Source organism: Hoplias malabaricus, chromosome 10, assembly GCF_029633855.1.
Source record: "Hoplias malabaricus isolate fHopMal1 chromosome 10, fHopMal1.hap1, whole genome shotgun sequence".
NCBI classification, from domain to species: domain Eukaryota; kingdom Metazoa; phylum Chordata; class Actinopteri; order Characiformes; family Erythrinidae; genus Hoplias; species Hoplias malabaricus.
Window position 1 is genome coordinate 24,523,192 of NC_089809.1, and position 144,179 is coordinate 24,667,370.

At 38.6% G+C, this 144,179-nt stretch overlaps 4 protein-coding genes and 1 long non-coding RNA gene across 10 annotated transcripts in view; 2 read left to right on the top strand and 3 right to left on the bottom strand.

The window, feature by feature from the left end:
• The window catches only part of LOC136707993 (uncharacterized), a 25,050-nt gene extending 339 nt beyond the window's left edge, over positions 1-24,711 (top strand). Inside the window, exons 2-4 of the long non-coding RNA XR_010804305.1 lie at positions 20,261-20,390; positions 23,718-24,370; positions 24,603-24,711. This is a non-coding gene — a long non-coding RNA (uncharacterized lncRNA). The remainder of the gene's footprint in view (positions 1-20,260; positions 20,391-23,717; positions 24,371-24,602) is intronic.
• ccka (cholecystokinin a) lies at positions 1,864-4,251 on the bottom strand. The gene is made up of 3 exons (XM_066683853.1): positions 4,123-4,251; positions 2,583-2,822; positions 1,864-2,354 (listed from the first exon to the last, which is right to left on the bottom strand). The coding sequence occupies exons 2-3, from the start codon at positions 2,818-2,820 to the stop codon at positions 2,230-2,232; spliced, it is 363 nt and encodes a 120-aa protein (XP_066539950.1). The 5' UTR covers positions 2,821-2,822; positions 4,123-4,251; the 3' UTR covers positions 1,864-2,229.
• Positions 24,712-45,844: 21,133 nt separating the features above from the next.
• Positions 45,845-60,861, top strand: cnot10 (CCR4-NOT transcription complex, subunit 10). 4 transcript variants are annotated; one of them, XM_066683758.1, is made up of 20 exons: positions 45,845-46,088; positions 49,479-49,573; positions 49,693-49,854; positions 49,990-50,140; positions 50,604-50,743; positions 51,367-51,471; positions 51,631-51,717; positions 52,100-52,183; positions 52,326-52,443; positions 52,897-53,046; positions 53,416-53,618; positions 53,695-53,816; positions 53,985-54,164; positions 55,070-55,150; positions 57,590-57,703; positions 58,176-58,306; positions 58,411-58,446; positions 58,590-58,714; positions 60,148-60,223; positions 60,482-60,861. In XM_066683758.1, the coding sequence occupies exons 1-20, from the start codon at positions 46,064-46,066 to the stop codon at positions 60,646-60,648; spliced, it is 2,352 nt and encodes a 783-aa protein (XP_066539855.1). In that variant the 5' UTR covers positions 45,845-46,063; the 3' UTR covers positions 60,649-60,861. The 4 variants fall into 4 exon arrangements, with proteins under 4 accessions (XP_066539855.1, XP_066539853.1, XP_066539854.1 ...); XM_066683756.1 differs by having other exon boundaries at positions 45,846-46,088; positions 58,587-58,714; XM_066683757.1 differs by having other exon boundaries at positions 45,847-46,088; positions 50,607-50,743; positions 58,587-58,714.
• Positions 60,862-62,877: 2,016 nt separating this feature from the next.
• Positions 62,878-92,335, bottom strand: trim71 (tripartite motif containing 71, E3 ubiquitin protein ligase). Its single transcript, XM_066682939.1, has 5 exons — positions 92,177-92,335; positions 88,997-89,700; positions 73,607-73,774; positions 69,376-69,510; positions 62,878-68,781 (listed from the first exon to the last, which is right to left on the bottom strand). The coding sequence occupies exons 1-5, from the start codon at positions 92,184-92,186 to the stop codon at positions 67,330-67,332; spliced, it is 2,469 nt and encodes an 822-aa protein (XP_066539036.1). The 5' UTR covers positions 92,187-92,335; the 3' UTR covers positions 62,878-67,329.
• Positions 92,336-95,708: 3,373 nt separating this feature from the next.
• On the bottom strand, positions 95,709-104,559 carry tcaim (T cell activation inhibitor, mitochondrial). Of its 3 annotated transcripts, none has more exons than XM_066682955.1 (11): positions 104,387-104,559; positions 103,482-103,555; positions 101,894-102,026; positions 101,636-101,786; positions 100,845-101,103; positions 100,101-100,223; positions 99,668-99,765; positions 99,246-99,337; positions 98,871-99,103; positions 97,985-98,098; positions 95,709-97,419 (listed from the first exon to the last, which is right to left on the bottom strand). In XM_066682955.1, the coding sequence occupies exons 2-11, from the start codon at positions 103,508-103,510 to the stop codon at positions 97,194-97,196; spliced, it is 1,458 nt and encodes a 485-aa protein (XP_066539052.1). In that variant the 5' UTR covers positions 103,511-103,555; positions 104,387-104,559; the 3' UTR covers positions 95,709-97,193. The 3 variants fall into 3 exon arrangements, with proteins under 3 accessions (XP_066539052.1, XP_066539051.1, XP_066539053.1); XM_066682954.1 differs by having other exon boundaries at positions 97,985-98,116; positions 104,387-104,557; XM_066682956.1 differs by lacking the exon at positions 101,894-102,026 and having other exon boundaries at positions 97,985-98,116; positions 104,387-104,556.
• Positions 104,560-144,179: the final 39,620 nt, after the last annotated feature.

Consider the following 144,179-nt stretch of genomic DNA (forward strand, 5'->3'; position numbering starts at 1 on the left):
TATGACTGTGGATAAAATGTAGGCGTGGCACAGCAGGCAGGTAGTGTCACAGTCACACATGTTTAGGGTCCTGGGGTTGTGGGTTCAAGTCCTGCTCCAGGTGACTGTCTGCGAGGAGTTTAGTGTGTTCTCCCTGTGTCCACGTGGGTTTCCTCCGTGTGTTCAATATAATAAGTCAATATTACGTATGTAATAGAGCAATATCCTCATCTTGGTTCAGGTTTTTCAAAGTTTGCATGTATTTTCACTGTCTAAAATTTGACAAAATTCAGTTTTTTATGCAACAAGCAGAGAGATGGAAGCGTAGAATATGGGACACCTTATTATATGAGTCTGACAATGTGAGACTAGGAGTTCCTTAACCCAGAGAAAACAATTTCCCAATGCTGGGGGCTTAAAACTTGTCTAGTGACGCTTCGCATTAGGCATGGTGACCTTAGGCTCCTGTACAGCTGCTCCAGAGTGAATTGTGCATGCACAGTTGAATATCTGTCCACAGTGAGTGCACCATAATGTAGCTGAATTCAGTAACTATAATGGTGCCTACAAACTTTTGGACTTTCATGTGTATGAATTAGGGTGTGTGTACTCAGAGACAGTGTTTGAATGGCTATGACACATCTAATTGCTCTGCCAGTGGGCCTTTTCATGTCAGGCTGAATGTATGTGCTTCTATGTGTGTGTTTGTGTGGGTGCACATGTGCTCATCTGTGTTTATGGGTTCACTTTTTATTGTCTAACAGAATGAAATGCCTCTCATTGAGGCACACCTGTGGCATAATGGTGCTTTTTGTTCACTATAAACCATTGCTCTCTCATTTGCCATCCCACAATCCATCCATTATGTGCTAACTTGAGTGGTTTACACAAAAGACAACAAGGGCTGTGTCCCAGTGTTCTCTCTCTCTCTCTCTCTCTCTCTCTCTCTCTCTCTCTCTCTCTCTCTCTCTCTCTCTCTCTCTCTCTCTCTCTCTCTCTCTCCCTCCCTCTCCCATCCATCAATGCCTTTTTTCTGCCCCATTATTTGTCTCCTCTGTCTCTCACTTTCTTGCACTCTTCCCTATTTTTTTACTCTTTCTTATTCTGTCTTTCTCTCTCTCTCTCTCTCACACACACACACACACACACACACAGGTACAGTGTTAGTAAGGGTTGTGGTTTTATTGCCCATACACTGATATGTCCCTGAGGCTGTTAGGAGAGAAATAGGAGCAGAGATGCTGCTGCTGCTTCAGGGGGTCAATAAGAGAATTGTTCATAATAAGACCATTAACTGTAAGCTCGATCCCCAAGCGCTGAACAAATGGCTCCAGTGTGTTCTGTAGAGAGGGTTGAGGCCTGTGCTAATTTGTGCTGGTCGGTACACTATCATTTTTCCATGTCATCCTGAAGTAGATTGGCTGAGATGTTTTTATTAAAGCAGTAATCAGAAATTCCTGAGAATGTGTGTGTGTGTGTGTGTGTGTGTGTGTGTGTGTGTTTGTGTGTGTGTTTGTGTGTGTATGTATGTGTGTGTGTATGTGTCATGGCTGAATGGCAACTCTGTCTTCTGAGCATTAAGAGAAAACTGCAAAAGCTTCTGCCGTAGCATCCGTGCCAACACTAACTAATCTGATCTGTTTCCATGACATCCCATCTGCTTTTGAATAATGCACGCTTTCACACTGCCCCCTCCTACCATTTAGTCTAATTCATTAGAATCGTATCGGGACTGATGATTTTCAATGAGTGTTGCAACACCAAGCTCATTATACACCTCCTGGACACTGTCCCAATCTAACAGCAGTAATATCATAAACAAAGATCATATTTATATTCTACATTTGAATGTATTTGACAGAGGCTGAACTCAGGGTGAACGAGTTAAGGCAATGATTTATTCTGAAACACCCGACATATTTGGAATTGGAGGACAAAATAATATGTACACAACAGTGAGAGAGAAAAATAAAACAGTGAAATATACCACATTCCCAGTCTTTTTATGTTTTCTGCCAAAACAATGTGGGCGCATGTAAAATCTGTATGTGTTTTATATATATTCATATATTGCATCCTCTTCATTATACAAACAAATTTACATAAGATGGAAAAAAGAGCTCTCTGAGAATGACTTGATTTTTGGCAGGAGAATGATTAAGACCGCACTCTCTGTACACAGAAGTTGGCTGATTGGTTGGTTGGTTGATTGATTGATTGATTGATTGGTGATGATTTGTTGAGTGGATATTATGAAGAATACTCGTACTCCTCTGCACTCCGCCGGCCAAAGTCCATCCAGCCCAGATAATCTCTGTCCTTTATTCTGTGAGAAGGTGAGGCAACGGATTTAGGAGTGCTCCTGCGATGTGAAACTGAGAAACAGAGGAAGTGCTGTAGTGAGAATCATGTTAAGTATTCATCTTTCGAGGGAAATTTAAATATTTAGAATATGGTAAATGGATATAAATGTCTATACTGCTATATATAACATATACACATACACATATAAAAGTTTACATAAGAGAGTTTACATAAGTTGGAGGCTAATTTCTCCAGTTCTCCAAAGCGGACGGTTTCTGTGTGAGGAGAGTGAGTTCTACCTTTACTGCTGATGAGTTTGGCCAGGAGTTCATTGACCCTCTGCTCAGCTTTCTCCTGCTCCTGCTTGTCTTGTAGAAAATGGATCTGATCACTAGGAAACACTGAACGGGTGTGTCTCGTATGTGCAGCTACTGCCTTGTCCAGCTGCCCCTCAGCCAGGGAGTGTGTTGGGAGAGCAAGACCCCCGCTGCTGTACAGAGCCGCCAGCAGCACACACACACAGATCCCAGCGTTCATGACTGAAAGACACACATACATACAGAGCAGATGTCATGTACAGTCATTTGAAGCCAAACAGCAGGTAAACAGCCTAAATGCAATTATTAAGGAATCTAAAACACTAATGTGATAAATGAACAGAACATATTTGAACAATATGCACAATACCTTTAATAATATGCTGGAAAACTTCAAAATAATTTAGAAATTTAGATTTAGATTAGTAAATATCCCTAGATATCCCTAGACACTAGAGGGGACAAGGAGCAGGAGAAAAAAAAAACGATTAAGTCCTTCACTTTTTCACAGCTGTAACAGTTATACACACAGTCAATAAAAAACAAACCCTGCCATTCATTCTGCATCAATTCTGTGGCATTAAATATTAATTCAGTGGCCTGACTGAACTGTTCTTTAATGAACACTGTAGTGCGACTCTAAATCCATAACTTATTGTCTGGCTTGCCTTTCAGTACCTTGCGAGATGTTTTGTGTTATTACTATTCGTTTTCAGTATAAATGGTATATTCTATTATAATATATTAGTGTTTACCCTCTGTATGAAAGAACAAATATAATCTGCAGATACTATTCCATACTGCTCAGTTACAGTGGATGGATGGATGGATGGTTAAGCACAACTTAGCAAGGTTGCATTTTCTTGTGTGTAATTATAATACATGTTGAAACATTAGGGTTAGTTTCTCTGGATAATCTTAAGAGCTCAACAGTGAGCAGCTCAGTGTGACGGCATGAGTGAAGAAGCTTTAACATTTATACAAAATAAACATCACTAATATAACCATGTGACTGGTGTTTTAGGTTAACTGACCCTTAAATAACCCTGTCTTGTCCAATTTCTGATATTATTTATGCTCCTCACTGCATCACATGTGTGCAGAAATACTTTGTGAACTGTTACTATCCAAATAAAAACAAAGGCTTTCAAAATGGGATAATTTACAGGAGAAGGCAAAAACTTCTTAAATTATAATGCAAAGAAATGTAAAGATATTTTATTCCAGAACATTTTGGAGTATTTCTCTCGGTCCAGCAGTTATGAAATAGCCACGCCGTGTAAACAGATGTGATCAAATGATGTAGAGAAATGGAAATTAGTGAAAAACTAAAGCAAAAAAAACGCAGGTTATCTTTGAACAGAGCGAATACGTCTCACCAAAATGGTGAAGTACAGTACACAATACATACTCATTTTATAGTAACTGTCTTGCCTTAAAATGTAGTTGCCTGAAGTTTAATAAAGGACACATGATGACATACATAATGCTAAAATAAAGGGACAGAAATTTCCAGCCCTACCTTTGGCAGAGAGTGATGCTGAGCAGGATACTAGAGAGAGGGAGAGAGAGAGATATGTAGATAGAGAGGAAGAGAGCACACGCTGTGCTGAAGCTGAGGAACTGAGAAACTTCTGCTCACTGTGCAGGGGCCGCCTTAAATACCCCAGTGGAGTGGGCTGGCTCTGTGTGGCCTGCGTAGCTCTCTGCTCATCTGTGTTCAAGTGTGTGTGTGTGTGTGTGTGTGTATGCATGCATGCATGCGCGTGTCTGTGCATGCGTGTGTTTGCGCAAGCCTGACGCAGAGCAGACTATTTTATCTTCACAGGATACACACTATGACATTGTCACTCAAAGGGAGCCGGTTCTGGACACACACCACATACACCTTAGAGAAACCTCTGACCATGCTGCCCCTACATCTGCTGAGTTTAACACTTCTCTGAAGCATAATTCTACAATTTTGTTTTACTTTTACCCAAATTTCTCCCCAGTTTTCCATTTTCAGTTCCACCCATCTGGGTCTCTATTTACAAATCCCATTTCCAGAAAAGTTGGGACAGTTTATAAAGTGCAGTAAAAATGAGAATCTCTGAACTGTCTTTTTCATTCTTTTGAGCTTTATTTATCTCATAAATTACAAAGAAAAATTCCCTATGTTTTCGCTGACCAGCTTGATTGTGTTTTGTACATATAAACCAATTTTCAATTTGACACCAGCAACACCCTCCAAAAAACTCAGGACAGGGCAATTAAGAGTGAAAAGTTCATGGACAATTCATGTCACTATGTTCGGAAGCATTACATTATAAACAGTGTAATGTAAAATGTATAAAGAGCGTTCACTGAAGGCTCAGCCTTTGCAAGCAAAAATAGGTCTTTGCTCATCACTTTATTTCAAGCTTCATGGGAGAACTGTCAAACAGTTCAAACAGAATATTTATCAATGCAAGATTACAAAGAATTTAGGTCTTTCATCATCTACCATAGTTAATATAGTGACATGATTCAGGAAATCTGAAGAAATACCACCTGCAACATTAAGCTCTATTATACAAGGAGAAAGCCAATTCTGTGCAGAAATGCTAATGAGTTCTCTGGGCCCAAGTTCATCTCAGATGGTCCAATAGACAGTAGAAATGAGTGGTGTTGTCAAGAGTCAAGTATCAGCTTGTTTTTATGAAATATGGATGTAGTGTTTCTGTGCTAATGACGGAAGAGACCATCCAGACTGTAATCAGCGAAAGCCAACATCTCTAATGGGCTTTTACAGAGAAATATGCTGCCATCAATAAGGCGACTTGTCCTTTGGAAGTCAATGGTTATTTCAGCAGGACAGTGTCAGTACTTATTCTGTGTGTGCTTCAGCAACAGCATGTTACAAGCATCAAGTACTAAATGTGTTTATATTTACAGAATTAAATCTCACTAAAAACAAATTGGAAATCTTTCCCTGTTAGAAAGGCAAAAAAAACTATAGGCAGGAAATCTAAGTCTATTTTTGAAAATGCAGTTGGTTTTACACCTAAACCAAACAGTGTACGCTGTCAGGAACGTATACTCTTTTTTTTTTTTTGTTTCATGAAAAGTACAATCAGCAGTTTACATTTAGGGAATTAACGTGCTGGATTTAAACATTGTGTGTGGAATAAAGGCAAACCAAACATGTATATTTGCAATAGAATACGGCATGGACCCTAAATCATGCAATTTTTCTTCAACATTTATTTTTATTTTGTTATATACAGCAAAATCATCCAAATTTAATGCACCCATTTCAGTGAATGCACGCACACACACACACACACATACATTAGCGCACCCAGGCAGTGAACACACCCGCAGCAGCAAGCCCTCATCCCCAGGGAGCAGTTGGGGTGAGGTGTCTTGTACATGGGCTCCTGAGCCGTGGATTGAGGGCGGAGGACAAAGCTTAGTGCCTTTTTTTCCTTTCATTGCATGGAAAGGGTTGCTTTAGCCATAGAGTGTCTTTTTCACACACAATTCAAATATTAACATGCAGCATGGTAATCGCCTAAACCTGCTTTTAAGTGTGACTCTGGTTAAAGTGCACTGAAACAAATATCAAATCCTTGCTGCCTTGTTATTTACTTACACTAGCTGATTTTATATTATTTTCTGGTAAAAAAAAATTAACCAGAAAATAAAATGAACTTGACTTGAAAATAGTTATTTTTGCACTGGCATCAGCACAATTGTATTCTGTGCCTGAGAAAACCTGTCTGAAAATGTCTCTCTGTATCAGAGGTCCTGTCAGTATACACAGTCCTCCAGTCAGTTATTTCAACTTCACAATGCCCCCATATCTCTGTGCTCAACTTTGAAAACATGGCAGATTCTGGTCATAAAAAAAGCCCTGTCGCTGCTTAAGTGGGGAAAAATATGCTGTCCCCATAAATTAAATGTGAAACAATATAGTGAGGCAAAAGTGAACCCTGGAAGCATTCGTTTAAGTATTACATGTAAAGGACATGAAACTGGATGCTGAATTAGCAAGGTTTATAAACACAGTCTGTATAAAGCTTTGATCTGTATGAATGACCAGTTTTACATAACAAATTTATAAACCAGCTGTATATTTTTTATGATGGTGATTGATAAAACTCAAACCAGTGAGGCAGGCAGGTGTACATTTTGCTCTGAGCAATGGTAAGGACTGTTGAAATAATTATTATTATTCATTCATTTATTGTCTATAACCACTTATCCATTTCAGGGCCACGCTGGGTCCGGAGCCTTCCCGCAATCACTGGGAGCAAGGCGGGAACACATCCTGGAGGGGGCGCCAGTCCTTCACAGGGTGACACACTCACTCACTTTTGAGTTACCGATCCACCTACCAACATGTGTTTTTGGACCGTGGGAGGAAACTGTAGCACCTGGAGGAAACCCATGCAGACACAGAGAGAACACACCAAACTCCTCACAGACAGTCACCCAGAGCAGGACTTGAACCCACAACCTCTAGATCCCTGGAGCTGTGTGACTGCGACACTACCTGCTGCACACAGTGCTGCCCTCATTTTTATTATTTATATTAATATTATTACTCACTCATTTCTTTATAACATTTGAAAATAAGGTGAAACTGAAAGATAATAAGGGCATTGTGGTGGAACGACAGGTAGTGTTCACTGCCACAGAGCTCCAGGGTCCTGGGGACATGGCTTCAGCCTCCACCTCGAGTGAATATCTATGAGGAGTCTGGTGTCTAAAAACTAACCTTGGTATGGATTGACTGTGAAATTGGCCACTGTTCTGGGTGACTGGGTGAACATGTGGTGCCCTGTGATGGACTGGCTCCCTGTCCAGGCTGTGTTTCTGCCTTGTGCCCATTGACCCACAGCAACCCTTGTACTGAGGGATGGAGCAGTCAGAGAAGGTCTATGAAAAATGAAATATAAAAGTTGTTCTTATTAATGGCTAGTTTTTCTGTTCATATCAGGCTGAATGTATCTTAGTGGAGGTAGAACATCAGTGTAAATGTCATTTGGTGTTTGGTCTAAACTTCTTTGCTTGTGGATACTTTACTGCTCTTTGATGACGGTACCCAGAATGATTTGCTGATTATTTGCATGCATCACACTCTAATTGACCACTGCTGGCACCTGTAGATTCTAATTGCTGTGCACTATGTGCATGGGTGCAATTGGGAGGCCGCTCCAAAATAATTCAGTGTTTATTGTGTGGTAACCTATATTGCTAATTGGGGATACATGTCATGAATCTCGCCTAGTGCCACTTTAAGATTCATTAAAGTGAAAGGGAGCCGGTGCCTTCTTTTAAATTAGCGTGAATTCAACAATTATTCATGAGGAAAAGTGAGTACACCCTGTGAAGTATTTTGACATGTTACTCCTAGCAGTATGAACTGGTTGGTCCTGGTCTTACGCTGTCAGTGTGGTGGTACATATCCAGTGCCTTTAGGTAGGGAACCTAATTGTACCTTATTCTATTATAATTGTAGATTTTAAAGTTGTATTGATTTCATGTGCCACATTTTATCTCTAGGACTTATATAATGCTCTTTTATTTAACCCATTTATTTAATAAACCATTGACCTTTCCTTATGGAGAAGGGAATGTAATGTATCTTTAGAATTACAACTGCACTTTAAAACCACTTTTTGTACCTTTAGTGACCAATAATGTACCTCTTCTGTACCTTTCCCCCCTGGAGAGTATAGGTTAAACTTGTGTAAGCAGTGCCCATCCCTTTCCCCACCATTTCATGGAGTCAGAGAAATAAAGTGAGTGAAAAAAATAGATGTGCTAAAGTCAACACAACCAGGAAAACCAAAGCAAGTTCATCTGACTATTCATTCATTTGTTCATTTTTAACCATGTTATTCTGTGTGTGTAGATTGCTCAGCTACATTATACGAATAGAGCATTGTAATTTATGCTCTATAGGCAAACAAAATTTGACTCAGTGGCTATATATAGACGCCATTTCATTTGAAATTCTCAGTATTTAATTTGATATGCGAGCATCTCTACAACAAGCAGGAGCAGCAGCCAATGAGAGCAAACGGGCTCCATCTTTACAGCATTGTGTGTACTACAGTTCTGCTGCGTATTTTTGTGAAGGTGCAGGATTTGTGGGGCAGTGTTTCTGTGTGGGGATCTGCTCAGGTGAAAGATGGCATAGTGTGTGAGTTTTGTCTGTGTTTACAAATGGAGTGTTTACACTGTTATATCTACAGACAACAGAGCTATAAATATCCTGTGGTGTGATGCCGTATATGGATTCGGACACTTTGAAATCCATGTAGTCTTCTCTTGGCCTTCTCAGATAGATCTGGCTCTTCGTGGTTTTTAAGCAGTGTTTTGTGTTTCTTTAAATGCTTATTTTTGTTCAGACTTAGCTGTATATTTAGTAGGACGACCTATTCTGGTATCCTACTAACACTTTTAATATTTTACTCCCTGTTTACTGGCACTATAAATTATTCAGTGACCACGATGAAAGCAGGGTGTAAGTTATGCTGTTATGAAAGTGAGGAATTGAATTGTGGGTCTACAAGCAGGGCCTTCAGGGTTTAAGGGATTAACAGCTCCATCCAGTCCTGAGGCTATGGGTTATATGTTGCAATAATTAGCAACAATGCCTTGCAGAAGTGGAAGGGAGGATACACTGGTGTGTGTGAACCAGCAGGAGTCAGGGCTCTGTGTGTTGAGATTTTTTGGGGGGGCGGCGGAAGAGAGATCGGGAGTGGGAGAGTGAGGGTAGTGTTGCTGAAATGAAGGTCAGTGGGGAATAGTCTGGATAAAGAGCTTCCACACTCATCTTTTATATCTCACTTCATTCTGATTCTTCCCGGCTTCTCTTTGAGCAAACTGATAGCGTTCTGCTCGAAGAGGGGAGGGCTTTACACACTCTAGACCTTAGTGTGAATGCAGCTCCTGTGAAAGAGTTTTCATACAAGCCTCAGCTATCACTCTCTGATTGGTCAGACAAGCCCTTGGAGGATTCTGTATTCTCACAGGTTTGAGAAACATCTGCGATTCCATTGCCTTCATTGATTGTTTGTTGTCAACATTAAAAAAAAATAAAGTTGTGCTTGACTAGAGTTTTGGATGTGAAAAACGCTGTGGATGTGGCTTGGAATTCACTCAATCGCTCAGTCTCTCATGTTTAATAAAATCCTCCACTAATGGTGCACAAATAAAAATGACACTACGGGTTATTGCTATAAAGATGTGCACAATGTTCAATTAAACCCCTCAATCCAAAAAGGCTTGAAAAGGATTGCTTTATCAATTATCACATTTAATTTTGTTTATATCTCAGCAGTATGTCTTTAATTGAATTCTATCATAAAAGTGATTTTTAAATTTAGTACTACAACTAGCAGAGAATGTCTTTGTCTTTAAAGAGTTAACTGTTTTACTTACAATACAAATGTTTTCTTTGTTTGTGTACAGTATCCATATGAGATTTCTTAAATATTTAATATATGTTATGATTACTGGAGATTATATTACATTTCACATAGTATATTCACATACAAGGAACATTTACCTAAACTTCCATATGTGTTTACACTTTCACCTTTTCCATGATCAAGAATGAATCCTGGAGCTACAGAAGAAAGGAATATCCTTATCACATACTTAAAAAGGTTTAGCTTTTTAAACTACACAAAAAGGAAGGGCTGTAAATCAAATATTTATTTCTCTCATAACTTGCACAACCAGCTAGAGAAACAGTGCTATGTTTGTCTGTATATTCTGAAAAACATATATGTGTATCTTGAAAAATTATTGAACACTACACATTTTTTTACTTTTGTGAACTCCTTATTTTCTCAAAATCACAAAATCAAGTATTTTCCCTATAGACATTGCAAATGATATGAAAAGATAAAAGCCTAATCTGCTGGTTGTATTATGATTCAAACTCCTGGACTCTAAGTGCTTCAAGCATGCACAGAGAAAAAAAGAATTCCTAACAAGGGCACACTTGACCCTAAATTGGACAGACGTCTACCTGTGAATCATTAAAGTAACATCCACTCATTTTTGATCCAAAAAGTCACTGTTCAGGGGAAACAGAAGGAGCTCTGCATAAAAAAAAACTTGAACTGAGGGATAACAGACAAGAAACCATTAATCAAGAAACTCAGGGAATGTTGGGTCAAATGAGTGTGAGATAAAGGTGTTAGGCCTAAATTTAAAACACTATGTGTGAGGCAGCCCTAACCCATCAAACCTGTCTAAAGTAATACCATCCCTGCTTTAAAATATGGAGGTGGTAGTTCCAGTCAGTGAAGAGATTTTCATCAGCAAGGGAAAAATATCAAGTTAAAGTTAGTTGTCAGAACAGCTGTTTTATTATATTGCATTCAGCCATAATGGCTTGGGTGAGTTCAGGTACCGAAGTTGGATGATCTTTCTTGATCATTAATGCCTCTTGATTTTACCCCTTCACTTTTGAACTGCTCATCAGGCCTTTCTTTCAACCCCACCAGCCACCACTGCATGTTGGGAATGGCAAGAGTTGGCTTATGTGCAGGTGCTCCAGTGTTTTAATGGTGCTAGTGGGGAAACATGGTTTTAAACTCTGTTTTTTAAGTTGGAACGATATATTCCAGTGGGAAAAATCACAGTTGTTTGTACATGGATTAAGCTTAACTTGTCTGTAAAATTACCCATTTGTAACTCGAGTTGTTTATTGTTGTAGCACTTTCAGTAATGCAGTTAGCTATCTCCCGAGTTTGGAGATGTTTTCACCTTGTGATGCAAAACAGCAAAAATAAGTCAGTATTGCCCACCTATGGAGCAGGAATAGAGCAATCCTCATTTTGATTCATACTTTTCAACACTGAGTTACCTACATTGTCTAAAAAAGACAAAATAAACTCAAGACACTGGGACTTTGTAAACAGATTAGACTGGTTTTGAGCACACAAACAGACTGAAGAGCTAGCAAGTGGTGAGGAAACATCTTCTGAATTTTATTAAAAGTGTTTTTTGGTGAACGTCACATTTAAAAACTTGAAAAACATTTGAAAAGCTAACCCAGCAAAGGGTGCCCTTTAAAGTATCTGAATCCAAAAAGTTCTTCCAATATAAGGATGATTTAAGCAGGTGTTTTACTTTGTATTTTATATAGTTGAAGATGACTGAATCACATACAGGTAGTTCATAATGCTCTGAGGGCTATAGTCATGCATGAAATAGCAATTGAAAAACAATGCTTTCAGAAGTGCATTTACTGTATTGGGTTCAGAATAAAATCCTGATCACATGGCGTTTTGTGGCGTCATGCGGTCCAGCACAAGAGCCTGCTCTTCATAATGGATTTCCTTTCTCTTTGAAACAAACCCACTGGCTCACCCACACCTCTCCAAGATGAGTGCACAAACCTGCACTTGTGTTTAAGTGCCTCATTCTTCACCAATGAAGCTAACAATGATCACTGTTTTTAACAAATATGTCCTTTTCCACTGATAGATTAAAAAAAACAGGTGCATGACAATGTCCCTTAATTACAGAAACTTTTCATTATACAGTACAACATTTACAGTAAGGCTCACACAACCACCAATTTTGGCTTTGTGGGACACCTCTGAATAAACAGCTGATGAGCAATTTATCAACAACATCCATTTGGAGCATTTACTGCTGGAGGACCTTGACTGTCAGTCAGCACACATCCGTTCTTCAAACCATACAGATTTCACTCATGGCTGTGATATGGATATTTCAAATTAAAAATTCATCAGGCATCACATCTTTTAAATATTAACAAAACCGCCAACCTCCTACAAGTCCAATGTAAGGCAGCACATCATATCATCATGTCAAACAGAAATGAAAAATACAAAAGGATGTAAAGTTTCTACAGCTAAATTAGATGAATGCATTCCTTCAGGCGCTTCTATTTAAAATCTGTGATTTTTTGTGTGAACACTATTTTCATCATGTAAATGAAGGTTTCACTTGAGGTAGACCAGTGGGTTTCAGACTTGCTCCTGATGGGCCTCTGCACAGCACATTTTAGTGATTTCTCTGCTGCCAAAACACCTGATGCAACTAATGAGCAAATTAACAACCCCTTCAGAAGTTGAAGTGGGTGTGATTGAGTGAGGAGAAAACTACAACATGCAGGGCTGAGGCCCACCAGGACCAGGACTGAGAACCACTGGGGTACACTATGAAGCCCTTGCATTGATAAAGAAGTATTAAAACTATGGCTGGAATGAAAAGGATGAAATAAGAGCACATACTTTTGCAATTTATTACAATATATCCACAATATAACAAAGTTTAATTTTAATGAGTGTACGTCCAAGTCAATTCAGAAAACAAACTGCAGTACTTTAGAGAGCTTCAAAAGAGGCCATGCTAGAGTCATTGAGGATGATTTGGAAAAGTTCCAGATCGATCCCACAGGAGAACAGAACAGACATAAATGAAATATTTAATAATATAACATGTATTTTCTGCCTATTTCTTAAACAATGAATATAATGAATATTGAGTAATAATGAATATTGACTGGACCATTTAAAATGTAAGCCTGCAAGAAATATATAGCTGCAATAAAGTAAAGTAATGGTGCTTTAACACAGCATGGTTCCAGCTCTCCACTGCATGGAACCTACACGACTCGGCATGGCTCTTTTTGCTTTTCCACTGGCCAAATCTGGTACCTGGTCCTTGGAACCGGGTAAGATTTCAGTCCTAGCTTGAGTCATATAGAGCCGGACGCATCCGGTGGAAAAGCACCACAACTCAACTTCACACGGTTCAGCTCGCTTAAAGCTTGTCGCTTTTCCACTGGCAGGGCTCCCCCGTAGAAACCCCGTCTCTAATACAGGAATCGCTGGCTTTGAAAACCACAACAATGGCGGCAGTAAAAAAAAAATGTTTACTCATTGTTTTTGTTTTTTTGGACTAAACACGGCTTTCACTGGAAATTATCAACATTAGTACTTACTCGGCACAGTTGGAACTCCAAGTGAGCTGGGACTGAAAACCTACCTGGCTCAAGGGACCAGGTTCCAGATTTAGTCAGTGGAAAAGCAAAAGAGCCGTCTGGAGTGGAGTAGAGTCGTGTAGGTTCCATACAGTTTAAAAGCGCTATAAGTTAGTTAAACGGTCATAATATTGTTTTGCCAACTAATGATACTGCTGACAAGTGTTCTGACTGGAGAAGTGAGAAAGTGCCCATTCATATTACAATACATACAGTTTTAAAATTGTGATTAAAAATGAATAAATAAATATTTACTTTCCAGCAGCATGGTTTCATAAATTTGAACATTTTTTCAGATTTAGAGAACACACAGACCACAGAAAATTCAGGCATAAACACTGCTGGGTTTTGTGTCCTCTTGTTGTGGATAGTGTGTAAGGTTTAGGCTGAGGTAATGAAGGGGAGATTAGCTGGTTAGTTGGGAGTAGAGTTAAAGGGCTCTGCACACCTTACTTTAATGGGGGAGTACTGTTTCCATTCAGCCTTATTCTCCTGTGTCCTCCTCATAAGTGTGAACATCCTCATTAGAGTATATAGGGCTAAGTGGACTCCAGCTGACCAGTGCTGACTTTGTAATAACAGTTTTCCCCTGCCCTCTTTTCCAATTTCTTGCTTTTCCATAGAGCGAAAGCCTCACAGGGACAATTAAACTTGTGGGCAAGGTCACAGCCTTCCAGAGCTGCTCCCGAGCCGAGGAAGATCTCTCATCAGAGCAATAGGAGCTTTATGAATAGCAATGAGGGTAAATCCAGCCGAGAGCAAACCGCCCATCCACCCTCCACACAGTGTGTTTGAGAAGGAAAAAGACAACATGATTCATTAAATAACCCAGTCGCACAACCTATCGTTTGGAGTGGGCACAGAACGCTGGCACATGAGAGTGGCAATTACTTAGAGTGTGTGAGTCAGAGGAGAGACAGCCTTTCTACTGCCACTTCCTCGCCCCTCCTGCCACACACATACTTCTGCTCTCCGAGATCCAGTCAATCCTCAGAGCTATTCAGAGCTAAGTCTCACAGCGTTTCCAGAAGGACACATAGCACAAAAACAATGAGCAAGTGGCAGAGCAATTCCCCTAGCACCACACTGTAAAACTGTAAAAGTCCACTATCATCAAAGTTTCACCAGAATCTGCAGTTGGGATGGCTCAAGATGTTTCTGAGAGCTGTACAATATCCTTCACAATCCAAAAGTGTGAAGAAAGGCATGTCCAAATTGTGAATTCATTGTATGTGTAAATGATGTTGAAGATAACATTGTCGCTGTCCAATTAAAAACATGTTTCTCCCATCATAGTAATTTTACAGGAGAAGGAAAAAACCTTCATAACTTTCCATGGAAGTCAGTGTAAAAAGATTTTATTCCATCTAATTTTGGAGCATTTCTATTGATCCATTCAATAGAGAGGCACAAGTTTATGTAACAAAGGCAGTGCAGGTGGCACGAGTGGCAGTGCAGGTAGCCAGGAGCTCATTAGAACTAAGGGATATGTCAAGTGCAATGCGGAAGAGCGGGCCTTGGGTCAGGTGAAACATGGAAATATTTAGTAAGGCCACATCACCAGAGAGAAGGCAAATGATAACTAGATTTATTCACTATCAGGAACAGGAGGCACGGTGTGCAACAGCAGAGTCACAGGCAAAACAAGGCCAATGGCTTCGCTGGGAGAATCGGAAGATCAATTGGCAAGAACTTAGGGCACTGAGGGCAAGTCCTATTAAGTTTTTGCTTGGAGTAACTAACAACGTCTTTCCAACTCCAGTGGGACAGTGGGTAGTTTAAGACCCTAGATGTAGATTATGTACAGGGGTTGGCACGCTGAAACATATTCTATCAGCTTGTAAGGTGAGTTTGTCACAGGGGAGATATACATGGAGACATAATCAGGTACTAAGGGTTTTAGCATGTTTGTTGGACAGCAAACGCTTAAAGATAAATGCATTGATGAGTGGGTGAATGAGTGGATATATGTATGTGAGTGAGCATGTAGGGCTGTCCAGTGATGCTGCATTAGTGGCAGTTTCAAAAGAGGCAGTGGATTTCATCAAATGTCTCTGAAATAGCTCATGTTTGTTTTGAGCTCCGCGGTGTCAGAAATTAGTGAGAGACATTGTTAGGGGGATGTCAGCTCATAGTTAATGAGTTAATGGGGTAGAATTGGAGAGGAATAATGATTAAGTTAAAACTTGGCATATATCAAAATATATAACAATTGTAAAAATGGAAATGCTGTTTATGTAACTAAGTCAGACCACATTTCTTGATGTATTATGTAAATGCTCTCAGAGTCAGGTTGTTGTAGTATCTGAGTGTAGAACAGTCAACAACAGCAAGATAGCCCCAATGATTTCTCATCACATCAAATGTGGAGTTCTAAAGAGCCATCACAACAGAATTCAAACACTGGACTTGAAAAGACAGCTGATTTACTGAATGCGTACGGAGGGTAATTAGGTTGATTAAAAACAGCTGAAGCTAATCCAGGAGAGAGGAGAGCAGGAAGGGGCTACTACAGGTGTGTGATAGCGTGTGTGTGTGTGTGTGTTGGGGTGGGGGTATAGTCTATTATTATTCTACTCTTACCCCTACTGGATATTTTAGTTTATAAGTCAGTTGGCGTGACCCGATTTACTCTGTAATGTGGCGCTACACCCGCCTTGGGGGAGAGGTTAAGCTCTTCATCTGGTTATTATTCAATATGGGTTTGTTGACGTGTCGTTTAAATGCACAAATGGGGCTGCATAAAATGTCCCCAGTGTCACACTGTACAAAATGGTAGAGGGCAGAAACTGATTTATAATGCTTGCAAAATTTGGAGAGATATATTGACTTTGTTCATCTGAATATAAACCACTGACGATGCTTACTACAACCACTCACAACACCCAAATAGTGGACTTGCATTTTGTTATTTACTCAGCAATATACTTTCACTGCTTTCTCTTTATATTTAAGGGCACATATTATACCCACTTTTCACAAGTTACCACACTTCCCTGCAGGACTGTAACATGCTTAGGTCAAAATACCACAGGATGTTTTTACCCCGTCTAAACAGCCCTGTTCAGAACGCCCAGTTTCACCACCTGTTCCTTTTAATGAGAATCAGCCACAGCGCACTTCAGTGCGAGAGCTCAGTGCTGTTTCTCACTACCAAGAACACAAATAATTATAATAAATAAATAAAAATGATAAAATAAGATTTGGATACTCTAGATGAACATTCTTGAGAAGTCACCTTGCAAGAGCAAATTCATGATGCCGCAGTGAATGATGGGACATTCATGTTGTTCTCGTTTGGTGAATCATGAACCGATGTGTCCTGGTTATTTTGGGGTGGATCGAGAACAACAGCTGGGTACTTTAACCATCCTTGGCGTTTGCGTTCTTGAGTATTGGAACATAAATTTAGCAGTGGAAGATAACTTCAAGGAAGACCACGAAAACAAGCAATAAGAACAAACAAGAACAATTATTAAGAGACAGCGCAGGAGTGAGGAGCAGGCCTTTTTGTTTGGTTCCCTTTCTTCTCTGCTCTGATTTTCTGTACAGATAATTCATCAGTACACATATTCTTCACTTATTGTGTTTGTTTTGTGCTGCTTAATTTGACCTTTGCACTCTCACATAAAATCAAAAAAACCTGCCCAGTAAAGTGACTGGAGATACTCAGATGAGGAGGTGGGAACATTCTAAATAGCCGGCACTCTACAGAAGATGCAGCACAAAATCAGAACACCTTGTTTTATTCTGTGTCTTCAGACTTTGGCAGATCACAATAAAGAGACTGGGTTGTTTTATTTCACAGTGTGTGGGTTGGTAGGCTCCAGATCCCCACATTAATGTGCTAATGCACTGAAAAGTGTTTTGGGTTTTTTTTTTTTTTTTTTTTTTTTTATTTCAAAACAATGTATTTTTTTCTCACTCTCAAGAAATCTTTGGATCATCGAGTCCATGAGTAAAATATATTGCAATAACATAAACATAGCCAAAATTGAGTGAACTGTAAAGATAATTTGCAGGTGATATATTTTATCCATGTGGATATGAGCTATAAATCCAAGCCAGGCAAATTCAATGCATTGTTTTATTCAGTGCTGAGAAATCCCAGTGCAGTAGCTGAAGGTGAAGGCCAGTGTAAATCTACCCTGATATAAATGTGGCCTACAACTGCACATATCTGATCCACTAAAGCTCAGCTTTTGAGCTTCTCGTGTGTTCAGCTCTAGTGTGCAGCCATGCAGATCCTGACTGACTGCTGTGTTGCATAGCAACAGCCAAGACTCCATCATCCGTCCTTCCTTCCCAATGGGAACAGCTACATCCTTGGAAACCCCCAAGCAGGCAAGTGGCACAGCTGGGATTCAAACCCATACTCATGCAATGGGAAAAGTATGTTTCTCAACATGGGACAGAAGACTGTGGGACTTGAAAAAATTACTTTGCAACTCAGACGCGTTCCATAATTGCTGGATGACTGTGGACCGCATTACTGCATAGTTATTCTTGTAATGCCTTTAGAAGCAGGAAGAATGCATTTCCCTAACAATATTAAGTCATTTAGGACTGCAGCAGTTTGTATCTGAGACAGAAAGCAAATGACACACAAACTATTTTGTGAGATGCTAATGTTAGAGGGCAGCAGTATTGATTTGTCAGATTCCTGAAAAAATAAAACAAGTGTACTTTCCAGGCTTAACACCAGAGAGAGTTAAGTAAGACATGACATGAGCAAGATATTTTGTACAGTCTTGTGCCCACTTAATATTAAAGTGAAGCATTTCCTACTGTTTATCCAAATGTGAGGGGTAATACTGCATGATCTGAGCTCCAAACACAATGCTATTGCTGTTCTTTAGAATGCAGCATATTTCTGGACCAAGGCTAGCGCATTCACAAGAAAGAATCAAGGGATCACTTGTGGTAGTGAACACACTAACACACTCTAGTAAACAATTCTTCACACACACTAAGAGCAGTGAACACAGCAGCATTTCAGGTGATAGGTGCCTTGTTCAAGTGCACTACAGCTGTGGATGTATTTTTTCCTGCCAGTACTGGGAATTGAACCAGCAACCTTTCTGTCTTTAGCTCAACTCTAACCTTAAGGCCAATAGGCCTCTTAAACAGAAACATAAAACATAAGAGACAATGTTTGGCAAAGTTCTGTCTGCTGAAAATAATAATGTCATTACGTCTGTGATTACAGACTATTAGATTAACATGGATAGAACTGAAAATGCTGTATACGAACATCCAGTTTCTATCTGTAACAAAGCAAGCATTCAGCTGTAATTAATCCAAGGCTATTGCTTTCAACTGTTAATTACTTTGAAATTTCATGGTTGTCATTGTTCTTTGTCTACATCTGATTCTCTCTGAAAAGAGGACGTTCTATGATTAATTAATGCATAATTAAATGGTTAAGATAAATAGTCAGTTTGGTTTCATGTAAAATGTTTAATTCTGGAGAAACATTCAAATTTTTTTATTGCCCCTAAAAGCCACAAGAAAAGCCTTAAGGAAAGGATTTGGCCTAAAAAGTTACGCAGAACGCTGTAAAGCAAAATAACATCCACAAAATGTACATTCCCATAAATTGCAAGTTAATACATGGTTACAGAATATGTAAATGTTTATTAATATTATGTGAGGTACTTTTTTAAACTAAAGGCGTACTTTATACTCTTTTATAGGAAGAAAAAAAAAACATTAAGATTATTAAGTCTTATACTCTTATATTTACAAGTATTTGTCCATTACCAACATCACACATGAACCCTCAGATATGTCCAGGCCCATTAAAGGAAACTGATACTAAATACAATAAATGTTGTGGAGTTTGTAGCTCATCATCACTGTGAAGAACTCAGAACTGATGTGTTTCTCTGTAATGCATCAGTTCTCATTGTAACATTTGGGATGAATTTGTTTGTAACTCAGTGACTGAATAATCCAGAAGTTTTTAAACGGTAATTGAATTCCCCTTTAAACACATGTGGGTACATACAAATACCCACTCGCTGCAGCTGCCAGTATTTTGAACAGATTTTCAACAGCTTCTTCTCAGTTCCCAAGCAGTGGATATTCTGAAAATAACTGTGTTTTACAATACGTTTAGCCTGAGGTTCTTTTCCTGCTCTAATGGAGGACTGCCGGACTCCTCTGCACACCATCTCTTCCGTTCCTGATTCAGAAACTCACAGCCAGTCTGTCACTTCCCCCTGAGCCCTCCCCAGAGACCCCCACAGCCTTCGGCTTACACCACACACTTGCACTCCCTCTCACTCACACACTCTCACACACTATCACTGCCACATTTCCTGCTCTTCAAAGCCACAAGACAGCAAAGCTCAACTGAGCCACTCTGTGAGGAGTTATAATGTGATTGCGTATGTCATGAGCCGGAGGAAACATTAAGGCATCAGAACAAAAAACAAGACAAATATAAGCAGAAAATCTTAAGATCATTATTTTTAGATATTATCACCTTCATGTATCATTATATAAAGCCTTTCTGTGTCATCACTCGGCAGAATCTGCAATAGAGTGTCATCCATAGGACTGAACTATTAAAGTACATTTATCAAAAAGAGTGTAAGATATTAAACAGGTTTATCTCTGTCCTTATGTGTTTTTTACTCTTTTTCAGTTATTTAAAGAAGGGGGCTCCCGAGTGGCACAAGTGTTGGCCCTCAGATCTGCAGATTGCTGGGGATGCATCAGCCATCCGTGGAGTCAGATAGAGCATAATTGGTCTCTCTCTATCCCTCTCTCTCTGGGTAAGTACAATGAGCATCCTTTTTCACATCTTTCTCCATGTTATTAGTCAATGAGGGCATGTGTTAACTGGCATAACAGAAATGGACAGTAAGTGTTCTCCTGTAAGTGTGTTGAGTTACTTAATGACACTATGTTAGCTGCACTGGAAATAGAATTTCTCAGAGGAAATGTCTATGCATTCACTCTAAAATATCCAGACCATATTTGTAAGAAAATTTGAGAAATTCTATAAATAAAGATATTAACTCATCAAAGACAAATAAAAATGTTTTGTTGTTGTTGTCTGTGAAATTTACTACGTGATTCTGTTCAAATATGCAACTTAACATTTAAAACTAAACGTAGCACAAAAAGTAAGGAAATTTGTGTTTGTAGATTATTTCTTTGTTGTAACAATGCTTCTTGGCGATAATGCTTATATCGTTGAAAAACCTGTGAAAATCCCTTTTAAATGGTGCCACATTTGTAAGGAACATGCATTTGTGGGATGAGCAGTAGAGCTGAGTATGTGGGTTGAGCCCATGAAAAATTTGCCAAATCTTCTCTGCCATTCACAAACAGCTTATATTGCTGTTGTTACTGACACTTGTTTTGAGCTTCTGGTACCTGATTGCCAGCACCTGTGAGCATGGGCCCTCCTACAGTGGTCAGTAGGTGTCTGCTCTAAGAATTGGCTTGCCACGTTCAACTGATCTGGATAGGGCCTGTGCAATAGGGCAACTTCAAACTGGTGTTCCACAAAATCAAGTTGTGGCATTATTTGGAGTGAGCCCTAGTACCATCTCCAAATTGAAGTTCTATATAATGGGGGATGTCAGAGACAGGTTGTGAAGTGGGCGTCCCAGGAAGACGACACCCCAAGAAGATCATTTCCTCACCCTGTCAGTATTTACGTACCGTCTTCTACAGATTTGCAGTTAAGGTTTGCAGGACGACATGGCCGATGGCTCTCTGCCCAGACAATCTCTGCACATAGCCAAACTCCAGTCTCATCAGGCTGCCAGGACTGCCCTTCACTGTCAGGCCCGTTTGCGCTGGTGTCTGCAACACATGCACTGGAACCTGAACATAAGGAGGAACATTATGTTCAGTGATGAGCCTACAGCAGTTGGATTGTAGGGTCAAAGTGTGGAGAAGATGCAGAGAATGCTGTGCTGATTGATGCACCGATAGAGTGACATCTTTTGGTGGCAGCAGTGTGATGGTTTGGGGCGGCATCTCCCTCACTGAGAGACAGAGATATCAAGATGAAATTTTGCAACCAGTGGCAATCCCATATTTCCACAGTCTGGGACCAAACGCTATCCTTCAGGATGACAACGCTTGTCCAACAGAGTGGGGTTTATCAGAGACTACCTCCAGAATTTGGGAGTGGAGAGGATGGAATGGCCTGCCAGCTCCTGACCTCAACCCCATTGAACACTTGTGGGATCAGCTTGGGAGTGCTGTTCGTGCCAGAGTGAAAAACACAACCACGTTGTCTGATTTGTGTCAAATGCTGGTTGAAGAATGGGATGCCATACCACAGCAGTGTGTGACCAGGCTGGTGACCAGCATGAGGAGGAGGTGCCAGGCTGTTGTGGCTGTGTATGGTTCTTCCACACGCTACTGAGTCTCCTGTTTGTTAAATGAATAAATTGTTAAATTGCCAATATGTCTTGTTTCTTCAAACTTCAATCATCCAGTCCAGCAAACAACAAACGAGTCAATGGCAAACAGCTGCCAAAACAATGGCAGAGAATAAGCTGGGCATAACCCACATACTCAGCTCTACTGCTCATCCCACAAATGCATGTTCCTTACAAATGTGGCACCATTTAAAACAGGAATTGACAGACTTTCCAACGATATAAGATTTATTGCCAAGAAGCATTGTTACAATAAAGAAATAATCCGATTTCTTTACTTTCTGTGCTAAGTTTATAAGGAGTAATCCTAACCCTAACCCCATGGGGGATGAACAGTGCTAAATGTACAGTAGGTAAGATAAGACAGCATGAGGAAATAAAATGTCAGCCCCATGTACATGGCTTCCAAAAAATGGTTGTGTCCCAAGGAAGAATATTCGTTTAAGAAGGAGGAAGGAACCCAAGAGAGCAATAAAAAGTAAATGCCTGAGCACAACCTACTTATGACCAAATGGCTGGCCTCAGGGCTTTGCACTGAAACATGCAGTTGTTCACTGAAATGACTGTATAACAGAGGTACTGGTCCAAAGAGCCTTTATGTAACACGGCAGATCATTATTCACTGTATAAAGCAAAGCAAGCTTTGTCATCACAGTCCACAGATCAATAAACTTTCATCAGGTTTTTTCACCTAATTTTCCACTTTGACAGGTTTGGGGGGTTACAGTGCTGTTCCTTTTGTTAAACTGGCCACTAGCAAATTTCACAGTTTACAGCGCTACCAGACGAATGATGCGCCTCTGTGCCTCGGGCAGAGAGAGAACAATCACCAGCTTTAACACCTTTACTTCTTCAGACCTCAGCCTTGTGTGAACAGGAGGGTGTAACTCCTGCTCATGTATAATACTGATAAAAACTGTTGACTGTTGATGACACTTCACTATTTATATCTATTTTTCCTTTCTTTTTTATTAAAAATTGAGAGATTGAACACCACCAAAATTCTGTCCTACACATTGGGTGTCGAGTGTACTGCCTGTTTCTTTTAAACCAAGTTACCCTAATCACATTGTTTTGAAAAGTCCAGCAGCTTCTTTGTTTGATTTCCACATTTTTCACAGGCTTTCAAAAAGCCCTAAAAATGCAAAACTTTTCAGTGCACATTACATTTTGTATTAGGTTTATTTAACCTTTAATTTAACTTGAATTTATTTTAATGTCATTAATTCATTGCCTGTAACCGCTTATCCGGTTGAGGGTCGCGGTGGGTCCAGAGCCTACCTGGAATCACTGGGCACAAGGCAGGAATGCACCCTGGAGGGGGCGCCAGTCCTTCACAGGGTGACACACACTTGCACATACACTCGCACACTCACACCTATGGACACTTTTTTTGAGTCTCCAATCCACCTACCAATGTGTGTTTTTGGACTGTGAGAGGAAACCGGAGCACCCGGAGGAAACCCATGCGGACACGGGGAGAACACACCAACTCCTCACAGACAGTCACCCGGAGCAGGACTCAAATCCACAACCTGCAGGTCCCTGGAGCTGTGTGACTATTATTTATATTGTTCTATTATATTAAAATATTACAATTCTTAAATCTTTAGGTCTCTACAGACATCCTATAAACAACAGTTCACCTATGAATGCATTTATTTCTTTATCTACTCTGCTGTATGTGTGCATTTACAGAGAGAGAAAGATACAGAGTGAGAGCACATTTGAATGAACAATCAGAAGAGAAGGTCTTATAGAGCACGGACAGCATTCAATCCCTCATCCACACTGGTCTCTGGTGCTCAATAAGGCCAGCCACAGGTTCAGAGCGGAAACTGTGTAATGATGGAACCGACACCAAAGACACAGAAAGCAAATTGGCTCCCAAGGGCAATAGAGTGATGTTTAGAGCCGTACAGATCATTGCTGAGGAGCACTATTGCAAGAGGAAGGCTTTGACAGATGATAGAAATCTAATGGCACTGGAGGGAAGAGATTTCATACAGGACCAAAGGGCCCGAGTCTATCAGTGAGCTGAGTGTCTTCTCCAACAGCTGCAATCAGCCCTGTTTTTGGTAAATGGACTTTCTTTTTAGGATGTATTGATAATTTTTGTGGAGCTGATATTCAGGGGTCATCCAACAAATGCATGAATCAATTAGTTGTCATGATCATTTGCATTTGTGTGCCATAAGTATGTACTTGTCGTGCATTAATCAGCCGTAGTGGGCTGTTTTCACACGGATTCATGGAGATCTAATTTCCCTTGTGTGAGGACGGTTGAAAGACAAGTAGGATACCAGAGCTGAAGCCTTTCAAGAGCAGAAGAAGAATCTCCACTAAGTTGGGTGAGTGAAAACTGACAGTGTTCTTGTGACAGACCAGTTGTGTGTAATTTGTGTACATCCTCCTTCACTGATACATTCCCCATCCTAAATTGAGAATTGTGTTGTTATTTCAAAAACTGGATTTTAAGCCATATGCTGTGGTAAAAAGACACAATAGAGTCCAGATGCCATGGTTCTGCTTTTCCAAACAGCCGGTTGGCAGGTATTGTATATTGTTTTTTGTTTGTTACAGAGGTGTTCTGATGCCTGCACGTCCTTGTCTAAACTCAGCTGGCTGCTATTCTGTGTCAACACAGCTGGGCGAGTACCCCCCTCCCCCTCACCCTGTTCATACTTCTCACAAATAAAGGTAAATAAAATCTAGAAACCAGTAGAAGAGTCTCCTTTTCTGCCTCTTCTGCCCTTGACTCCAAACAGACATTCTCCTGTTACACAGAATGTCATTGTCAGGGTGTAAAAGACATGGTGTGTTAGTCACTCTGGGCCCTGACTCCACTGCTTATGTTTCCACCAAATCAATCATTGTGAATAACCACATGTTTGCCAACTTGATCGCTGTGTATTCAGCCAGTCATATTAGGACATTCAGAGTGAGATGGAGCACAGGTTTATGAGAGATATTTATGACAAATATAATCCCCTTATGGTTTCTCCCTGTGTTATATTAAAATAACCCAAAAAAGAGCAACATTCACTTAGGGTTACCATTGTAAACACCTCTTAAAATGAGTGAACTCAGCTACTTTAAGGTGCATCGGTTGCTGACACACACTGTTTGTATAATTTACAGAGAAAAGCGTTCTCAATATATGAGCCTAAGGAAAACATGCCCAATGCCAGTGTTGGCTAGAAGGGTGAAAAAAAAGAAAGCAAAAACAGTACTGGGCTGCGGAGCAGTGGAACTGTGTTCTCTGGAATGTTGCCGCTCTACCCAAAGTCTGGGTGATGACCTGGAGTGGTGTTTGTGATTCAGAAGTAATAATCCTACCTGACCTCACTAATGCTCATGTGACTGAATGAAAAGGAATCTTAACAGGTATGTTCAAACTAGTCTGACGTCTACTTTAAAAGTAGAAACTGTTACAGGTTCAAAGGGAGAACAAAGAATTTATAAACAGCATTCATGGACAAACAAGTGTCCACTCAATTTTTGCAATATTGTAAGACTTTAATTAGTCTTCAAAATACACATCAGTTTATAAATATTATTTAATAAATGCCACACTGCGATTGTACAGAACTGTGTACAAATGAAAGCACCTATGATACAATAATAATAATAATTATTGTTATCATTTTTATTATTATTGTTGTTATTATGTAACATAATGAAGTAATGATTAACCTGTACGGTATTGTTTTCACTGCTACGAGGAGAGATTTGTAAATGTTTCCAAAACATTCACAAACAGAAGTCATTATTGAGGTAATAATATTATTTGTTTTCAATATAACATTGGTTTTTTTTTGAGCAAATAACCCTTACTGCTCAGGGCTGGGTTTCCCAAAACATCTTAGAACAAAGAAGATTCCTAAGTGGGCAAGCATCACACTGCACACTCACTCTCCCTGTTAAGATGATCTTAACACTAGGAAGTTTTGGGGAAACTGGGCCCAGAGCAAGGGCTTTTTCAATCTCATTTTCTCAGGTGCCTAAACCTTTTCTATAGTGTGATATGTACATTTTGCCTCATTGTGATTTCAATGATGTCCCAAACTCAGCAATCAAATGTTGATGTGTTCTGACACTATTATTAAGAATGACATTTATCTGAGCCACAATTAGAGAGGCTAATCTCATAAGAATGGCTACAAGAACAGCAGCAATGTGGCAAGCATGTCAGCAATCAGAGCACACAGAGTCTGGCCACGGAGAGCACTCAAAATTGATGAGTGCATCCTTTATATGATTTGTGACATCAGCAGCAGTCTGAAGAAGTGAGGTCGCATTCGTGCAGCCCTCTATTCAGCCTTCATCATTCTGCCTCTGTTTATTGGGTGCACTTCTCAATGGACTGATGTCATCAGTGTCTGTACGAGTATATTGAAATGGATAAACAGCAATAATAAAAGTCTGGTTTAAAGGTCAGTATAGAGAAATTATATACATCAATAACTGAAGATCTGTCATTGCTGTCCCAGCTGTTAAACATTAAAAACTTCAACTGGTTTTATTACATGTTTCAACCTTTGAAGTGGATTTCCCCTCTTTCTTCTGTGGAGACTCGGGTGTTTCAGTGTAAACTGCTGTTGTGGTGATTCTGTCTGATAAATCTCTCGTATCTGGAGAGCAATGAAAAACTAGAGGATGAGCAAGTTTCCAGTTCCTGAATTATATCGTGTTGTCATATGATCATGAGAGAAAAGAGAAAAAGTTGGTGAAAATGTGCATATGTGAATATTAAAGTAGCACTACATACCTGCAGCTGCCAATATCTCCCTTATCTCCCTTTTGTCAGTGATTGTGATTTTCCCTGAGGACATAAGGGGAAAAAAACAGACGTAAAAAAAAAAAAGCACCCTCATAAAATAATGGATACGGCTTAAATGTTTTATATATATATATATGTGTGTGTGTGTGTTATACCTCCTTGTTACTACACTCACTGTCCATTATCTCACCTCCATTACTCCAATGACCCAACAGGAGGATTTAGTTGTTCTAAAATTACAAACAGAAGTCCATCTGTTCCTTTATATGCCCCCTTTTACTCTATTCTTCAATGGTCAGGCAGTCCATGGCACCAGTACAGAGCAGCTGTGATTTGGTTGGTCGATCATTCTCAGTGCTGAAGTGACACTTATGTGTTGGTAGTGTGTTACTGTGTCATATACACCAATCAGCCATAACATTACTACCACCTTCTTTACTCACTCTCCGCTTACATACACGTATATAGGTTTAAAATTACAGACAGTAGGGCATTCACTGCTCCGCCCCCTAGGACCACCACAGTATGGTGAAATGTGTCGTTCCAGAATAACTGAGATTCTTTAAGCTTTGAAAAGGTCCATCTTCATCAAGATATGGTTAAATTTTGGTTTAAAGCATGTTTTCGTTTAACAAAACAAAACTAAAGCAATTACAGACCTCTGTTAACCAATAAAGTGTCTGTGCTCTTCAGCTGAGAACCACTCGGGGTAAAGCAGGTCACCACCTCCCTGGCTGTAGGATGTCTCATTACAGAGCCTTGTGGTGTGGCCAGGGGTGGGAATGTTTTCACAGGAGTAATAACAGGAAAATACAAGCTTAAGCATTTGTGACCAAATGGTTTCTAAAGGATATGAAGAGATACGTGAACCATACCACTTCTTTCCTTTCTTAATCCTTCCCTCTATCTCTCATTTCTCTCTTCCTCTCCATCCTCTGTACACATTTTTTCTTCTTTTCCCCTGTCTTTTTCTCTCTCTCCCTTTGTCTCACTTGTCTTATAACTCTCTCTCATTCTCTCTCTCTCTCTCTCTCTCTCTCTCTCTCTCTCTCAGAACTGAGGCTGAGCAGCCGTCACGTCACTGAGCATCTACATCCAGTGTATGCAGAAGTTTGTTGGGATACAAATGTCAAAATGTCAGCAGCAATAAGAATGCTGTGTGTGAGAGAACGGCAGTGTGCGCTAGGTCGTGCTGACGTGTGTCACATGGTTTTAATCAGACTTCTTCAAAAGCAAACCAATCCCCCTTTGTAATGGGGTCGATCGTTGTGTGTTGTGTATGTGTATGTGTGCGCCAGCAGACACCTCTGTATTGGAGAGGGACCTCAGTCATCATCAAAGGCGCCAAGTGCCACGAAAGAAGAAATCTTTTACCAGTGCAGTCCTCTGCTCATTCCTGGTACAAGCAGAGTATGCAGCTTGTTTGAATTCTCAAATTTAAATACAATAATATATAGTGAATATTTATCACCACTTTATCAGTAGTAGTAACTATTTCCAGTTAGCTAAGAGTCCCCTAGTCACACACAGTGCCACCAAAAGCATTTGAAGCTAACTACTGCTTCTTTTCAAACTGCTGCTAATACGACATCACTAGACAGGTAAACACACTTGGAGGAACAGATTTTATGTTGCTTGTGATTAAGGCAAATGGGGGCCATCCTGCCCACCCAGTGAGAGCAGGGTCAGGACTGAACTGAACAGTCTCCCAGTGATAGGAGCAATGCTTAGGCCAGTACTGTAGTCTCATGCATCCTCATGCTTAATTATAACCTGTTGCAAGACATAAATGCTGTTTCTCTCTTAGTATAATAAAGTGACATGTGTATATATACCAATATAGGGGTCCACCACCACCAATTATATTTGATTATATTAAGACATTTGTAATATTCAACTTCAAGCAGACATCTTTTAAAGATGTGTTCATTTTTAAGATGTGTTAATCATTTTACTTTTACTTTTTTCTACTATTAATTTTCTTGGCAAGCTGAGTTTATTTTTAATAGGTGTTTTTGATGTGCATTTAAAACACGGCAATATCTAGAACTCCCAACATGTACAGAAGTCTGGCAAAGGCCCAGTGTCTGATTTGAGAGCACATTTCCACCTTAATCTAAGAAAGATCATGTACTCTGTCAGCTGTGTGATTTATTACACACCCCTCAGGCTCATCCTACAACACATTCAGGAAGCAATTAGTTAGATAATAATATGAAAGCTGCCACAGCAGCCGTTTGCTCTAATCAATAGAGCAGGAGGATTATTAGGGGTGATGAGGATATTTGTTAATTCATTGTCGACTCAGATAAGCAGCAGCTGTCTGTAGGAGGAAATAGTGTTGGGTAATGTGTGTTTACCCTTAGGCCTCAAATGCCAAGTGTTCATTTGGAAATCGTACAGCAACATTTGCACCAGCCCTAACTACAGTTCTGATTTATGTACATGGACATTACAAATTATTCAAGCAGCTGCAGAGTAGTCGTGTAGGCTTTTACACTACATGACCATCCAGCAGTTCCTCCATTACAGCTGAATGAAATGATTGTGGTGCCAGTCTGTTTTACTCAGCTCCAAACAACTTCGTACTAACATTCATCCACTTTGAAAGTTAATAACACAGGCAGTTTCATATAAATACATCAGCTACAAGCAACACTTAATGTATTACCTTGAGTTTGTTCTACCAGTGACTAAATATTATATTTACTGTAGAATAACTCCATAATTATTGATAACAAAGAATCTAGGCAATATAATCAAATTAAATATACAGTACATAATGATTTATATCTACATTTTTTATTATTAATTATTACTTTAAGAATTTCTGAGTTTCATTTCTGAGTTTCTCTAAAAAATAGGAACTTAACAGATATGCATTGCCATTTCCCATTTCTATGGGCTATAAATATGATGTTGCTCACCTAAGGTCATTTATTATCGTGGGCAAAACTGAAGATACGGAGGCCAAATCTGAAAATATGTTGCTAAGTTAAACAGTGCCACATAATGTGCTATATTACAAACACAAATGCAAATTCATGAACAGAAAAACACTATAAAAATGACAACATACACACTTAATTTTTACAAACACACTGCAACTTCAGAAACACAGTGGAAACAAGACAACACAGAAATGTTGCTGGAGGCTCATCTGACCATAAAATCACAAACTACAACAGAACACAGAGCCTGATTAGGTCAACTGTTCATACCATATGACATATGTGATAAACTCAATATTATAATTTGCAAATATAACTTTATTTGTGTCCTCTGGAAACATTTGTGTTCTGACTTGCTTCCATTATGTTGTGATATTGTAAGCAGCATATATTCTATTTGCAATGTGCTTGTAAAATGTAGAGCATATGTTGTTATTCTGATGAATATGGAATGTGGCTGCAGAGCATTTTCAGATTTTCAGCACTTTAAGTCAGCACCATCTCGGCCAATGTACAAAGAGCTGTAAATGTGTCTGATGTGGTTGGATGAGACAAACGATTATTTTTAAAGTCATGTACCCAATTATCATATTTGGTCAAAGTCAGCTGTCAAATATAATGATGATGATGATGGATCAGTGAGGATTTGGGCTGTTTTCTGCTAGTGGTCAAGAGGTTCTTGTGAAAATCAATAGTTTTTACTAAATACCAGGAGATTTAGACCAGAATCTCTGCCAGAAGGCTGCAACTTGGCCATGGGTGGACCTTTTGGAAGGATAATGACCCCAAACACAAATCAAAACAGAAATGTTTGCAGAAACACAAAATCAATGTTTTACAGTCACCTTTTTTGTCCTCAGATTTGATCCTTATTGAAAATGTGTGGTGTGAAGAGGGCAGTTAACAAACCAATACCGTAGAATATCAAGGAACAGTTTTGCACGGATGAGTCAAAAGCGCAATCCCACTGTTCAGCCATGTTATGTGTTATAGAGGCTCAGTGCTATTATATTTGCCAAGGGAGAGTTCAGCAAACATTAACCCTCCTGTTATGTTGCGGGTCAAATTGACCTGTTTTAAAGTTTGAAGATCTAGGAAAGTAGTTAAAATTATTTTTTCAGTATGAAACTTCTTCTGCTTGCCTTAATTAGTGTAATCAACATATAATATGAAAATGGTTCCTCTCACATATTTGCAACCGCCCCCTGCATGTTTATATTACATGGATACTGTTCGGGGCAATTTGACCCGGCAGTCAAACTGGAGGTAAAAGTGTGCCAGAAATGTCAGAGTATGCAACTGGGGGACATTTTTTATGTAAAACGAGTGAATTATCGTAACTGAACCATTACTTTGAACAATTACCTGTTAGAGGTAAGGAACACCCCTGCACAAAATATTGATTTAATAATTCGTAATGGAGTTAATAATGAAATATTCACACTGCTTGTTAGGATTTTTTTGGTTTCAGACATCTTTTGGATAATTAAACATGTATCGGGTCAAATTGACCCGGGAAAATCATTGCTGTTCCTGAAAAATGAACATAACAAGAGGGTTAATAATTGGGTTGTCAAAAACCTTGCTTCTAAACTGTCTGTCTGTTCTCTCAGCTCCACTGATCATACAGGAGCACTTTGTAGTTCTAAAATTACAGAGTGTAGTCCACTTGTTGCTCTGCATACTTTGTTAGCTCCCTTTCATCCTTTACATCAAAGCTCAGGACCCCCAGAAGACCAACACTGAGCAGGAATGATTTGGGTGGTTGTTCATTCACATGAACACTGGTTTGGTGTGCAGTGCTTCCAAAAGTTGGGGGCACAGTAAATCACTTGTAACAATTCCACTATAAAAGTCATTTATTACTTTATTATGTTTCCTGGAATAAGAGGTTGCAGTTTTGCATGAATTGCAATGTACCTGTGTGTCTGTGTTGTGGGAAGCTGGGGGCAGGGGCTCGAAAATATTCTTATCTACAAAATGGGGCACTGCAGAAGATGTTTGGGAACCGCAGTGCTAGTGTGTGTTGTATTGGTATCGGTGGAGCAGACACAGCATTGCTCCTGGAGTGATCACTGGTCGCATTTAGCAGGATATTTTAGGTGGTCTAGCAGTGACATTGAAGGTTTTAAAAACTCCAGTAGCACTGCTTTGTCCACTTGTACCAGCCTAATACATGCAAACACAAACCAAGTAGAGGTGGTGGTATCGTTATGGCTGATCTCTGCATGTTTCTGCTTGATCTTAATTCTAATTTACATATTTTGACCTATATTTATGTTGTGTAATTCCATTTCTGAGTTAGGGCTGAAGTACTAAAGGATGCAGCATTCCTGATCTGTAAGGTTCATGTGACCAAGAGCCCAGAATAGAGTTCTGCAAGTGATGCAAAAGAACAAATGCGTCACAGGGTCCTCACCACTGTGTCTGTGAGAGTTATATCACTGGAGTCTAATCTGTCGTGAACTAGCAGACAATGAACAGAATGAAAGACTTCCGTGAGATTGAGCCCACTTCCTCTTACTGTATGCTGTATGGCCATGCACAAGTAAATAAAACAACATCACTGCAGGTTAGCTTCACAGTATTGTGTGTCTGTGAATATTTTACAGCATTATGTTTTAAAATAAAAATTATTTTATTTTTAAATCTCAATATTTATTTTACTTGAATTATATGCACTTTAGAATGTGTAATCAGAACTGAACAGAAGAAGAAAAGTAATAGATTTGGTCTTTTTTGAGTATTTTAAAATGTGAACTACTTTTAAATAACTATATTCTGAGGAAATCAATCTACTTTTTTCTCCAGTATATTTTACTATATGTTTTTCTGTGTTTAATTTCATGTTGTTTCATTGCCAGAAGTCATCATGTTACGCACTTTAGTGTTTTTAAGTTGCACCTTTTACACCAATACTAAAGGTGTTGTTGCTGGTTCTTCTATAACTCTATACACAACAAGTGGATGCATTTCACCATTGCTAATTGGAAATCAATCAAAAGATCAATTCCCACCAGGATAGGAGCCCATAATTGGCCTTGTACAGCTGGATAGGTCATTATGTGCATGATATGATATGGATTTGATGAGTGAGGTAAAGAGGAGCGTGGGCTTTGAGTGGGGAGTGTAAATAGGTGTGTAAATATTAAATAAAGTGTTAATCACAGCCCACACCAACTGCAAACGGGGGCTAAGTGATGGTGCTGGCAATTGGAACATGTCTTACTGGCATTATTCCTTCATTCATTTATTCATTCATTTATTTTTTGAAAAGCTTCATCCAGTCCAACACAGAGCACCACACACTCACAAACTCATTTCACAACATTATTACACTCACCTGCATCAAGGAGGTACATCTAAATTCAGCAATTCAGTCTGATTCCTGAGAATTCCATCTGAGTCTGATTCCTGAGAAGATCCAGTCAGACGTTATCAACATCTCCCTGATGACTAACCTATGGAGTTGAAATAATACATTTAGAAAGAAAGATAGAATAATGTAGTTGCATGTATGACCAGTTTGCAGGCTGTTCATGTGTAATTTTCACCTTTCATGTATATTTATTATGTCCTGGCCATAGAAATTAGACACTTTTTCCAGTCTGGGACATTGTGATATTGATTTATTCGATTCCTAAATTGGTATATTAGATGTGTAAAGTGCTGTACTTGTGTAGCAGCAAAGATAGCTTTTACTAAATATTACTCAAATCATATATGATTCACCTGAGGGAGGGAGGGTGAGACAAATACATGCTTCGTCCATCGCATTTAAAGCTTTTTATCACACTGCTGCTACAAAAACAGTTCAACATTCTTTGAGGAGAACATTAAATTGCTTTCACTGTTTTCTGCTTGATTCTCTTATTTCTCTGCTCTCATTATGTATTTTACTCAGATAAGGGGCAGTGCTGTTCTGATGAGTCTCTTATTACATATTTAGAGGAGCAAACTCCAAAAGTCTCATTGAATCCCATGTTTTCTGACTTAGGCAGCCAAAATAAAAAAAACCTCTCAGAGTGGTCTCATTTCACAGTTTGAAGATTGGTAGAAGCTTCAGGTCCCCAGATTAATGTGGACATGCAGTAAAAAGTGTTTCATATTTCCCCTCATTACCATTACCTCAGTGTCAGGGGTTTGTTTGCTTGTTTATTAATGTGTGTGAAAATATGTCACCAGTTGCTGTCTGAGCCAAATCTTTCTGCATAAATACAGAGAAATATCAAATCTTTGTTTGAATCATTAATAATGTAAATAACCCTGAGTGCTATTCTTCACAAGCTCTTTAATGGAATAACAGCTATTTGGTGTGTTTTGACACTAATAAAGCTTTCTGTTATCACCCTTATTCATCACGCTTACTGCTGAGATATGTCCATGTTGTATAATTAAAAGTCAACTGGCACGATTCTTTCTCACATACAAAATAAACTTCCTTAGCCAACCCCAGTAGACTGAATTGTTCTGCCCTTTTTAAGGGAATTGTGCTAAGGCTCCAGCTAATCTGTACATGTAATCAGTACGTCAGAATGGGTATATGTCGTTAGATCGTTTGCACTTTTTTACAGATTTTAAGCAGTGGTGGGGACATACACAATAGATGTAAAAAAAGTAACTGATGTGGTGGTGAATTGTGGCTGAAGTGTCATGCTGAAGTAGCTCTTGTATTGACGTTTTCTTCTGGACTAGCACTGGATTAGCATAAATTGAGTAAATTGGCTGGAGATACGTGAGTTCTGCTTGATATATTTGACTGTGAGGGCAGTTTGTCACTTTAATGGGACAGAGGATAACAACAGTGTGTCCGATTGGCTGCGAAATGAAACAAACTGCCTATCTGTTCCTGCGTATCACTCCCTGTGTTTCACATACAGTTTAACAGTTGCAGCGGAAGAAAACACACACACAAACACACACACACACACACACACACAGAGTTAGACACAGAATAATTCTCATCAGCGTGTTATGGTAACTTTCAGTCTGTTTTTTTAATGCAAATTCAGATTAAGTTGCAAAAAGACAAAAAAAAATCTTCTCATTTTATTATTGCTAACAAACAAAAATATGGAATGGAATATTTTGGAAAGTGCATTTAAAACAGAGTTAATACATTTCATTAAGATATTTTTAAACTTAATTTGAACAAACCATCTTATTCATGTAGCGTAACTGACTTCCTCTGAGTAATAGTTTAAATCCATTATGTTCTTTCAGTCTAAGTTATGTGTCCTCTCATAATATTTTATGACCCGAGTGCTTCTTTAATATTATTTCATCAGATACAGCATGTTTGTTTAGTTATTGGAATTTTCAAGAATAATGGGATGTTTATTAGAGAGGAGCAGTTTGGAGTAGAGAGGTAAATAACTGGCTGAATCACTCAGGCAGCTGAGGCAAGATTCCTGCATTCTGTCTGCAGGTCAGTGCTGATGACATCAATGATCAGAGAGGGAACTTAACTGAGTTTTTGGAGGAGCAAGGTCAGAGAAAGCCATTTTTCTGAACATGGGATGCGTCAGCTATCAACTACAGTCCATTTTAAGTTCAGAAGTTTGCAGACAAGCCTTATAATTAAGACACAGATATTCAGTCGTGTACACATGAAATAGGACGCTCTGAAGCAGCTGCACCGTCACCATGTTCAGGGCCAAGCATTGGCTGGAGGGGTGTAAAGCCCCCCAGGGCTAGGCTGTAAAGCAGTGGTATTGAGTAAATTTGGAGGTCCATCACTCCATAGAATGCTTTTCCATTTCTCCACAGCAAAGTGACTAGGGGTTGAGCACTTTCTTGGCGTCTTTAAACTCATGTGCAGCTGCTCCAGAGAGCCCCAATTCATCTCACGTTATTCTGTGGAGATAATTGAAGCAGCACATGCACAACTTAATTGTGTTTCCAATGGGCGCTCCTCAAAGCAGCCAAATTCTCTCATTTTAATTTGGTGCCTACAAACCTGGGGATTGGACTGGGGCTGAATAAGGAATATATTTAAGTGGGAAGGGGATTAGAGACTGCACCTGAATGGGAAAACCTAAATGTCAAGGACACAAAAGCACTGGGATTTTGCTCTGAGGTCATGTTGACGTGTGGGGAAAAAAGTTCCATGTGACAAGAATTCAAGACTTGGCCCTAAGCTGTAGTTGGAACAAGTATTGGGGCCTTTCAGTGTTAGTAAAGCACAAGACAAGACAAGAAAGTGGTGTTTCTTGTCTTGTCATAGAGAGCTATATGAGAGGACCATCAGTTATAGACAATGTGAACAAAACTGCTCATTGATGATCAGTAAGCTAGCAGAGACATGATAATATATAACACAATCTCATCCCAGAGGCTGGATTAGAAATGACAATGTCATGATGAGCAATTAATTCAAATAGAGATGCAACAGATGATAGTTATCCTCTACAAGATCAGGGGAGATGATACAGGGACTTGTGCATTGCCAATGTAGAAGAGGTGTCTGAACTGAACTGAGTGATCATTAAATTTATTGGTCTAATATACATAGGAAATAAGAGTGGAACAAGAGCATATACCCGTGAAACACTAGTAACGCAAAGATGTGTTAGCTGTGACTCCTTAGCACAGATTCTGAAGTGTTGAAATAAGAGTCATTCATTCATCTTCTGTAAGCACTTTATCTTGATCAGGCCGCTCTGGAGCCTACCATGACTCATTGGGCACATAGCAGAAACATACCCCTACCAACATACTGTATGTATGAGTTATGGGATGGAAGTGGAACACTGGGGGACAACCACATTATCATGGGGAGAATTTGCCAAACTCCTCTGAGAGAGTGAACCAAGGCGACAATCGAACCCGAGACCCTGGGACCCAGGAGCTGTGTGACAGCAAGATTACCTGCAGCTGCCCTGAAATAAGCATCAGTAAGAGACAACTCACAGTCAGGTAAAGCATGGTGTTATTAAGTGGAGTTAAATTAAATACCATTATCCAAGTAGATATTCTAAGGATTAATTTTATGTTGCTCGGTAGATTCTTTTCCAGTGACCGTAGATGTCATTGTAATTTCTCCTCACAACGGTTTCTGTCACATTGAAGAGTTCAAAGCAATGTCAATTGTATGTCAATGGGAAGAATGAAACTGTGTCTGCACTGCAGAGCCAATTAAAATGCCCATGGTGTGTAGGGAGCCGAGGGAGCTGTGTGTGTAGACTTTGATGTTCAGGATTATGAATGTAAGTCCCCGGATTATCACCAGGGAGCAGAAAACCAGAGTTAAATGAAAACAGGTCACCCAGTCTTAACCACCTGCAATAAGATCTTCTTTTCTTTTCACGTGTTGCAAGTCTGTTTCCCATGATACATGGAATATACGAAATGACTTGATATATATTCATTATAAGGCTCTTTTCCCTACTTCTTTAAATATTCCAGTTAATTCATTAATCTTTTTCACCTTTTGAAGTAGACCTCATCACAAGTGTTTTTCACACATTTCAATTCTAGATTAGTTTTCTTGTTGTAAATTACCAAATATTTTTATTTTTATCATTTATTAGAATGAGATATATAAATATACACTGTATATCTAATGCTAAAATTGTATTTAAATTATTGTGAGGTCATGGCAATGTAACATTTGTATTCAGACACAATACAAAATAAAAAATGTAGCACTAATGTTAGGTCAGAGATTGAAGAGCTGTTGCTGAAAATGAAGCAAATAACAAGAGAACAGTGGTGGAGATAAGAAAACATGACATGGAGGTGAGAGAAGCTCTGCATTTCACTCTGTATAAAACAGAGGATGGTTATTGGCTTGGTCGTATGTTCTCAGGTTTTTTTTCTTCTTTAAAACTTATAAAATGTATAAAACGAACTTTTTAAGGAACCATCCATTGTAAATTCTAACCTTTCTTGTCTGCTTTATTTTAAAGCATAATTGACAAGAACTTATTCTCTTATTCCGAGTGCTGTTCTCTGTGTATGTACATTATAAATTCAGCTTCAGTACGATTACATAACTGTCATGGCGTCAAACTGGGCTCTGCATGGCTCTAGCTCTGGACTGTTTGGAGCCACAACCTCTCAATCATCACATGCTACCAACAACTTCTCTCACAGATGAGTGATTCTTTGCTGCAAGACCTAAAGTTACATATTTACTTTATGATTCATGGGTGACTGCTGATCTCATTATGGCCTATGACAGAATTAAAGCAAACACAGTTGTTTGTTTATGAGGCTCATCTGTCATAGGCTTATGAGGGCATGCACAATAGCATTCATTTTTTTCTCTGCCTCATATGTAAGGAATGGCTCCTCAGGGTCGAGGAGGTGGAGCCTGATCTTTTGACATCAGTTAGTTGTGGGGTCGTGAGGTCTCACATACAAAGATTCTTTTTTGGAATTGAGATTCAATTGAGGTAGTTTACCTGCTGAAACAGTTCAACAATTGTTTAGATCCGAACCATTAAAATCGAATCATAGTCATTATGATTGTGATTATAAAAACATTGGTTTACATAAAGATAAAAATTGATTATGAATAGACCAACAGAAATGGTTGAAAATCACTTGGAAAAGATCTGTTTTATTTTCTCCTTTTCACAATCAGAAATGTGTTTCAGTCAGTGGTCAAAGTTTGCATTTTGGAGATACAAGGTTTTGCCCTGACGGCAAATAACTTACTGAATGGAGCATTTGAATAATATGTAGATAATAATGCAAAGACTCTGCCTTGTAATAAAACCTTTTAAACACGCCACTTCCAGTGTACAATGGCAAAAGACTCTGCATCATATCACTAGTTTTGGGCTATGCTTTTATTTATTATTATAGATACACACATTCTAAAATCCATCTATGAATATTACTATAAGTAAATATAGGGATGAAACCAAGGCAATATTGCAGAACGATTAGCTGTGGCTCACAAAAACATAGGCTCAAATAAAAGCACAGTTCCTTTCAATATTGTTAGTAAATATATTTGAATGCCCTCCACAAAAAAGCCTCTTGGGGTTTCTAAGAAATAATTATTTTCAAAAAGCAATTATATTCATTCTCTCACCACATGATCAACCGTGAACTCATAGCAATTTTAGAGCATAACTGGAAGCAGTACCAATAAATATGTGAAAATTAAAGCCACCTGTGAATATATTATGTGCTTAGTTTGCTCAGTTTAACTGCTAAGGCTTTATTTTCAAGCATTTTTACAAACTGAACCTGTTTTTACACGTGTACAATTGTGTAAATATGCCTAAAATATTTTATTCCAAGTCATTTGGGAGCATTTCTATTAGTTCATTCATCATGAAATTTTAATACAATATGAAGGACAGCTGCTGTGTTCAAATGATGTAGTAGACTAAAATTCCTTCATTGTCTGTAACCGATTATCCAAATAAGGGTAATGGTGGTATGGGGAGCCGGTCACAAATCACTGGGATCAAAGCGGGAACACACTCTGGAGGAGGCACCAGTCTTTCACAGGGCGACACATACTCACACATTCACTCTCACACCTAGGGACACTTTTGAGTCGCCAATCCACCTACAAATGTGTGTTTGTTTTGGACTGTGGGAGGAAACTGGAGCACCTGGAGGAAACCCACGCACACACGGGGAGAACACACCAACCTCACCTGGAGCAAGGCTCAAATCAACAACCCAAGGACCTTTGGGCAGTGTGACTGCTACACTACCTGCTGTGCCGCCCTGTCCAGAATATTCATTCATTCATTCAATATCTGTAACCGCTTATCCAGTTCAGGGTCGCGGTGGGTCCAGAGCCTACCTGGAATCATTGGGCGCAAGGTGGGAATACACCCTGGAGGGGGCACCAGTCCTTCACAGGGCAACACAGACACACACAAACACACTCACACCTACGGACACTTTTGAGTCACCAATCCACCTAACAACGTGTGTTTTTGGACTGTGGGAGGAAACCAGAGCACCCGGAGGAAACCCACGCAGACACGGGGAGAACACACCGACAGTCACCCGGAGCGGGAATCGAACCCACAACCTCCAGGCCCCTGGAGCTGTGTGACTGCGACACTACCTGCTGCGCCATCGTGCTGCCCCCTGTCCAGAATATGGTCCTACAAAATAGTAAATTATTGTGTAGTAAATCATTTATTAATTAAAACTGAAAAAATATGACAATTTTTTTTAAATATTCCATTTTTGAATTTTATAAAATGTCAGTAATCACAAACAAACAAGTTTTCAATAATTTAAAAACTGTACTCTCTCTCACAGACACACACACAGGTTTAGATGCCAAATGTGCTCTCATGTTAAAAACATGCTAAATCTAGATTCTGCAAAATGACATTGCTTCACCTCTCAGAACACTTAGAGTCTGTGCCCTTTTCCCAACGCCTACTTCATACTTTCCTCCCTTCCAACTGAGCAATCTGGTATAGTATTGATGGACTGGCACCAGTAAAGCCTGCTGGGTCTGAATGGATCAATATCATAAATAATTCATTTTCTTTTCATTATTTTTAAAACTTTTTTGGGGAATAATATCTATTATATAATTATATAAATCATATGAAAATTAATGCCATTATGTGTGAGAATTTTATCATTTACCTTCTATCTGACATTTGACATTAGAGACCACTGTTATATGAGAAAGCAATTAATGTCTAAAAGCGGTTATTAAAATGTCAATGAAATATAACAAATTTCAATGCATGAAAATGGTAAGAGAGGCCAACTAATTACACATTATACACTCGCATACACTAAGCCTCAATAAGACCTTGTTATATATTGGACAAGATGAGGCTATTAACATCACAGAGTTATTCTAGGTCTAGTTTGAAGGGCAGGTCTCTGTGTGGGTTAACATTCAAGACATTCGAAGGAAACTCAGCAGCTGTGTGTTGGCAAAGAGGAGACAAGGATTCATTGTCTAATGTTCAGACATTTCCACTTCGTATGGCAAAATGGGTCCCAACTGGCCAGGGATCAAAGGTCAGATTGTACAGCAGAGATGGGAAGTACAATCATGTGTTTATCGATTATGTTCGCGTTGATATTGTGCTGAACATTTTTTAAAATCCTGCTGATGCATTGCTCACTGTTACTCAAGTGTATTTATTTCAAAACAATGCATGTGGGGTTTATGATTTTAAATTGGTGTATATGTGTGTGTGTGTGTACATGTGTGTAACTTTGGGTTTCTGAATACTTCTGCACCTAGAGCAAGTTTGTCGTGCCTCTTATAATTCATGAGCTGGAGTTCCATACATAATTCATAACGCGTCATTACCAGTGGGTGGAATTTATATTGAGTGCCTGTTACAGAGCCAATACCTCTTATACAGCTACTCTAGCCGGTTCTGCACTTGTTTAAATTATTGTTTCAACTCCTGTGAGACTATTACGTTGCTTACTCACTCATAATATTGGTTCATTATTAATCAGCATCATTACACAGCCATTTTAGCCCTTTTCAGTTTGAACAGCTATTGGGATACGCAGGTTAATTGAATATAAGTGAGCACTAATGTTTACATCACAATATATTTCTCTTTGCTTGTTAACTTTTATAGGTCATGTATTAAGTATGTTTATGAATTCTTATATTGATATCAACATTACTATGCCCTAGGTGAATTCATCCTGAGGCTCTTGTTGTCAACTCAAGGAAGAAAATGAAGATGAAGACATGTGGAGAGGAATGGCTACCTGAGGGGAGAAAGAGAGACTAAAAAGGGAAAAGAGGTGGGAGTAGGGGCCAATGACATGGGTTTCCATCTCTGATTCTCTGGTCAGGACGTCACAAGGGACAAGAGTGTTACAGATACAGATGCAGGGGAATATACAGTGTTCCTACAAAGATAGCGTCTGGCTTCGTACATTATTCAGCTTTTCGATCTGGGGTCAGTATGGCTGAAGAGGATGAAGTCTATTGCTTTTAACTGTAATAGACTGCTTTCTTCTCCTTATGCACACTCAAGAACCTGATGTACCAACTACGAACAGAGCACCTTGATTTCTAATCTCAGTTACAGAACATCATTTCCCTCACATTTTGTAGGCTTGAATGTGCCTGACCCTTACCTATTACAGGGTCTAAATGATATCACCTTGACATTTCCACAACAAATGTTCTTGCTTGACATGATCCCTTTAAAATTGTCATAAAGAGATGATTGCAATAAATTATCATGCACAATTATTTTACAGCACAAATACTTTGACTTCTGTAGGTTTAAGAAGGAATTGAGCTGCTGATTTCCGTAGGAAGAATCTTAATCAGTGCTGAGCTCATTGAGACTCCAAGCTCCTTCTCACAAGGAGGAGGAGAGGTCAGCCCAGAGACAAACTCATTACTCAGATGGGACCTTTGAGAACCTTACACGTAAGCACATGCCCCTTTGCATTATTTACCTTAAATGGAGAAATGCTTTTAATGATCATATATGTCATATTATTGGCTTATATACACATCTCATTTTCTTAAGCACATTTCGGCTGAATTAGCAAAACATAGAAAGTTACAGATATTAAATTATTTTTACATGTAGGTCTTGAACACATTAAAAGCCTTAATAAGCAGATCAGATATAAACAATCCTAGTAACTTAAGCTTTCTTTATGGCTTCATTTATTTCGAAATCAATCTGCTCTGTAATAGTGTACTGCATACTTTTCCTGATCGGATCACTCACTTGCAGTGCACTCTTCAGGCCATCAGTGATTTACACACAGACAGTAGCTGTGGCGGTTGAGTGATAGTGTTAGTCTCTAAGCAGCCATGTATTTAATGGAACACTTTCTCCTAAAGGCCCAGCCTCAGTTCTCTGAACTCATTTGTTTCTGCTCAGTCTCAGTGCCCTCTGAGCCCAATAAAAGCCTCCCATTGACTCCATTATGACTTCCTCATCTATTGCAAATAACAAGTGTTCAGCCTAATTGCCTTGATTGTATATTACAGGCAGATGATGCACCCCCCCCCCCCCAAACATTGAATGACCAAAGTCAGATCAGCCTCTCAGTAAGTGATCAGGTGAGAATGAGATGCAGTAAATACAAAGCAGTAGTCACATATTTTTAGATCCTACATGATTTCCACAGATACAATTAAATAGTAATTGTACAACACAAATCCTGTAATGTGCTGATAGATAATTATATCAATGTGTGTGTGTGTGTAATATTGTCATATACTGCTATACAATTACTCCTTTACCATATACTAATTAACCTATATTTCTCCTCCTTTTCTTTTCTTTTTTTGCAGTGCTTCACTAAACACCCACTGCACATTTGCACCGTTTATTAAACCTGGACAAAAAATAAATGTATATTCTGTTCTTAATCACAGTGAAAGCATTTATTACAGCACCAGGGGCATTTCAGACAGCACATTACCAAAGTTTATAAACAAGCTGAGTAATCATTAGATTGTATTAAATCTTTTGGTCTGTCTAAATCCTGCTGTGGCCAGTCTAACTTTTCTAAAAATGGCTGTGCATAATGAGTCATATTGTTGGAATGCTCCAATTTCCCACAGGCCTGGAGAGAGGGATCTGTCATAGTTACGGAGCCTCGGAATAACCAGACGTGTTCACAGGCAATCAATCATCCTTCTTCCTCTCAACCTTCCCTCACTTTCTCGCTCCCTCTTCCTCTCTCTCTCTCTCACATTCTCTCCCTTCTGGTGTCAATTAGTGAGACATTTTCAAGCTCTCTAGGTACCAGGCTCAATTAGACTAATTGAAGTCAAAGTGGAAAATAAACACTGTGGTAGAGAGTGTCTCTTGCAGTAGGACAGCTGTGGGTTTTTTGTGCTCAGAGAGAACACACTTTTAACACAGAGCTCATGTGGAGTGGCACATATCTGATGCTTTATAGGAGAATGCAGCTTTTTGTCTCGTTGATGGCTGTGGTAACTCAAGCTGCCTTTGTACATTCTGTTTGTGAAGGCCGTGCATTTCTAGCTCCATTCAGTCTGTGATGTAGGCTTTGCAACTTCACATACTCAATCCATCAATGAACAGGCTTTGAAATATTCACCAGGCACAAATGAAGAGTGCTCCACAGTGCAAACATTATTACTTAAGATGCTGACTGAGTTTGATATTGACTTAATATTGACTCGACAGAAGCTTCATAAAGAATAAAAACACAAAAGTGATCATTCTATAGCTTCTCCATCAATGCATTACTGGGGGACATCAGTAGATCTACAGCTGGGTTTAAATATTAAAACTAACATCTCTCTCTCTCTCTCTCTCTCTCTCTCTCTCTTTCTCTCTCTTTCTCTGGAGTTACTGGAGTGCAGGTAACAAATCAATCGTTTAGATCATTTCCCAGCTAACTTATTAGTTTGTTAATTCATTAAAAAAATTGATACTCTGACAAGCTGGCAGTGTTTATTCATGTCTAGTCTATTGGTATAATTAACCCTGCTAAAAAGATAAATACTACTTCTAAATAATTCTTCACACTATCAGTCATTCCATAAATATTACACTCCAAACACTCTGCTTTATTCCTTCAGCTGATGCTCACCGCTAGTGGCTGGAGAGTTACTGAGATAATGAAAGGTAGAAGTAGACACTCCGAAACAGGTTTGCTGCAAGATACCTGGGGTGCTAGAGTTGTCAATGACTGGTTGAGGTTCAGGGATCTGAAATTACATGGTGCAGACTCCAGCCAAGAGGTCTATCCTTAAAGCTTACTTTGAAACTCATCACATAACTCTATTTCACTCGGCTACGTTCACACAGTTCTTTAAGAGTTTTATCTTTTTGTATTGGTACTTTTATAATGTTGAAACATGATGTCTAGATGCATTCAAACAAACTATTATGAACAACTATTTCTATATATTGCTAACATTTTTCAACTCTTACTGACGTTTTTAAAGCTGAAGCTGGGGCAGTGGGTTGTTCATTGTTCTGTCCTTTATTGAAAAGAAACACTTTAATTGATTCCCTTAGGGAAATTCTCTGTGTTTGACCCATTCATGGCAGTGAACAGACAAACACACACTAGGGAGCCATATGGAGCCATGTGTCATATTTACCAGAAGCAAACAATATTCATAAAAGCAATTCTGTTTTTGTAAAGTGATCATGTAAAAAAATTATTTTTACATATTTTTCTATAACGGGCGGCATGGTTGTGCAGCAGGAAGTCACACAGCTCCAGGAACCTGGAGGTTGTGGGTTCATGTCCCACTCCGGGTGACTGTCTGTGAGGAGTTGGTGTGTTCTCCCCGTGTCCGTGTGGGTTTCCTCCGGGTGCTCCGGTTTCCTCCCACAGTCCAAAAACACACGTTGGTAGGTGGATTGGCGACTCAAAGGTGTCCATAGGTGTGAGTGTGTGAGTGAATGTGTGTGAATGTGTTTGAATGTGTGTGTGTGTGTGTGTGTGTGTTTTGCCATGTGAAGGACTGGCGCCCCCTCCAGTGTAAACCAAGTACTACCTTGCGCCCAGTGATTCCAAGTAGGCATCTGACACAAAGCTACCCTGAACTGAACAAGCAGTTACAGATAATGAATGAATGAATGAATGTTTTTCTAAACTGTGTAACAGTGGCTGAAGTGTAGTGCTTTAGGTACATGGAGGGCTGGGTAGCTGAAAGGGGTGTTGTGTCATGTCACTGACCATAAGGGTGTCTATCTATTTCTCTGTTTGTGTGCACCCATTCACTCTGTTCTTCAAGATTCACAGCCCTCCACAGGACCACCACAGGGTAGGTATGATTTGGGTTGTGGTCATTTCAATGGTCTTTATAAAGTCTGTAAATCAGAGTTTTTCAAAATGTTTGAGGAACAGTTACAGGAACAAAAAAACAGGACAGTCTGTGTTTGTCTAAAATCAACAGTGGAAAAGGCTTTGAAATTGATATACTGTATTTAAATCCGCTAACGTCAGGGGAGGGAGCAGCTGTGTTTAATTGAAATAGTCGTACAGGAACTGGGTCAGAACCAAACAATCAGGGTATCAAGCATTCCTTTAGTTTGTGTCCTGATAAAACTAAAGCGGTGAGTGTTGTCTGTTGGTCAAGGGTCTGTGTAAACTCGGCTCTGTGGACCTCTAGTGTTCAGTTGGGTGTATTGCCGTTTCTTCTTCTTGTGTTTGTCCTCCACGCCGACAGAGGTCGGACTCTCGGAGACTCGGCTCTGGTTTTCAGAGAAAAAACCCGAACGAAGCGAAAGCTAGGAACAGCGGCTATATATTAGTGAGCGTTTTTGGTTACTTCTTATAATCAAACACGGACACGTAGATAATCATTGAATAGTTTGTAGTCACTGGAATAAAAGTGCATTATCCGGTTGCTGTAGTTTCACGAAATGGCGGACAGTACCGTTAACTCTGGTGAGTTTGTGTTTTAATCATTAGCCGAGAAATAAAAATGTAACCTGTACTCTGCAGCTCTTCAGTGTTTACCTGTCTCTTCTGGACAGTGAATGTCAATGAAAACATGACCATATGGCGTCTATTTAGCTCTTCGTAACTCCTGTATCATAACTGTGTCCTTTAAAATTCATATTTAAATAACGCTGCAGGTGCTAACGTTAGCTAAGCTAAGCTGCAGTGGCGACCCCAGCAGTCACTGTGGATTTCCACTGGACTCAAACGCATGATACATGAGAATATGTGACCTTTACAAAGTAGAATATAACCCTAGATGTATTATTTTTAATGTATCGTTCGTGAAACGTGATGTAGAAACAAAGCATTGTATATGAATAGCATTAATGTGTAGACGCGTTAGTTTTGTCCTTCGTCTTGTCAGATTTAGTTAATGTACAGTTGGTTGCTGTCAGTGATTTTGAAAAATTACAAAAGTAACAGCCCCAGGCATGTGGATAAAATAGAGGTGAGTTGCTAGTGACAGTAACGTTAATGTTAGTTAAGCTACAGGCCCCAGGGTCAGTGATTCACCCCAAACAAACAATCATTCATTCATTGTCTGTAACCGCTTATCCGTTCAGGGTCGCGGTGGGTCCGGAGCCTGCCCAGAATCATTGGCCACAAGGCAGGAACACACCCTGGAGGGGGTTCACCCCAAATATGTTTCTGTTTTAGAATTAAAATTTAGAAATTATTTGCAAGAGAACAAACTCATTCAGTCACTTAACGTGTGGCTATTTGAATATCGAATTAGTAATTGTATCTGAACCTTCCTCCACTGGCTTGCAGAAGTCTTGCCCCACAGGATAACGGGATTAGTTCCATTGGTTTATGACTTTAGAAACTCTGGCTGTCTGAATTTGCCCATTTGAGACTGTAATTGAGATTCTGCAGTTTCAAAGCAGACAGGCTCATCCATGGCATTTGACTGCTTATTTTTTCACAAGGTAGGTTTCCTGCAAATAAACCACACACCACACAGGAAGTTCAGCAAGGTTGTAAATTTTATTTTCAGTGGAATATAGATAATTTTATATAAAAATCACAGTTTGTGATGAAAGCGTGCAGATTTCCAGTTGCAGAAGCCACAATTTTAATAATAGTTTGCATTATCGAGAACGTTGTCTTATATATACATTCATATCAGAATATTAGTACCACCTCCATTTAGTTCTCTCAGCTCCACTGAACATACAGGAGTTCTTTATAGTTCTACAATTCCAGACAGTGGTCCATGTGTTTCTCTGCATAATTGTTTGCTTCATTTCACTCTGTTCTTCAAGGGACACAAACCACAAGGGGCCCCACAGAGCAGGCATGATTGGGCAGGTGTATCATTCTCAGTCCTGCAGTGACAGTGTGTTAGTGTGTGGTGTTGATATATGTGGATCAGACACAGCAGTGCTCCTGGAGATTTGAAACCCCTCAGTGTCACCAGAAATGAGTGAAAGGGGTAAACATGTTGTGCAACAGGTGAACTACAGTCTAAGTTTAGAACTACAAAGTGCTCCTGTATGGTCAGTGGAGCTGAGAGAATGCACAGTGCGTGTTGTAACAGGGAGGTACTCATAATGTTCTAATGTAATTGTGTGTTTACAACAGAGTTCTAAGTTTCAGTGGCAAATAAACATTGCTGTGTAAGTGACATTGAATACCACTAAATGACAGTCTGGCACTCTACATTCATTCATTCATTCATTCATTCATTCATTTGGTTTAATCGCTTCATCCTGTTCAGGGTTGTGGTGGGTAAAGAGCCTACCCTATGGGAGCAACTAGAGGAAACCCATATAGAGACAGGGTGAAAAACACAAAATTCCTTAAAGACTGGTGCCTTAATTAAACATCTTAGTCATGTTCTAGTCCAAATACCACAAGGACTGAACAATACAGTTCTTCTTTCTAAACAGCGCTCTTCAGTGTACTTGATCTGTACTATTACTTATCTATGCTGACTGTGTTTGTTTTGCTCTGTTTTCCTTTGTTTTTGCTCACCCACATATAAGCGGGTCAAGTGTTGTGGTTGTAGATACACAAGGAAGCAGGATACTTCTAAAGTGGTTGCACTCTACATAAGATCCAGTAACAAATGAAAACGTTGTCATATGGTTTGTGACATACGTAGCCCAGAAATTGACTGGCCTGTCTTGTTTTACAGTTTGTGAGTTGCTATGTTCCAGATATTTTTTCATTATAGTGATGTTTCGTCACCTTAATTGTTTAAGTATGATGCAAGTTTAACATTTAAATAGCTTGTGTCCTGTTTGATTGTATGTAGTTTGTGAAACATTGATACAAAATCATGTCCTACTTCCTTTTATTTATTTATTTTAATTTGGTCATTTTTTGTGTCTGACATATTTCTTGTTAAAAATACCCTTATGCTTTTCTGATCCCTCTTAATAAGTTGGTTTCATTAAGATAGATGTTCAGATATTATACTTCTAAATTTGTGACATTCAGAAATGTTTTGTATTCAGAATTTACCTGTTTTTTTGTTTATTTATATGATGGTTTGCAACGTTAGGTTTGTTATTGTTTCAGACGTCTCTAAAAATACTTTTTATTACAGGTAGCCCAAAAACAACTGGATTGTCTTATTTTACAGTTTGTGACTTCAGATCCCCAAATTAATGTGCCCGTGCATTGAACAAGACCCAAACAAACTATAAGGTTTACACAGCAGATCTGAGCTAAATGACCCCTGTAGCCAGGTTTGCTTTGCATGTTGGACACAGCTGAACAGGTAAACTAGTTCAAGTTTAGTAATTAATCTGAGAAATAGAACAAAAAATGTGTTAATCCAGAACACAGTACCTTCTTCCTATATTTAATTTCTTGCTCCAACCACAGTCAGGTCTGACCAATCTACAGTGAAAACATTCTCACATGGTTTGTAGTAAAGTGTTTTGGTGAATATTTTTTTTATTTTCCCTTTGTGAAAACCAACCAAAACCAATGGAATAACGCTTAGTTTTTGCTTACATTAGCCTTGCAGCCCAGTGCAAATGTAAAGAATTAAGTAAGTATTTATGTTTAAAGCCCATTTTAACCCAGCGCTTTACAAGAAAAATACATTTTAAAAGACAGTATAAGACAACATTGAATGTACAGACAAATCACAAAAAAATATAAAGAAGGAAACTTCAGACACCAAGCTTGTGCTGACTAATCAGTTAGGTTTGAAAGCTGTGTGAAAGCTAAAAAACTGTGTGAGTTCAATTGTTAAATCTTTTTGCAGTATGAGCCGGTGTTTTCGCATTTCTGCAGTTTGTTAAATATCTGTAGGTTAATGTATGTACCAGGCCAAACAGTTCAGCTAACAAAATTACACATTTATTCATGTTTCAGACCAGGTCAGTGACATGAAACATGACAGTGCTGCTTCCCCTGGGATTTCAGACCAAGAGAAGGAGATGGCCACAAATGCTTTTGAAGCATTTACGGTATACTTTTATTATTCCTCTGCATGTTCTTTAGTTTGTATTCAGCTTAGTTGCAGGCTTCAGGTTTTTAGAATTACTATCAAGTCATTCACCACTTCACTTTTTTGCTTTCTCTGTAGGCTGCCAAATATGATGAGTCCCTAAAACATCTTGAGAGTCTTCAGGAACTCAACAAGGAGGACTATAAAATTCTCATGAACAAAGCTGTTGCTGAGTTTTACAAAACTGGGCAGACAACAACTGGTACCTTGAAACAGACATTAATAACAATAAAAAATCAGGTGAGGAAGCTCAGATAAACTAGATTAGACACCAATATTGGATTGAAGTGTAATTGTTTGACCCAAATTGCATGGTATTTAAGCACCAACCATATTTTATTTTAAGCCTGAAAGTTTTTTTCTTTTTCAATATAGGTCCATTCTGCAGTGGAGGATATTGATGGTTTAGATGATGTAGAGAACAGCATTCTTTATTACAATCAAGCCATCATTTACTACCATATGCGGCAGTACTCGGAGGCCATATCTATTGGAGAGAAACTCTATCAGTTTCTGGAACCTTTTGGTATGTTTCTGAATCAGTCAAAGGCAAAAGGAAAAAAACAGTAAAAAGTACTGATATATATTGTCGCTGTACAATGAAAAATATGTAACTCAAAAAAATAGTAACTTTACAGGAGAAGGGTAAAACTTTCTTAATTTCAGTTGAAGTTTATGCAAAAAGGTTTTATTCCATGTGATTGTGGAGCGATTCTACTGGTCCATTCATCATGAATCTTTCACACAGTGTTAAAGACACCAGTTGAGTTTAAATGATGAAGTAAACTAAATAATTGACAAAAGATTCACGTTTTTCACTGGGCATTGATGATATGTTGAGTTAATTGTTATTCTCTGTACTTTGTTTTGGGCATTAATATCATTTTTAAAAGATTTTTGAATTGTGAAATACCACCAGTGCTCTGGCTCTGCAGCTTTCTTGTGTAGTGCGGTAAGGTGGCAAGGCTTGATATTCTTATTTGTCCTAGAAGAGAAGTTTGCTCAGGCCGTGTGCTTTCTGCTGGTGGACCTTTACCTTCTCACCTTCCAACCGGAGAAAGCTGTCCATCTGCTCGCTGTCTTGGAGAAACTCACAGTACAAGGCAACAGCAAGAATGGCAAGGGAGAGGTAAGAAACCCTAAACTGAACCATGGTTTCTCACTAATAGATAGGAGTGAGTAATGTTTTCTTTTTTTTTTTTTTCCTTTGTCCCCCTCCCCCATTATTATGATATGTTTCATCACCTCACAATTTTTTAAATATGTTGCAAGTTTAACATTTAAATAGCCTGTGTCCTGATTTTACTGTATGTAGTGAGTTTGTGAAACATTGATTCAAAACCATGTACTACTTATGTATTTATTTTTATATTTGGGCTTTTTTTGTATCTGACATATTTTAAACATTAGAAACATCTTTTTTTTATTATAATTTTTTTTGGTGAAAATACACTTTCTCTTAGTGAGTTTTATTTATAGATATCATACCTCTAAAATTGCAAACTTCTGGCGTTCAGAAATCTGTTTTGCATTCAAGATTTAGCAGTTTTCGGTTTGTTTATTTATTTGATGGCTTATAAAGTTCGGTTTATTATTGTGTCACACATCTAAAAGTACTTTTTTATCAATAAGGATGTGATTGATTTGATATTTAATCACATTTTCTCTTAGTCTTAAAATCAGTGTTTTTTTCACTGTTGCTTGAAGTTATTCACAAATATATTTACACTCATATGAAGGCTGTTTGCCCAGGTGCCATTTCGAAGTGCAAAGTGCAAATTCTACATCCACAGGGATCCAGTTGTGGAGGCAGCAGATCTTATAGAGGATAAGCACAGGGGCCTAAATGAAGAGCAGGTTACTTAGACAGATTTCAGTCAATTGTTTTGTTACTGGAGTTTGCTAGAGATTTTGTAATATGAAGAGCAAAATGCTATTTTAAATGTTGTACACATTTTCAGTAGATTTATTTCCTTCCATAAAATAATACTTTATATATATTCATTTTTGTAACAGGGCAACAACAGTTCAGCCAGAGACTCAGCCACTCAAAAAGCTGAGTTTGCCGCATTGATCGAGGCCGCAAAATCTCGGATACACCAGGTAATTGCAGGCCTTCCCTGATCAGTTAAATGTTAGCCAGTCATGGATATCTGTTACAAATACTGACTTGGGCAGTCAGTCGTATAAAGTTATATTGTGGCCCGATATAATTCCAGATTAAAGGCTGTGTTGTAGTAAACGGTAGGTGCAATGAATAGGAGGAGGCTACTAATGTGGAAAAACAGACAGGCTGAGTTTGGAATTTGTTGGATATGGTGGGAGATTTGTTTAAGAATCTTTTATTGCTGCTCTATAAACATCCCAATTGTACACACCAGATTTTGAGTTATGATTTATAGAAGAATTTCATGTAAAAATATTAACACCTTTTTTCATAATTTAGCAGATGTCTACACTTTATTTTTCTTTATTTATTGTGCAGTATAAAGTACGAGCTTACATTCAAATGAAGTCTCTGAAGACCTGTAAAAGGGAGATTAAGTCTGTTATGAACACAGCTGGAAATGTAAGTAATTAATTTTTTCGCAGCAACAAAATACAGCTATGGTATATGGAAATGCATGCATACCCGTTTAAATTGTGTATGACAAACTTGCATATTGTTAGTAATACACGCTAACTAGACAACATGTGTTTTATTCTCATAGTCTGCACCTTCCCTCTTCTTGAAGAGCAATTTTGAGTATTTAAGGGGAAACTACCGCAAAGCAGTGAAACTCCTCAACAGCTCCAATATTGCTGAGCACCCTGGACCACTTAAAACCGGTACACAATTAAAATTGTCAGCCTATGGACTGTTATTACGATTTTGCAGTTTACACAGAACCAAAACATTAAGACCATTAAGGTGATTCAAATAATGTTAATTTTTTTTAACACCTATACAAGGTTTGGAACATATTATACCAGACGTATACATGCTTTTTCTTCTGGAGCCCCCTTGCAGATTTCTGAGATCTTTGGGAGTGGGCGGGCAGTTGAATAAATGTGTGCTACATGCCACATAGCTAAACAGCTTATTTGGCAGTTAGACTTAGTTTTGATTCCTGTATATTTGCTTTGGTTGGTATATATTTTAGAGTTTGTTTCTGCACTAACTGATGACTGAAGTGCTGTTTTTAAATGTTTTATTTTTATTATTATAACCACCGTGGTCTTAAAAGTATGTTTGTATTTAAAGTGGCTTTTATTAAGCAAACATTTTTCTCTTCCTTGTAGGTGAATGTGTACGTTGCATGTTCTGGAATAATTTGGGCTGTATCCACTTTGCCATGGGGAAACACAACCTGGGCATTTTTTACTTTAAAAAAGCTCTCCAAGAGAATGACCATACATGTGCACAACTAGGTGATGGCAAGAATGGCCAGGGTGAGTGGTCAGGTTTGAATACACTCAAGGATATATTTCTTTTTATTTCTTATTGATATACAGAATAAGAGGGCAGGTATAGAATACGGTTTTATTGGCCTGTGTGGGCCAAGATTAGCACACGATCAGCTGATAATTCCTGCTTTTCAAAGGCTAAAATTCGCCATATAGTTAAGTTGGTTAAAAACGTAATTCTTAACTTGATTTTAATGTTTCATTGGCTATCCAGCTGAATGTTACAGTCCCTCGGGCTTCCATTTAGTGCAGCTTTGTATTAAACTGTGAAATGTATTAAAGTAAACACTAATGTTGCATAACTGAACTTTAGACAGATGGACTAATGAGTGCCATTTTATTGTTTTCCCACAGCTAAAACGTTCACAGGTATTCCCATGTGTGCTCTTCTGGCAAATAAGCGTTATGAGCTGCTTTACAATTGTGGCATTCAACTGTTGCATATTGGTCGACCGCTGGCAGCCTTTGAGTGTCTAATGGAGGCGGTGCAGGTGTACCACTCAAACCCACGTCTCTGGCTACGGCTTGCTGAGTGCTGCATCGCTGCCAACAAAGGGGTAAGGGAGAAACTCGGCTCAAATTATTCATACCAGCAAGAAACTTTTAACGTAATATTTTTTCTGCTTTAAACAGAGTTCTGAGCAGGAAACCAAAGGCCTGCCCAGTAAAAAGGGGATTGTTCAGTCCATTGTAGGACAGGGCTATCATCGCAAGATCGTCTTAGCATCACAGTCTACGCAGAACACAACCTACAGGTGTGCTGCTCCCTTTAGTTTTATGTTTTTCTGTGTAATGTCATTTTCCTTTCAGCAGGTGGCACTATATTTCATGTTAAAATCACTCTAAAATCACTGCGCTAATGTCTTTTTCACATGTTCACTAGTGATTCAGAAAATGTTCCCTTCTGGTGTGTGTGTGTGTAGTGAGGGTCAGTCTGCAGCAATCCCTGTAGCCAGTATGGAGTTTGCAGCGATATGTTTAAGGAATGCTCTGCTCCTGCTGCCAGAGCACCAGCAACATGAGAGCAAACCAGACAACAGCTTGAAGAGCTCCAGCCAATCAGGCAGCACAGAAAGCGGCAGTGAGAACAGTGATGCCTGCAGGTGTGCACACTTACAGAATGTGTGAACATACCAAACACGCCCAGAGCTCTATGTACACTTGTATAGCAGTATCTTCAGGCAAATAAACATTTACCACACTCATCCACAACTTTTATGAAAGTATTCAGACTGGAGTAGTGTTACATGATGGGATAAGACATGAGTTAAATTACAGAATTAAGAATGGCTACTCAAAATATGCTTTGCCTTCTCTTAAAAAATGTTGAGTATCTAAAAATACCTTACTTTCTCCTTAGTACTGTCATTGTCTTAGAAATGTACAGCCATCAGTTTAAATTGCTGCATAAAAAAGACCTTTCTGGTCATGGCTAATGTAAATTGATATAAATGCACTTTTGATTTCCTAAAATTGCAAGAAAAAAGTTAAAATTCTTTCACGCTTGATATGATAGCATATTTTTATCAGTCATTACAGGATAGTATTTCAGATAAAAGACAATTGGTGAGGTCTTGATATGACATAAGTTTTAGATGACAAAAATGGCACAGAATAGTGAACCCACATTCAGCTATACTGTTAGAGCTTAGATCTTGCTGAATACTGACCTCACTTTGTCTTCTCCATCAGTCGTTAAGCCTGTCAGCTTCAGCACATCTGTTAAGATTAATCATTTAATAACTTGATCAACAGTAGAATATCTTTTTATACATTGGGTGCTCCTTGGAGTTGTATTAGATTATTTCATTAATTAGAAGTGAGACCTGCATAGTTTTGGACATATAATGTTTTTCTAACACCATTTCCTAAGTCAGAAAGTAGTACTTTGGAACAGAATTCCAACCTGAGACTCAAAACATTGTGTTTAACTACACCATACTCTTCAATCAACTTTGAGCATTACAACAGAGGGTTGGTCCAGTAACCTTTTTGCTCTGATTCATAGCGGAAAAGGCCAAGAGGCAGACAAGTTCATTCCCGCAGCACCTTCATCACCTCTCCGAAAACAGGAAATTGAGAATCTCAGGTAAGACCACCCACCAAAAAAAAAAACCCCTGCTAAACGTGTTTAAAGAGTAACTATATCATAAGATCTTTTTTATTAGAAGCTCAATTGTATTGTGCTTTATTAATGAAATCCACCAGCCTTGCTTAAAGAAAATGTATTTCCAAACTGCTTTAGCAGAGCTCCTCAGTTAATTGTGCTATAAGCGATGTACGATAAGGTGTCACAGCAGGGACATTAGTGAGCCAGTGTTCCCGCCCCCTGATGGCACTTGCTCAAATAGGAGGAGAGCACACATAAAAACTGCATAGCAGCGGGGCAGGGAGACACCAGCAGCACTCAGACACACATACTGGCGGCAATTTTGAGTTGTGGAATGGCCTCCTCGCAGCATGTGCATTTCTCAGTTGTTAGGGGAACAAAATAAACAACGTGGCAGAGCCCTGCCTCCAACCACAGCACCTCCTGCAATGGCCCCTCCCACCTCACTGCATTTTTCAAAGTTCAGCTAAAGGAGGAGTTAGTTGAAGGTAGGGGGACTAGTTAGCTCTTAAGTGATAAATGTGTAAAAGTCTTAATGAAGATACTTTAAAACATCCTGCTAAAATCTTAGGAATATCTCACCAGAAATGAGGTGCAATGTGATGTAAGTTCAGCAGGCTGTTGAAAGAGCATGAGTCTTTAACATATAAATAAGTTTTAATTCTAGAGGTGTAGAAAGGGCCTTGCGTCCCTCCCTGTAGTCCCTCCCCCTCTAGCTCTCTTGTCATCTCTGGACCTGATTAAGGTGGGGGAAAATCTGTTCAGTTCTTTTTTTTTTTTTTTTTTTTTTTTTTCCTTATTCTCACACCTTTTTAACTCTTCCATACTTACTCCCACTCTCTACCTTACTCCATACGACTTGAGGCGTTTTTCATTTGTTTGCCGTGACTGGCCGTCCGGACGCAGTGGGAAGGAAAGAGAGGGCGGGTTTAAGGGGTGACCCTGGATTGACACCCTGATGCGGTGACACGTTTACGAGCATAGCCGCCACTTACTCAGGTTTCACTTCCCGGAATCCTGCAAGCCTTTTGTGTCCCAGCCAGCCACTGAGAGGCCTGCTCCTGCTCCCCCTTCTCTCGCTCGGTCTCTCTCTCGTTCCCCTTACCTTTTTAATGATGGACTTGTAGCAAAGCTGGAGCTAACAGGAAACAGAGCAAAGACAGTGCGTTATGCAGCCGTAGTTATTAACGAATTCCCAGCTGTTACAGATTCAACATTACAGACAGATTGCTAATTTCTGTCCTTAATGGATTATGAATGCAAGACTAGAAAAAGTGAATTGAAGCAGATAAAAGGTGTCCTCTCCTTTGTGGTGTTTTACAACTTTTTTTTTTTTCTCTCCAGTCTCTTAAGGAATGACATGTGCAAATGATTTTACACACGAGGAAGGCATTTGAGACAAAGTCATGTAACTCAAAGAAGTGCTTTTTTTTTTTCTTTTACAGTAAACTCTCTGGCTCACTGTCTTCCCAGCTGCCAGTTACCGGACTCTGTTAAACGTTAGAACTAGACGTAGTTAGCACCTAAGGATTAAACTATTATGCAGTTTCTAAGATGATGCTGGGGGTAACTTCACTATGTCTGGCACCCATGACTAACATTGACTCACAGGAGCCAGACGTTACCCTGCACTCTCTTGTTGACAGAACAAGCGTATGTGGCGCCACACAAAGCTTTTTCTAAATCAGTGTATGGTTCATTCCTTAATAAATGTAATCAATCTCCCTGTCTGTGTTTAAATAATTGGTAATGTTTTGTGTCTCATTTAAAGGCTCGGTTTACATATTATAACAGAATACTGTGCTGTGAGACCGCTACAGATGATCCAGAATGCTGCAGCACGCCTGGTCTTCAACCAGCCTAAAAGAGCACATGTCACGCCCCTATTAGTTGAGCTGCATTGGCTGCCCTTAGCTGATCGCATCAAATTTAAATCACTAATAATGACCTTTAGAGTATTCACTGGTTCTGCTCCCATCTACCTCAATAGACTCTTAAAACCATACGTTAGCGCCCGCCCTCTCCGTTCCTCAAAGGAGCGCCAACTAATACGGCCAACCCCATGTACAGATCAGTTGAGGCTATTCTCATCTCTGGTACCACGCTGGTGGAACGAGCTTCCAAGCACTATCAGAGCAACAGAAACCCTCTCTGCATTCAAGAAATCCTTGAAGACCCAGCTCTTCCGAGAGTACCTCTTGCACTGAAAGTCTTTCTTTAATGCACTTATTAATTCCTGGTGTATTGCACTTAATGTAAGGTATTTTGTAAAAATTGTGCTGTAGTTTGAATGTTAGATCCTCTTTTGTAAGTCGCTTTGGGTAAAAGCATCTGCCAAATGCATAAATGTGAGAATAATTAAAATGTGCTATGGTACTTAACAATATAACAGATGAAACCATTCTGTCTCACACACAGGTGCTGTATTTTAGCCTGTAGTGCATATGTGGCGCTGGCCCTTGGGGACAACTTGATGGCTCTTAACCATGCAGATAAGCTCTTACATCAGCCCAAGCTTTCGGGATCCCTCAAGTAAGTCTCTCAACTTTTAGACCCTCCACAAATAATGCTTGTGCATTCCATTTTATAGATCAGTGTTGTCCTTTTTCATTTTCATGACTTATTGATGGATGGATCACCTGAATGACATGTGAATGACTGCATGGTTCTCTCAGTCAGGTCACACTGTTTGACCCCTCTCATTGTCTTTCTATTTGTGTTACGCTCTTTGAAGCCTGTGTTCCAGTTGGTTCTTGGTGTCCTGGTTTTGCTTTAGTCCATTTGGTAATTTAATGTTGTAATTGTTTAAAAGATTTTTTTTTTGTAATTGTAAAAAAAAATTTATAAAAGTATAATGCAAATGCTGGAAGTCAGGGTGATTTTGTCCCAAAGTTGTCTTGTTTTGAGATCTTTCCTTCTCCTCTTTCTCCTCCTTCTTCTCTAACCATTTATCTCCATTTGTCCAGGGCCAGTTTGTGATTGTGAGTATCTTGCCTTTCTTCAGGTTCCTAGGTCATCTGTATGCTGCTGAAGCTCTAATCTCTTTGGACCGAATCTCAGATGCCATTGCACATCTCAACCCAGAGAATGTTACTGATGTATCACTAGGAGTGACACAGAGCGAGCAGGACCAAGGTAAACTAACATAAATAGACATACGCATTTATCAAACCATGAGAGTATTATTAATGTTTTGATTATTTCTTTTCTGTCCGTCACATACACATCTGACACTGCAGGTTCGGATAAAGGGGATCTAGAGCCAGTTGAATCCTGTGAGTATCCACAGCTGTGAATATAACTGGTTTATGTCGTTTTTCACTCCATTGAAAGATGTAATGCATTTTACTTAAATTACTTACCAGCTCTTAAACTTAAAATGCAGTGTTGTGAAACTGTGTGTATCTGTGTGTAGCAGGGAAGCAGACTCCTCTGTGTTACCCCAGTTCTGTCAGCTCTGCCAGGGCCATGATGCTTTTCAACTTGGGCAGTGCTTACTGTCTGCGGAGTGAATATGAGAAAGCACGCAAGTGCCTTCATCAGGTAAATAAAAATGTACATTGGAACATTTGGCCCTGATCACAACTAGCAAGCATTTCTATCATTTAAAGGTCTCAATTTGATCTAGTAATATTTCAGCTTGTGTCTACATGTGTCGATACAAACTCAGCCTGCCTCCTAACCACTGTTTCAGCGTTAAACTTGGAGATGATCTGAAACTCTTTGATTTCACAGATGTGATTTTGACTGTAGTGAATCATAAGCTGCCATATATTGCTAAGCCGCACGTAAAACAACAACCAGCGCATATCAGACACAGTACAAACTGAGGAAATGCACAGGCAAGGTTTCCAAAACACTGCAGGGAATGAACTCTGCCCAGACCGATTGATTGATATAAATTGCTGCTTTAAATGTTTATTTGAGAAATGCGTTGGTTCTGTTGTGGCTTTTTTTCAGAACAGGTCTGTGGATGTATTTACGTATTGCTTGGTGTAAGCTGTTCAGTCAGGGATCATCACCTATGGTTGTACTATGACTGAGAAAAGTTTAAACGTACAGAGCATGCTTGTTGCAATTAAATTAGCTGATTGAGCCTATATTTCGTAAGCTAACTCCCGGCTAATCTTAGTTTTTTAGGTTGCATCCAAAAGTTCCCCCTACTCCTTACATAGGGTCTTATGTGATTTAAAAATCTTGGGTTATTGCAGTATACATGTCTGATTCACCAATGTCTCTTTGTTTGACACATTGTCTGTGTGCAGGAGACAGTATTTTAAGACTCGAGGAATGCGCTACACAGGGAGTAGAGATCGAGTTAACACAAGAGTAGAATCTGGTCATAAACAATGCCACTGATAAGTTACAGGGCTGCAGTTTTCACGTTCAGGGCCAGGTTCTTGTTCAGAATCTGCCTCTTTCAGGTTTATAAAAGTAAAGCCACACTGATGTGATCCAATATCTAGCCGCTGCTAACTGCGTGGATACTTTTCACACAGAGGCCATCAATCAATCTGCTGGGGTCCACGCCCACACAACAGAATGGTAAAAGGCGAAAAAATTAAGAAAATGCAAAACATTCAGATTTTTGAGGAAAAAATAGACAGTTTTTTAATCTGTGAAAACTGAGCATTTACTCAAACAATTTACAGTCTGAGGACTTTAATGTGCTCTAAGTTTTAAAGCCAAGAGATGCATCTTACTTGTTCGCTGATTATGCTTTGAGAAAAGTAAAGGATGTTTTGGGCATTTACAGTAAAAAATAACTTCTCTGTAATATAACAAACAGCAGTAAACATACCGCTCACTGAAAGGTCGAATCTCAAAGCGTCACGCTGATTTACGTCTAGTGGGTTTTAATGTTGGTCTGAAAAACGGAGTGGAAATTAGTTTTAAACTGGTATGTATGTTATGTATCTATCTCAGATATAAATGTATGTACACATGGTTTAACCCTTGTGTTTCTTCTTCTGTAGGCAGCTTCCATGGTCAACCCAAAGGAGATTCCCCCAGAAGCTATTCTACTGGGTGTCTACCTAGAGCTGCAAAATGGTACGTACTGTATCTGATCCTGAGCTGTAAAAGAACAGCTATTAACAAATGATGTACTGCCATAGCAGGAAAAATGAACACCAAGTCTACTGCGTTCTTCCATCTGCTTGAATGGAAATAAGCTTAAATACGTCTTTTAGTTTCCTTTGTGAAGTGACAGTTTTAGAGAACATAATGCCTCCATCAATTATCTCCAACAGATAATCAGTATCTGTAGTTTTAGCAAATGAGGATGATTGATCTGCTTGGCTCTTGCAGGTAACACACAGCTGGCTCTCCAGATCATCAAACGGAACCAGTTACTCCCGTCAGTCAAGCCCTCATCCTCTCCAGACCTGCGCAAGAAACCGCCGCCATTCCAGCCAGGGCAGCCAATGCAGCCCATACAGATGCCCTCTTCCTTCACACAAGTGCAGCGCAAATGATGTATTCACTCTCGCCCCAGTGTCATACACCTTTTTAACACTTATTATTTATGAGCCCGGAACAGCTTGATGAAGTAGGAAGGATGAAGGAGAATGAAGGCTGAGGAAAAGGAAGCTCTTGCCACTGGAAAGGATGTACTTTGAGAGCTTGGCAACTGTTAAAGCAGTATATTGACAACATCTGGGGTCTATGAAATTCGAAATAAATTTTATTTACAGTATTTTGTGGTGGTGTCTGATTTGGGGTGGTGGGAGGTTCAATAATAGCACCTCGGTTTTAAAGTTAGCCTTGGTAAAGTAACTAGGCATGTGATCCCACTAGTTACTTCAATGTTTAGACACATGACTCTTTATGTAGGGCTCCTTAAATTTCACATAACTGCTTCTACATGTAAATACACCACTGTAATGTGCAACAGAGAGCTATTTATTTTCCAACATAAGCTGGACCTTCTTATAGGAAAGATATATGCTTATGATGTGTTTGTAGAGCATGAAGTTCCCTATTTGTATTAAGTGTACTCTAAAAATGATTTGTGCATATGTATGTAGGGCAGCACAGTGGTGCAGCAGGTAGTGTTGCAGTCAAACAACTTCAAGATCCTGGAGGTTGTGGGTTCAAGCCCTGCTCCTGGTGACTCCCCGTGTCTGGGTGGGTTTCCTCCAGGTGCTCCGGATTCCTCCTGCGGTCCAAAAACGCACGTTGGTAGGTGGACCCAGAAGTGTCCGTAGGTGTGAGTAAATGTGTTGCTCTGGAGGACTAGTAACCCCCCCCGGTGTGTTCAGACCCATTGATTCCAGGTAGGCTCTGGACCCACCCCAACACTTAATTGGATAAGCGGTTACAGAAAATGCCATGAGTTTGCAGTTCAAAAGGCCAGCCCAGCAAGTTGATAGGACTGGTTCCATGAATTTCACTGGAGCTGGTCTATAAACAGCAGGCCACTGTTTTGAACAGCACTGGCTATAATTACTAAATTAAATCACTTATTTTACAAGTTTTTTTGTGACTGAGCATTCCGTAATGACTGTAAAAACCAAAAGACATTCCCTTTTTGTCACTTCATTAATGCATGTTCGTAAATACTAATTTTATAAATGTACTGGGCAGCTTACTACAATGCTGTATTTTATTATTACATTTATAGAACAAATCTAAAGTACTAAGTTTACAAAAAACAATAATATCGCTGCCATTTTACACAGGCTCCTGTTTCCAACTGTTTTTAATGCCCCTCAAAATCTTGTTTGTCAAACTAATAGAATACACATTTGAAGCCTTAAGAGTCATTTTGGATGCCCATTTCATCTAATTTTTAGACTGCAAACAAATGGTCACTCAGTGTGGAATGCGCTCTTTGCTGACCTGTACTCAGGCCAGTCCACTGGGGGTGAACAGATCACCTCTTTCTTTCATGTGTGGTCCCTCCACTCCCCTTCCCTTCTTTGTCTCCCTCTGTGTCGAGGGTGGCCCGTCCCCTTTCCCATGTTTGTGGCTTTTCTCATGCTAAATCTCTTCATCCCCCACCTTTCCTCTCCTCTCCTCCCCCATATCACTACATTGTTACACAGATCTCTCCTCTGACATGTTCTGTCAATGATCTCCCAGAGAAAAAGGGAAGGAGGGCTTTTGTTAAAGTCTTTAAAAGGAGCCAGTGACTTTAAACCTAATGCTTCTTTTCACACTGTAAACTTAAATGTTTTAATTAAAAATGCATTTATTTAGGTTCATTTCTAATTCATAGATATACCGAGCTACAGTTAACAGTTCCATCCTAAAATATTTAAAAATACATAAAAATAAAAAAATCAAACAATATAAAGTGGCCAACAGCATTTGTAAAATAATAATTTAAAAAAAAGTCACTGTACTATCAGTAAATCAGACAGAAGTAAACCAGCAAAGTTTCTCTGAGAGGTTGCCATTCAAGTGGCTTGCAGCTTGAATGAGTAAAACTGGTTTAGACCAGTTATTTTAAGAGGCCATCTGCATGGACATTCTGGTTATCCTGCAGTCTGAAACTGCTTTGTTGACCTGGTGGGCAGGACCGTGCCATGACCCCTGTGCCTTCGGTATGAAGAAGCACTAGTTCCTCACTCCAACCTAGTGGCCCTATGTTTAATGCTGATACATTTTTCAAATGTCAAATAATTTATTAGAAATATGTCAATACAGTGCTGGAAATGGAAACGGCAACTAAAGACACTGACCACAATTTCAGGATCCCAGGAGATACAAGTTTATTTAAGTGTAAACAACCAAACATAAAATCAAAAACTGCATAGGAAAATGTTTAAAGTCAACAAAAGACGAGAGCACAAGACTGTAGCCCACCACATATTTCATACAGTCTCCTCAGTCTGACCCAGACACAAATCCATGAGTAGTTGTGATTGAAAGTTTTAGGGATGGTGAGTGGTGCTTTGAGAGCAAGGGAGAGAAAAAGAATAAGGAATGAGAAAACCAGCTGTGGACCTCTTGGAGGAACCAAACATTACATCCACCCAAAACAACAGACCGGGAATCTGCGTTTGCTACTTTCGTCCTACCCTAATCATTACATTTTAAAAGGCAAAACTGATTCCTGATCTGAGCTAAGGCAGCAATCTATCCACATCTCTTGGCTCAGCCTGTTTCACAGCCAAACTCATGATCCAGGAATGGTCAAACAAAAAGTGTATCCACTTGAAATGGGGACTCGATGTAATGCCATATATTTTGGATCCTAAATATACAAAGGTGGAATTGCTATGATCAGAAAATACCAAAACAAAACACAAAGTGATAAGGAATTTCTGATGCTTCCCAAGGCAAAAATAATTTCTTTAGGCAGCCAGTTTTTCTTTGGTAATTTCAATTTTCAGTCTATTGAACTTTGAATATTCTCCCATCAGTACAGTAATAAATGAGATTGTTTAGTTCCTCAGGGTATCAAAAATATCTCAGTCTTACCGCTTTAGTGCTATTTGAATTGAATTAGACAGTTTTGTTCTAAACATCATTTTGTCCACCCCACCCCCATTTGAAAGTTAACACAAATCACAAATTTGGTTGAAAAAGGATCCTGTGGAATTCAAAAAAAGTGTTTTTTCCTTTTTTTTTTTCTTTTTTCCCCCAAATAGGTCAATACAATAAATGCACACACAAAATAGATACTAACTTTTATGAAGTACTAATAAAGGATTTACTATCCGATTGTAAGAAACAAATATTGAATTTGAATCAAATCTCTAGAAAGCTACCTGAGTTTTTTTTTTGTGTGTTTTTTCTTCGGAGATAATACAATCATAAAAGACCATGCACTTCTGAACTGTTTAACATCTTCCTTCTGTTTTTATCCAGATTAGGAAACAGGTCAAAAGCTGGAATACACCATGGTTGGTAGAAAACCCGTACAGACATTGACCAAAGGTCCTATCACGAGAAAATATGCAGTGATTAGACAATCTGAAGGGCACCGTTTGAGTAAGATTAATAACAATGACTTTATGTAGACATGTACCTGTTCACTGGATTAGCGCACAAGAAAAAAAAATGTATATATATATATATACCCCTAAAAACCACTACAGGCCCAATGCAACAAACTCTGATAAGTATCTACTTCTCAGTGGGCCTAGGCATGATGGCTTCCCAAAACGTTTCTTCCAAAGAAGCTAATGCCTAGACTGCTTTTAGTAAGGAACCACTGGAGTAAATCACAGGTCAGAATCATATTTATTCCTCTGTTCCATAGCTCATTGTCAATCTTGTAAAGTATGACAATCACCAGGGAACTGGAGGAAGAAAAATGGGAGGGGGGAGAGAGACAGAGCTCTTTGGCAGTTTCCATTTTGATTAAATTCCAATACAAGATTAAAAATAAATAAATAAAAATAAAATAAAATACAAAAAAGTTGATGTATACTGCAGCAGTGTTAAGGCATATTTAAACCTTCCTCCTAGGGTCTCACGCAAACAATATCTTGCTCTGTAAAGCTATCTATCAATTGGTAATACAATCGTGTAGTCAATGGCACCCACCGCAACCCAACATATGAACCTTTTTTGGTATATATCTATATAAGTGTCATTGTTTCCCCCTCCAGCACATCTTCTCACATACATTTGTCTTCAAGGGCTTTTAAAGCATGCAAAAATAATCGTTTTTCCTCTTAAAGAGTTTTCTTTGGATCTCTGGAGGACAGAGCTGCAGTGAATTTTCAAACACATTAAATGATGGACATTAATACTGAATGACAGGGCAAACCAATGTGAAGACTTCTAAGCAGCTAAATTAATGTTTCATTATATATCTCATTACTGCCCAATGCAAGCTCTATTCTCTTCTCTCAACACACACTGACCAACAGGTCATTTCATTCTTCTCTGAGATCAGGTTCCCCACTGGAACGTCCTTGTTGTCGGAGAAGCGGTTCTAACACCAGTTCACTGTTTCTTAACACAACCCTTCATCTACAACAGCAAAGTTAATCCTAGACATCGACTTGACTCTACTGTGGTACATATTAAGGAATTGGAAGGTAGAAGTAAAATCACATTACAACAGAAAACTAGGGGTAATATATTCATAATGACAGCTATCTAAAGACCAGCTTCAGAACCAGTGTCCATGTACATTTACTTTTGGCACATGCCCATTTCCATTGGTCACTGTTTGGCAAGACAGACTTCTGATGTATGTGAATGACTGAAGCAGATGGGTACAAAAAGCAGCAGTCTATACAGAAATATTCTCAGCATAACACCATAAAATTAGCCTCTATTTGCCTTGCCACGTACAGAAAAGCTGTCAAGAAATTGAATTTTTTAGGTCTTAAAAAGAAAATGGGATGCATCATACAAATAGTTTTCTTTCAATACTAGAGTCAAAGGGGAGTAGCCTTGCAACTGTGCCTGACTTTACATTCTTTGTCTGACTCTTAATTTATGTAGCAGACCTGAGAGCTGTAACCTAGTGACATGCCATCAGCTAGAAAACCCTCATAAATTTCATCTCTGCCACTGCACAAGCAGCTTAACAGACAGGAAATGCCCACCCTGAAAAGTAGTCAAACCAAAGTAGCACCTGATAGGCAAACTTTGGGATTTAGGCCCTGGCAGGGGCATGCAGTCAGAAACAAGCAGTCACGAAGATCAGATTTCTAACTGCCTCTGATAAAACCCAAGGCAGGCTTTGCTGTGAAGTTTTGTTTCAAATGGATAGATTACAGGCCTAATTCTTATTTTGACCGAAACAAGGGGTAAAACTGCAGCATATTATTTGAAAGGATTGCAGTGCTTGTCTTTTTTGTTGCTTTCCCATGTTTTCTTTCATAAACAAGTCTCAAGAATCAGGCAACATCATTCTTAAAGTGGTTCCCCACAAATAAAGTCTCTAATTTTAGACCAAGCTCAAATGATTCGAGATGATTTCAAACTGTGTTCCACTGACAGAGCTAATGGTCTCCCATGAGATCTAAGTCATAGCTCTTTCTTTCAGGATTTGGCCAATAAATACATTCCAGACGTTTGTAAAGGACTTTATCAAAATAAACTATGTAGTCCTACAAGGTTTGGATTACATCCAAGTATGCCAGATACAGCTAGTCAGCCATGTGCCAAACAATCTTTCTGATAATCTTCACTTCATCTTAACGGTGCATTAGATGAAGAACATATAAGACAAATACATAAATAAACAAAAAAAAGGGTTGATTCAATTTATCATAGGTAAATGGCAAAAAAAAAAATAACAAATAAAAAAATCCTAGAATATTCTTTGAAAATGGGAGCAATTACTCAGACTCTAGGCTAAAGAACTACCAAAGTCTGTAATTCATTCTTAAGAATTTTTGTAGTTGTCCAGTCTTGCATATTATTTTCATGAATATCAACACAAAGTGAGGTATGCAAAATGAGGCATTTGTACATCTGTACACTTAAGGTACATTTAAGTTTTTAAGTTGTGAGGTAAGAGGTTTAGATGAGGTATGATGCAAATGAAAACAGATTTAAAACATGAAATTAAGAGAAAAAAAACAAAACAAAACAAAAACACAGTAGATTTATCAAAACATTACCCAAATGTTTCTGTCAAAACTTGCAGCCCTAGACTTTTGGTTCACTGTACTCAAACATTCAGGGGTCCAACATGTGGTCTGCGCACAGTAACAATCAGGAGAATTTGTGCGAGCTGTGCAAATATCAACCAAGCATTGCTTCATTTCTTATGTTATGTTCTCTGACTCTACAAATAAAAAAAGCACTGAGGTAGACTTCTTTATAAAACTTCACAGACTCTGCACACACAAGAGAGTACATTCATACATAGGCTAGATGAGGTAGGTATAATGCAGAGACAGAAAATTATTTCAAGAATGCTAGAAATTCCCTGAGAAAAAAATCAAACAAAGATTTCAAGACACAGCTCAAGAGCAAAATAGTCTAAAATACCAGCAACCACTGTCTTTGTTCTACTTCTACTTTGACAAATGGCTCGTGTATGACACACACTTCCGCCAGCAGCGCAAAGTTATACTACAATCATGATAAATAGATACAGATGTGTAAAAAGGCTCTATAGTACTGCCACGTTTCCAAAATTTAGCCATGTTTGCTCCCAATGAGTGTGTACCTAAATCTTCTTTTTTAATATACCTTCTCAGCTACCATACAGTTCAAACCTTGAACAGAGCAGCTCAGAACATGAGGATTCGGTTGTTTCCAAAGTCCACGGCTACAATCATTCCGTCAGGGGTAACAGCTATACCCGATGGGCGATCCATCTGCCCGAAGCCACTACCCTGAGTCCCGAACTTGCATAAGAAGTTGCCGTTGGGTTCAAACACCTGAATACGATGGTTGCGTGAGTCAGCCACAATAATGCGATCCTCCTGGTCTACTGCTACACCTTGGGGACGCAAAAACTGCCCGTTACCTGTTCCCTCTGAGCCAAGAAAACGAGCTGACTGGCAGTCAGGCCTGATGACAAGCAGACGATGATTGTTGAAGTCAGTCACAACTAGGTGCCCCTCCTGATTGAAGGCCACTCCTCGAGGAGAGTCGAAATGCTTCCAGAGCGCACCTTCAAAGCCATACTTGTTGAGGAACACTCCATCAGGCCCAAACAGCTGCACTCGATGGTTACGTGTGTCTGAGACCAGAATCTTCCCCTCCGAGTTTACAGCCACATCCCAGGGGTAGTTGAATTGCCCGTTTTTGGTTCCCTTTTCTCCAAACTTGAGAAGGAACTGGCCATCAAATGTGAAGATCTGGATGCGGTGATTGTCCTTATCAGCCACAATAATTCTCCTCTGGCTGTCACAGGCAACTCCAGCTGGCCGATCAAACTGGCCAGGCCGTGAACCCAAAGTGCCAAATTTGTGGTGAAAGGTGCCACATGGCTTGAAAATCTGTATGCGATTGTTGCTTCGATCAGCAACAATCACATAGCCTTCCTTATCAATGCAGATGCCCCAGGGTCGACACAACTGTCCATCTCCATCTCCCTCGCCACCAAAGGATACAACGGGCATACCAATACCTCCATAGCTGCGGCCAGATTTGACCATAACTTTGAAAGGGCTTCCTTCAATGTGCTGATTGCAGATAAGCACAGAGAGTAGGTGCTCACCTTCACTCTTGGGCAGGTAGCTGACCGAGTATGTGCCATCGTGGTGGTCAGCCACATCAGCACTAGACAGGTTTCCATCTGGACCCATTAACACCACTGATACACCATCACCACCAGACAATCGTGGCTCTCCATCGTGATCATAGCCCACCACAGTAAATGAGGCCAACTTTCCCTGTAGAGCTCTCTTGAGGCCTTCTCCATGGGCTTTGGAAGCTGATGCAAAAGCTCCACTGCTGATGAGGCCCATGGACTTGATGGCAATGAACAGTGCCTGATCTGGCGGTGTGAACATTATTCGGTCGTCCTCTTGTGGCTGCAAAATGCAGCGTAGTGCTTTGAGCTCCTGCAGCTGGTTCAGCATGTGCTCACGGGCTAGCAAGATGTCCATGCTACGGCCCTCCTCCAGCACCTTTGTTACCGTGGCAATAGTGCTGTCCAGCTTTGTGAGGTTCTGGTGGAGCTTCTCTACCTGAAGGTACAATGACTTGGCCTTCACTTGTCGGATCTTCTCTAACTGCACAGGAATAAAGAACATCAGATTGAACAGGGTGAAGCTGAAGATGCTGTAATAAAGTAACTTTAAATTTAATTTTAGAGCCCAAATAGTCTTTCAAGGGATAGAAAAATTACTACAAAAAAAAAAAAAAATATATATATATATATATATATACTACAAAATTACAATATGATATTGGTTTAAAGTACCATTTTCTAAGACTGTAAGCATAAACATTATAGAATCAACAAACTAGAGTCTAGACTATAAGCAGCCTTTTGTCATTAAGTAACAAAAAATTTATGTCTTGATTTTTAATTTACAAAGCAGTTTGTCTGAATGACTCCTGATACCACAGGCTTTGAAAACCAAGGCTTTCAAAGTCCCTTCCACAAAAACAAAGAATGTTCTGTAACTTTATACAGAGCTTTTTGACCCTCTGCCTCACAATGATCTGCCTGTGAGTGAATAGACCATGTTTCTGCCAAGTCTTCAGTTCAGCCTTAGTGGTAAGGCAATATTTGAGTTAAGTGAATAAAGCCCCTGTTGCCAATGCTAATGGTTATGTGACCAGGCCTCTCCACTGAGCACTAAAACCCAGTGCCTGTTTACCTTCCACAGCAGCTCACACTCGCGCTCCTCCAGGGCTTTCTTATGACGCAGTGTGGTGGTTTTCACCTCTGACTGGACCATCTTAGCCTTCAGCTCCACCTGCTCAGCAATGGCTTGGGCTTTCTCAATGCTCAGCTGCAAAGAACATTCAGATCATTAACTGTTAATGGAAGAAATGCAAATAACACACACACACACTTTTCAACAACAAACTTAAATTCTGAGATCATCTGATTAATTTAATGGAGTTTGAATACTGTTTCGAGCTGTATTCAAACTGAGTTAGGATCCACGCAAAGTATATACTTTAACAGAGTTTGACCAAGCCGTGCAGCAAAGCCACGGGGTTTTAAAGTGGCACAAGGATAATGGATTAAAATAATCAAAATGAAATATTTATTCAGTGTAATGGCTAACTTAAAAACAAAGTTCCATTTTGGCCATTGAAGCTTCATTCATTTTCACAACAAATTTCAATATTGGGGCTGCTGGATTTAATAAATAAATAAAAATCTAAATATAAAAAGGCACACAGCTAGCAGAAAGGTCAGACTTAGAGACAAATTAAGTTTAGAAAAGAGATTCCAACAAATTGTGTAATGCCGAAACGAAAATTAGATTACTAAGAATATGTATAAGAATAAATATATTACTCCTAGGCGACTTTAAAATTAAGACCTTCCTCAAACACAGCTCCCAGAAAAACTGAATAGACACAAGAAAGAAAGAGGCCTTTCTTTGTGGTGTTACATATTGAAGAATGGGAGAGAAAAAAAGGCCAAACTGCAGTGTCATGACCCCTGGCCTCTGTCTAAACAGTACGATGCTCTGGATAAAGGGATCTGGACATAGCTCTCCCTCTGTGCATGCCAAATGTGACCTCAAATCACACTTACACTGACTGCTTTTAATGCATTTTTCTGTTTGATATAACATCAGCTTTAAAGTAAACTAAATGCTGATTTGTGTCCTCTGCTCATTTTTTGAATGCCAGCTATGAAATGAACTATAAAAAGTCAGACATAAATCTGCTCCCAATTACAGATGGAATGTTTCCTTCTCACGTTTGCTTGATGTTTTTTTTTTAATCTGTGTTTGTTTATTCTAACCATTTTTTGTATAATTTTCTATCATATCTTATTGAGCAAAATGAAATCAAATATCATATAACCACTGTACATGTTGGACAGACAAGCAATCCACAAATTTACACATTAAATGTAGCCCATTTACAGATTTTTAAATATTTAATATTTAAAACATGGACCTCAAACGCATCATTTTACTTTTTTTGACAGCTATAATTGACACAAGCATATTTAAAATCATATTAACCTTAATTCCTTATATAATATAGATATCCGAATAAGAGTTCCTTGTACTGTGTAATATATTACAGAGAGATGAGGTCAGGCATAAGCATGTATATACATTAAAATGGCCTTAAACCTCCCGTACATATGTTTACCCTCTTCTCTGGTAGTAAATTCTGTTTCAGCAACTCCTGATTGGTACTTCAAGTCAGGTGGGATAAGCTGCTGCTGAACTGAACCGGTAAAATCCGGTAAATGGGATTAGATAAGACTGATGCAACTGGAGTAGTCAGGGGTCTGTTTTGGCACGGGCCTGTCACAGTCAGGGCAGTTTCAGCGCTGTGTTTACCACTAGCATTGTTAAAACCCTGCTGGAGCTTTCAAGCCCATAAATGTTTAGAGGCTTCCCATTTAACACCATGAAGTAATAGGATTAGGAGCAAGTACAACAGTCCAATCGACCACATACAACGGCAGCCAGTCCCTCTGCACTTAGACTATGACACAGGAGCTGATGAGGATCTAAAAAAGGAAATGGCAAGCCTTTCACAAAATCTTTGAGGTCTGTTAAAGCCAAATCCAGACTGTAAAACAGTAAGAGGAATATTATATATATATATATATATATAAATAAAATATATATATATATATATATATATATATATATATATATATATATATATATATATATAATACACACACCCACACACACACACACACAAACACAAACATTTCTTTTTGCCTTGTGAGAAGATTCCACTTACAAGCCAAAGATCAGTGCACTTGAGCAGCACAATTTAAGACAATTTATTTTAGATACTTCTCCATGTGCAAAGCAGCTAAGTGTGGCAAACAGAACAGTGTGGGGGATGGGGAGGAGCATGCAAATGCAACTGCCACATTAAAGGGAGGGTGTGGTAGCAACACCCCCTGGAATTTTCTTCAATAGCAGCCTCATTCAGAATGGAGCAATCTGTTTAGCCTTTCACTTTCAAATTCTATTCTGGGTCTTCTTGCATATCAGCTCTGCTCAGTGTCACCAAAGAATATGTGAACAGCTCTCTTTGGGGATGTGCCCCCACTCCCATCCTCACCCCCTGCTGTCTTTCTTTCAGTAAAAAATGTGAGTGATAGAAACATTTCCTCTAGGTTGGACTAATGATCCGTCCCTTTCAGGTCATCAGGGCAGTGAATACAGGCTGGCAGCGTGCAACGAACCAGTCTATTCAGGGTAAGAGAATATGGGGATATGGTGATCTTTCTAGAAAAGGCACAGTCTTCTTCGGAAAGACTTTATATTAGGGATTTTTGGAATAGCCAATACCGATATTAATAACCGTCAATTTTATCGTTTGGTAATTAAAGCAAATTCACATTGGATTAAAGCAAAACAAATTTATTTTATCACAGGTTGTCATAGGACAAGCTTTTTCTTCAATATTTGTACGAGTGCTGGGCAATATAAGCGCAAATCAATATCACGATTAATTTAACATTTTATCATGATTATGATTAATTAATGATTATTTTGTTTTTGTATTTTTGACCCTCAAAATTTGGTGATGAGGTTTGTACAGTAAATATGCTCCAATATTAAATATGGGATATTTTTTTCTTACCATGCTGGGAGCTTGTTCCTCTCTTTTTTTTTTCTGAGCGTTTACATTTGACTTCTTTTTGTTCAGTGTTATCTTAATTATAGTCAAACACAGCACGTCCAAACCACCAGACACTTTTTTGGGTACTAACTGCTAAAGTTGTGGCAGACAGGCAGAATCACGTGACTACAGCTTGGTAGCATAATTTTAAAAAGGAACAGTATATGAACAAACAGTGGGTACATCACAGAATAAAAATAACCGATATAATCAATATAGAGAAGATTATGTCAATTAGAAGTTGTGAACGTCAATTTATCTCGAAAGAGAGAATGCCATAAAGCAGCTAAGAGTGAGCGAGGGAGAAAAAGTGTTTGTGTTTTCAGACAGTGTATTTTATATAAGTAGGGTCCCTGCACTGTGGTGGTTGAGAGTATCTTTCTGTCGTTTAACTGTGTGTGTGTTTGAACACAGTCTGTGTGTGCCTGTACTGAGCTAAAAATGTCCACACAGCAGACATAGTTGTGTATTTACAGGCAGCAGTGCATTTGCACAAGCACAAAAAATATATTTGTGCATCACTACCAATATATTGTGCATCACTATTTTTTAATACATTTTTTGTACAGGATATACAGTACTGTGCAGAAGTCTTAGGCACCTAAGATAATTATATATATTTAAACTAATGCCTTCTCAGTAGGTGTGGTGCTAAAGTTATACATAATCACAGTAAATACAAAACAAATTATAATAAAAAACAAATAAGAAAGCTAAGAATTTTTTTCTATATAGTAGTAGGTGTGAGTGAGTTTGAAGAAGAATGTTTTGTTCAGATTCTCCTTGATTGCATGAATCTGTTAAATCAACAGCACACATTATTTAAAATCATTATTTATTAACCAATAAAACTAGGTATTGCGTGATAATATCAAATATAGACTGCCACGAGGAGAGATTTGGAAAAAGTAAAACCCACAGAATATCACACTTAGTGTAATGATGTTATTTGATTTCATTCTAATGCTGGGCGTTATTTGTTGGTTGTTTGTTTTTTAGCAAATAAACACTTACTGCTCAGATTAATAGCTTTTTAAATCTCTGGTGCCTAAAAAATTTGCACAGTAATGTATATTTATGATTTTTATTTAGTTGAGCCCCTTTTAAAAGGCAACAAATTAACTATTATGGCAAACCTCTGTTTGAAAAGTCTCAGTGAAAGTAAGAAAATCAAAAATGGAACTAAGATTTCAGAATGAAATTTTACAAAAGGTAGAAAAACCTGCACAATACAATATAAAATTAACAGGTGTGACTGACCTGTACAGCCTGTCTCCCCTGCTGTGCATCAGCGAGCAGCTGGATAGTGAGCGCTCTGGAGTCATGCAGTGCATCCTGCAGGTAAGACACACTATGGCCCACATGTCTCCCAATACTGCACTCCCTACAGATGGGCACAGAACAGCTCTCACAGAAAAAACGTAGCACCTGAAAGGACACAAAAACAAAACAATATATTTACAATATTACAGTTATATAATATTTGTTGATATACTGAATCAGTACATATTGCCCTTATTTACAGGTGCTGGTCATAAAATTAGAATATCATGAAAATGTTGATTTATTTCAGTAATTGCATTTAAAAAGTGAAACTTGTATATTATACTCATTCATTACACACAGACTGATATTTCAAGTGTTTATTTCTTAATTTGATAACTGACAACTAATGAAAATCCCAAATTCAGTATCTCAGAAAATTACAATATTTTGTAAAAGTGCCACACTCTAATCAGCTAATTAACTCAAAACACCCACAAATACCTTTAAAATGGTCTCTCAGTCTAGTTCTGTAGGCTGCACAATCATGGAGAAGACTGCTGACTTGACAGTTGTCCAAAAGACAACCACTGACACCTTACACAAGCAGGGCAAGACACAAAAGGTCATTGCTAAAGAAGCTGGCTGTTCACAGAGCTCTGTGTCCAAGCACATTAATAGAGAGGCAAAGAGAAGGAAAAGTGTACAAGCAATAGGGATAACCGCGCCCTGGAGAGGATTGTGAAACAAAACCCACTCAAAAATGTGGGGGAGATTCACAAAGACTGGACTGCAGCTGGCGTCAGTGCTTCAAGAACCACCACGCACAGACGTATGCAAGACATGGGTTTCAGCGTCGCATTCCTTGTGTCAAGCCATTCTTCAACAAGAGACAGCATCAGAAGCGTCTTGCCTGGGCTAAAGACAAAAAGGACTGAACTGCTGCTGAGTGGTCCAAAGTTATGTTCTCTGATGAAAAAAAAAAATAAATCATTTACATTTCCTTTAGTAATCAAAGTCCCAGAGTCTGGAGAAAGAGAGGAGAGGCACAGAATCCACGTTGCTTGAGGTCCAGTGTTAAGTTTCCACAGTCAGTGATGGTTTGGGGTGCCATGTCATCTGCTGGTGTTGGTCCACTGTGTTTTACACGATCAACGCAGCCGTCTACCAGAAAGTTTTAAGAGCACTTCATGCTTCCTGCTGCTGAGCAACTTTACGGAGATGCAGATTTTATTTTCCAACAGGACTTGGCACCTGCACAAAGCTTCCAGTACCTGGTTTAAGGACCATGGTATCCCTGTTCTTAATTGGCCAACAAACTCGCCTGACCTTAACCCCATAGAAAATCTATTGAGTATTGTAAAGAGGAAGATGCAATATGCCAGGCCCAACAATGCAGAAGAGCTCAACTATCAGAGCAACCTTGGCTCTCATAACACCTGAGCAGTGCCACAGACTGATTGACTCCATGCCACGCAGCACTGCTGCAGTAATTCAGGCAAAAAAAAGCTCCAACTAAGTATTGAGTGCTGTACATGCTCATACTTTTCATGTTCATACTTTTCAGTTGGAAAGCATTTCTAAAAATCCTTGTTTTGTATTGGTCTTAAGTAATATTCAAATTTTCTGAGAAACTGAATTTGGGGTTGAGCGGCACGATGGTGCAGCAGGTAGTGTCACAGTCACACAGGGACCTATAGGTTGTGGGTTCGAGTCCCGCTCCGGGTGACTGTCTGCGAGGAGTTTGGTGTGTTCTCCCCGTGTCCGCGTGGGTTTTCTTCCGGGTGCTCCGGTTTCCTCCCATGGTCCAAATACACACATTGGTAGGTGGATTGGCGACTCAAAAGTGTCCATATGTGTGACTATGTGAGTGACTGTGTGTTTAGCCCTGTGAAGGACTGGCGTATATTCCTGCCTTGCACCCAATGATTCCAAGTAGGTTCTGGACCCATCGCGACCCTGAACTGGATAAGCGGTTACTGATAATGAATGAATGAATGAATGAACGAATAAATTTGGGGTTTTGATTAGTTGTCAGTTATAATCATCAAATTAAAAATAATTTGACTTGTACACCTAAATAAAACTGGATGGGGGGGAAAAAAAACAAAACAAAACAAAAAAACATTCAGGACATTTGAAAATATCTGAGACATTTCAGTGAATTAAAACAGATTTTCTTTAGTGCCAATTATCCAAAGTATACTCATATAAAGATAATACAGATCAGAAGTCACCAATAGGTACATTGTGGCCTGGGTCTGGACCTTGGCCTATGACTGATCAACTGTTGAGAATTATATTTTTACCACCCGTTAACTTTTCTAGAGTCTTTATGGTACAGGTTTAGTGGCCCATCAATCACATGCATGCAAATGAAATCCACTGCATGCATTGTACATATAAATTCTTTGAAATTATATATACAGTGCCTCCTCCAGGATGTGTTCCCGCCTTGGGCCCAGTGATTCCGGGTAGTCTCCAGACCCACTGGGACCCTGAACTGGATAAGCAATTACAGACAAAAAAAATCGTATATACAGTATATTTTAATTTATAATTCATCCAGCTCTGTGTGAAAACATTGTTGAAATATGCTGAATTGTACTTCTAATTTGATTTGACAATATAAAATTTTGGTTTACCTACTAGGCTGCTTCAATGTACAGGATATGGCACTGAATTAAAATGCAACTTTGACATGATGTTCAGGATCTCGGCTTCACTAACTGGACTTCATTGAATTTGAATTAAATCTCCTGCTACAGATGGAGAAGCATGTCACAAAATCCCATTCTCAAGTACTGCATATATGCTGTCCAAAGCTCAAGTTACTGCCAAAGCAAATGATGTTGGAATGCCTTACAAAGACTTTTAGGCCAAATATAATGGCAGAACTGGTCCGCGGGTTTTTTCCCTGCTAATGGTAATTCCAGATATGTCACCTTAAAGAGGAACACTCACTATTAAGTACTGATGATTGATGTTTTCATTAACAGCAAGACATTAATAGCAAGAACACAATAAAAGCTCCTAATTTATACACTGATCAAACTGGTTGTGCTATAAATATGGGCAATAAAATAGAATATGTTTATTCTATTGTCTGTTCATTAGTACATCATAATACACGGCATATTTCAAAGCACAGAAATTTCTTTACCGTAAAATTTAAAATAGAGTGCTGTTTTAATAATATCCAAAGTAATAATACAAAACTGCAGTTATGATTGATATATATCTTTAGCTGATACTTTCTCATATTGATCTATAATTCCAACTATACACAGGTTCTGTTTTTATAACTTATCACATTTTTCATGACACAAACACTGCGAACAAGGGTTAAGTAAGGTCAATCAGTCCTAAGGCATATTCTGTTACCTACTGGTTCAAAACTGAGCTGCAAATAAATATAGTAATAAATAATATATACTACATTGATGTAATTTTAGTTACTACTCACATTCTTCCCAGGAAAAAATGTAACCTCTTAAAGAGAGGAAATATTGTGCAGAATTTACACAAATATATACAAAGAGTCAGAAATCTGTATCCTTATGTAACATGGTTTGCAAATGTGCCTCTGTGGGCTCAGAATGAACATATTAGATACACATAAATTTCTCTGAACTAAAAAGGGGAGGGGTTCTTCTTTGTCAGTTCTTTCAAACACTAAACATAATCACACTTGCTCCGTGTTTCCTAACTTCTGACATCTTTGTGATGGATTGATGAAGATCTATTGTTTTACCTTTCAAGCTGCTGAAGAATTATTTCATTGTGGTAAAACAAAAAATATATATATATATCAGTCACATTTGTATCTAACAACATAATCATTTTGCCAGGCTTTTTAATATATACAAACATTACTCCTCTTAAAAAAAAATAAAATAAAAAACACACAACACACCACACACACACAAACAAATGTTTCCTTGGGAAATTAAATGTGGATTAAGACACACATAAAACCAATCTTCATTTAAAACCAACACACACCCCCACATCCATGTAAGCAGTGCATTACAGTTCTCTCCATGCTGCCTTGTCAAAACTTAACAGCTTTACCAAAAGCCTGATCAAACGCTAATTATATCTCTGCCGACTGTAGAGCAGGCGCAGCTGCCAGTAAAGTTTGAATTGTGATTCCACTCGAGTTACCTGCTCATAAAAACTGGCCCTCTCTCTGTGGACCAGATGGCCTGACAGTGGTAGTATGTACAGGGTTCATATAGAAGTGTATCCTGGGAAAAGGCTCTCTGGAAGGACAGAGGCAGCAGGGTGGTTCTGTAGAGTTCTTCTAGAAAGATAACTTACAAATTTAATACCACCTATTTCTGTAAACCTTCCTACAATAATGAAGACCAAAAGCAATGCAAAAAAAAAAAAATGTTGAATTAGGACTACTACAAGGGCAAAGAGAACACAGTAATCTTACAACATTCTTCGAAATAACACTGCAGTATCCAAACACTAAAACCAACTCTCAGACAACAGATATAAATCTTTACTAAAAACTGGGTCTGTGTGTATTTCTCTCATTTGTTCTCTTGTACATGGTGCCTCTCCCCTTCATCCACACCCCCACCTGGGAAGAGGAGGGCCTCTTTTTGTGCCCCTGGCAATTGTGGATCTTCTTTAAATGCCTTAACAGGTACAGAAGTATTCAGTTTCTACAGCTTGGATGCAAATTACAAATTCAGACAAAGAATATTTTGTGGCTAAACCTAGTCCTCTGCAACCAATTCAACATTCTCTCACAGATAATAATTCTGTGGTATGAGGTGTGCAACTATTTTGTTTATCATTTAAGTATACATATTTTCTTTACAATTAATAATGCTAAATGTGTCATGATCATCAACTACAATGGGAAATTACAGAAAATCACCAATTACAAACAGAACCCTTTTTATGCCTTATGCCTCTAATGCACTGTGTAAAAATTTATATAAAGATTTTATAATTAAACAAGTGAAATCCATCTTCAGCAGCACATAGCAAAGTAAATTCTTGGGCTACATTCAAATGTGATTTAAGCTCTAATGCAGAGGTACAGAAACATTAAATTGGATTCAAACATCACAAATTACTGGCTTCTTTCTTCTTCATTGCTTTTTCAAGGTTACTGGTATAAAGCAAGTAAAAATGCTAAATGGAAATGTGTCATTATCTGAAGCATCAAAAGAGCTTATCCCACAAGAAATATGCCTTTAATATTCAAATATTTCTCTCATACTCGCATAGAAACACACACCTTCAGTAGCCCTATGACCACAGTAGGAGGTGGCTACCCAAGTGGTTGACCTCACTGGCTGCTCAGGAGAGTCCATACATAATCAGCTGGGTCTCTCGCACACAGTTTGTGTTTGTGTTGTAAGCATATACGTGTGTGTGCACATCAACCCCAGAGTACACATTTCTGCATATTAATGCACAATTAATTTTTTTGCTGAATTTAACATACTGGGTGTAAATATGCTCTTACACATCTTAGACTTTCACTTCATGATCATCAGGATCATATGCTGAAGTGATATTTACAACATTGCTCCACATAGGAGTCCCTTTGATGGACCAGGAGCAGCTCTCATAAAATTATGTAAGACCTTCCACACATCCTTGTGTGTGCATGGTTATGTGCAGGGTAAAATGTTAGAAAACAGCTGTTAAACTCTTATGGAAACACATACACACAATAACACATTTCTAAGTAAATAAAAAAAATATATATAGGAAATTAAAAACGAGATGATGAAGCACCGATATGGACACTGTTAATTAAGCAATTGTTAATTACGTAATGATCACTCACAAGACATTAGAGATTTATAACAAAAGCCCTTCTTTATAAATACATGTCCTGTATAAAAGAGTCTGGTACAACCAGTCCACTGCTGGCAATCCACTGCTTCTATTGGTGGAATTGCTTAAAATGTTCACGGTCCATCTGCATGCCATTTTAATTGCCCTCCCTCTATCAGCTGGGTAAGTCTGTCTTCCTTCATTTAACAGCATTTAAACGTCCTGAAATATGTTCCATTTGAGTTCTGCTTTTGGGCTATGGGGGAAACAACTCTTTAAATGACGTCAGAAAACAGGGAAAGAAGAGGAAAAGATTCAATCTCAGCTCACCAAGTCTAACACGCATCTAATTAGACACATATTTAAAAATGTAAAGTATAAACACTAAAGGGCTGTGATGCACTGAGAGTAGAGAAATACTACATTGTTTTTATTATATGTACACATTCTTTTGCACTTTTTAAATGTGCAGCATAAATATTTTAAAAACTCCAAATACTAAATATTATATTAAAATGTGTTTTACTGTTCTGATAATATATTTCTGATTACATCAAACACCTACAATCCACCTGATTATAAATGTGTTTAAATAACATCAGTTGGTAAAAGTGGAGAAAATGACATTAACTTATGTTAGCTTGGAGAGCTTGGCAGCGTTTTGATTCTTGTTCTTTGAATATCTACAGGCATCAATCTATGGGGAAATAACTACTCAATGTGCTGACCATTCCACATTCCTGTAAAGCACCAACTCCATTGGTGGAAACCCACTCAGAAAAATGCTCTTAGATCAACTCTCCAGACCAGATGGCTTGTGTCTTGGTTTCTTTAGGTTAGTTTGTTTTAAGTATGGCCTGCCATATTCAATATCAAAGTCCAAGGGTAGTGCACATGAAAATAGTTAAAAACTACGAAGCACTGGGAAATGGAGTCACCGAAACAGGGTCATAAAATGTATGCTCAAAGGATTTTTGGGGCTGCTTTACAAAGACCTCTGCTAGAAATCAGAGACTTGCCATGAGAACCACAAGATCATGCTGGAGAGTCTTGAAATGATAGCAAAAACGATGAACAAAGGAAGTTTCCATAGTTCTATGTTTAGATATTAATTATCTTTCAGAATTTATGCCATAATTTATAAGCTATATTTGTTTGTCTGTATATTGGTAGAAGATTGGGAGGTTGCATTTGTGAATTTTTTCCCTATTATTTTTAAATAGATGAATTATTCTTATAAGACTTATAAGAAAAAAAGCAGCATTTAAAATAAAATTCTTTAAAGAAAATAAATATTTTTAACTAAAATATAAACGATTTAAAAACATTGTAGAAATATTCAGAAAATAAATCATCAGGAAATCTGGTTTGCTACTGCTTGCTTTTCATATAGACACGCAAGTAGTAAAACATTTCACAATTTCACAACATTTCTCCTTTAAAAATAAAGACAAAAATGTTCCGTGCAACAACAATGCATAAGATCAACTGGATAATTTAAAATAAATTTCTTCAGATTAAATATTGTGTTTCCGACAAGATAGATGGCCAAATGCTATAATACTGAGATGTTGCCAGATAAGAGGAGCATCCTTAGTGTAAATAGGCCTTCAGCATGTGGGGGTGGGGAAAGAAAAAAGTAAATGAAAATCTGCAAGAAAGATTGTGAGATGAATGCAATGGGTTCTACTTTTTAAACACACTTCATAACATCAGGAAAACTGAATGAGTGCAAAGATATACAAGGTTGTTTCACAAAAAAAACAAACAAACACAAGACAGCAGAAATGGTCTTTATAGTTCCTCCCTGACCCAAATAATACCACAAAGCAGCCAGCCTGACTATCAGAGTTAACCCCTAACCTGAGGCCTAATAGGACTATAAACAACAATCATTCAGTTATTTCACACGATTCTTTTATCTAACATGTATACTGTTGCTGTTTAATTAAAAACTTTATCTCCATAATAGTAACTTTAAAGTAGAAGGAAAACCTTACTAAAATTCAATGGTCAATGTAAAATATTTTTATCTTAAGTAATTTTGGAGCAGTTCTATTGGTCCATTCATAATGACATTATCACACTATGTGAAGGACAGCTGCAGTGTTCAAATGGAACAGTAAACTAAAAATCAACATAAACTATACGTGTTTTTCGTTGGACAGCAATGATGCAGAAACCTGATCACCATTTATACAAAATATGTTCACCATTAATATTATCCATCATTATTTAAAAACAATAATAATTATTGTTCATGCATATTACACAAACACGGTGTGATTTTAGATGGATACCATCTATTCTGTCATCTTTTGAAGACTAGTGAATGACGTGGCTAAACACCCACACCCATGCTGAAAAATCCAAAATAATTTTGTTTCTAGGCAGCAACTTTTAATAAAGTGTTGCTCTACTATTAAATCAGAAACATAATAAAGAACAGTCACCAAAAAGACATCTTTAAAACCAGTAGGGCTGTCCCAAATACCAATTTTAGGGCTTTGGGGCTTCACACACATAATTTGGCTAATATTCGAATATTCTGTGTTCTGTGTGTGTGTCGTTCAGAAAATCTGTGTCCGACACTGGCTTTAAAACCAAGAGTCTGTGCTGCAGTTCCTGCTAACTCACTTATACACGGTGTGGTTAAGGGCACATAGTACACGAGTTAAACTGAGATTTGTGGAGGTGGTCTGGTCTAATCCGAGGTATAAAGCTGACAAAATGAACTGTAACTTTGCCACGCTTTGTTGTAGGTAGGTTGTTGTAGGGTGTAGACACATTAGTCATATGTCTAATAAAAAAACAACAATCGGTGCAACACTTTCAAGGTCTGTCTGCATACTATTGACTGGTGGAAAGCTACACCAAAGTTTATTCTCTGGTTGTATCCAACCTCTCTTTGTTGGAAGCATTTTCTACCTCTGTTTTTCTTTTCTTTGTTTGTTTCAAGGTGCAATCAGTTTTACATTTCTCTGCCATTCTTCCAGCCTTCAACTGCAGGCATGTTTGTAGTCCATGTGGCACCTGTAGCATTATTTTGTTAGATTTGAGCAAAATGGCTGGATTGAGATTTTACAGTTGAGATTTTTGGCCTATATACAAAAGGCTTTCTCATGCTGTCAAAAGTTTTCATTTACTGACTGCTATTGGGAGGTAAAGACTTCTAAAAATATATAAAACCATAAAAAGTGTTTTAAAGAAAAAAATTAAAACAATTATTCTGCTATTATACACTGAAACATGTACATCATGGAGAAATATTTGACATATTTTAAATGAGAGTTTGATATACTTTGCGTATTAAAAAAAAAAAAAAAAAAAAAAAACTACCTGTGCGTCATACACAACTAGCTATAAAATTAAAGATCACCTGCTTGTTTCTACATTCACTGTCCATTTTCTCAGTTCCACAATTACATAGTGTATTCCATCTAATGCACTGCCCCCTTAACCCTCAGGCTCAGGACACCCAGAGGACAACCAAAGAGCAGGTAAATGTTATGCCTGATCTGTGTAAATGGAAACTAGAATGAAAAATATTTCTGAATCATTGTTTTTAACAGCATCTCTGTATATACTGCATACGTCTTATTGATGAGCCTTATGAAATGCTTTAGTCACAGTAAAGGGAAGAGAGACAATCGGTGCCATGAAGCTAAATCAATCTTAATCTCACAATAACAGCAGGCTAGGGACAATCTGGTAAGACATAACTTTTAAAGAGGACATAGGCAAAACTCACTCTTTGCATGCTTTTGAATTTTCACTTGGGTTTCTACTACTCCTATAAAACACTCCAAGTCAGTTTTCTGTGAGTCAGTTGAAATATTTGGGTGTCAGGAATCATATGCTTCTATGAGCCATTTGGATGGCTCCCTTATTGTAAGTTCACAATAAGGAAATTTGAATATAATCACCCTGTCACCAGCACTCATCAGTGTAAACATCGGATGGGTGAGGCGTGGCCAGCAACAACTTATTTGCATAAAAGTGACAGAGCCCTTAAACAGCTCATTCTGAAAGGTACTGAAACTGGCAAAAGTAGAGCTGGTGATATCTCTTTATGTGAGAATGATTTTGTGCAAAGGATTTCACGAGCATGTTTTTTATAGCCCACAGACCTTTCCTAACTTGTTTTAAAAGAAGTATAATATGTCCCCTTTAACTTAGCTTTTTTAAACCAAGTGTCAAAATAAGTGGAATAAATATGGGCAAACATAGATGATAATACTTTTAGCACCCAAAGTATGTAGTAAGCAATTAGGGTTGGGCGGTATAACGAAAATACGGTATACCAGGGTATTTAAAAATATGGACGGTATCTTAAAATGAGGGCGGTATTTATGATGTATGTGTGGACTCGGCTCACAGGCATATGGCTTTATTCTCTGAAAATGTGTGTTTTGAACCTCAATTCGTTGAAAAATCTGCTGCGATGTGCTAAATCACAAGTGCCCGTTAGCACCAGCTGTGCTTCTAAACATCGTCTTATTTCGCTTATTTTCAAATGATTCTGTTCCTTCAGCACCAGTTGCTGAAATCTGCTCTCCCGTAAACAGATTTTTGTCATCAACACGTGTCGATGTGCACTGTCTGGCTGTGTTTAGCTAAATTCACTTGACTTTGTGCTCCAAGATATAAGGCTCAGCGCAGCCTGGGAGCACCACCTCCCCGTGGTAATACCGTATACCGTGATACTTTCTTGAAAAATGTGGATACCGCCCATCCCTAAGGAGAATCTTATAAAAGTTTTAATATTTATAAACATGTGATGCTTAGGGCGGCACGGTGGCGCAGTAGGTAGTGTCGCAGTCACACAGCTCCAGGGGCCTGGAGGTTGTGGGTTCGATTCCCGCTCCGGGTGACTGTCTGTGAGGAGTTAGTGTGTTCTCCCCGTGTCCGCGTGGGTTTCCTCCGGGTGCTCCGGTTTCCTCACACAGTCCAAAAACACACGTTGCAGGTGGATTGGCGACTCGAAAGTGTCCGTAGGTGTGAGTGTGTGAGTGAATGTGTGTGTGTATGTCTGTGTTGCCCTGTGAAGAACTGGCGTCCCCTCCAGGGTGTATTCCCGCCTTGCGCCCGATGATTCCAGGTAGGCTCTGGACCCCCCGCGACCCTAAATTGGATAAGCGGTTACAGATAATGGATGGATGGATGGATGGATGGATGTGATGCTTAAAAAAAAGGAATTATTTCCAAATGTATACTGTTCAGTGTATTTGATGAGTTAAAATGTTAATAATATTGAATTATAAGTATGACAGGAATTGAGTTATTGGGAATTAATGTTACTGTTATGTCATTTTATTTAAGAGAATAGACAAAGGTTGTAAGGTGAAGGACTTTGGCCCTTGACACTGCTCTCTCTCTCTCCCCCTCTCTCTCACACACAGTATTGTTTGACCTTTAACCTGCAAATTCTACCCCTCTCCCTCTCTTGTGCACAAACACATGCTCACGTGTGCATGCGTGCGTGCGTGCAAACACACACACACACACACACACAGAAAAGGAAAGGCTCAAGGCGTCATTAAAGCTGTGCAAACCTGACAGACAAGGGAACCACATTCCAATCTTTATAGCTCCATCTGAAACATCACTGAAATAAAACAATCAGAAACAGGAAAAAAATTGACTGCAGGCATAAAAGATAAAAGAGCACATCAGAGTTTGTCTGTGTGTCTACTATTTTTTTTTTTTTTTTTACTCATTGGGACTCATTGGGAATGAAGTTGAATGAAGTTTAAGGACACAGAGTGTCTACTTATGATACCATGTATAGGTATTCATTGCATGTGCAAGTAATATATATATATAAAATTAAAAACTCTCCAATTAAAAACATACCTCCATGTTTGTGGATTTTTAGTTTACTACATCATTTGAAAACAGCAGCAGTCTTTCACATTGTGTGAAAATTTCATGACAAATGAACCAGTAGAAATGCTTCAAAATGTCTTGGAATACAATCTTTTCACATTCACTTTAATTGAAAGTTAAGATGTTTTTTTCTTTTCCTGTAACCTTACTACTTTGGGTGATACACATTTTTAATTGGACAGCAATGATATCAATATTCTCAAACAGAACAATTAGCACCATATGAACTCTCTGGGGTCTTGTACAGTGATAGCTGTCTTACAAACCAGATGGGGGAGGGAGAGAAAAATATAGAAAGAGAACAAGAGAACAGATGGGGGAGAGGAAGGGGATGGGCTGAGAAGAGAACATCACATAATACCATGTTTAAAAGGCACCACAATGGTCAAAGAAAGGGCATAGGTTTTTACAATCTGCAGACTAACAGCAATGAGTCTGCATGATTTATGATACCCTGCCTGAGATTGGAGAAGGCAGTCTCTCGTTTAGTTTTGTGAGCACTAAACCAGGAGTATAGGGAATCTAGCTCCCAGTATGTCTCAGAAACTGTGTTTCGAGCAATCAGTCGCTGCTAATTACAGGCAAAACATGCTTCATTCAAAGTCAAAAGAAGGCTGAGGACAGCCATTTGGAGCTTTTCAGGGCTAGAAGGACTTAAAAGGAACACTAAATCAGAATTTTTATTTTTGGGCTTGACCTTCAGTTGCGAGTGTAATTCACTTTTACACCACTGTTCTGAAATCACTGTCATCAAATGTCATTGTCAGTGTTCTCGTGGGTACAAAATCACAGCTTTTCAGAACATTTGATGTCAAACAGCATGCTATGGCTATTCCTGAAATTCAAATAGCTCCTCATTCCCTATATATTGAATTACATAAGTCATAAAACTACAGTGTACACATTCCGATAGCACTAGATTTCATAACATAAGAATAAATGCAGATTTTGTTGTATTAGAAATACATAATGCACTATTAAAATCTACATAGGGTATACTGAATAATTTGAGATTAAACATCTGTGTTTCTCTTATGCCTTGTGGTGTTTTTTTGATATCTAACTTTAAGAGGTACTTGCCCCCCAACAGGACTGGCATGACAATGCAACCATTTGCATATTTGTCTGGACTAGGATCATTTCAAAAACGGAATTACAGTTTCAAGCACAATCATTCATAAATGACATTGGCAGAGATGTAGTCTACTGTCAGAATTCGCTGTTTGATAACACCACCTCAAGATGTCTGGCTAGCAGTAAATCCCTGTGGAAATGAGCTGAATTAAGAGTATGATTACTAGTTCTAAAAAAGTAAAGCATCAGGCAAGCGCAACAAAATAAATTATTACTTACAAATCCAACAGGAAAGCATCCAGCTCAGCATCGTACTTGCATCCCATTATCTCTTTTAGCTCACGTCAACAAGTAATATCAGTTCAGTATTCAGTCTTGCCCATTCCCTCTGTCATCACACTTTCTGGCAGAATTTCAAATGTCTTGCTACACCCTAATGACCAATGCTTTATATATATATATATATTCCCCTCCTTTAAACTGTTTCTACACTGATGTAGTGTGATTTATGTTGGATTATAAAACAAAATATTTTGAGCTATAAGCTTCATGTCTCCCTGAAAAACTTTCTGGGTGTTGCAGTCTTAGTTGTATTATCTGTGAGGAGCCCTATATAAGGAGTATGGCACTATTTGGGATGCAGCCTCTTTTTCAGTTGGTGTCTCTGAGATATGCTGAACAGCATGGGTCACCAATTTTATCCACAAAAGGCCAGTGTGGCTGCAGGTTTTCCTTCTCATTAAACAGGGGCACACCTCATTCTACTTGTTTAATCAACTAGTCTCAGTCACTAAACTGTTATACAAGGTGTGCTACTTTTGCGCTGGGATGAAAACCTGCAATCACACTGGCCTTTGTGGATAAGATAGGTAATAATTTACGTTTCAAGCCAACCCCCAAAAGTAACATAGTGAGATTTCTACCATGCCGAGCCAGGAGGATAGAGATTTATCTGGATTTGATGAATCTTTTAATATAATACAAAATAGCCTATATGATCAAATCTCCAAGTTTGTATTCCACATATACAAAATCCAGTAAAACATAGCTCAGTTAGCTTGGGACTCCCATAAATTCAACAGTTTGGTTTGTGGCTTTGTCAAACTCTAGAAAAGTACATAGTAAATGTATCTGAATCATAAAGATTAATGGCAGGCTCATGACCATAATCTGACGGCTACATTGAAAATTGTTGTGGAAAAGAGCAGACTTGCTACATTTTTGCTAGGGGAAAATAAGCTGTTCCACCTTAAATGGCTCTGCTATGACATTATGGGGCCAACCCACCAAGAAATCCAAACTGTCAAGTCCTATAGGCCACAGTATGGTGTGTATGTCAGCTACCATCAAAATAAACTGTATTAACAAAAAAAAAAAAAAAAGTTACGACTTAGATGCCCTTTTGTTCTCATTCGTTTTCAAGTTAAAAAAGACTGACACATTGTCTAAGCCAACATGTTGAAATCCAGAATATCAGTGAGAAGACAGAACTAATAATTGAGTAGTTAATTTAAAAAAAATTAAAATTCAAGGGTCAAACTCTACTCCACAATGGGCAAATACAACAGTGGAAGAGGAGGAGGCATGGGAGACAAACAAGACTACAATTACCATAGCAATAGCCCTAAACCATTACAGTTCCCACAATACCATGCAAATCCCAAATTTTTACAGCTTTAGGTTTTCCAGGTGGCACAGGCACTTGTGGAATTACAAAACTGTGGTTGTTGGCACAGAATCCTGATGCTGTACCATGAGAGTCTGATACAAATGCACACACGTTTACACACCCAATGAAAAAAGAACAGCCTGAAAATCAACTGGAAATAGGTGCATCATTCTGATAAAATTCAGAAGACCATAAGACAATAGAGTAACTGGTTAGAGTTACAAAATAATGTTTCAACGTTGGGTTGATTAATGCATCAGGAATAAGTTGTTCACTAACAATTTCACTCAACTCCGAAGTGACAAACATTTCGACATGGACAATAAACATTTAGCAACTGTCACTGCAACAACATTTCTGCCAGTCGTTATGAGACCAAACAGACTCATTTTTGGATGATTATATTGTACCATGATAAAAGCAAAAAGACTTCTTTAGGCATAAACTTATGTATATTATTCTTTTACAAATTGTATATGCATACAAACCTTATAACATTACCGTTATAGGACTATGCAAAGCTTACAAAAATCTATATTACTGTTAAAGGATATGCTTTTTTCCTCTAGAAATTGTATTATTTTATCATTTTAAGAGGCTTTTTAAGGATAAAATATCATTTAAATGATATTTTCCACAAATACACTAAATACTGAACTTTATTTCATATGTTTGTTTGTAGTTTAGAGTCATGTAATTATTTCTAATTTCTACACTCATTAAAACTAACAATTTCATTAAACAATCCATTAATTATATTAAGGAAAGCATAATAAACAAGTAGTATTTCTGGTAAATCAATAACTAAGGATGGGAAATGCTTAGAAACTGAGGAAAAAAAAGTCAACATGAGTGACTTTATCAGCACTAGTGTAAACTAAAGACTAGTCGACTCCTTCACCTCTACGAGGGGTGTTATTTAGTTAGGGAAAAGGCCCACTCACCGCGTTGTCGTGCTGCTGACAGTAGTCTACCGGGTCATGAAACACGGGGAGCAGGGAGAAGTTGTGGAACTGAGCCGCGCTGAGGCCGAGCGAGACCCCGGAGCTGTTGGCACGCGCTGCCAGGTGCAAGCTCTCCATCAGTCTCTCGATCAGGTGGTCTTTGGTGAGGCGCACGCGCTGGTGGGCCCGCACGCAGTTGTCGCAGAGGTACTCCTGGCAGTCCAGGCAGTGAGAGGTAGCGGGGTTGCCTTCGTCGCAGGAGCTGCACTGGGGGTCTGCGGCGAGATGGGCGCGCAGGAGACCCCCGTGCGGGATACCACTGCCGCTGTTGCCCCTGCAGTTACCCCCTTTGCCCTGCTCCTCCGAGGACACCACCACGTCCAGCAGGTCGCTGAAGAGAAAGGCGGAGGAGGGCAGCGCGTCCACGCCGGACTCGGACATGGAGACCTTCTGGTCGCAGGTGGGACAGCGGAGCTTCAGGGGGTCTCCGTTGTTCCGCAGCCCCTCGAGGCACTGTCTGCAGAAGGCGTGCAGGCAGGGCAGGACGTGGAGCCTTCTGTTGGTGGACGAGGTAGATGAGTTGGACGTTTGGGAGGAGGATGAAGAGGTAGATGAGCTTGAGGAGATCGGAGCCGAGGAGCCACACAGCTCCTTACACAGGGGACACGTCTGGAGGTCCGAGTCCGTAAAAGACGCCATCTGGACTAATAAGCAGGTGTTAATTTAAGACATAAAGAAGTACACGAGTGGCCCTGGGTGTCAGAGGAATGGGGATGTTCCTAAGACCGTCCCAGAGTAGTGAAGGCTTTATCTGCTTTTCCTGTGGCTATGTGAAAATCAACAGTGTTGGGTGATGTTACTCTAACTACAGACAGATAAGTACAGACTGTAACGGTTAGTACAAAGCTCTTATTCCAAAGCAAACGGGTCTAGATTGAACGCTCATTAACGTAGCTCCCGCTGATGAATGTCTACAGCCTCTTATTTGCATTTAATATCAGATCATGTTATTGTCATACTTAATGACCCCTAGCTGTAATTTAGCTCCATGTGAGGACTGTGGCTGTGTTACAAGCCTTTGTTTGGGTTTAACTGTTAAAACAGTGACGCTAAGCGTGCTATAGTGTGTTATTGGTATTCAGAGCCAGTGGCCGATGGTCGCTGTGGGCTGGTGCGAGCTCCCCGCTCCGATCCTCCCCCACCGCCGCATGACTCCTCAGTCACACGCTCAAACCTCCGCGGGTTTCTCGCTTCTCTTTCTGCTCTTCGTCCCGAAGTCCACTGCCATTAACTGCTCTATTTAATCCTGCTCTTCCCTCCGCGCATGTTTTCTAGCGCCGAAAGAGGCGCGGTGAGATTAAATAAATAATTCACCAAACTACAGCCCATGTAGCTGTGGCCGCTAGCAGCTCCTCTTACGGCAGCAGTATAGTCTCGCTTTCATGAGCAAAAATAACGAAATGGCCCCCAAATTCACCTTTGCCGCGCTTAAGTCGCAATAACAGTCACTTCTGCATGATAAATGAACCGTTGGGTTCACCGTTCAGTTACCGTCTCTCTCTTAGTTCTCAGCTCCGTTTTTCCAGACCTTTCCCTTCCTCCCGGTCCCTGCTGTTGTAAACGTGAGCCAAGTTACCGCAGTACTATTTTAACTGGCGTTCAAACGGTTCGCTTTTCCTAAGGTTTTCCTCTCAAGGTCGCTCCTCGTCGACGCCATCCGAACCTACTTCTGTATCTGTCGCCGCTTGGTCCCGGTAACACACACCGCGGAGCATAACCGATCAAAAACGGCTCCGTACTGTGAGACTGGAGCACATTTCCGCTTGGGCAAGGATAACGCACCGCGAGGGGAGGAGGATGAGAGGGGGGAGGGGCGAGGCCCGCAGTCTAGTGGAGCTGTTCGACTCCAGAAATGTAAGAGTCGACTCTAATTCCCATTCAATGTGACGGGAATGATTGAAGTCGACTCCAAGATTCAGCTCTAAACAATAATATTAAGGCGTTTTCAAACACGCCGAGGGAGGCACCTACTTATTGCACTGGGTAAACTTGCTTACAGCGCTGACAAACACTTTACAGGATATCTAGCCTAACACAGGGATATAAAATGAAATCAGTTTGAATCCGCCATTTAAAAAAAGAAACTAAATGAACACAAATGTAACACAATTCATCCAAAGAATTTAAAGAATTTTCACCCCATCAAAAAACAGTATATGGGATCTCGCTGATGATTCTCCTTCGACAACTCCATCAGACTGAACCAATATTTCAGGATTTTACTGAGAGCAGAGATGTAAAGTTTGAGATTGAATAAAAAACAACTGATTTTACAAAAAAAAAACTGATATATATATAAACAATTTTACAATTATTATTACTATTATAATTATTACTATTATTATATTCTACTGCTTTCCACCTCCACATCCTCCTTTCTGGGGCACTTATGGATCATACGACGTAAAAACTGATAGTATCTATGGTGAGTACTAAGTACGGTACCTTTTTAATGGGATAGATGACAAGAAATATTAATGGGTCGTACTATTAAAACTGAGCGGGAAGGAGTTTAAACGATTCTTTTGAATGGACTGTTTTGATAGAAATTTGATTCCGTTAACAGAGTCGATTCTTCCAAGCCGTTCAATTTAGCGGTTCATCTGTAAGGGAGGGGGTCACCAAGATTAAGTCAACTTTATTCAAATATAATCCATAGAAAGCGAATTTAACACAGTCCTTTAAATGTCTGTTTTTAAATAATGGCGCAGATATGGATCGTGAATGCAAATACACAATCAGAAAATTATATTTAATCCATTTGGAATTAATTTGTTATCCAGAATTTTCCAGCAATGAATGAGAATTGACAGAACCAAGAAGAGGACGAGAAACATACTAGACTGAACCTTAGATGGGTCCTTAACCCCTGACTCTGTGAGGAAATGACTAGTTCAGCACCGAAAAGAAAACGCCAATACTGACTTTATCTGCACGAATCCATATGCAACATTTAGGGGGATATTTAGGCTCAGAAGCCGTCGTTTAAAGACAAAAGCAGTGCTCTCTGAGGTGAAGAGCCTAGCCCCAGAAACTTCTCCGTGACTCACCCACGGCAAACGGTTGCAAGTTGCTTTTCTTTATATTTTACAATTTGGTATGTTTTATTAAAGTACTTACTGTGAAACATCTCTAATTATCAATCTTTAACATGGTGTAAAACTTGTCTGCTCGAGCGGTTCACTGAGGTAAGAGAGCCGCCATAATGGCCGTGTCAGCTCATCCACGGGGAAGCGAAAATGTCGACTTAATACAGGTTGACTACCTCACATGATACCTCTGGTGTCTGAAAAGCTTTATATCTTCTTTCTGTTGTCTAGTTGTAAGGTAAATATAGCGTTCTTATTCATTCAGTTATTTACTTTTTAAGTGTTTGTTTTCTTTTCGGTTAGTTGGCCCAGTACTCGTGACAACTAAAGCATTTTCTACATTTTTTTTAGTTTTACATACGTCATACACCAGCCTACCCCTTCCCCCGACAAAAACCCTAACCCAACAAAAACAACAACCCCTCCTCCACTTGCCACGCTAAACATATATTTCGTTGCTGTCTAATTAAAACATGTATCTTCACTTTTTGTGGATTTTTATTTTACATCATTTGAACACAGCAGCTGTCCTCCACACAGTGTAAACAATTTCATGACGAATTTACCCATAAAAATGCTCCAGAATTACTTGGAATAAAATATTTTTACATTCATTTCCATTTAAAGTTAGAAAGGTTTTTCTTCTCCAGTTTTTTTTTCTTCTCCAGTTAAGTTATATTTTGGGAGATATGTTTTAATTGGACAGGAACAATTTGTCTTCTTAAAAAACAAAACAAACAAACAAAAATACTTGCAAATACAAATCCTCCGAGCAGCCTTTTTGGCAGATGAAAACATGTAAAGAAATCTTAAATAAAATGAATACAATTTTAAATAAATGAATAAAAATAAAACTGTGCACCATGAAAATGCACCATTGCTAATAAATGATCAACCATGTAAAGAGTCAGAAGCCAAAGAACAGATATTAAAAACAAAGTCTAATTATTTAATTTTATTTTCTAAAAAACAAAGTCAGTCCTTTGTAATGATGCTGTGACAGCTCTTGTAAAAGATAGGTGCCACATGTAGGCCTGGCTTTTGAGCTCATTTACAGGCTCTCAGGATGGGGTGTTGGTGTGGCTTTGGGGACTGAAGAGGAAGCCTCTCTGTGGGGTTTATTCTCCAGATGCAGCCTGGCCAATAAAGCAGTGGGATGCCTGGCTGAATGGCAGGGCTCTGGGAGAGACCCTTTGACCCCCATTATTGTGGGTTGGATTAAGGGTAGTGGAGGCTGGTCACTCTCTGCTCTGAGGCTTTGGCCATCCCAAGGACATTTCATTGATCTTCATGGGGAAAGGCCAGAATGGGGGTGGGGTGAGGATAGGGGCACTGAAGTACTCAGCAAACCAGGGAAGGGTCATGTCACATGGTGGAAATGACCACAGGCAGTGTGGTGAGGGGGTTGTGTGTGTGTGTATAATGGGGTTCTGGTTCTTTTTTAGACACAGGAAACAGGCAGATCTTTGAGTGTCATCTTCACTCAGGATCCATGAAAGACAGTTCTATAAAAGGCAATCCAGATTGTGCAAAATCTCAAAAATTAACTGAACAATATATTTAATTATGTCTAAATATAATTGAAACTTCAATAAAAAATCTTAAATAAATCAATTTATTGTCAAAACATTTTGGAATTTAATGAGGAAAAAGCAAACCCTTGGTGTCCAATTTCTTAAAACAGCACCACATTTATTATTATCCCATGTGCAACAAATGTGCGTTATCTTGGAGTGAAATGTTATAGGGGCATTGTGGGAGTGTCCAAATGATCCATGCTTCCAAGCTGCCATAGTGCAACTGGCAGAAGTGTCAGCAGTATTCCCTAAGGAAACAGGATCAGCCATGTGTTACATTTGCATTCCCTGGGTTAAGTGAAGCCTTTGTCTCGGGTGACTTGAAATGCATGCATTACCAGTGATTTTCTATATGCTGTTCTAATGAAAAGGCCTTACACTTTCAACGGTGAACCTATCCAGGAATGCTTAAAACATATGTTCAATACATTGGTTTGATTCATCATCATCTTCACAAAGGTCTAGTACATTTAAGGTTCTATCTTAACCATGTGTGCTGCCCAGACCCAACAACGTACTCCTGGAAAAAACAAACAGTGACTGCTATCTGTTATTACATAAGCGTGCAGATAATGGTAAGATGTGACTATTGTTTTGGTTTTCTTTCTCACCTGAGATTAGGGCTTCATTTGAGTGGAATCTTATCACCACAAACCATACGCTCTCTCTATCTGTATATTTTTATAGCCCCTTTCTTAAGAGGTCACAGCAAAACAATAAGCCAATATAGTTGTTTAAAATTACCATTAAAACAACGTTACAATTATTAGAATGTCTTGTGTCCTATTTCCTCTATCAAAAAAAATCTATCATTTTTTTATTTCTCTACCCACTTTTTTATTTTTCTAATATCGCTGATTGCACCATGTTTCAGGCGAAATGAAGGCTAAAGTGATTATTTGTATATGGCTCATTTTGTCACCTAGTGGTTCAAACTGCCTTTACAGATTTTCATAATCAATCTCAAAACCTCAAAGTTGAAATCTTGTTCCTCGTTCACAGTTTTTTGTATCTGTTTAAATTGTTGAATTGGGCTATTTTCTGTGTGCCCCAATCTTCTGTATAATAGAAACAACTATCCACAAATCATCTCCATTCTGGGCTTTCATTCTGTTAAAAACAAAACCTATCAGAAAATTTAGTTTTATCATATTTGCCAGTATCCATGACTATCCATGATTATGTCTCATGTGTCAAGAACTGGAAAATAATTTTATAAATGTGAGGGTACTAAAAGGGGCTATTTTCTGTGTATCACAATCTTCTGTAAAACAGAAACAATAATGCACACATCATCTCTATCCTGAGCTTTTTTCCTGATGAAACAATAGACATCAGAAAGAGAGAGCACAGTGGCACTCTAGCCTTCATATGATGTAAATTCTGTGAATGTTTTATCTTGTGCCATTTCTTACAATGACATCCTAGCTTCCTATTCACTTTTTGCTGCATTTCCAGTACCCCATTCTTATTTTTTGGCAGTACAGAATAGAAGAAATGAACTTCCTTCCAGTGGTAATTCAACATAAGTGTTTCTGTCATGTGGACTGGACCTAATGTACGCTAACTATTGTGTGTCACAGAGTTCAAGGAGCCTCTAGATTTAATGCTACTGCCTACAGACATGCACTTGAACTCAGAGGGGGATCCGCAGTAACGGAACAACCTTCTATTACTTTAAAACGAATAAGAAGCAAAAGAGATTAACACTATAAAGAAACACACTGCCTTGCTCAGAACCCAAAGAACATTATTTACATTACCTCCAGAACAGACAGGTCCTTCACGTTACAGAAAACACCCGTAGTAGCTTATAGAAAAAGGATCCGTAAATAAAAATGTACCCAATTCTGGACTACAACAGCACAAAAAGTGCCAAAACCTGTCACGTGTGCAATTATCATTATAATTTCACATTTCAAAGCTACCTTTCTCAAGGAAAACAACATGAAAGCATAACACACGAGGCAGTACTAGAATACAGCTTTATTAAAGTCAATTCTTCTCAAACTCTGATAGAAAAGAGCAAATAAGTTACTAAATGTTCACATTTGCAGTTACAATATTTGAGACATTAATGTTGTGCTAGCTACAGAATTACACAGGTCTTTATCTTACACACTTTCTATTTATGAAAACAGTCCAGCACTTAGGATTAATAAAGATATCTTCACACAGGATTAACAATTTCCGTGTGTTATATAAAGATCAGCTCTGATTTCCTTGAAATGTTTTCAGTCCAAAAAATAAAATAAATTACAATAACTTGTTCTTTTGGTGTTTCCTCCCTATGTCTGTCTGTGTTTTGTCCGGGTGTTCTGGTTTCCTCCCACAGTCCAAAAAAATGCATGCTGGCTACTGGCACAGCTGGTAGGTGAATTGGCTATAGGTGTGAAAGTGTGAGTGAACGTGTGATGTCCTGTGCTTGACAGGCGCCCTGTTCAGTGTGTGTTCCGGCCTTCTGCCCAATGATTCCTGTCTATGCTCAGAACCCACCACAACACTGAACAGGATAAAGCCATTGCAGAAAATATATATATTTCTGGCTAGTTTCTTCAAGCTAAGATCAGCTGGCTTATCCTTACAGCTGGATAATTATGAAACAAAGTTATCTTTCTGCCAATTTGGTGCTCATACTGCAATTAACTTTGGTGAGACCGCTTTAAGAAGCAAGTCCCAGGCTATAAACCATTTAATTCCTCTAATGAAAGTTTTCTAAGCAATGCTGAGTTCTAAGCTCAACATCTCACAGTATTTATGATGCACTACATGCAGTTGTGGTTCACAGTATACAAAATAAGTTAGATTCCTTAATAAAATTGAAATATAAACATTTTCTAACAGTTAATTATTCACTGCAAGCGGAATGGCGTTATTATTCTGGTACACTGTCAGTAAAGTTCCCTGAAGACTGCAGAAGAGTTCCATCTAGTGGAGAGCAGGTGCATTACCTGGACTGCAGTATGTTCAGGCAGTGTTTAATACTGAACACTGTTCCCTTTTTGGCCAACACTTGTGGCAAGAACATTTGTAATTTCACATGTAACAAAGGACCACACTGAACCGAGTCATAAAAAGACAACCCGTGTCCACATTATGAGGGTGCCTTACATCCATTAATCATTTCAGGCTTCTGTGACTGTAAATACAGTGATTGCACCAATTACTAATTCTAAGCAGTACATGACTAATGGTAACTTTGTGATTGATAGAGTAACTGCTTCTTTTCAAAATCCAATTTACAGCCAACATTACCAATAAGCTGATTTAAAAGAACCTTTCAAATGGCACTCAATCTTGACTGCTTTAAACGTAACCCTCCCCTTCGCTTGTATCATGAGACCAAAGTGCATTCATAATAAACTACATACAAACTAGTGCAAACCACTACAACCGTTTACATCTATATGGCAAAATCTTGATACCCAAGCACCCACAGAGGGTTTGAATTTACAAACACACAAGAGTGCATCAGCCTTTCCAGTCCCAGGGAATACATAGATCACCATCCTGCATCACAGAGTAGAAGTGAGAGACGCGGAGGTGCAGGCCCTGCATTTGGGGAGATCTCTCCTCCATCAGCCGTCTGCAGCATGGTATCATTTGACTACTGGACACACTGGGCTCTTTGGATAGACTGCGCAGAGATAGGTCCTGAACACAGCTGGACATCACATTCTCCTCTTCAGCCTCTAACCTGTAAGTACATGCACAGATTGTACTGAGCTCAGAAGTGTAGCTTTGTGGAACCTCACAGAAGGCTGCTGTTCTAAACTACTCAGTTCAACTAATGTAAACATATCAATGAACCGGAACTCTGCCATCTGAGTTCCTATAGTCCCTAGGAGAATTCTGCCCAATTTGACTTGACCTTCACACCTAGGCAGAACCTCACAAGCATGAAATGGAAACTAAATTAAAAATTCATCCATACAGCATGCTAATTTTGACACAAGTAATATTTTGCCTTCTATTAGAAATTTTCTAGAGTACATAATTAAACTATACATTAAATTATACTACATTTAATTTATAGTAATAATAAAAAAGACATTGTATGAATATCACATTGATTATCACATTTTGTATGTATCTTAACACAGTCTAGAGTCTAGTCTTTAGCATTGGCCAGCGAAAGCAATTTCATCAATATACTGTTACTGTCAAACAACAGAGATTATGAAAAAGCCTCAGCTTAAATAATGGGAGTGAAAATTATATCTTTGCATTAATAAATGTGTGCTAGTCACAGGAGCACTCACTGGTCCTTGCGTTGAATGCGTCTGCGGGCCTCCTGAGCATGGCTCTGCAGGAAGTTCTGCAGTTGGGCAGGGTCACACATTGCAGGGATGATGAAGTGGCCCATTTCGTGGAGGCTAGGAGTGAAACGGTCACTATGGCAACCACAGAACAGAACCACAGTATGGCAACTGACTCAATACCACAGCGGAATTTACCAAGTCTACTGCTGAATACAGAGAACTCACTGGTTTAAAGCAAGAAGACACAAATATTGTGTTCAGTAGTGAACTGACAGACAGATCTACAGGACGTGACTGACGTAGGTCACTGCATTCCGTTATAAATGGAGGGTAATTTAATATAATGAATTGAAATATAGGCTTACGAAAGAATTATTTCAGTAGGAAATTAAGGTGTTCACATTTGTCAAATTATCTCATGCTGTAAGAATGTAAGATTTATTAAAATACTTTGAACTAAGTAATTGATATCTATTTAGTTTCCACCTGAAATGAAAATAAGGCTATTAAAATACCATAATATTCATTAATTTATTCATTCATTGTCTGTAACCGCTTATCCAGTTCAGGGTCGCGGTGGGTCCAGAGCCTACCTGGAATCATTGGGCGCAAGGCGGAAATACGCCCTGGAGGGGCGCCAGTCCTTCACAGGGCAATACACTAAATACACACACACTAAAATACTACTACAATAATATATAAACTATATCCCTCTAACACATTTTACTAAATATATAAATATGTATATGTGACAGAAGCATTGTGTGTGTATATATATATACTTAATTTTAAGTTCCCAATTATTAAATCACCATAACAGTGTTACACAAGAGATAGAAAAGGTAAGAAATTACAGAAAGAAAGAATAATATTTAATCAGTATTACTTCTCCAGGCTCATGGTGAGGCCCTGTAGGCTGCGGGGGTGTAGGGCCAGTCGGTAGGGCAGCAGTGTCTTGTGGAAGGTGTTGAGAGTTCTGTAATGCTCCTCCAGAGGAAGAACTGGACCTAGGCGCTCCATATGGATCACTTGAATGCCCCCTAACAAGAAACTGATCCTTTCTTTTAACCACACTGTCTGCTGGAACAGGCTACAGTAACTGGGCAACGTCTGGAAAAGCTGCAAACAAAAAGCCAAAGCACACATCAAGACTGCAAACATCTCTGCCAAAGAGGAATCATGGCTCCTCACAATTACACAGAGATAAGAATGGAGTATTTTGACTGTTCAAACCAATACAAAAGAATAAAATGCAGGTTACTTTTGTCCACTGATGATGCACATCCATTGTTCCCAGCATCACATGGCCAGAGGCATTCATCCCTGACTGGTCAGTGAAGATTACTGTGTGCCCTGTGTAGGTTGAATGTGATTAGTAAACAAAAGAGCCCATTCAAATTCTGACTAATCTTCATTAAGTTGCATATTCATACAGAGCTGCACTATATTCTATCCACTGTTAAAGTTATGTAATGCTAAATTAGACATCTGGAGTCATGTTAACACAGAATGCAATATGTTGCTGATAAACTGAGCTAAAGACAATTCAGGAGGCAGGGTTCATGTAGCTTTAACCTTATGGAATAAACACACTGCAATAAATACATTAATAAAAATGAATACAACCAATATATTTTTAAACAGTTTTGTACAACGATATATAAAGCCTTGGGGACACAGAACCTCTCAGATTGAGCAGGGCTTCTGGGCTCTGTAAAGAGAGGCGACTCAGACTCTGTAATTGACAGCATCTGTGCGCAATTCCCCATTTGCGCTGCCACCTACAGGACGGGGAAAAACACATTTCAAAACATTTCATGCAGTCTGACTCAGGCTTTTTGAGTAGTGCTGTAGAACTAAATGCTAGAATTCAAAGGAAGGAATTAACACAAGATAAAGTTACAGTAACCAAATCTCGTAGAATATGTTGAAACATTTATGTAAGCCCATGCTGTTCAGAGTCATATTTAACCTATTGGTTTCAATTTTATTGAGATATTGCTTCAATTTTCAAAACAGAGCACATACTCATGAGCAGATCTAAAGACAAACACCTCACTGGCATTAAAGGCTGCACAGAAAAAGACATTTTTTTGCCTTAAAGACTCCAGCTGACCTGATATCGACCAGACCCAGTTTCTCAATGAGCTCTCTCTTCAGTCTTTTGAGCTCAGCTCGACGGGGTACACTTTCGTTCTGCTTCTTCGTGGCCTCTGGTTCATTGTTTCTTAGCCACAGACTGGAATAACAGTAGTTGCAGTTGTTAAACCACATGTTACTATGTCTGCATTTTATAACCACTTCATTTAACAACCATAAGACACTGTTAAAATATAGCACATCACAATAATTACATACTGAACACAGTGGCACAGCTGCAGCTCTATCTCAAACACACACACAGTGTATGGTGCACAACCATACTTCTTAATTCCTACAAAATACTCACAAGTGCTACAACTATAAAGCAATTGTATGCCTGTTGCTTGTAGCAGTAAGGTTAACTTATAACTTGAATATACTTAACATTTACAGTTAATATTTCATAATTCATACACAAGAAATATAAATTCTCAAACTATAGGTGAAATATTTTATAAATAATTTGGGAAAAGAGGATATAAATATGTAGCTGCAAGTTGATTCTTTCATTTGATTTGCCTTGATCATTGTGACAGGATTATTAGATTAAGCCAGACCTCTATGCTTGCTGAAAACTATAAAAGTGTGGTCTGAAAATGTATTTAGCACATAGAGTGACATCTACTTAAGTATATTAAGATGCTTGTGGAATAATGTATCCTGTTGGATCTCAGGCCAAAGTGGAAAGAAAACAGATTGCGTAAAACAACTGGATTACCTGAGTGTAAGCTCCATTTTTTTGGCCTGCTCCAGTTCCTGCTCTGGGTCTCTGAACCCCGTGAAGCTGTAGTATGTCTTGTCCCATTTTATAGGGCGATAGAAAGGAATTCCACTTTGTTTTGGGGAACTCTGGCTCTCTGTGTTGGTTTTGAGAAGGCCCTGCATGTGCTCCACTGACAAGCTACAAGATGTCAGCACTTCCACCACTGTGTTCAGGACATCCTTAGATTGCAGAGTGAAAGTCACTAGTCGGAAACCTAGGAAATGGAAGAACAGAGACTTTGACATTCAATAAATCATACAGACAAAATAAACAAAGAAAAAGGGAGGAAAGCTTAAATTAAGAGCAGATGCCTTCTACTCCATCTCTTTTTGTGAGAGCCATGCGTGACTCATGAAATTGCACTGGCATGTCACTATCATCAGAAATCTAACAGAACCCCATCGGAAAAAAACAATAATAATCATTGTGCTATTGCTGTTGTTTTGAAAATATAAAAAGAGTATTTTTATGACTTTATTACTTTGAATTTATAACTTTATTCATGTGAATGATTTATTAAAACAAAATAAATTGGAAGACATTCTTTTAATTTAACAAAACTTTAAATTGAAATGCAATGCAAAAAGATTCAAAGTGAAAATGGATAGAAGTAACTGTGACAGGTTTGAGGAATTATTGAAATTTATTCCACTGAACATGTATGACGTGTCATTTTAATGTTAAGAAGAGGCTAGTTGAACTCTGCACTGATCAGACAAAGTTCATTAAGAAAATATTAAACTTACCAGAGTGAGACTGGCCACGGTCGCCTTCTATTTTCCCCTTTGCATCCCGGACATAAAATGATAACTTTGTAGGTTTGAGTGTCCTTACTCCTGGCTTTTGAATGTTCTCCAAGTAGCCATTTAGCCTTTTGAGAGAGTTTTCATTTACTTCCTGCAAACCAGGGCATAAAAACAAAGAAAAAAATGGCATAAATACTTTCAGCCCAGACAACGAAGCTCCTCACACAAAAACTGTAACACTGTCCATTAATTTCTTACCCTTTCTCTTGGGTGCTGGCCAAAGAAGTCAGGGTGTACAGCAAAGTAAAATGGTCTGAGTGCATTAACAGCATCTGCCCCAGACAGAGCTCTTTTGTGAAACAACTGAGCAGCACAGCATCTGCCACCAAGCCTAAGAGTGTTTAAGAAAGTGTAGACTCTCAAGAGTTCATATGTAGCCAGCAAACAGCAACAGTCACAGTTACAATAATATATTAAGTGGGAGTCCTACATTTAGTGCAGACTGAACAGAGCAGTTACATTTAGCAATTATTTTTATTACATAATTCACGAATGGATGCAGTTGTTAATGGTAATTACTCTGCCTTGAGTGGACTCTTGTAGAAACACAAAGGAATGATGCGTAAACCAAGACCAACACCGTGACTTTCCAGTAGTAATCTTCCACTGACACTGTGCAAATAAGGCTATTATCCATCCATTATCTGTAACCGCTTATCCAATTTTAGGGTCGCGGGGGGTCCAGAGCCTACCTGGAATCATCGGGCGCAAGGCGGGAATACACCCTGGAGGGGACGCCAGTCCTTCACAGGGCAACACAGAGACACACACATTCACTCACACACTCACACCTACGGACACTTTTGAGTCACCAATCCACCTGCAACGTGTGTTTTTGGACTGTGGGAGGAAACCGGAGTACCCGGAGGAAACCCACGCGGACACGGGGAGAACACACCAACTCCTCACAGACAGTCACCCGGAGCAGGAATCGAACCCACAACTGCCAGGCCCCTGGAGCTGTGTGACTGCGACACTACCTGCTGCGCCACCGTGCCGCCAAAAAAGGCTATTAATAACTTATAATTTTCAGCACTTTCCAGCATATCATGTGTTTACTTGTTTACAAAATAAATTTACCACGTCCCATCTTCACTTTAAAATGTTTTCCTTAGCATTAAATGAGCTGATTTCATGCAAAATATATAAACAATTCTGGCTATCACATACTGTATTACATTAAAAAAATAGTCTGGGCTGAAACATTCCTTATAATTTCCATGTGAGTATAAAGGACAATGTCCACTTACTGACTGTTATAAAGATAAGACTATCTGATTAAACACTTGTTAGTTCATTGTAAAAAACTTTGGAATGACCAAAAAAAAAAATCTGCGCAGGTTTTTGATATAAATGTTAAAACTGTAATACATGAACAAATTTGAAGAAAAATCAGCAAAAAATTTAAGGTACATTTTGTGGGATTATATTCAAATTACAGAGTAAAAAGAAATACAATAAAAATCCAAGAGAAGTGTTATTTAAGAAGAGAATTTCTGAAATGAAAAGACAAAAAACTGTCAGTATAAATCAAAGAAACAACATTCTTTTTAATATTTAATCATTGTATGTAATTTTTCCCCATGTATTGACCTGAAACTTAAATAAAGTATGATTTATAATACATGTAAGTACAATGCTTTTTTGCGACCTCACAATATCAGTAAACTTAAAAAGATCTTACCCTATTGTTTACACTTAATTAACCGTGAAGACCGTGGAGCTAAACATCTGTAATGTTAATTTACATATTTAATTTTATGTTGAAGTTTAAAAATGTACCAACCTCATACGAAGAAAGGAGGATACAGACATCACTGTATCTTGAACAGGTTGAAGTAATCCAGCTATGAAGCCATTCTTGGAAAAATAGTAAAAACATTCAGTTAAATTAAAACCTTCTGTAAATATTCCCAATTGTTTAATAAAAGCAAAGACATATGTATGGAGCCCCTAAGGTGACATCCCGCATAAATAAAAATAATGCGTGGGCATGTGATATTAACTCGTGGGAATGAGATCCTAATGCATGACCATGACTTAGTAAAGCGTGGGAACGAAAAGTAAGCCCTGACCACAGCTTAATAAAATGTGACCATCTGTAATTCTATGCTTATGACGGAAAGTGCATATTACATCAAGGTTCCAAAACAGATAAACTATTGTCCAAAATAAAATTGCATCAATACATGTATTAATATTAAATAACACTAATAATAATTGATATATTACAGCTATATAATCAATGCAGAATGTCACAAATTAAATAATTGTTGCCAATATTATCGCGTTAAAGCATTTAACGGTTACATGTAAGACTGGTGGTTTTCTCACTCTGAGAAACCTGTAATGTCTGTGTTTCTGGAGTTTCAGCAAAATAACAACTCAATTTAACTTAAAGCAATTAGCTTGGGTAAAAGTTAGCAGACTGGCAGGACCCAGGGTTCACCCGAGACAACTGACAGAGTCCTAACGAAGTCGTGTGTGATTTTAAAAAACAGTTTTGTGAGAAACGCTCTGCGGAATAGCCGCATATCTCCAGCTAGGTCGTCGAAACAAGGACAGCAGTGAACTAAAATATCTCAGCTCACAGTAGCTAGTAGGCTAACTAGCAGCTCAGCTTTGTTTACAAATACCAGCTGGGTTTTTGGACAGAGCAAGTACGAACAGACCACGCTACATAGTATTTACCTTTATCAGTGCCCCTCTACATATGACCAGTGGTAAATGTAGAGTAAACGAGAGAGGCAGGTCCAGTTCATTCAGAGTGTCATTGATATTAACACCCACAGCCCGTTCCAGACAGAAGAGACTCTTCGTTGTTTTGGTTGCGATATTGACATCTAGCGGCGTAAACAGAGTTTAACACTAAAGCTCCATCCTCTGCTCTATTTATGACTAAATCCCATTTCATCCGCTTGAAATATGATGACTTACTATCTCTTATAATATCTATTGTTTAAACAAAGGTTTTTAGATATGTTTTGCCTGTGAAAGTCTTTATTATTCTCTTTAGACCTTACAGTTTATGGTGTAGTATCACTGTGATGATTTAAATGCACTGAGAAATTAAGAGATGTTTGATTATTCATTTTTGGATCACAATCACCAGTTCATCTCATTCTAGAGGTACTGGATGGTAATTATTAACTCCACAGAACACAACTCCACTTCTCAACAGCCCAGGGCTTGTGAGCTTAATACCTGCCCTTCCAACAGCTGACAGTTGATGATAAAGTGGTCTGAGGCCTATATGCAGCATCCCATTCTACACTGCTTTTTATAGTGATTGTATAGATTATATGTACAGACTTTTTTCTAATTTTACATACCTTCTTATTAAAATGGTCTTCAACCTTCATTTTCTTTGTCTTAATTTACTGAAGAAAATATATTTTGTGACTCTTATATGTGATTTATATTAACAGCCTCTGTTCTGATTGGTCTCTCTGTATTTAAACTCATTCATATTTACATACACAAACAAACTTCAGCTTGAATGTGCAGGGATGAACTCACTTTAGACTCAAAATGGCCAGTTTCTGAAGCTCAGGTAGATGGAATTCATGGACAGGAGTTTTTAGTTTTCAACTGTACAAGTTTTTCAAATTAAAGTGAGAAAGCATCAATGATATGGGCATTTTAATAGCTTTCTTGATTAGAAAAATCATTCCTACATCTTCCTCCTACATCACCATGGATTACTCAAGCCAGTGCTGTTGGCTACAATTCTGATCCAGTAGAGGGAGCAAATGGTATTTTCCCTGTTTCTTTTTGTGTCCTCGACCTCACTTGCGCAAACAGCCTTTGGGTGTTATTTGAAAGGCTTACAATCAATCCATGAATTAGGAGCTATTCCTAGGATTAAACACATTATATGGCCTTAGGCTTCTACAGTTCGCTGTGGCTGTTGATAAATCTGAGCTGCTTCAGAAAGAGGCAGAAAGGTCACTCATACCAGGCAGTGTGTTTATGGGACATCATGTCTGTTAAACTGGGATAATATTAATGTTCTATAAAGCAGATATACAGTGTCACAATATTGGAATGTGATGGCGTAATATACACCGAAAGAGTGTGACTGTACTATAATAAAATGTAATAGTAAGGTATGAACACATAAGTTGTCACATTAAATCCCAAAATACGGGAATTCAAATTTGAATATAGATTAAACCCAAAATACTGTGGTATCCAAAAAGCAAAAATGAGCCGAGACACAGGTTAATGTGTTATATTTTACATTTTCACAATGATTTATTGATTATTTAAACACAACACAGTGTTTTAGATTTGTTGTGTTTATTTCAACTTTCAAGACAGCTCATAAAAACAAAGCATTTAATTCTGCAAACTGTCATTCTGTTTAAAATGAGTTCAGTACGGATTACAATTGCACAATGTCAGTGCGTCATACCATTTCTGTCTGAGAAAAATATTCAGATACAAATATCTCTCTAAACTTTTACATCACATCATGAACAATGTTTTATAAATTTATACTTTGTATTTTTGGATCTATCATAAAGTGATGCTCTGTACACACAGTCAGCTAATGTGTATGACTATAGGTTTTGGGTGTGGCAAGGACATGTGTGTGTGTGTGTGTGTGTGTGTGTGTGTGATTGCTTTCGTATATTGTGTATATAATATGATACAACACTGACTCCTGCAACACATTAATAAAAACTGTGACAGAGGAAAAGTCATCCTTAAAACATTATACAATTAACACTGTTTTTTGTGAAAGTCCAACAATTAGCCATTTAACTTGTAACAGGTGAAGTCATCAAAATGGAGCATTAAGAAGCATCATCCAAAAGCTTAGTCTTTGCAAGTTGGGTTCACCACTTTGTGCCAATGAGAGAATGGCCAGTCAATACCAAGACAATGTTTCTCAGCGCAAGACTGCAAAGAACTTACATCTTTCATCATCAATAGTTCATAAAATCATGAAAAGGTTCAGGGATTGCATAAAGACTGAGGGCAGAAACCCATTGAGCCCTTAGACAGTATTGCTGGAGAAACCATATTACCATGATGGGTATAACCACATGGACTCGGGAGTACTTTGGAACATCAGTGTCACTTAACACAGTCTGCCGCTGGATCAAGAAATGCATTCTAAAACTCTATTATGCAAAGAGGAAGCCTTATATTAATTTAGCACAGAAACCCCTGTGAGTTCTCTGGGCCCAAATTTATGTGTGATGAACAGAAACCTGTTCTGTGGTCAGACGAATACAAGCTGCTGCCTGTTTTTGGAAAAAGTACAGGTTGGATTCTATATGCCACAGATTAAAAAGACCATACAAACTGTTACAAACCAAAAGGCTGTGATGCATATTTGACCTTTATATACGTGAAGCTACTATTGATCCAGAGGCTTTTATTGATATTTTGGAGAGACATATGCTGCTGTCAAGTCGTCTTTTCCAAGGAACTCCATGTCTATTTCAGCAGGACAAAGCCAGGCCTCGTTCTGCATGAGTTACAACAGTGTGGCTCTATATATATATAGAGTGCATGTGCTTGATTGACGTTCCTGCAGAACAGATCTGAATCCTTTAGAAACAGCCAGAAACATCAGAAATAGCACATTGTAAAGAGGAGAACTGGGCAATGGTGTCCGAAGAACGTTGAACAGCTAAAGTCTTGTGCACAGAATGAGTGGGCAAAAATCACACGTACAAAACCGAAACAATTAGTAGCGTCAATTCTGCAATTATTAAGAAATGTAATTAAAAGTGATGTGACCCAGTGGGTAACATGCCTCAGTCCCAGCTTTATTGAGTGTTTGGTAGACTTTTTTTGGTAGAATTTTTAAGTGTTGTTACTGAAGACACTGAATATTCTTTTTTTCTGTTAAATAAATGTTAAAGTGATTGAACAAATAACAGATTTCAGTTTTTATTGCATTTTTAGGAACAGTCTAGAAATAGGGTTTAATCGAAATAAAACATGAATTCGTTCTATTTTCACTGAAGTTTATTGCATGTAGACATTAACACTTCTGTTAAAAATTCATTAAATCACACATTTTTTTTTGTCATTTCATATAAAAGTATGAGAAGCTAGATATCCAAAGAGCTTCACATTTTGTGTAATATTAGGACATCATCTCAACCATCTGGATGAAGCAACAGCAGCCAGTTTGAAGCTGGGCCACACTTATGAGCTATTACGTATAGAGGACACAAGAGAGAATGACTGAGCCCATTTTATGAAGGTGTGGATGAATTGAAGGACAAAATTGGCCACAGTGGTAAATGTAGTCGGACATCAGGTTAACATCTTTTATGACTTCAGAGTCAGAATCAGTTTTACAACTCAACCAAAGGACAAGACATGAAACTGTACAATATGGATTTAAATAATGCAAATTAGGGTTGGCAAGAGTAAATACGCAAAATATACATTTTCTATTGGTCACTCATTGGCTTTGCACTCAGGATATATACAGTATTTTCAGACATTTCAGTGCTTATTCACATATTTCTGACTATTAAACAAGTAACTTCTTACCACACAGAAAAACATACATTTTCTCAGAGCCATCATTTTTGACCAGTACTGTACACTATATATCGGTGTTACCTGTACAGCCTGCATAAGAACAAACCTGCGTTCGTGTGTAAACAGGCGCTGAGTGTGGAAGGGTGTGACCCTGGTGTTATGAAGAAGCCGTTCCCCCTCACTACGGCGGCCTGATTCACAACACCAGCTGCCCCACCCCACCAGCGCATCCTCCACTTCATCAGCTCTGCCTCGTCCCTCAGTGAATACCTCATAAAAACCTGTCAATCAAACAAAGACACATCACATGTCATATCATCACACATCACTGCACTGAGAGACAAGCCCATTTTTTTCTGAGACAGACTTTGTTATTAGCACTCTTTAAACATTTATTTTATATATCTAATTGCACAGTGCATATATTTTCAGTCATTTCATGGTCTTTCAAAAACACAGGTGACTGATTCCTTGTTGCGTATTAACCATAAGTCTGCAATTTGTTCTTGGTTTTGTTATGAAGTGTTGATATGACAGATATCGGCATGTATCCAGAAACTATTTTTTTCTGCAGGAGTAGTGTTACTGGTGTGAAGTGTTCTCCAAAAAGCCTGCTAAAGACAGGGAAGCTTGGCCACTCTATAGAGCAAAGAGCATAAACTTATGGTTTAGCCCTGACCTCATCGTTCTATTATTGGAACTGACCCAAAGAGGCTCATTCACACTTCCAGAGTACCTCTTAGAGGTATTAAACTCTTCAGATGTCTGGTTCCTCTCAACGCTGATGTAAAATACAGACATTTTAGGGGGAAATGGTGGAATTGTTCTTTTACAGAACGTTTAGGGGCCATTCTGAACTCATTTAAATGGACAACTTTCCTTATGTTGCCCATTACATTTCATGATGACTGAATCAATAAAAAGAGGCCTAAATTAGTTGGAATACTAATCTAATTACATTACAGTATGACTTTTCCATTTATAGGATTTATCCTGTGTAGGCCAATCCCTCTTAATTCCTTCACAAATGATCATACCACAGCTGCATATAGTTATATACAGGCAATACATTTCTTCCTAATTCTGTTTTATCAGCTGACCTGCCTTTCTGGTCAATCTAATTGTGACAAAGCCCACATGATAGCGTTTGTGCTGAGAATTTATTTAAGATTTCAATTAAAGGACATGAGAGGTGAATGGTGGCTCTTGGACATCTGCCAGCGTCCTTCAAACCAAGAATGTCACTGCATTATGCCAAAGCCAATGAAGGAAAATATACGAGCGCTCGTGTTAAGGTCTTACACCACAGCCTGCCAGAGCACTGTAGAGCGGGGTCCGAGGTGTCCTTTGTGATTGTGTGCACAAGTATAAGTGTGCACTCATGTCTCAAAGAGAAACATGCAAGATGTCTCCTTTGAAAGAGATAGAGCCGACTTTGCTCTTCGCTCCCCACCAGCAGCCTTTGAGGACTATAATTGCTCTGGTAGATGTAGACTGAGTTTAATTTTCCAAAATCCTTGAGGCCACGCAGCCTCAGTGAATTGCTATTATTAGGCCCTCTAGCCTCTTAAACACTACACTGCACATCACAGCACTGCAATGAGGCATTTACTAAAGTGGGATATCTACAGTTCTGTCCATTCAGCGGACAGCCTGGGTTCTGGCTGCTTCCTTCTGGTGAAAGACCAGCTGCTGTTCTGACAGTTTATCTGATAGATCAGCATCGTCACACTCATCTCTTCCTCACTGTACATCCTCATTTACACATGCTTCCTCTATAGGCTAACAGACATGCTAGCTACAGTGTTAAAATGCTTCACACGCATGCTATTATTGCAGTCACTACCAACCCGAGAAATTCAGCACAGGCCATGGTAGAAAAAAGAATCAATGCATGGGTAGCATGTTGTCACCATCTTTGTTAACCACCTTTTTTAAACAGAAAATAGCATGTGGCAATTTTATGATGAATGCATAAATATTTAAATTTAAAATTTAAATGCAGCAAGTTCGAAATATAGTGTGTACCATATAAAATAAAGAAATAAACAAAATCTCAGTCTGAAATGCTGTGCCTTTGACATCCCTCTGATGGAGAAATTTATACAGGCTAATTAAATGCATTTACATAATTCTTACATAAGTAGACAACTATAAACTTGTGAAATATTCAGCTTGCATTAAACATTCAAAATATACATATTTAAATAATTAAGTATAATAGCAGGTATTTTGAGCTGGCAAGCTGATTGCCTTGTTTTCTTCTTTCACCTTGGGAAATTAAACCTTGATTGATGATGAGCGACAATTTCTGCCGAAGAAGCCAGTCATGCTTGGACAGCTTGCTAAATGCTGGCACAAATGCTGATGACTTTAGTTAAAAGCTCTGGGGGAAATTGGACTTGAAATTTGAAGTGTGTAGGGGTTCTTTGTGAAGACTCTGGCACTAAGGCTTTGTACAGTGTGGGGTGTGGAGATCTGATGAACTGGCCAATATCTCCTGGGTTCTCCAGACAGCTGCACTCAGTCAGCAGAAAGAACAGGCCCACCTACAGACTGTGACTTAGCTAAGTATGTAAAAGACCCTAATGGAAATCAGGCTTTTAAATCATAAATTGGTTTTTGTCTTTATTTAAAGATCCACATAATAACTTGCATTTACAGCATTTTGCAGCTGCTTTTATTCAGACGAATTTACAATTTTAATCAAGTCACAGAGGATGTAGGATAATTCAGTATTAAGAGACTTGCACAAGGACCCTGTCAGAGCTGGAAATTGAAACATACTCATTGTAAACTGCATAAATATGTGAAATCTGTAAATATAAAAATAAATACTGATCGTAGAATCACTGATCGGCTTTACAGAGTCTAAGCCTCTGTTTATACAGTACTTACAAGCTACATTTTCTCATTTTACTAATGCTGTAGAATTTTTTTTCATTTGTTATTCAATGCCTATGTATGCACCATGTCAAGTCCTTATGCAGGCAGGCTTCAAACTAAGTGCTACAGATGTTTCTGTAGGTTGTGAAATGCGTCATCACTTTGCATTGGCATGCTAATATCTTTCTAACCTTATGGAAATATGAAATCAAAATGCAAAGCAGGATTAAGTTCAGGTATGTACATGAAAGATTTCATGAATTTACAAAAAATATGGTAAATCAGTCTTTGTGTAAATGTGGGTGCAAGTTTATATATATATATATATATATAGGTCTGTATATATGTATGCGCATGCGCGTGTGGCCTGTGTGAGAGCGAGATTGAGTTTGACGGTCATTTGGAAGGAGAGCGACTCAGGAGCAGAGCTGAGTCTCTTATCAAACCTGCTGCAGCTGCTGAAGGCAAACTGCACAAGTGACAGTGGAAAAAAAAACTATGAGAAAATAAAGGTGAAAAAAAATTCCATCACTCACTCACTCTCGCTCTTACACACACACACACACACACATACACACACACACACACCTGCCTGCCTGACGCTTCAGGTGCAGTGTCTGTTGATGGACGTTTTCTTGCCATAAGCTACAGATGGTATTTGGGAACATTCTGCATAACAGAAACGATCAGGTGTAGATAGAATTTATTCAAACCTATAGCAGGATTTTGTAGCTAAGGCATTTACTATATGCAAATATAAGCTGAACTATGGACTATCAGGGAAGTAGGTGTGATTTAAAGTACTGCATCGGTTAAATATGTTCAAGATTTTGAAAATTCTGAAAAAATTATTAATGACATATAGCACATCGGTTTAGACTTATCCTCCATTTTATTTCCTCTTGCTCATATAATATATTTTATCGATGTGAAAACAATGAATACATTTGTATCAAGGGAATTCAATGCATATTATTTCCACAAAAAGGACACCCACCTGTGGGGTGACTTCTGGCGATGTATAGAGCTGAAAAGACAAAGCAGAATTAGATAAACCAGCATTAATATAAAATTAAACACAATCCCTCACAATCCCATCTTTTTCACTCCAGTGCTCCAGTGGAAATGAACAGGTTTAATGTTTATATGCTTTGCACTTGGCAGAGTCATGTTACAGACATAACTCTTCGTCTAAAATCAAGATGGTTAAATGAATGTCCTTTGCTGAGTAACAGCTTTTATTAGGGCTGCATCATATTTTGTTCTTCATCATCTGAATATGAGCTGGCGTCTCATCACATGACGCCTATGACGGCTATGTAAAGTAAATCACATTCAATCAAATATATAATGCTACAACATTTTTCATCATTTTACAGGTTTTTAGATACAGAGCTTGTGATTAATGAGGGATTAACAACCAATCACAATCGTTCACGATCAGTTCACTTTAGCCTAGATTAATAGAAGAGTATACAGTGGTGCCATGTGAGTTGACCAGTGTATTAAATTAACTTATTTTCCCCCCCAAAATCACTTGAGAAGTGCTCATCTGCTTTTGTGACTGGTGCATAGAAACCAACTTTATAGCATTAAGTTTGCAAAACAATGGTTCACAATCATTCTAGAATAGTTCTTTCATTCCTTGAAAATAGAGTAATTCAAGTCAAATTCGTCAAATTGTACGACCTGCACACTTGATGCAATACCAACAAAACTATTTAAAGAAGTATTACCAGTCATAATCAATCCCATTTTAACAATCATAAATTCATCCCTTAGACTAGGTCACATACCCAAAGCATTTAAACTAGCAGTTATTAAGCCCCTAATCAAAAAACCGAATCTTGATCCTAGTGTACTATCCAATTACAGACCCATCTCTAACCTTCCCTTCATATCTAAGATCTTAGAAAAAGTTGTGGCCCAACAACTTAGGTCATACTTGCATAAGAATAACATATATGAAAAATTTCAATCTGGTTTTAGGCCACACCATAGCACCGAAACAGCTTTAGTTAAGATAACAAACGACCTTCTTCTCGCCTCTGATCGAGGCTGCGTATCCATGCTAGTTCTACTAGACCTCAGTGCAGCTTTCGATACAATTGATCATACTATTCTGCTAGAAAGATTAAAAAACATGGTTGGAATAACAGGAACAGCCCTATCATGGTTTAAGTCTTACCTCACAGATCGCTATCAGTTTGTAAACGTAAATAATGTTTCTTCTACTCATACAAAAATGAGATTTGGAGTTCCCCAAGGCTCCATTTTAGGACCTTTACTATTCATATTATACATGCTGCCACTGGGCAGAGTTATTAGCAGGCATGGCATTACCTTCCACAGTTATGCAGATGACACACAGTTATACATATCAGCCAAACCAGATGACAAACCTACACTAAAGAAAATGGAGGACTGTGTTAAAGAAGTGAAGCATTGGATGTCATACAATTTCCTTCTGCTAAACAGCGACAAAACCGAGGTTCTCCTTCTAGGTCCAAAACCTGCTATAAATAAGGTATCAGATTTAATACATAATTTTGACTTCCCTGTTCTCCCGAGCTCATCAGCTAAAAATCTGGGTGTTATAATTGATTCAGATCTATCATTTGATCAGCATACAGGTAACATTACAAGAATAGCTTTCCTACATCTTCGGAACCTCGCTAAGTTAAGAAATTCCTTATCCCTCCCAGATGCGGAAAAATTAATTCACGCTTTTATTACATCAAGATTAGATTATTGCAATGCACTTTTATCAGGATGCTCCAGCAGAAACCTGAGTAAACTCCAGTTAATTCAAAATGCTGCAGCCAGGGTCCTCACTAAGACTAGAAAATTTGATCATATCAGTCCAGTCTTATCGGCCCTTCACTGGCTTCCAGTTAAATTCCGTATTGATTACAAAATTCTTTTACTCACGTATAAATCCTTACATGGTCTCGCCCCTGAATACCTGCGAGACCTCATCACACACTATGAACCACCAAGATTACTCAGATCTCAGGGCGCCGGCCTCTTACTAGTACCCAGAATTCATAAGACTTCAGCGGGGGGGAAAGCCTTCTCCTACAAAGCCCCTCAGCTCTGGAACAATCTTCCAGCTAGTGTTCGGGACGCAAACACAGTCACTATGTTTAAGTCTAGGCTCAAAACACACTTGTTCAGTTTAGCCTTTGGCAACTAACCTCTGTCTAGTTTAAGGTTGTCGTTTCAGGAACTCATGGACATGGAGAATCAGGGTAAACCTGGATGATGTGCTCACAATTTCTCTTGGATGTCTTTGCCTGAGCTCCTTCTGGTTTCCCTACTCCCAGTCTGTTACAGTCTGATCCGTCACTACACTAAAATATTCACATGCTCTTATTCTCTGCTGCACTCAACTAAACTAACTGCTTCCCTTTTACTGTTTTACTGTTTTTTTCTGAGAGAATGGTGGCCCACTGATGGAAGACTGTTTGCTGGATTCTCCTGCAGACCAGACCAGCTGCTCACCTTATTATTATTATTATTATTATTATTATTATGTAGCATAATGACACTTCATTGGTGATCATTTAAAATTCAATCTATAGTTTGATCAGAGGAGGATGGGTCCCCTTTGTGAGTCTTGGTTCCTCCCAAGGTTTCTTCCTCCAGCCTCGAGGGAGTTTTTCCTTGCCACTGTCGCCTTCGGCTTGCTTGCATTGGGCTTTTATTTAAATGTTCTGTTTTGAAACTGTGAAGCTGCTTTGTGACAACGTCAGTTGTAAAAAGCGCTATACAAATAAATTTGATTTGATTTGAAGTCATCTGGTGAAAATGCATGTATTTATACAGTTTTTGTCCAATATTGTGCAGCCCTGGCTGTTTCTGGCATGGATACAGGAATACACGCACACTGCTGTGAGGATTTGCTTGCTAATGTATTACTGCATTAGAGCATTAGTGATATCAGGTACTGATGTTGCATTAGCCATCCAGTAGAGGTAAGACAATTCTGGTGTATATTTATGCTTCCTCTAGTGGAGTTGATTTGTGTAGGATTATGTTGAAAGAAGCTGCTGCCAAATATTCACCCATAGTTTTCAGAATTAGGGCAGTCCTGCCTCACAAACTAAACCCTCTTCAATTGTGCCTGTCCATAGTGCATCCAATAGTGCGTGAGCTACAGCATATGTCCAAACGTTTCTAGACAGTCCTTCTATTAAGTTCATTCAGACACTCTAAGGAGCACCTATCGAGCACACGTGTACTGTTCAACACATACAGTTGTATAGCCACCATAGTTAATACAACATGAAAATGAGAAAATTTAGAGGAGCTTAAGATCTCTATGCCCAATACCAGGCATCAGTTAGAGAGATTAGAAGGTCCCTCAGCACTCTTATGTAGTTGGATTGTGTTCTATGGAGTAACAATTCTTTTTTTGCTGAGCTGAAATGACTTTGTGATCTTAATCGCTAAAACTTCCAAAAAACTAAAGACAAAGACTTCCAACATTGTCCTTCCCAGAAGAACAGAGGCTGATACAGCAGTCAATATGGACAAATTCCCTACTTACATGCTTGACTTCATAAAAAATTCAATATTATTTTCATGTGGTTTTTATTGTAATTTAATGGTAAACTTACTCCACATTTTATTTTATTTACAAAGCTCAGTCTTTTGTTTTTGTACAAAGCTTGGGTACATTGTAAATTAGAGTTTCCTTCAATGCTCCCTGTGATTAAATAAAGGTTGACTGATTGAAATGTTGGATGAGCATGTGTCCACCAAATTTAAGCCATATAAGCAAGTCTACTAAACTTTTTGAGTGTCCAATTTTGGCCAATGATTATCAAAGCACATAGCTTTAGTGTCACTATGGTAGTTTTAATATTTGAAATTGAGGTCACAGGCCTTTAAAATGGACCCTACACTATAACTGCTGTGGAATAGCTGTGAAGGCAGTAGTATTTCTAGCATATATAAGGATTCTTCTATATCACAGCACTAGGCCGTCTGCTCATTAAGGACTCAAGGAAGCCTTGTGACGAGCTACTGGTCTGAATCAGACTGCATGCATTAACCAGATCCTCTGTGAGCACACTGAAACAGCCCATACTCACACTCACACACACACATGCTTCCCTGCCTGATGGCCCAGTGGTCTCTTGGCTGTCAGTGAACACATGGACGACAGTTATGGTCCCTTCTGAATGCCTTCTAGAGCTACTGTACACCCCCCCCCCCAACCACACACACTTACTTTCTCTTTGCATCATGAAACAAATCTCTCTCTCCTTCCTCTATTTCACTGTCTCTAAGTGTCTCTAAATCTTTTTATTCTTTGTCTAGTCCCTTTCTATCAGTCCCAAAGTCTTTCCATCTTGTTTTTTTTCCCCATTCCTCTTTCTGTTTCTGTTTTTAGCACCCTGTATCTGTCCATTTTTTTCTGTCAGTCTCTAACACTGTCTCTTTGTCAGTCCGCATCTCTCTCTCTATTTTTCTTTCTTTCTCTTTATCTGTTTCTATTTCCCTCTCTTTCTCTCTCTCATTTCTTCCAGACGGTTCCTTACTAATCATAAGGCTGCATCAGACAGGAGGAGGTTTTCTCTCTGTGCTGTAACTGAGGCTAATTTGGCCTCCAGGAACAAAATGGCTGGCTTTTCCTCCTGGCATAAGTTCTAGTCTTCAGCAGAAATACTAATTAGTGTGAAATACCATTCAAATCCGACGTCCCTATTATAACCTCTTATAGAAAATGACTACGAAAGAGCAGATGAATGTGCATCATGTTGATAGTTCTGGTTGCTCTGTTTTCAGGAGCAGTGTGTGCTGCTGTCTCAGAGTTAGTGAGTATTTGTGTGTTTGGCAGGCGTGGCACTGCAGCAGTGGGAGAGAGAGAGCGAAAGAGAAAGAGAGAGAGAGAGTGAGAGAGAGAGCGCAGGCCACTTGGCTTTAGGTTTACTGTGTGTGAACTGCACTGACAGAGGAGTGGAAAAGAATGGACAGGACAGGAGGGGGAAGGAAGAAATGACATGAGAAATGAGTGGAAGAGAACCGCACAGAAGCAAAGAAGCCCCAGCAAATATGACAGCAAGTTTCTCAATGGGAAACGACAAGAAACAAGACTAGAAACAAGCAAAGACTACAGGCACAAAACTACTCTGTATGAATAAAAAAATCTAGCTCTAAGTATTGAGCTAAATTAAATTACACATTCAAATATTAATATTATTTAGTGTATATTATTTACTATTATATTTGTCAATATATACATACTGAATATTACACTGGTATAACAAATCCAGAATAATATTTATAGTTGTATTTGTAATTTATTTAAGCTCTTATCTCTTAGCTGTACATAAAGGTTGGTCTAAAATGGTAGCTTTACAGAAGAAGCTAAATGCTCTTAGGTTTTAATGCAAGGATTTTTGTTCATTTTGGATAATATCTAAGGATTTTTACCACATTAAGAGCAGCTAGTTTGTTCAAATGGTTTAGAAAAATGAAACAACTGAGGTATATGGCCCTAATTGATCCATCCCTGATAAGAGAAAATATCTATCTATCTATCTATCTATCTATCTATCTATCTATCTATCTATCCTCAAATTTTCTTCTCTAAGTAGAAAGCTGTTAGCTGTTACAAATTTGAATTACCAATGAAAATCTCTGTCTGTCTCAGCGAGAGCAGTAGATAAATAGCAGGCACAAGCAGTAGCAGTGCATTAGGAAGTCCATTAAAACTTTGCTTTTCTTAATTAGCCCTGCTAAGATTATGGGTTCCCCTGTGGGCTTGGCAAAATGCAAGTCATTCTGCACCCTCCCTTAACGCTCCAACCTCGTCATCATCATCATCACCATCATCACTATCATCAGTGGAAAAAAAGAAGAATGAACCTGTCTTAGTGTCTTAAGGTGCATATTTAAATGATAACATCTTTAATATGCTGAGCCTCCATTATGACAGATAGGAGGCTGAAGACTTATAAGGGATGATTTAAAAAGTTCTTATTTCACCAAAATTAACGTGAACACTGCAGACATCATTAACCCACATGTAATAATGAGCAATTATGGCAGGCAATGGGCTGCTAAATATGTTCAAAATGATGTTCCATCAGTTGAAGGAGCTTCTGCTATGTGCTACACATTTATCACCAGCGTAAAATGTCACTTTGACATTTATCAGTCAGTTAAAGCCTTTAAAACACTGATATCTTTTTAAAGGTTTTGCACCGCATATAATAGATCCCTTTGAAGTGGCAATAATCCTGGTGGAGTACTGAATACTCACATAATAGGTAGTAATGTTCATATTAATACAAAGAAGGAAGGCAAATATAGAGAAAGAGAAAGCAAAAAAGGTCATAAAAATATTAAAAATGAATAACAAAACATTTCACATAATTTTATACTGATCCATCATTGTTTTTCACAGTGTTTAAAAGCAGCTTTGTATTCAAATAATGTGGATAAATGAAAATTGGAATAAGAAAGGTTTTCTTTGGAGTTATACATTTTGTAACATTAGTGACTTACAAAATTTATATTGAGGCAGTGTCATAATAAATTATGCTCTATGCGGGACACGTCTTCTAGAGTGTGTTAAAAAATCTGAATATTACAGCTGCAAAAGACTAAATGTGAGAAACAGTTCAATAAATATTTGCCAATAAGCATTTCCCACAGAAACCTCTGGGTCAATGTTACAGTCTCATGATGGCGTCTAAATGCAGAACATTTTTGTAATGAATCTTAAAGAAAGGACAAAGGGTGCTGAGATCTCTCAGCAGATGAAATAAATCATGTTTTGCTTTCTCGAGCACAATGTAGGGGAAAAAAAGCCCCTTTAGTCAATAAAAGCAGGGTGATTTAGTTGGAGTTGACTGAAGGGCTCATGGTGTATTTGATTGATTTAAGTGTGAACACAGTGCCAGCAGAGAGAGGCCGAGTGAGCACACGAATTAAAGCAAGAAAGACAAAAAGGCGGCACACTGCTATGCTCCCTCAAAAGAACTACTGGCATGCCAGGGTTGCCCTTTCTCACCATTCACTCTTTCTCTCTCTTTCTCTCTGTCTCACTCACACACATACTTTGACACAATGGACACGTGGCCACTCTTCTACCTGCCAAAGCTACACAAAGAGAGGAGAGAAAAATACAGCAGCTTTCAATAGAGACAACTGTTTGCTGTAGATTACTGTGAGACTGAGCCTGACCGGTTCACACAGTCACAGTTAAAACTGAAAATCAAAAAAATATTTGAGGATGATTTTACAGAATAAACCCTGTCCAATTCAGTTCATTATTATAATATATGCAATATGGTTCATTTATAAGTTTTGAGCTTATTTTATATTAAGATTAATATTACAATTTTTATAATGTACACATGACCAGAATATGAACCTAATTGTGAGATATTACATTTAATACATTTGTAGCAATTTGTAAAATACTAAATCTGACTGAAACTTGAATAAAATTTTGAGAAAGTTTTATTCATATAGAATCATTACATAATGGGTTCCAGTATTCTGAGAACAAATGTAATATGCTTCTATTCTGCATTATTTTCTTATTTATTCGAAAATGCTTTTTTTTTATTTTGGTTTTGTTTTATTTATTTTTTTAAAGAAATTGAATTTGACAGTATTTGCTTTATACCTCTATGGCTTTAATTAAAATATGAACTCTGGTGCAGGAACACCACAGGTTGGTGTAAAAGGCCTGTGTTAATCAAATCAAAATATCTCAACGTAGTCAATATCAGATGTCAGAAGTATGTTTGAATCCAAAAAGGGGCCAAACAAATAAATCTCAGTCTTAAATATTTCTTCTTTTTTTCCTCGCCCACTTTAACTGTTTCAAATTTGTAAAATGTTGTTTCTTCGCTTTTTGTATTTTAATGTGGTCTTAGACTTTTCATGTTTTTAAAGAAAAACTACAATTTTCATTGTATTTACCTAAGACTGCATCAAGACTAGTACTTATTCTGCACTTTGAATAACATTAGCCATTCACTTTTATCTTGTCATTTTTATTTAAACTTTTTTTTTCCTTTAAATGTATTTAAAATCAAGAATAGACTTACATTTTAAAGACCCATGATGTGGCAAGATGTAATTAGAGAGATCAGATGATACAATAATTAAAAAAGCACAATGTGGTCCCTAAAAGACCTCAAAATAAATTGACCTTGATACATTTTTGTAAAGATGTAAATAACAACGATCACCAACATAAATTTAATAATATGAAGGCTACTTAGTAAAGCATTATGCAGAGTTGTACTTACCATACAGATACAGATAGTGCATCTCCCTGAAGCATTAGAGGACAAATGGGGAAAAAAAGAAAAATGTATTTTTTTTTTTTTTTGGAAAAGAAAAAAAAAAACACAATAACCAGTATTTTTCACAATGTTACGTTACTCCAAAATCTGTATGTGAATTACAGTAGTAAAAAAGATATAATCTAAACAATTCACATCATCCCTTCATACATTTTATTACTGTAGTTTTCTGTATTAATACTAAACCACATTGCTGTTTAGGAGTAACAGAAAATCAGATTTTCAGTCAGAATTTTTAATGAAATTCTAGACTAATGAATTGAGAAAATATTAAAAGAACTGAGAACAACAGAGAAACACAGACACATTACATCCTGTATGGAGGGAGAGCAAATTATAGTGAGAAAACCTTAGAAGCTGATTAAGAAGGGAAAAAAGACACAGATGTGCATACAAAAGCAGAGGTGAGTAAGGGAGAAAAAGAGAGGGGAAGAAAGAGAGATGGAGGGGGGGTGGTGGCACAGTTAGGCCATTGAGCAGCGCAGGTCTAGTTTTCTCAGCGTGGTGATGGGTGGACAGCGTGCAGGCTGCTTTCACACAGATAATAGTGTCATTAATCAGCCAGTTGGTGCTGGGGCTCATTATCAGATGTAGGCCGTATGATTATGCTCATTGATTGGGCTGAAATATTCGCCCGCTGTTCTGACCTGGTCCACTCAGACCTGTTCCGGCCCCATTGTTTATTAACTGACTAATTGATTTGAGGAGGAGAGCTGACACACTAGACCTGGAATCATTCTCACTTTAACGCCGCTCTCAGGACCCACTCTGACAGGAACAAATGAATGATTTCTTTGAAAATCGTTCATGTATGCATGTACATGGATAAAGATTTGTATTCCTAACAAAAGGCTTTTGATTTGTTCTCATGTGATACGGGATGATAAAGTGAGCCTTCTTATCAAATCCAACCCTGGACTGTGTGGCTGTGGTGATGCCCCAGAGAATGCAAAACAATGCCTGTTTCTTTAAGGAGAGATCTCCTTAGAAGCCTTTTTGCAGGTAATGTGCAACTGCATTGCTACTACTGAGGAATATAATGACATAGACAAGGAGTCCACCTTTGGGGTTCTTAACTTCGGGGTCTGTGCATTGTCCCATTGGGTCACAAGAGTAGTTCTACAAAAAATACACTGATGAAAATGTATACGCAACCCTCCAATATCTTACCATGAGGAGGTGTCGTGTGAAGCATTGACGCAGATCATTAGTCATCCTGTGCAAACCCACTAACCAATCTTCACTATCTTTCCTCTCTAAATTCGCCATATAAACACATTTCTATAGCAGTAGAACTGTGTGCACACGCTCCAGCTTCCTGCAGTTGTACGTGCTCTGTATTCAGTTTACACAGAAGGGTTGGTGTGTATCACTCTGTATTGGCTGCAATTTTAAAATTGTGTTATGGGAGGATTAAAGAGCACACATTTTTTAAATAGGTAAATGAAAGATTTGTTGTAATAGTTTATATTCTGCAGATTCTCGCCTTAATGTGTTGCTTGTATTTTCCATAGTTTTTTTTCTGCTTCAAAATAATTGACTAAAGTGTACATTTTATATGAATGTGTATTTTTATACTGAAACCCCATGAAAACGTGCATAATATTGAAGGTTGTATTGATATACACAAGAGGTATTGCTGATGTACTCCTAAAAAGTGGTTATAAAGAGTTAGTCCATATTACCATCTTATTAAATTGAGATGAGGGGGTTGCAAAATGTCTTTATCTGTGTGATCTGTGTGATTAAATACTTACAGTGGAGGACCAACAGTGTATGCTAATGTTAAACCGTACCTTCTACATTTATAGCCCCCTCAACACACCAATTAAAACTAACAATGTCACTGTTACCACATGCTAATATTGCAGAGGCCAAAGTAAGGTTAACTTAAATTTAAAAGTAATGTTGAATTTTTTTTCCAGAGCATTTCTTTTTTGTTTTATGCATATGTGAGACATTAGTCAATGCACAGGACTTGATTCATCTTAACCTTACTATGTAGTAAAAAAAAAAAAAAAAAAAAAAGTCTCATCTTCATTCTTAACCGTGTCTGATAATAACAAATCCAGTAAGATATAATGACTTACTTTCACTTCAGCTTATAACATCATTTATTTCTCATATCGTTTGTTCAATCTTAAAATGAATGGCAAAAAAAGAGAATGAATGAAGTATAAAATGCCCTTGTCTCTGAATTGGACTATTAAAAGCACATTGACTACTGTCGAATTACTGTGTTCATAGATTTTTAAATGAGACCCACTCGTGAGGAGGAGAGAACCACCTTAGCCAACTGGACCAGGATAAAAGAATATCAGTCTACAACCTCACAAAATTAGGATGGGAAATTGGGGCAGTCAAAAAGGAAACATTAATTTTACAGAATTATTTTAAAGCCCCAGGGCAGAGACCAAATGATTGCCGCCTGTTCCAAAAAATCACATGGAAATATAGCTCAGCACGTAGACTAGGCCAACTGTCCTCTCATGTGTGCTCAAACGCAAAGAAAGAGCTGCAGAGAATAAGACAGTTACTGTTGACTTAAAAAAAGGGTTGATTAAGAATTTACGCTGTCAATAAAAACATAATTACAATATATAATTATAAAAACGTACATAAAATGTTAATGTGCCACAGGTTTTTTTGTCTATTAAATTCAGCACATTAACACTGAACTGCACTGTAGTGTGTCCTCTTTAGAGAATGTATACATTTATTTTTCAATTTTCACTTGCAAACTCAAGATCGTCTTAGGTTACTGCTGAAAAATAGCAGAGAACAGAAGACGACACATAAGAGGCTGTACACTCTTGAGCAGACATTTTTCAGAAAAGTAAAAGCTTCTTTTATAGCCACAAATAGATCTGTCATAACAGAAGACAAAAGCAGGGTGAAACAGAGGTTAAATAAATAAGCAAAGCAGAAAGCTAAAGTAGTCATATCTAGCACTGAAGCTATTGAAGCCTGGTTCAGTCTCTGCCACTCGAAGAATGTCTGTCACTCCAAAAATTTTAATTCATCCATTCATTCATACTTACACACACTTTTAAATTTCAATTGTTTTCAGAACTAGATGAATTAGCATGAGCTATGTGTAGCATTTGTGCGCCTGTCACCAACTCCGTTTCAGAGACAAAATGGCTGATATTTTAGCACTCTGTTTAGTCTCCATTTGCAGAAAAGTGAAGAGTGTAAAGAGTTCAGCTTGGTTTCTCCGCTAAATTCATTAGGATAAGTATGCACATGTGTTCTTACAGCAGGCCCTGTGCTAGCATGAGGAAACAACACTCTGAGGAGTGAGCAAAGAGCAAACGTACAATTGCTGACAGTTTGTTACCAAGTTTGTGGCCGGCAGGAGAAAATCTCCTGGCGTGAAGGCAGAGGTGTGAAATCCATTTAAGAGTGCTGCGGGCAGAAAGGTTGCCATGCTGCTGAAAAGCGCCTATCTTAGTTAGTAGTGCAACAAGCCCTATGTGTGCAGCTGCCATGCTGGCACATGTGTAGCCTAGCACTGGTAGAGCTGATAGTGAGTAAGGTTTTTTGTGTAAATGAGGTTTTGTGGTGGTTTTCAGACACGGTATGGTTGTTTAGTACAGCTTGGATCTGGCCAGGAGCTAATTCAGCTTTTTAAATCACAGTGAAATTATTAAGAGATAGCATGAAGCTACCCTCAGGAATACGGTGTCATGGTGATGCTTGGTTTATGACAGCTATTCACAAAAATCTTCCCTCAGAACTGAAGTGCAGCTTTAGCATTTCTGTACAGCAATCCAGGGTCTCAATGTTTTGCCCAAAGGGCACCATCACCACCTTTTATCCTCCCCTCCATAAAAACGTTAATTATTCTCACGCTGTAATCGCAGGATTCACTCCTCACCTACAATACAAACAGCACACTTATGGCAACTAATCCTCTTATGCTTTAGCATCACAATTTCAAAGCATGAAAACTGACAATTATGACAATGTTTTAAATGTAAATTTTTGTGCCACAAGGCTACATTAAATGAGTCCCAGCTTCCCTGCAAATCCTCAGGGCACAAAATGGCGGCCAAACAAACAAACAGGCCTTCTCGCAATGCTGTGGCACCTATGTAATATGGGTTTTGTTTGCTGAGCTAGAATGAGAGCTAAAGTGAAGGGCTAAAGACAAAGTAGAGCCTAATATACAGTTTAGCAGGCTGTTTCAAGCCAGAGTGAACAAAACAATGGGCCACACATAAAGCAAAGTCCTGTTACTGTCTTTAAGATGAATGGCCGTGCCAATGGTAGAGCATAGCCAAAATAGCCTCTCAAGATAATACTAATGAAAAGCCTTCTTTCGACCATGGCCACTGTTGATTGCTTAAGCCAATTCATGTGACAAGAAAGAGCCTACACAGCATATGTTCAGACTATAGCTAAATAACTGATTAGAGATACTTGCATCCACATACTTCTACACTGAAAAGACTAGACTGTCATTTCTTTTGCAGTTATTATTAACCCAAGTCTTGATTAAGATCTTTATTATTACCATTAAAATGATTAATATAGAAATATATTACGCATTCAGAACTAAAGATTGCTGCAGAAAATTGTGGAAATGGAGTTATAGTTGTCAAGTCTCTGACCTGAGAGACTAAATCAGTGAAAGGCAGTTATGCACTGAAATTTATTATCTGGAAATCTTTCTATTGTTCTAGGCCGTATGATTGTATCTGAGCATGTGCGGCACAATGAATCAGCATTTTCACAGAAGCAAAACGCATTTCTTTGAGAACTTGCAACACTACAAATGAACATGTATTTTTCAAGATTTCATTGACGATAAGAAATTTTCACTAAAAATCTTAACTCATTAAGGTCATTACTAATATTTTGACCAATATTTCAACCAATATTTAGCATAATATGAAAAATGACACACATTTCTGTATGGTATGAAATGTATAGTGACATCTTATGTTAATATGTGATTTCACACTTTTTAAAATTACATTTAATTTCCAAACGTTTATTCACCAACAAATTTGGATTCTTCATTATTTTTATGTTAAAATCCGTATTTACATGAGACAAAAAGACAAGATTTAGCTTGATATTTTAAGAGGTAAATTAGCATTTTAGCCACAGATATATATTTATACTCAGCAAACATAATCTAAAGATAAATGTTCATTTCAGATTTCAATATTGAATTAACAAATAGCCCCAGTTCCCAGATAACGGAAGCTTCCTGAATTAAGTATAGACATTATGACCAAAATTTAAGGATATATTTTCACAATATATATTATGGGATATTTCTGGGTGTGGATACATTAGAAAAGGCCTTAGACACCTACAAAACAGTGCCACATTTAAAGGTGCTGATCTGAGACGAGTGAAGGCTCCTCTAGTATCAGAACCCTGAAAAGATCTCTGGCCTGTCTTCTTTTATATAACAAAGAGCTGTGTTACACACACACAAAAAGAAGCCTTGGTTCTTAGCATTCGCCCTACCACTGCCACCCTGCACACAGCTTATATTAGCCTCATCCCAATTATGGTGCAGCGTTTACTGACCATTATGGCTCTTTTATTGCACATGCGTCTTTGATGTTCAAACAGAAGGGTGTGAATACAATGTATGGAAGCTGTCAGAGAGTAGAGAACAATGAGAGAACAGACAAACAGAAGAGAGGAAGAGCGAGGGCCAAGGCCCACATACCTCAGCACATATGTGTAATGGAATGAATTATGAATGTGAAAATGAATTACATGAATCAGACAATGATCATAGTGTACTTCAACTGATCCCGATATGATGTATTTGACATTTTTTAAAATTTATTTATTTTTGTATTTAATTTCCCTCAAATAGTCAAAACTTAAAACTGTTACAGCATTTAGTCATCATTATGATGTACAGTTAGTATCAAATTACTATTAATCTTGAAGTTCATCATAATGGTCATAATCAAAAAGTTTATACAATATAAATTACATTCAAATTACATAGTAAAATAATAAAAAAATACTTATTGTGAACTATTAATGTTTTGGACAGTTGAGATTCATTGGCATTCCAAAACTGCAGGATCTGTAAAAATATGATATCATTTATGAAGTAGTCATTAAATAATTTAACAAATAAATTGAATGTGGTAATGGCTAATGTACATCAATGACAATATACCACAAATTTTGCAAAGCTGCTCATTTTTCAAATGAAAGCTTCAGTGGTAATTCATGTGTAAAACACATCACATTCATTACCCATAAATATCTGTAATAAATGGTATTACAAAAATGAACGTGGGGAGTAATAATGCACACAACAAACAAAAGAACAGTGAATAAAGGGCTTACCTTTCTTTTAGCATTAGCATACAGGAGCCTGAATATACACTCACACACTCCCACAAACACTCTCACACTCGCATGGGCAGGCAGACAAGAGAGCCCATCATTGTTCTCCACTAACTCCTCCCACACAAAGCTCAACCAGTATGTGTGGAGATATGCAGGAGCAACAGAGTGCACACGCGCACACACACACACACACACGCGCACACACACACACACACACACACACACACACACACACACACACAAATGTGTAGATGACAGCGTGCAAGTTTTCACACAAAGAATCCCAATGAGAATCCAGTGAAGTCACATGACATGTGCTTGTGCCTTGGCGTGTGTATGTATTTGTGTGAATGTGTAAATGGCCAGAGGGTTGCTCCGAATAGGAAACAAATATAGGAAAGCCCTACAAACCACCACCCTGATAGCCCAGAAAGAGAGGTGGATATAGAACAAATCTGTTTTATGAGACCCTCAGGGGGGTCATGTAGGTCCGAGCACACACACACATGCACACAGAGCATTTGCATTATTAATAACTCTTAATGGTCCCATTATGTGAAATAGTGGTTTTGCTGTTTTGACATGGATGAAACTCAGCCTCGATGACAAGCAAACAGTAGCTTTCTTTGCATGTAGTATCTTTATTATTTTCTACAACTTTCACTACAGCCACATAATTCAGTTCTCACGTATTGTAGAGGTCCTTCAGAGTTTTGCACTATGCATAGTTTTTTTTTAATTTTCAATAATATTGACACAATATGCGTTGATGTATGACGCAAACTGAATTTACATCTTTGTAAATGAGCAAGTTACATTATCATTTAGCAGCTTTTTTATTTTGTATTGAGGTTATTTTTAATGGCACTGCCTTCTATTTGGAGAGGTGTAAAACGTCTCCTGGCTTGCTAGCAGCTCCACACAATTTTAAACAAACACAACTATTAATTAATCTGACAAACTATTGCATTTTTTTAATTAGGTGTTGGTACTAAGAATGCATGCAGAAAGGCAATGTGCTATTAACCACCAAAAAAAAATAATAAATCTTAGCTATTCCTGCCTTTGTGTTTTAACCCGTCCTCTTCCTGTTCAAATGACTTTCAGGAAAGTATAAAGAAGCAAGAAATGTAAACCAGTATAAGATGCTGATAGATGAGTATAATCAAAAGTGTGTTTATACAATACCATATTGTCCTTGTCCTTGCGGCACATTTGGTGGCACACTCTAAGTATGTAATCTACTTCTTACACACCAGAGAGATAGGAAAAGCGTGTAGCACAGCTTAGATACGGAGACAAGGAGCTAACGAGAGAGGGAAAAATGGGAGAGAGAGAGAGAGAGAGAGAGAGAAAGAGTGCAAGAGAGAGAAGAAGAGATAGATGGAGGGGGGTGCAAGTGGTCTTATCTCTTTAATAGGCTAATCAGCGTTGCTGTTCTGCATTTTCAGCTGAGAAGCTATTGTCTGATATGTGCATTTTTATGATGTCAGTGCATAAGGTATGCTAATATGTTGTTGCTTAAAAGAAAAAAAAGAAAGAAAGAAATATTAGTGTTAATCTGGCTGGTGTTTAACATAAATTATGACTGGAAAATGGTGGTTTTATTTCATGCAATTCAAGTTTCTAATTCAAGTATTTCTGTGCGTTTGAGGGTATAATCAAGAATCTCAAAATATGTCATATGCTTTTACACATAATTCAGCTGTTTTCAAGATAACTTTCAACTACATTTTATTACAGATTATTGGTACAGTTAATTTGTTTTGCACGAAACTGCACAGGATTTCTCAAAAATCAATGTTCAAAATACCTATGATTCCATTGAGGCCATAACACTTTCCCCATGGGGAAAACATGAAAAAAAAGAAAAAAGAAAACAAATCAAGAACTCTCTATATATGAATGAATCATACACCATATTCATTTCATATGATTATGACGAAACACACACATGCACACTTGTATGCACGCATGCGCACACACACACACACACACACACACACACACACACACACACTGTACATGTGCGTTTTACATTTACACCACTACAAATTTTTTCCATATTAAAACAGTTGATGTAGCACAAAGGCAAAACAAATACACTGAACGATTCTCATTATAAAATCTAATTAATTTGCCCCTAACTGCCTTTGTTCTTGGAGCTGGCCAGGAGAACAAAGGGGGAAAGAAGCCTGCTCATATGCTCCTGCCGATGCTACCTACATACTTCAACCGCACCTCAATGTACAGACCACATCCACCCACTCTCTGGTTCTCTCTGTCAATCACGCCGATGGTGGACAGCACCTCCGCCACAGCCATTTTGTGATCAGAGCAAAGGGGAGGAGGGCTGTGTGCTGTTCATTATTTAAAGTATTCCATACGATCACAATTAGCAGTGAGCCAATGCATTTTCAATTCTCTAAGCCTTTTTACGTTTCGTAGATAATATAAATTCATTTACCAATTAAAATAATGCATTTGAAGGCCATTAGGGGCAGGGTCCTGCCCACACACAAACACACAAATGGTATTTCTTTGAATATACCATCCTATTGGAATTATTTTTTAGTGATTTTATGTTATTAGAAAATATAAATGCCTAATGAATTAATCGGGTCGGATATATTTTCATTTAAAATCATGCTATTTATACAAAAGACAATTTTAGGGATATCATCGGAAGAGGGACATCTCCCATAGCATTTGGAAACACTTAGTCAAGAACCTGTGAAGGTAACTCTTGTTTCTGATTTCATTAATGAATATGATATAAATATGTGAATCCGTCTGACCCTGAGAAAAACCTAAGCAGACTTTTGGCACAGAATAAATATGTTCTGCTTGTAATAAACCTGATGTGCCATAAATGCTAACTGGTTCTTGCCAGTTTCCTTGCCAATCAAACTGAGCTTTACAATTACTGCACTTCAGTGTGAATACGAGGTTAATTCCTTGGCGCTCAGTCCAGTGTTTGGTAAAGCACACGGCACCACACCCAGAGCCACCAAGCACAAACGGAGCCCTACACAGAAGCTGAAAGAATGAACAGATAATCGTTGCATATCTGTACGAACATATACATATAATTTATGCTGTGAAAGCAAAGGTTCTTAAATGCCATTAAATGTTGTTAATGAGTCATTTGTAACTGGCTTCTTGTGTTTATATATATATATATATATATGTGTGTGTGTGTGTGTGACAGGTGACAGCAATAAAAGGAGAGAAATATCAGCGTATAGTACTATATAGTACAGTAATTCATGAGGTTATGTGAGGTGTTGTTAAAAGCCATGACAAATGATATATTTTGCGCTGATGTATCTGAAGTGCATTTAGTTGTACTGAAATTCTTTTCCAGAAAACTAGCATTTAGAATGGGATATCATACCGAAAAGGCACTCTGTATGACAGGTATTTGGTCAACCTACAGGATTAATTTAGGCTGTGGATAAAGCTGTGTGCTGTAACATATGTGTGAAATAGTACATTGTAGTAGTCTGCTGTGACACATTGTAGTGTAGTGTGGTTATGCTGTCGCGCGGTGGTGTAGTGCACTTGCGTAGCATAATATGATATGGCCCAAGGAGTGGGGTTTCTCAGGGCGCTACAATGTAATATGTTGTAGTTTTTCGGGAGTGGCTTAGTAGTGTGTTTTTAAATGGCATTACCAACACTAATGATACTTTTATTTGTTTTAATTAATTCATTTTAACACCACCTGTCATATAATTAATACTGCTAAAGCTCAAGAACTGTAAAGTTCTTCATGAAAGATGAAATATATATTAAGACTGGCTTAACTGATTAAGTTAAATGAAAAACCAATTATTACGGACGACATGAGCTTCGAAACCTCAGCTTACCTTGCAGTTGAACGATATACACACACACACAAACCTGTTGAAATTACGCATGCTGAACAGTGACATGACACAGAATGACAGAAGATCAAAAGGTTTAAACTGTCATGTTCCCATATGGGGAGAGGGGGATGGGGGAATCTAATTTGCCCAGATTTGCAAGAAGAAATCAGCCTCAAAGCGCCAAACAGCATGTGTGTGCAGCACACCATTAGTGCAGTGTCACCCCTGAGAAAGAACACCTGACTGGACGTCAGACCTGCCACACCCACCACACCTAGCATCAATAGTATTGCCTGGGCTTCTGGCACCACCACAAGCGAATCAGAGACATTTGTTCAAACAGACATTTTCTCATAACTAAACCAAACCTACTGCCTATTATTCAAAATGCAAGAAATATACAAAGAAGCGCATCACACTCGGTCATGAGGTGTGACTTTTGCTTCCTTCATATGTGCCATGAAATTGCACCCGATAGAGAGAGTACAAGAACGTACCCCCACCTGCAAGAAATTGTCTGTATCTGCCAGTCGTCTCTTATGAAAATTCTTTTTGCTTTCTGTCACAAAGCGGTTTCCACTTACTGACACATAGCAGAGGTCTGCGGGGCCCTGTGCTTCATATGAACAGCCATCAATCTCTTACCAAAATCTCAGGATGGCTCGGATCGGTGTTCTGGGTTCTACATGTGCGTGTGTGTGAGCATGTATGTGTGTGTCTAACTGTGTGTGACTGTTTTCTGCATTGATCGCATTTACGGTGTGAATGGGGCTCAGACATTTAGACTCTCAGCGCAGTCTCGTCTCAGAGGCGACTCTTTGTCTCTGGGGCTTGTGGATGGATTTTCAGGATGCCGTGCCCAACATTATACGAAATTGATTGCATGCGGTGAAAGCGGCTTGCATTTCCTTCAGTCGAGGTGCATTTATTTTGTGTGTGTGTGTGTGTGTTGGGGGATGTTGTGAAATTCCTGTAGAGCCGCTTGTCTTCTGTATGTTTAAGGAAAGGCGGACTCTACTCCACAGCCAGGCTGACATGGCTTTACATGGCTGATGGTTTTTTAAGGTGCTCTAAGATGTGTGTGGTGCTTGACAGATTTTTATGACAATGTGACACAATGTTTAACAGGGTGTGCAGGAGGACTGTTCAGGAACATTATTATGGACATGACTGGGAAAGGCAACAACTTTTGCGTTTGCATGCAGAGTACTCTGGAAAGTTTCTAGCAGAAAAAAAAGCAGACAAAAGCTTGAAGATCCTTAAGTCCAGGAAAAATACACAGAGCTAATATGAAAGGACTAAACATGTGCAAGTATGAGTGTCTGTGCAGGAGAATGTATGTGTGCATGCTCCCGGCACTTACCCTTGGATGGCCTGATGCATTTTTCGTCTCAGTAGACAGTGGCGTTGATTGTCTCCTAGTGCTTCCACTAGCTTTCTCTCTCTCTCTCTCCCTCTCTCTATTTTCTCTGTCTCTCTTCCCTTTCTCTCGCTCTTTTTCTCTCTTCATAAACACACTCACACTCTTCAGGAGCATCAGATCGGTAGCCTCACCCTGGCACAGAGAGTGGCGAGGCACATGGGAGGGGTGTTTTGTAATCTGGCAGGTCGTACCACCCCTGTGAGAGCGTAGAGATGGGGGGGAGGGGGAGAGCCAGAGGAAGAGCAGCGCTCTCCAGCTATACCTTTGCTGCATCCCTCCGTCTGCGGCCCGAGTGGTCTCTTCCACTTCCTGCGCCCTGATTGGAGCGCCTACTTCGCCTTCATTAAAATTCAAGGAAGGAGAGGAAAAAAAAAGAAAAAAAGGAGAAGAGAGGGGGATGCCTTCACACTGGAGATTGATTCAGCCAACATTATTTGCCTAAGATGTAAGGATTAGTATTAGTCATTGGGGTACGCTACAATGAGCACACCACCATCGTCTTACTGTACATACGACGCACTCTAGCTGCATGCTGGGTGTGTAAGCTGCTGAGGCAGTGTATGTGTGAGTGTGTGCGTGCGCATGAGTATGTGTGGGCTGGTGGATTTGAAGAGCATGGCAGTACAGTCACACACATTTACAGACATTAGAAAAAGGAAGCAAAGGGAACAATTGTATCCTATTAGCAGCCGCCTTCCCTATGCAGTGTGCTGATATGCTTACAGAGCAGCAATGTACTGTAAACCCCTAACTTCATCTCAGCTAAAGAACAATAAACGGGTTTAGTTGCACTTAAACGAGGAAGAATATCCGCAGGGGAACTGCACCAGCAATGACGAGGCTTTTTGTCTTGTTGCATGCTCAAAACGCCTTATACATGGATAATAGTCTTTATCAAACAACGGACCCGTATGGCACAGGCATGGACAGAATAATTGCATTCTGATATAGGTTTAGGTTAATTGCACTTCAGTCTCTATATGGAACTGTACTGGTGTCTGATTCCATGGGTGAAATCTTCCTGTTGGAACCATTTCAGAATGAGCCAAATACAGGTGAATATGTGGACACTATGCAAAAATATGGCTTGTTTTTATTTAAATGGTTCCTAAATATTCAAAGTTAGCATCGGGTTTATTTTCTAAAATCAGTCAAAAGCCTTTCACACATTCTTTTCACCCAATACAATTAAATACACTATCTGTGTGGTGCTTTAAAAGCTGCTGTGTATATGACCTCTGTTTTAACTGGCTGCTCTGTATTGTATATTAATTAATAAGTACTGGAACACTCGTTTTAGCATAGATGGGAGGGTGTAATCTGCTACAGCGCGAATAGTCCGATATACGTAAATGCACTGATTTCTGCAATGTCACCAAAACCATGAGCTGTTTTGCAACCATTGTTTCCATATATGGACTAAACGGCATGTTTTGAAAATTGAGCAGAGTTAACATATGTTTTTTCATGACACTGTCTCTTTAGGCATGTGGTGATCTATTAATAATGCCATTTGCAGTCTCTATCACTCATCAAATGTCTGGAGCAGTCACGAAATCAATAAGGAAGAGGTGTTCACAGACAGCACAACGAACAGCACTGTAAAATGTATGCTCTTCAAAAGGAAAGCTAATGGAATTTGAACCCGACTGTTGCATTTCACAGTGCTCAGAACTGTGAGCATATCGCTGGCAGCTGATTTCTCTCCTGATATAAAAACAGGATTGTTGTGGCCATTAAAGCACCCTGGGCATTAAAGGTAATAATGATTTGATTTGAGAGGTCAGTCCTGTTGTGTATTTGCGTTGATTGACACGAATCCCTAAGGTGCAAAAAGCAGTGTCCATCGGGTCTCATACTGATAGAGGCTTTGATTGACAGGTAGGCGTAGGAGGGTGGCCTGCTGGTTTGTGCGTATGTAGGCTATGCTACTGTGAATGAATATTCCTGTCTTTTGTCCTCTCATGTCTGCATGGGCAAGGAAAACAAACTGTTCTGCTGGCCTGGTGTGTGTGTGTGTGTGTGTGTGTTAATATGTGTTTGTGTGTGTGTCTGCGTGCGCTAATGCGTGCTATAGCGGGGTTTTGTGTGTGTTAATATGTGTTTGTGTGTGTGTGTGTGTGTGTCTACTCGGACTGTGTCCAATTCTGCTCATTAATATGTATGTGCATTCATATGTTCAAGTGTGTGTGTGTGCGCTAATGTGTGATGTGTATGTTAATGTGTATATTTGTGTGTGTGTGTTTGTGTGTGTGTGTTCATGTATGTTATGTTTGTGTTAATGTAGCCTTAAGTAAATAGCTGTGGATCGAGGATGCTTGTGCTCCCTGCCCCCAACAAAGCAACCATTTCTGCACGCCTGACTGCCACCCTCACTGCAGACTCACACTGTGTGGGAGAGAGATACAGATAGATAGATAGATAGATAGAGAGAGAGAGAGAGAGAGAGAGAGAGAGAGAGAGAGAGAGAGTGCATACCATAGAATTCTTAGAATCAGTGCAGTTCCTTTTTAAATTCTACACCTTTATACATTTCTTTGTGTGTTGAGTACTATGCAAAAGTCAGAACCAGAGATTTATTTATCTTCTAGCCATTAACTGCACATCACTCATTTGTCAGCATCAGGAAAAAAGCAGAAAACCTATATTTAACAGAAAGTTACACAGAAGCTTTGATAACTATATGTTCCAATGTTGTGTCTCTACACTATGCCTTTACTCACAGAATCACCTGTGGGCTTTTGCAGATCTGAAGTGAGTGTGATGATTTTCTTGTCTCTCATAGATTTATGTCAAACCTACAAGCGTTAGCATTTTTCAAATATTTTTAAAATGTAGTTTCTTTGATTTCCCCCTTCTTTATGTAGGTGTATCTTGGTGTGTATCCTTATAAATATATAACTTAAAAATTAATGTTACTAACCTTTTTTTTGACTGGACATAAACATTAAATGACAGGTGATCTCTGAATTTATGTGCTTGTGTTTCTCAAATATAGACATTAGTGCACTCTTAGTGCATGTCTTTTCTAATGTATCCATATATACACACCTCTATATATGTGTGTGTATCTATATACATTCTATTGTTGTCTCAGTGTGTGTGTGTGTGTGTGTGTGTGTGTGTGTGTGTGTGTGTGTGTGTGCACGCGAGTGTGAATATGTACCCCTCAGCCCAGCATGGAGGAGTGTAAGAAAAGCAAAGTAAAGGCTTGGTTCCTGCCAAAGCTGCAGGCTGGCAGCAGCCCCACCCTACATGACTGCCTGCCTCCACTGCCTCAACACAGCGGGATGTGATTAGCTGCCACTACTGGAGTTTGAGAGACGTAGGAAAAAAGAAAACGATAGTAGGGTGGAGTAGGGATGGAGGAGGGGGAGAGGAAATTGGCCATATATGCTTTCCTTTGGGATGGCCCCATTGATTTTAACGTGTCACGAGACCATAGAGATGGAGATGATGTGTGCTGGGGGGGATTTGAGGAGGGGGGCATAGAGGGACCATATACGTTTTCCTCCTGTAAAGCACCATTGATTGGACAACATCATGTGACATCGGAATTCGACAGAGTGACGGAGGTAAAATAAAGGAAGGCAAGAGATAGAGGGAGAAAAGGATGCGTGTGAATGCGTGTGGATAAAGGGACTAAATGTGAGAGAGAAATAAGTGTCCGAAGGATAACGACAGACAGAGGAAAGAGAGTAAGAAGCAGTGGAGAAAAATTCTGAGAGATAGAAAAAAGGCAGATAGTGAACACGTTGAAGAAGAGAGAAGGGGAAAAGATGCTGAGAGAGGGGTAACTGAGAGACAGAAAATGAAAGAGAAAGACACTGAGAATGAAGAAAAAAGAGAGAGAATGAGGGGGAAGGGGAATTCAGAACATATACACTATTCTTGTGGAATATGAGGAAGCTCCACTGGGTGTGTTTTGTCATTAAACCATGTAGCTCCCCTTTGGCTATGTCTAAACTGATGATGGTTGGAAGTGTGTGTGCTTGTGTGTGTGTTTGTGTGCGTGTGTGAGAGATATGTTTCCATGTACATGTGATATTTTTGTGTGTCAGACTGTACATTGGTGTGTGTGTTAAGAAGCTGTGTGTTTGGAGGCTGGGTACGCTATCCCACAGTCCATAGAGCAGCTCCTGTTCTAATGGACTCCATCTGTCTGCTCCCATCACCCACAGAGAAGGCAGAGATCCTGCTAATATTTATGCTCACACCATGCAAGTGATGGCGGCCCCCTGGAGCTCCCTCTGAAAGCCCGGACAGTGGCTTGACAAACTGTGGCTGAGATGATACTCTGTTGCCTTTACATTTCTATGGGGAGGCTATTACACTTAACGTAGAGTAAAACTCCAGCTGTGAAATTGAGAGTACTGGTCTCTAAAATGTTTAATAGTGAATAGTTCTTGTAATAGTAATAATATACATTATATATATATATATATATATATATATATATATATATATATATATATATATATATATATATATAAATTACTGTAGAGGTACATTGGTGTTACCAATAGTACAAACAGTAAATGTACTTTAAACATTCATCAATTCTCTTAAGGTCTACTTGTGCACATTAAAGGTTAATTACTTTCACTTTCCCTGGGAGAAAGGTTAATAAATGTACCTTTGCATAACATTTTTAAATGGCCTAATGTTACACAAAACCTGGAGTCAAGACAAGGTGCGTGGAAAATATATGCAATTCAATAGAATATGGTACAAATACGCTTCCTAATCAAGGGTTTTAAAGACTAGATTGGTAGCTACCCCAGTGGTATAAGTGGCACCACCCCATTGTCAGTGTGGCATCACAAGCATGTGTCTGTTTATTCTAGAGCCTTATTAACGTATTGGCTGTTTACAGAGTGCAAATCTGTCAGTATTAGCATTGATTGTTTTTGTACATTTCATGTGGACATGCTGCAATAATCAAATGCATTTTTTCGTACTGAAAATTGCTGCAAAACATGGTATGAATATTACACTGGTGGATGTTATTAGCTGATTTTGGTCTGTGAAGGCTCAAGCTGCCTGTCTGTGAGAGTGTTCACTTCTGGATTTTTAGCATCTCATAGATTTTACATGCTGTGCATTTTTTGGGATTGCCATTAACTAGCTCATCCTGTAGTATTTAAATTAATAGATATATCAGTGTTTCCGTTTTTGTAGACTACAAGACAGGCAAAAAAAAAAAAAACATAACTGCTGTTTGGTGATGAGCAGTTCATGGTGTGACTAAAAACCAGAACAACACTAGTGGGAAATAGCATGAAGCTGTCTAGATTTGTCATGCTTTCCTTTATCTTTACATAGTGTACAACATAATGAAGGAAAACAAAAGCCAGCTGTATATTCAAATTAGAGAATATATGAGCTGAACATTAGAAACATACAGACGTGGAAAAAATACAAATATCAAATTCCAAAATACAGTATATACTTTGTAAAAATGTAGAACAAAATAACAGCTGACATGTAACACATCTAAACAAGATAATTGTTCCTACAGTAAAACAAGTTATCCACACTGTCCACACTAACCTAGTATTTTATCCAGTATTAAATCCTATATTAAGTCAAGTTTACATACTAAGGTGTGTGTGTGTGTGTGTGTGTGAGAGAGAGTGCATGCATGCACGTTTGCAGTTAAAAGCTAGCTGTCAGCATGTCGAGCTGCTGAAATGCATGGCTGCCCACTCGACTGTTTGAGGATACACCCAGCTGTCCTAGGCCTAGCTCAACCCTGCCGCCCCTGTGTAGGATGAGAGGACGTATGTGTGCATGTGTCTGTGTGTGTGTGTGTGTGTGTGTGTAGGCTGCTCACAGACGGTTGTCAAGGCTCAGCTATTTAAAGCAAAACTCCACTGCAGTGCTGCTTGAAAGAAAAAAGGAAGGCAAGAACATTGAAAGGAAAACCCGCTGAACTAAATACAGTTTCCTCCTGTATTCTGCACTCAGTAATATATGGATGTACACAGGTTTATTTCTTAAAACAAGTGACACAGACTAGGTTCAAGATTGTAAATCTTTTTCAGTTTTATGAGTAGGTGTGACCTAAATGATAAAAAGTCTTTTTTTTTTGAAATTATGAAATCAATTATGGAATCACCACACATAAAGCTGTTCATACAGTCCTTTCAATTTGTACCAAATTAAAAAACACAAAATAATGTTATTTTAATAGCTGAGCATTCTCAGTTTGTGTGACTAGGGTTCCTACCTTGCATCCAATGAGTCCAAGTTGCATCGAAACCCTGATAAGAATAAAGAAGTTACAGCAGATATTTTCAGATCAAATAAAGAAAAAAGATGGAATCACTCAATGTAGATTTTGTTTGAGGAAACATTAGGCTGGTTCCAACTGGTCTCAAGTCATGGCTCTGTTATTAAAATTTCCACCCTAAATTTTCAATTAGATAGAGACCTTGACTAGGGATGTCACAATACCAATGCCATTAAATTCTACGATTCTCAAACCGAATTTCAATACCACAACAAAAATATAAACCAATGAAACGTACAGGAGGTCCTCGGGTTACATCAGTCCCGAGTTACGATGTTTCGTGGTGACGACACATCTCCCATGTACTGTATAAAGCCTTGTTTCGACTTAAGTGGTTTAGCGTCGTAAACGTCGTAACGCGAACTTCGTGTTTGGTGTGCGTGGCGGAAGAATACACGGTTACGCAGCTTGGGACCGAGGAGGATAGGTGTTAGGATAGGATAAGTGCTTACAGTATGTTATTTACGTGCAGTATGTACGTATGTTCCGACTTGCATCGAAAATCGGTTTACGACACGACGTAGGAACGGATCAACGTCGTAAGTTGAGGACCCCCTGTATGCATGTCATCATAAATGCTTTTAAAAGTCATTATCCAGCAAAAAGAGTGTGCAGGGTGATTGGTTTACAGATCTGACTGACTGACTGAGAGCTAAAGGGGATCATATTTTTGTTTTTTTTATTTGTTGTACTTTTTGTAAATATTTTTGACAGAAAAACTCAAATTTGGACTTGCTTTAAAGGAGACAACCTAAGGTAAGTGCTGGCGTGCTTTGTTTATGTGTGAGTCTCTCCTGGGCTATTCAGGCTTTGTAACGCAGCAGTTTGTTTGGTTATCCAAACAAAGTAAAAAAAAGTTTCCAACTTTTTTTTTTTTTTCAACCATTCGCAACGGACCTGTTGCTTCTTCTGCAGACGCCATTCATCATGTTGGTGTTGTTGTTTTATCTTTAGTAGAGTATAGGCTTATTATGGTGACCTCATATGGTCTGGGAGATCTGTGAATCCTTCTGTACTTCTGATACCACAGGAAACAAGAACCATATCATTTTCAGAATTTTTATATCAACTTAGTACCGAAGTATCGGTTCTTGTGACATCTAAAAGAACAAGCACCCCATATTATAAATAAGTAGGGACAAGTTATTGTTTTTTTTTTTCTTCTGGCAGAAATCTTACCATGTTTCATTAGAACAGCACCAGACAAAAGTTCAGCAACATCTCATTGGCCAATGCAGATTCATGATTCATCGCATTCTATCCACACTCCATGACTACTTTACTTTAGCTCACTGTAACTCTGTTTTCTTCTGTTTAGTTGTTAGTGCTTGTTTTAGTTTGTATTTTCTAAATGTTAGTAAGATTTCATTCAGCTCCTATCTTACAGTTCTGTTAAACGCGATGAATATTAATGTTACTGACCTTTTTTGTTTTTCATTTTTGTTTTGCATTATTTATTTTGAGGAATGTTGTTTTGTGTTTTCTATCCTGATGCTTTGACATCTTCTATGATCTACCCATATCAGTAAGCTGCAAAAACAAGTATATATTATGCACCTATGGAGCAGGAATAGAGCTTTATATTCATCTCGGTTCATGCTTGTAGTGTTTGGAGTTCTCTCCATTGTCTAAAAGAACAGCAGATAACTTTTCTATGCCATAAGTAGAGGCAGAGAGAGAGAGAGAGAGACTAGCATACCAGACCAAGACAGCTTGTTTTTTTTTACTTGTTTACTGACACCAGGGCTTTGTAAATACATTATACCGGTTTCAAGCACACAAACATACTGGAGCACGAGCAAATGGTGAAGAAACAACATCTGGGATTTTTATTACAATCATGAACATCACCTTTAATAGTGTCTAGTCAGTACTTTTACATTTCTACAGATATCATCACTGAAAATTGCACCAAGAAATTAATAATTATTATTATTAGCTGCAATTATCAAATATTTATTGCCAAACAACGTCAGCTAATGATATATTGTCCATCCCCATCCCACATACGCCTATCCCAACTTTGTCTTTATGATTTAAGTCTATATTATTTTACAAACAGTCCTAGAAAATTCAGTTGCAATTTTAGCATGTCTCATTATTACAAGGAAAAGTAGCACGAAAAAATAGTGCATCATGGTCTTCTTGCCTTGGCAGGCAGTCTAGATGCATGGATGAAAGCACTATTACCTCACTACATTAAATAAACCACTATATATTTATATTATTATAAAATCCATACAAAATTAATACAATGTGTATTTCTGTAGGGAAACAAATACTGGGGGAAAAAACCCTGAAAAACTTCAGACTTCCATTAAAATTCAGGAAAGAAATTAATTACACTTGTAATATATACGCTTTCTGTCAGGACCGGGCTGACTGATGGAAGCGGACGCAAATGCAATAACACAAACTTTATTTAAACAATAACTATAATTTAAACAAAGACCTAGACAGTATGACCGGGACAGAGAGACTTAAACAGAGACCTAGAATAAAGAGACAGATACAAACTAAACCTAAACAGGGGGAACTAGACCGACAGAAATAGCTAAAGAGACAAACCTTGACAAAGAGAGCTTATACAGAGACCTGAACAGGGAGAGCTAATAGACCACAGACAAAAACCACACAGGTACACAAAGCACAGGAAAGGAAACACTAACTGACCAGCGAAACAAACTAGAGAAACACAAACTGTCTTGATAGGGACAAGGAAGAGACGAGAGAGACAGACACGCAAATGTGGAATGTCCAACAAAGAAGGAATCACACAAAGGAACTTAAATGTACAACACAAACAAGGGACACCTGGAACAGAAAACGAGGAGGCAGGACTACAAAGGAGGCACAACGAGGAGGTGGAGCTAAGGCGGGACTAGGGCGGAGACAGGAACCAAAATAAACAGAACCATGTGCAAGAGCACATGGAAGGGGAACACTTACCTACAGACTTCTATATACAGAAAAACAAAAGAGAAAATTAGGTCCAGTTGTCCTTTGAAATTTAAAATGCATTAAACAAACATCCACCAATTTAAATACACTTTATACTTCCCATTAACACACAACAGCCAGAATCCCAACTGTCTGTTTACCAGCCTTACATTTGCCTGCATGAGCCATGAACTAATGGCTTTTACACAGCACACTGTGCACTGCAAGTCAAACAGTAAGCCATTTCGGATGCAGACAATGGCAGGGGTTTTCTTAAGAGAAGCCAACAAGCTGCATTTCCTAGCAGACTCTGCATCCATTAACATCTGCTGTGGTTTTACACAGCCATAATGCAGGTGAGTAGCAGCTTGCTCTCTCATTTACACAGACACTTATTGACTGACATGTCCACAGGGCATGGGAAATGCTCCACTCAATGTATTTCAGTAGGGCCATTTGCATTAAGTAGATAAGTGTGTGAGTTTATACTGGCAAGGTGGAGCAGGCTGCCCAAGGCTGTGTGGGTCAGGGGTGCCGATGCCCTGTGGCTCTGTTAAGTATCCAAGTGTCCAGAGAGACTTCGGTCGGTGTTCCCTCTCCATGCCAACCGGCCCAATGACCCCTGCTGAACCCGCAAGCATTTCTCTGAGCCGTGGAGGAAATTGCATTCGTGCCCGTCTCCAGGCACACAGTGCCCACTTATCAAGCCTACAGTGAGTCAGCGTTTCTGCCCAGGCTGCCACCACCACCTTCCCAGAATCCCTCACTCCTTCCCAGACGCAGCTCAGCACCAGCCTCCCAGAGGAGCAATCAAGAACAAGCAGCCAGCAGCAACAGTCACCCAAGCAGACATGAGTCAAGCACGGATCAAAAGCCACTAGCAGCAAGTGTGTCAGTGTGCAATGTGTGCAGTGTGTGTGTGTGCGTGTATGCAATCTCAAGCTCAGTTAATTCAGCTTCTTACTGAGAATCAAAATCTCTGGGTTTGTTTCAGACTCATGCAACAGACTAGATGCAGCTATAGTGAGGCTATACAGATGAAATTCAACAATATTTTTATTATACGTTATGTTATAGCCATATAAGTGAATATATACTGTTTACTTCAATAAACTTAAATTTATGAAACAGTGTGTTCTAAATATGGCAGTTTGCTTTAACTGTTTTATTTTATTCTCTTAAAATGTTACCAATGTTAAGACACAAACCATAATTCCAGAAAAATGTGTTGTGGGGCATTAAAATGTGTGTATTATGTGTTCTCATTTGGTAAAAAAATTAGTTGGTACTAAAAGTACTGGGGCTGCAAATTGGGACCAAATATGTGATGTACAATAACATATCGTGATTGTGTTATTGATAAGAAATATGATAAATAATTATTAAAATATAAATAAAATATAAAGATGAGATAAATGCATTTAATGTGGGATTTCATAAATGTTAAAAATGTTCTCAGCAAATCATTGTAAATAGCACCAATTTATAATCTTTCTCTAGGGTTGGACAATAATTCAATATAATGTTTCAATATCAAAGGTTGGGTGCTGCTGTCAGTTTATTGCACTCGATTTTAAAGTTAGTTTAAAAATATTAATATTGACAAAGCCAAAAGGTTTAGGTTTGTCAGTGATGTCATGTTTCTTATTTTATCTGGCAATTTTTCTGTGTCTATTTTATTGTTCATATCAATATCTGAATTATACTGTATCGACAGAAACTAAGAAATATATTGTGATATACATTTTTTTATATCTTTTGCCAACAGTACGTGATAGCCTATGTTTTTCCTTTTAAGGCGATGGGTGCCCAAATCATATGGGGTCACACTTCAAGTAATAGATCTTTACATGTAATGTGTGTATCAGCACTCGTTTCCTTCCAGGCTTCAGGCTGATTGACTATGTTGCCTTATAAGTGTTCACTGTGAACCTCTGGCTCCAGCCTAATTGTGTCATAATTGTGTGCATAGTACGCAGTGTGAAAAGTTTGTTCTGAAAGTTTATAAGACATTAGAGTCAGTAGTGGGTTTTCCATCCACTACATTTGCAAATGATAAAAATGAGCATGAAAAAACTTCAAAATTCAAAACAACACCCAAATATCACAAAAAACTAGTTTTACACACGGCTGAGGTGGAAAAGTTAAAATATCGCTAAAGCGAAAATGCACAAAAGAGCAATGGAAAAGGGTTTTTCAAATAAATAATGACGTTTCAGCTGGTTTATACATACTGTGCATATGACACACGCACGCTGGCTGACTAATCCTTCCTTTTCTCTCTTCTGCACACTTTACCACTCTGTTTTCACACCAGCACCCAAGCTTCTTATTTTAGTGTATGTGTGGAATGTTGTAGACAGCACTGCACAAACGTCAGAGACCACACAGCATTTTACTTTCCACTCAAAATATTAAGAATGAGTTCTATACCACAGAAATGACACAAATGCCCCAACAAAAAAATTTATGAAATCAAGCTTTTGATACAAAGTGTATTTTTGATATAAACGACCCATTCAGATCTCTCCCTCTTCCTCATTTCTATGCCATCCCTGATCACAGGGGCCTACGTCATCTGAAGTTCATTCACAAAAGTGCAATGAATAGAAACACAAATTTCACATTTTTTCTGCCGATATTTCTATATTACGCAAAACATAAGCAGATGTTTTGGATGGAAACCCACCTAGTTTCAACTTATGATACAATCTGACCCAGAGAACAATAGGCTTTGCTGAGGTGAAATGAACAGACCAGACACATAGCACAGATGCTAATTAGTGATCTGGACATACGTTGGCAGTAGGCAGTATTCCAACTAGCTCATTTATTCGTTAAAGCTACAAGTGCTCTACTCAAACACAAATTAAAA

What these genes read in the sequence shown, in the direction of transcription:
- ccka (XM_066683853.1), bottom strand. Translation starts at nt 2,820, where the DNA reads ATGAACGCTGGGATCTGTGTGTGTGTGCTGCTGGCGGCTCTGTACAGC. An exon ending in CAAACTCATCAGCAGTAAAG is followed by an intron (nt 2,355 to 2,582) that starts GTAGAACTCACT and finishes TCTGTTTCTCAG; the next exon opens with TTTCACATCGCAGGAGCACT.
- cnot10 (XM_066683756.1), top strand. Translation starts at nt 46,064, where the DNA reads ATGGCGGACAGTACCGTTAACTCTG. An exon ending in CAGGAAATTGAGAATCTCAG is followed by an intron (nt 55,151 to 57,589) that starts GTAAGACCACCC and finishes TCTCACACACAG; the next exon opens with GTGCTGTATTTTAGCCTGTA. An exon ending in TCTAGAGCCAGTTGAATCCT is followed by an intron (nt 58,447 to 58,586) that starts GTGAGTATCCAC and finishes ATCTGTGTGTAG; the next exon opens with CAGGGAAGCAGACTCCTCTG.
- trim71 (XM_066682939.1), bottom strand. An exon ending in GTCAGCAGCACGACAACGCG is followed by an intron (nt 73,775 to 88,996) that starts GTGAGTGGGCCT and finishes GTGTCCTTTCAG; the next exon opens with GTGCTACGTTTTTTCTGTGA. An exon ending in AGTGTGAGCTGCTGTGGAAG is followed by an intron (nt 68,782 to 69,375) that starts GTAAACAGGCAC and finishes ATTCCTGTGCAG; the next exon opens with TTAGAGAAGATCCGACAAGT.
- tcaim (XM_066682954.1), bottom strand. Translation starts at nt 103,510, where the DNA reads ATGTCTGTATCCTCCTTTCTTCGTATGAG. An exon ending in CTGGGTCTGGTCGATATCAG is followed by an intron (nt 99,766 to 100,100) that starts GTCAGCTGGAGT and finishes CCCGTCCTGTAG; the next exon opens with GTGGCAGCGCAAATGGGGAA. An exon ending in CGCATTCAACGCAAGGACCA is followed by an intron (nt 97,420 to 97,984) that starts GTGAGTGCTCCT and finishes ATGTACTTACAG; the next exon opens with GTTAGAGGCTGAAGAGGAGA.